The 141,921-nt window shown below is 35.2% G+C and overlaps 14 protein-coding genes and 1 long non-coding RNA gene across 16 annotated transcripts; 9 read left to right on the top strand and 6 right to left on the bottom strand.

The window, feature by feature from the left end:
• Positions 1 to 3,019: 3,019 nt before the first annotated feature.
• On the top strand, positions 3,020 to 5,171 carry LOC136819081 (probable serine/threonine-protein kinase tsuA). Its single transcript, XM_067075251.1, has 2 exons — positions 3,020 to 3,217; positions 4,166 to 5,171. The coding sequence occupies exons 1-2, from the start codon at positions 3,078 to 3,080 to the stop codon at positions 5,073 to 5,075; spliced, it is 1,050 nt and encodes a 349-aa protein (XP_066931352.1). The 5' UTR covers positions 3,020 to 3,077; the 3' UTR covers positions 5,076 to 5,171.
• Positions 5,172 to 20,434: 15,263 nt separating this feature from the next.
• Positions 20,435 to 27,902, top strand: LOC136819051 (ras-related protein Rab-4B-like). The gene is made up of 7 exons (XM_067075221.1): positions 20,435 to 20,565; positions 20,800 to 20,880; positions 23,224 to 23,338; positions 25,681 to 25,743; positions 26,096 to 26,250; positions 26,640 to 26,735; positions 26,944 to 27,902. The coding sequence occupies exons 1-7, from the start codon at positions 20,550 to 20,552 to the stop codon at positions 27,045 to 27,047; spliced, it is 630 nt and encodes a 209-aa protein (XP_066931322.1). The 5' UTR covers positions 20,435 to 20,549; the 3' UTR covers positions 27,048 to 27,902.
• A 232-nt stretch (positions 27,903 to 28,134) lies between these two features.
• LOC136819062 (glucosamine 6-phosphate N-acetyltransferase-like) lies at positions 28,135 to 31,007 on the top strand. Its single transcript, XM_067075230.1, has 5 exons — positions 28,135 to 28,310; positions 28,716 to 28,784; positions 29,039 to 29,169; positions 29,418 to 29,479; positions 29,939 to 31,007. Exons 1-5 carry the CDS (start codon positions 28,172 to 28,174, stop codon positions 30,126 to 30,128), a joined length of 591 nt encoding a protein of 196 aa, XP_066931331.1. The 5' UTR covers positions 28,135 to 28,171; the 3' UTR covers positions 30,129 to 31,007.
• Positions 31,008 to 31,898: 891 nt separating this feature from the next.
• Positions 31,899 to 46,695, top strand: LOC136819042 (actin-related protein 2). The gene is made up of 10 exons (XM_067075209.1): positions 31,899 to 32,007; positions 39,445 to 39,555; positions 39,696 to 39,854; positions 41,094 to 41,150; positions 42,444 to 42,516; positions 43,977 to 44,113; positions 44,708 to 44,793; positions 45,039 to 45,102; positions 45,385 to 45,663; positions 45,860 to 46,695. The coding sequence occupies exons 1-10, from the start codon at positions 31,960 to 31,962 to the stop codon at positions 46,028 to 46,030; spliced, it is 1,185 nt and encodes a 394-aa protein (XP_066931310.1). The 5' UTR covers positions 31,899 to 31,959; the 3' UTR covers positions 46,031 to 46,695.
• Positions 46,696 to 53,833: 7,138 nt separating this feature from the next.
• LOC136819072 (D(2) dopamine receptor-like) lies at positions 53,834 to 56,265 on the top strand. Its single transcript, XM_067075242.1, has one exon. The coding sequence runs from the start codon at positions 54,107 to 54,109 to the stop codon at positions 56,021 to 56,023; it is 1,917 nt and encodes a 638-aa protein (XP_066931343.1). The 5' UTR covers positions 53,834 to 54,106; the 3' UTR covers positions 56,024 to 56,265.
• A 1,914-nt stretch (positions 56,266 to 58,179) lies between these two features.
• LOC136819031 (aarF domain-containing protein kinase 1-like) lies at positions 58,180 to 76,889 on the bottom strand. Its single transcript, XM_067075197.1, has 9 exons — positions 76,566 to 76,889; positions 76,286 to 76,366; positions 75,662 to 75,925; positions 75,120 to 75,218; positions 74,737 to 74,895; positions 74,389 to 74,505; positions 73,422 to 73,568; positions 72,960 to 73,157; positions 58,180 to 58,872 (listed from the first exon to the last, which is right to left on the bottom strand). Exons 1-9 carry the CDS (start codon positions 76,854 to 76,856, stop codon positions 58,477 to 58,479), a joined length of 1,752 nt encoding a protein of 583 aa, XP_066931298.1. The 5' UTR covers positions 76,857 to 76,889; the 3' UTR covers positions 58,180 to 58,476.
• On the top strand, positions 65,524 to 68,215 carry LOC136819012 (uncharacterized). The gene has a single exon (XM_067075175.1). The coding sequence runs from the start codon at positions 65,546 to 65,548 to the stop codon at positions 68,117 to 68,119; it is 2,574 nt and encodes an 857-aa protein (XP_066931276.1). The 5' UTR covers positions 65,524 to 65,545; the 3' UTR covers positions 68,120 to 68,215.
• On the top strand, positions 69,214 to 71,311 carry LOC136819024 (nephrocystin-3-like). The gene is made up of 2 exons (XM_067075185.1): positions 69,214 to 69,790; positions 70,038 to 71,311. Exons 1-2 carry the CDS (start codon positions 69,337 to 69,339, stop codon positions 71,279 to 71,281), a joined length of 1,698 nt encoding a protein of 565 aa, XP_066931286.1. The 5' UTR covers positions 69,214 to 69,336; the 3' UTR covers positions 71,282 to 71,311.
• Positions 76,890 to 77,436: 547 nt separating the features above from the next.
• Positions 77,437 to 80,365, bottom strand: LOC136818980 (pinin-like). The gene is made up of 8 exons (XM_067075171.1): positions 80,214 to 80,365; positions 79,998 to 80,102; positions 79,780 to 79,861; positions 79,510 to 79,598; positions 79,346 to 79,421; positions 79,000 to 79,155; positions 78,736 to 78,874; positions 77,437 to 78,608 (listed from the first exon to the last, which is right to left on the bottom strand). Exons 1-8 carry the CDS (start codon positions 80,330 to 80,332, stop codon positions 77,845 to 77,847), a joined length of 1,530 nt encoding a protein of 509 aa, XP_066931272.1. The 5' UTR covers positions 80,333 to 80,365; the 3' UTR covers positions 77,437 to 77,844.
• Positions 80,366 to 80,418: 53 nt separating this feature from the next.
• On the bottom strand, positions 80,419 to 81,697 carry LOC136818996 (phosducin-like protein). The gene has a single exon (XM_067075172.1). It carries the CDS (start codon positions 81,652 to 81,654, stop codon positions 80,848 to 80,850), a length of 807 nt encoding a protein of 268 aa, XP_066931273.1. The 5' UTR covers positions 81,655 to 81,697; the 3' UTR covers positions 80,419 to 80,847.
• A 1,261-nt stretch (positions 81,698 to 82,958) lies between these two features.
• LOC136818964 (probable proline iminopeptidase) lies at positions 82,959 to 84,775 on the bottom strand. The gene is made up of 3 exons (XM_067075169.1): positions 84,395 to 84,775; positions 83,432 to 83,817; positions 82,959 to 83,307 (listed from the first exon to the last, which is right to left on the bottom strand). Exons 1-3 carry the CDS (start codon positions 84,705 to 84,707, stop codon positions 82,972 to 82,974), a joined length of 1,035 nt encoding a protein of 344 aa, XP_066931270.1. The 5' UTR covers positions 84,708 to 84,775; the 3' UTR covers positions 82,959 to 82,971.
• Positions 84,776 to 96,852: 12,077 nt separating this feature from the next.
• LOC136818938 (WD repeat-containing protein 27-like) lies at positions 96,853 to 115,522 on the bottom strand. 2 transcript variants are annotated; one of them, XM_067075167.1, is made up of 25 exons: positions 115,446 to 115,522; positions 115,115 to 115,329; positions 109,529 to 109,658; positions 109,272 to 109,402; positions 108,307 to 108,420; positions 107,705 to 107,756; positions 107,224 to 107,294; positions 106,681 to 106,750; positions 106,294 to 106,366; positions 105,923 to 106,023; positions 105,631 to 105,722; positions 105,385 to 105,482; positions 105,008 to 105,081; positions 104,760 to 104,874; positions 103,997 to 104,119; positions 103,684 to 103,790; positions 103,254 to 103,343; positions 102,727 to 102,902; positions 102,282 to 102,415; positions 101,458 to 101,555; positions 100,679 to 100,800; positions 100,146 to 100,243; positions 99,845 to 99,947; positions 98,054 to 98,152; positions 96,853 to 97,396 (listed from the first exon to the last, which is right to left on the bottom strand). In XM_067075167.1, the coding sequence occupies exons 2-25, from the start codon at positions 115,304 to 115,306 to the stop codon at positions 97,337 to 97,339; spliced, it is 2,523 nt and encodes an 840-aa protein (XP_066931268.1). In that variant the 5' UTR covers positions 115,307 to 115,329; positions 115,446 to 115,522; the 3' UTR covers positions 96,853 to 97,336. The 2 variants fall into 2 exon arrangements, with proteins under 2 accessions (XP_066931268.1, XP_066931269.1); XM_067075168.1 differs by lacking the exon at positions 115,446 to 115,522 and having other exon boundaries at positions 108,307 to 108,896.
• Positions 115,523 to 123,862: 8,340 nt separating this feature from the next.
• LOC136818922 (uncharacterized) lies at positions 123,863 to 127,641 on the bottom strand. Its single transcript, XM_067075166.1, has 4 exons — positions 126,482 to 127,641; positions 126,234 to 126,343; positions 125,847 to 126,019; positions 123,863 to 125,651 (listed from the first exon to the last, which is right to left on the bottom strand). The coding sequence occupies exons 1-4, from the start codon at positions 127,085 to 127,087 to the stop codon at positions 125,470 to 125,472; spliced, it is 1,071 nt and encodes a 356-aa protein (XP_066931267.1). The 5' UTR covers positions 127,088 to 127,641; the 3' UTR covers positions 123,863 to 125,469.
• On the top strand, positions 124,123 to 125,298 carry LOC136819674 (myosin heavy chain kinase C-like). The gene has a single exon (XM_067075921.1). The coding sequence runs from the start codon at positions 124,123 to 124,125 to the stop codon at positions 125,296 to 125,298; it is 1,176 nt and encodes a 391-aa protein (XP_066932022.1).
• A 372-nt stretch (positions 127,642 to 128,013) lies between the features above and the next one.
• LOC136818915 (uncharacterized) lies at positions 128,014 to 130,388 on the top strand. The gene is made up of 4 exons (XR_010848380.1): positions 128,014 to 128,247; positions 129,311 to 129,487; positions 129,913 to 130,013; positions 130,345 to 130,388. It is a non-coding gene; the product is annotated as an uncharacterized lncRNA (long non-coding RNA).
• Positions 130,389 to 141,921: the final 11,533 nt, after the last annotated feature.

Genomic DNA, 141,921 nt, shown 5'->3' with positions numbered 1-141,921 from the left:
TGCCAAAAATGATCTCCTCAATTATTGAGGCTGCTACACCCCTTTCTCACCAGGAAAAATCGCCAATGAGACCAATTGAGGCCTCTACAGCCCTCCAAAGCCCCCATAGCCCTTCGGATACTCTCTGCCTTGCTCTCCCTCAAAGCCAGCACCCTCCATCAGTGCTACGAAGCCTTTAAAAGGCTTGGAAAGGCTTGAAAATTGGCAAAAATTTGTCAAAATTGGAAAAAATGAAAAAAACCTCCTTTTGGGTACCCTGTGGACGGCCACCCCTGGAGGTTCCGGGAGTTTATCCTGTGATCGGTGCCCACTGGTCATGGGGGATGTGAGGTACGTCTGAACAGTGAGGGTCCTTCAAGTTTTTCAAACACACAAAAGCCGGAAAAAATTGGGAAAATTGGCGAAAATGCAATTGGAAAGCCTCAAAAGTGGACGCCTTCATTTGCTCGGGTTTCTCAAATTTTTGTTTGATTAAACTTGACAAAGTTCGATTAAGTTTGATTAGTTTGATTAAGTTCGATTAATGTAATCGAACTAATTGAACTGTCGAGGTCTCTTTAAAAAAAGTTCGATTAAGTTCAGGGGGGATTAAATCATTTTTTCCTTTTTAAACTACATCCAAACGTCAGCCACATCCATAAAAAAGGCTCCTTCCATCAGCCATTTTGTTTAGAAATGAACATGTGTTTTCATTTTCATTTGTTTATCTTTTTTTTGTAATGTCAGCTTTTTCCATAAATTATATGCGCGCATCAAAAAATATCGAAAACCTCGCGAAAATTCTGCTCAGTGACTGGGCGCGTACTGACCAATTAGATACACTCGCATATGCAGGGACAGATATCCCTGCAGAGGAGTTAGTTGGACCAGACCGTAAACCAGAAACATGATCTTAAAAAAACTAGACGGTGAAATAGTTTACGGTTTGGATATCCAGGCTATGAAAGAGAGAAAAAATATAAAGACAGAATGTGGGGCAACACTAACAGCCAGAGAGATGATGTTTTTCTTCCTAATTTATTTTATTAGAAATCATGAAAAGACCAAAAAAATTTTCCCCCGGCCGCCCGCATGACTTTTTTTTTGTCACCCGATGGACCGAAAACAAAATTTTTTTTAGGGTCGGCCCTAAATCTGACAGCCCTGCCTAAATTCGATGGGATCTTTCAAACATACAAACTAAAATAAAAACAAACCTTTTGCTGTGACTCAACCAAGATACCAAAGTGTGAACTAAACTGAGAGATTTGATATACTGAACCAATTTAACCAAATTTAGTTCTCAAGCAGTATTTTTTTTTCAAAGAATCATTTCTGAAACCTTTCTGATTGGATCAAGTTGTTGATTGGATGAAGGCAAACCCCCAAGATTGGCAAACAATCATTCTTTCCCACTTAGCTCTTTTTTCTTTGATATTTTGATGGTTTCTTTTGTTGATTACTTGTGTCATCCATGACTCATGCGTCATTTCTTGAAATAGAATGACACAATTTTTCCCAACAAGCTGAGCTGTGCCTTTAAGAGTCATTTTTTCTAAGAGTCTTCAGGGTAGGTAACACACCCTCTTGGATTTTGCTGAAATTTGGACCAAAATGATCTATTACAGTACACAAGAAAATCAATTTCACCTTGATATCTCAAGTAGTTTTGAAGACACAGCGTCTCAAAGATAGGCTAACTAAGCAAAAATTGACCTCTGAAAATCATGAACTCTGGTGGAAACTCTATATTAGTGTACACTAACAGCCTTACCTGTTGATTCTTAAATAACTAAGCATTACTAGGGTGATATTTCTATGAGATACTGAAAACAATGCTTTTTAAATCTTCTGGACAAGAAATATTGGACAGTCCAAAGCTAGTCTCTATCAAGTATTATAACTATCTAAGTTGAAGAATCACTCCTGTAAAAATACCACAAGAAGTTGATATTTTTCTTCTTCATTTTTCATTTTCATTTTCTTTTTTTTCAATTTCTTTTTTGCTTGAAAATATTCCACTTGCAAATATCTTTTCAACAAGCAATTTACAATACAAAACAATCGCAACTTGATTCAAATTCTATCAAAAGTTGATTTGACACAAATTATCCTTTAGAGCCCTTAAGTGGACCTGATTTAGCATTTTATAAGAGGGAAAAAACTAGGAAGTTAAGCAAATTTTCAATCAATCGTATCTTTAAGAGACTTACAAAACCCACTGAGATTTTTTGAGGCTATAAACTAGACCTACTAAGGAAGCCTTAATGGAAATTTCAAAAGGACGTTGTTTTCTCTGCAAAAAGATACGCCATCTTGAATTTTGCTCCAGATCTGCCAAAATAGCAATTTTTTCGGTTATTTTTTACGGTTATTCAAAGATAGAAATCCTGTAAATCAGCTTTCAATCTAATGTACTTGAATAAAAATTGATTGGCTTTCAAAATCTGCCCCATTTTGGCTTAGTAGCCTATCTTTGAGATGTGTATCTTCAAAACTACTTTGAGACATCAAGGTGAAATTTTCAGGGTCTTATTTTCTTGTGTGATAGATCGATAGATCGATAGATCATTTGGTCCAAATTTTAGCAAAATCTAAGAGGGTGAGGTATCACACTTTCTTTATTCTGAAGATTTAAAAAAAATGGCTCTAAATTGGCTGTTGCTTTCTGCAATGGTAGAAATTTCTCCAACTTTTTCAGCAATGATAGAGCAAACCTATTTAAGCAAAATTAACCTACTCTATGCTGAGATTTTCTGAATACCACCTCCTATAAGTCTTTTGACAGGCTGTTCCTTGACTGTTGGCATTTGCTCACCAGCGGCTTCAAACTTAATTGGTTTCTGGCAACCTTTAACAAACGTCAAGTTTTAGATTTTTTGGCTTTGAACTTCATCCTTGACCATGTTATCAAGTGTCATTGTCAAGACGTGCCAGAACTAACTGCATAAATTCTCGCTTTCTTGTTAGGAGTGTGATGTCGTCCAATAGCTACAAATCTGCTTTTAGGCATGGGGGATAACATGAATTAGGGCAGTAGATAATATGTAACAATTCCAAAACAAAAGAATCTTTTTCTGATAGAATTCAGATAAAATATGAACAATAACAATATGTATGGAGGAGAGAACAATTTGTGGATGTACAATGCATCCGATACATCACCTCCGTCCAACACCACTTTGCAACCTGCATCAAGTCCATTACCAGATCACTTAGATATGACTCAATCAATCAAGTATGTATAACATCAGACTTTAATCAAACTCCAAGCTTTAAACATCTGACCATATTATTGAATAACGTGAAAGTTTATTTCTGTAAAGAAATTATTGTGTTTTTGTTTTTCTGAAATTATCACCCATCACTTATATAGTTGACGCTCTCTAATTCGAATCTTTTCTATTCTATTATTCAATGATGAGTTCCCGTTTTCCTTGCAAATTCACTTTTAAAATCCCTTGAATGTTTTTTGCTCTCTAATTTTGATTTCTAACGGGTAAGTAGACCTTTATGACGGAGTTTTCTATACATCAAATTTTGATTTTTTTGCTGTTAAATGAAAGTTTTGGAATTCTATCCCTCAAATAAAAAAATTAGTTCACCTTTATTAAGTTTTCCTTCTATAATTCGATAATTCCCCTGGAAAATCGTTATCTGTACTTTTATGTGAATGATTCTAACAATTAAATTTCTTAGGCCAATCAATCTTACCTTAAAGGAAGAAATTTTGGCGGAAAGAAAATTTGGCGGATTTGGAGGATTTGACTGAAATCTGCCAAATTAAGTTCCCGCCAAAACTTCTTTTTTTCGCCATCCGCCAAATTAAATTCCCGCCAAATTAAACATTTTGAAAATATGATCTCTTTTAAGGTGTTTTTGCTATTTTTTCGCTGTTTTGACGCCATCTTAAGGTTAAATTTTTAAGCGACCGCCAAATTAAATTCCCGCCAAATTTAGTTTTTTCGTCCATCCGCCAAATTAAATTCCCTCTGAAAAAACTTTTTTGGCCATCCGCCAAATTAAATTCCCGCCAAAATTTCTTCCTTTAAGGTACTTGATTGACCTAAGAAATTTAATTGTTAGAATCATTCCTTTCTATATTTTCTTGCCTCTTTACTTAAAACACCTGTATTTTAGTCAATTTTGATTATGTTCAATAAGTTACATATCACCATATTTTTAGCTTTCTACAGAACATGGATTTGATGCAAAGAGGGATGTTTCCTGGTTCTCTATACAGTAATGGAAATAATGCTGCAGTCAACAATATGCAGTTACCGACACTCTCACCACAACCATTACAGCGAAGAGATAGTTACAATCGAAATTTGTTTGACTACCCTCCAACTCAACAACATTCTACACAACAACTGCAATCTCAATCCAATCCTCAACAACTCTTTCAAAATCAATTACAGGAATCTAATAAACCGTGGGTATTAACCAACCCTTTGCAGCAAATAAACTCACAAAATTCTTCCCCTATTCAAGGACAAAATGATTTCTCACCTCAACGATTAGCTGGCGACTCTTACCGAAACAAAATGACCGATAAGGGGAATAATTATAGTCGTGGAGATCCTCCCATGTATCAACATCATGTGCAAGCACAGAGTCAGGACAATACAATGAAAGGGTTGATGGGAATAGTCAAACAGCCACCTCCTCCGCCACAATCACCACAAATCGCAAGTAGTCCATCATACCAATTAACCGACCCTAATTTGAGTCAGGACGGTAATAAAACGGATATGCATTTACAAACTGAAAATAAAACCCTACGGTCGGATCAAAGTAAATCACGTTTCATAAGGCAGCAACAAATGGCTGAAGATCGGCACAAGAAAAATAACATTAATTCAGTTTTTTCTGCTGGTATTAAACACAAGACAAATGGCAAAGTATCAAAAGTTTCAGCCAGTGTTAGAGAAACCAGATATGATAATACAATGAGCGCGCTTAAGAAAGCAGGACTACTCGACATCACATTACAGACTGGTGAGCTATTGAAAAAGAATAATAGCCTTCAAAAAGACATTGATATGTTAGAAGAAATAGTAAAAGTGACCAAACATTTAATGAATAATGAATGAGCAATTTATACCGATCAGATTTATCGAAGAAATTAAGGAATTTACTCATGTGGGAAAAAGCTTCTCGGTTGAAAGTAAGAATGAATGCTATGTAAATATTATGTTCTTTGTTGTTTTCCCAGTTGAGAAAGTCCCTCAGAATTTCGGCTGGAAAAAAATCTCTGGTCGAAACACATCTATCTTTTTGGACCTACCTGGAGGTCCTATAAATTAACCTGTGTTCGTCCGTCCGTCCGTCCGTCCGTCTGTTACCAACTTTTCTCGGGATTGAATCATAGGAATCTTTTGATTTTTGGTACAAAGGTGCAAAATGGTAGTGGCCAAAATGTGATGGAGTCCGATTTTCGAGAAAAAAAAATTTGGGGGCAATAAATTGAGGCCAAAAAACGGCTAAAAAACGGGTTTTTTGGACTTGGTGAAAAATTGGATCATTAATTTTTCTTTTATTTTTTGCATATGAAAGTATTTTGAAAAAATTTTGTTGGCTCAAAAAACGCATGTTTATCTATAAGAATCACTATTAATAAGCATACATCAATGTTCCTAGTCAAATTATTCAATTTTTTTTATGAGATACCTTAAAACAGGTTTTTTTCCTTCATCCGCCAAATGAAATTCCCGCCAAATTTAATTTATTTCACGCATTCCCCAAATTTGTGCTATTTCGAGCCTTAAAACAGGTTTTTTTGCTTATTTAATAACGCTTTTGGCCAAAAATATCCTGCAACCGCCAAATTAAATTCCCGTCAAATTTACTTTATCCAGCTATCCGCCAAATTAAATTCCCGCCAAAATTTCTTCCTTTAAGGTAGATGTTTTTTTTTGCTCATGAGGGCTTACTTTTGAAGAATATGTGTGTTTAGACATGAAATTTTGTTTGCTTGGTGTGTTTTTATCGAAAAACTGGCCAAATTCAATATTTTTTTATAAGCACATTATCAATTACTTAGGTATTAGCTTTTCTCGAGATTGGCTCTTTCATTCTTTATGATTTATTGCACAACGATGCATAACTATAAACTCTTGAATGTGTAGGAGCCCGATTTTCAAAAAAAATGTTTTTGGGCAAATTTGGGCCAAAAAACGGCTAAAAACAGGTTTTTTGCTCACGAAGTCTTGAATATGAAAGAATATTTCAAGAGCATGAAATTTTGGTTTGTGAACGTTTTCTTTATAAGAAACAAACGACTAATTTTAATAGATCGTCACTATTTGTGTTCTGTTTGATTGTTTAACGGGGGGGGGGGTTGTACTTTTACGGTGTGACGGGATTGGCCCTTTTTTAGTACGATATTACGGGATTTGACGAAAAAAGAGACGGGAAAACGGTATTTTAAAATCAGACGGTGACGGTATTTAGGTACACTTTTGCCCTGTACAAGCCGGTGTGACGGTGTTATTATTTTTTCAATTTTCGGGATTCTGGGATTCAGCAAAAATTTTGACGGGAAAACGGTATTTCGAACCCCTACAACCCCTTCGAACCCCTTTAACGGTCATGCTCACGTAGATATCAATTATATATGTGTTAAATGCATAACCAGGTAGGTCCATAAAAGTATCACTTGTTTTTATCTGTTCTAAAGGTCTCTGGTATACGGTATCTACTGGAGAAATATCAATGAAAGCGAAAATCCGATACAAGGTCGCAGAATCGCAATTTCATGGTACCTGTATTACATGTTTTTTTTTCATAAGTAAGTGTCTGCCCCTACATCAGGCTCGCATTATGCTTAGCATTCTATTGTTCTCAAACAATAGAGCCATTGTTAAGGTACCAAAAACTGAGCCTGCATATGCTTATAAATGTTATGCTTATAAAAGAAAAAACATGTAAAGCAATAGTTAGAAAAGGTGGACTACAACCTAAAAAAACTACTTCTCGATGATTTTTTTACAAGTTCGCTATGAATTAATCTGTCATAAATTGTTAAAAGATTGTAAAATTATGCTGTTGACAATTTCATCGATCATGTCGTGTAACGCGGTGCATTTTAATTAAGAAAACGTCTTTTTTGTTCCTCGTTAATATTTCATGCAAGAATTTGTCAAAATTTTCTAAAAAATTTCCTGATCTGTCCTGATTCTTAATAGTCTTAATTCAGAAAGTGGAAATATAAAGCAAGAAAAAGACTGATTTTGCTTGAAACACAACGTTTTTGATGTAAAAATACTAACAAAATACAAAGAAAAAATTTTTCGCGTGTATTTAATTTCGCGATTTTGTAATTTTGAAAAATTTAAACAGTATTGAATTGACCAAAAAGCTCGCGAAATTAAGTACCTGCGAAAATTTGTAACACGCGAAAATATATACCAATAAGGTATTAGTGATTCATCAATGTTACTTTACTTTAGGCGTACAAACTTTCGCGAGCAGAAACTTTCGCGAGGACGAAAAATCGCGAAATTCACGACATTTACTTTCGCGAATTTAACGGAAAAATATTTTTCGCGAGCATAAACTTTCGCGAATCAAGACGTAAAATTGAGAATTTTCACATGAAAAAATGGCTTAGAGACACAAATACTTCTTGGGTTGGCTTGAAACATTTGTCCTTTGACTTATTAGTCTTTTAGCAGGCTAAAAAGTGCCATAAAAGTTACATTTTATTCAAAGTTTGAAGTTTTACAGATTTTCTATTTTGTCAAGAATTTTTCGCGGGCATAAACTTTCGCGAATGGCCCTTCCTAGAATTTTTAAAGACATTTACTTTCGCGAAAAGGGTCAAAATTCGCGAAATTGCGAAAGTTTCTGCTCGCGAAAGTTTCTACGCCTAAAGTAGTTTCATGGAAAGACAATGGATCTCCACCTTTTCTAACTTTTTCTCAATATGAGTTACGGCGGAAACAAGAAAGGCTGTTGTAATCTTTTGATCGTCAATGTCAATTCCGAAATTTTCTTTTCCTAGAGGTTTGGATAATCAAAAACACTTTCTTTGAATGTAAATTTGGTTATAAAAATTTGAAAGCTTTATTTTTCACGCCGGTACTGACCTTATGATAGTAATTATTGAGACTTCAGTTTTATAATTGAACCTGATTGAATGGCTGAAACATGTTCTATGGATCTCTAATAACTTGGCATAGTCGATATATAAAGTATTATCAACTGCAATAACAATTTTGATGCTGCCCGTTGTGCCAGGAATAGTGAAATTCTTCGAGTTCTAAACACTTGTCAAAAAATCAACCCATTTTGAAGTCGGCTCCAAAAGAATTGGCAGTCCGCACATTTTGATATACTCCTGTTGATGGAAAAAATATAACTACAGTTGAAACGATCATATTGAACTGATAATTTTAGACTTTAAAATCGCTCAAAACAAAAGCAGCTGACCGAAAATTCTGGATTTCAAACTAATTTCTGATACTTGGAACTTCATTGATTTAAAATCTGAAAAGTCTTTCATACCTTTCTTACCTTTCTTGGAGCATAAGTAGGCTAAAATGGCTCTAACTTTTGATCAAAGAAATATCAAAAATTTCAAAACATATTCGCAATCAGTGAAGTTTAATGTTTCAGAAGAATATAAATCCTGAATTTTGAGAACTGTTCACAAACGTGATTCTTCGGACCTACCTGAGGAGTCCATAAGATGTAAACAAGGATAGCCTTATAATCTTATTAGTTAGGTTTATTTTTGTTTTTCAAAATTATGTTAATATTATTTGTATATATCAATTTTTTTTATTTTCATGTTTGATTTTGAATCAATCTCAGTTTCGTTGTACTTTTTATAGATTATATTTTTATTGATTTTCAAATCTTATTATATTACATTACCAAATGTACCAAAGGTACGTACTTATTTAAAATTATTTCACCCCCAAATATCACCCCGTGTCATTTCAAAACAATTTCCATCAATATTCCTTCCAGTAAACCATGCGAGACATTATACCTCATTGAAGAAATGTTGACTCGAAAGATCATATAAGAGCTTGAAGGCTAACTGTTCCCGAAATATGAATTTTTGGACCTACCTGAGGAGCTCCTATTAACTAACCCGTGCTCGTTTGTTAATGGCCAGCCTTCTTCGTTTAAATGTTCATTCAATTTTTCTCATATTTTGCACGAAGATTTGTAACCATAAACCCACGGATTTTACGGAGCCCGAAAAAAGATTTGCATTGATATTTTAGCCGAAAACGCCTAAGAGATGGTTCTTGGACTTTTTGCAATATTGGACGATATTTTCGTTTGATTTTTTGCACAAAAGGAGTGTTACACACAGTTGAATGAAGACTGAAACTTAAAAAAGCAGTCTCTAGTTGGGAATCCGCCCGCTGTTTCCAAGCATACTTTAGAAGCATTCGACGAGCCATTTTTCTCAACTTCAGTTGAGCTAGAATCTGAGAATGTCTGTGTGTGTGTCTGAGTGTCTGTGTGTCACAAAAAAAAAAAAAAAAGAAAAAAAAAAAAAAAAAAAAAAAAAAAAAAAAAAACTTTGGGGCAGGCTGGAGACTTCAAAAATGGTCCGATTTGGCTGAAATTTTGCAGACTTGATCCTTGGGCAAATCCCTGGGGGTGTTTTTTTCATTTTTTTCAAAATTTTAATTTTTTTTTGGGCCTGGGGACGAGTTTTTCGCCAAAACGAGGCTAAAACTTTGGGGCAGGCTGGAGACTTCAAAAATGGTCCGATTGGGCTGAAATTTTGCACACTTGATCCTTGGGCAAATCCCTGGGGGTGTTTTTTTTTTCATTTTTTTCAAAATTTTGATTTTTGGGGCCTGGGGACAAGTTTTTCGCCAAAACGAGGCTAAAACTTTGGGGCAGGCTGGAGACTTCAAAAATGGTCCGATTGGGCTGAAATTTTGCACACTTGATCCTTGGGCAAATCCCTGGGGGTGTTTTTTTCATTTTTTCAAAATTTTAATTTTTGGGGCCTGGGGACGAGTTTTTCGCCAGAACGAGGCTAAAACCCAAAATGCTATAATTTTTCTTAAGCCATTATTTAAGTTTACAATTGGGCCTACGAATGATTTCAAAGATACTGAAGTTGAGCCAGTGCGGTTAGCACGTTCGACAGTTACGAAATGTCTGCTGTTCTTTGCTAGGAGACGGTTTTTTATGAAAAAGTGAGCAGCAGGTCTAATTTTCTAGGAAGGTCACTTTAACAATTTACTTCAAAACATCTGTTGTTCTATTACAGGAGATAACGTCATCAGTGACCATCAGATAGTAATTTCTAGATAATGACGTCATCGGTGAACAGCAGATAGGTTTTTCTAGGCAATAACTTTATAATGAATATTTTATCCATCTGCTGTTTCGTTTTGTTATTTTCATGAGACATGAGACATGAGGGTGCAAACTGTCGGGATATTTTTGAAGAACATTGAGGCAGGGGTATAAACCCAAGAACAGAGCAGATCAAATTTTTTGAGACAGTGAGACAGGGTAAAAACCCATAAGAACAGCAGATCAATTTTTCTATTGGACAGGGTACAAAACTAGGGTCTCAGGAATCGAAGAACAACAGATGTGAATTTCTAGGAGTAGGATTTATCCAGCATTGAGACCGACAGATCAAAATTTCTAGGTTAAAAAAGGTCGTCGCCTGGATGCTTGTGAAGCATATACTGTAAATGTCGAAGTTCTTCACCAAATAATCCAATTTTGGATGGTGATGAGGAATGAGTTATTGCTAGATATCAAAGAATAATACTATGTAAAAGTACCCCCGGGGGGGGGGGGTACTTAGGCAAATGGAGGGTACGGTATGTGCCGCCCTTAAGGGTACCTTTTTTGGACTTCCAAAGTCCCGCTAAGGATCGGAAAAATCAGAAAATCAAATTTCAGTCCCACTAAGGGTCGGAAAAATGGGAAAATTTCAACTTTTTACCCGCTGAAAGATCGAAATTCGGTCAAAATTGGTCAAATTTGTCCCGCTAAGAGTCGCAAAATTCCCAAAATTTTCCTTTGTCTTCTACTTTTTATTTAGTCCCGGCATGTCCCGGTAAGGGTCCAAAGTTCGAAAGTCGGGCGGCACCCCCCCCCCCCCGTCAGCTCGCAACCCTAGTACCCCCCCCCCCGGGAAGTACCCGTAAGCACAACACCAATTCCCAAGGGTGTTTTTCCACTGACGGCTCAAGCTAACAGGTAACGTAACTTTTGATGAAACGTGGGAAATTCCCACGAAATCTTATCGGTGCAGTCGAGGGGCAAATCACTCGAAAAATGGTGTACGAGATTTATGATTTATTTTTGATTTATGATTTATTTTAGATTTATTTTTGATTTATTTTTGATTTATAAAATTGTGTACGAGATTTATTTTAGTGATTTGCCCCTCGGGTGCAGTTTCTTGAAAATTGTAAATAGGGCAAAAAAAGGCAAGATTTAAAAATATTTTGCCCAACAAAATTCGCTGTATGAATAGGGCGGGCTCAAAGTGGCGGAAGGGTGGAACTATACCGAAAGAAATCCCAATATAGCACAGTCGGGCCTAATCTTTTGATATAACATAGTCTATACGCTTACATTATTGATTTTAGTGTGTGGACTTTTAACATCGAGAACGCTATAATATCTCTAATACGAAGTTTGGCTCTCGTACTCTGGTTGAGCTCGACTAGTGCGGTGGATAGTGGAAGTAAAAAATGAAACAGAGTGGAGAAAATTCTGTCTCTGTCAGTTAGTGCTTTTGTTAAATTTAAATCTGTTGAAAATCTGTTGATGAATCCTCTTCATTCAGAGCTAAGATCGAAATCAACAAGTGACAATGTTGGCATTTTAGTATAGTGGTTGCCTTGGCTGCTGCAAAGATCTGCCTGCACAGGCGACTGAAGTTTGATAGACCTTTTTTTAAAGAGGCAGCCATGTTAAATAATTATGTACTCCAGCATAAAAACAATGATACAGCCATGCATAATTTTTAAAATATGCATAATACAGTAATTATGCATGGCTGTATCATTGTTTTTATGCTGGAGTACATAATATTATTCAATATGGCTGCCTCTTTAAAAAAAAAGGTCTATTCCCACTCGCAGCAGTTCACTTTGACAAGTGAAAGAACCTTCGCCCGGGTCAACCCATGCTATGTGAGGGGAATTGGGTAGTCAGTCCAAGGTGCTGACTGGACACTCATTGAAAGCGTCAATCGAATGAATAGACCTTTTCGCCTTTCCATCCGCCATATGCATATCGTATTATTGAAGTCATATTGAATTGTATGCAAAAATTATGGTGGCCGAATTGCCGTGGTGAAATTCCCAAAAAAGAATATGCAAAACATACTGACATATGCAAAAAGAAAGTATTAATATAAAAGTTACATCCAGACGGTGTCAATCGAACAACTTCGAACAAAAATCGCAATCGAACCAATCGAACGTAATCGAACGCGATCGAATAATTGCGATTCGATTGTCAAACGTAATCGAATCTCAATCGAACGGCCGATTCCTGGGTAATATTCGATTGCGTTCGAGTAAGGTTAGATTGGTTCGATTGATTGTTGACTATGTTCGATTGGTTCGATTGATTGTCAATTACATTGGATTAATCTTCGATATCGTTCGATTACGATTATGTACGATGAGTTTGATTGAGATTAAATTAAATTGGATCACTCTGTTAGAGCTTCTTAGCGTGGGCGGCCGAGCGCTTAAGTACCATACTAAAGCGAATAAAATCTAATACAATTGAATCAATCGAACGTAATCGAATACAATCGAACGTAATCGAAGCAATCGAACAGCAAATCCTGGGTAATATTCGATTGCGATTCGATTGCGTTTGACAATCGAATTGCAATTATTCGATTGCGTTCAATTGCGTTCGATTGATTCGGCGTTCGATTCGTTCGATTGACACCGTCTGGTTACATGCATAATTGGCATTATATTAAGGTGTAATCTTGTAGCTATATGCCTATAAGAAAGATTAAATTTGCTTCTCTTGAAAACTAAAAATAATTATATTCGCTCATCTCTTAGAACAAGCACTTCAAAAATCCATAACATTTGACATAAACTCAAACTGAAAAATCACCAGCGAAGGTAAAAAATAATCCTTATTCCGCTGACGGTAAATTATTCTCCTGGGAATAGAGCCGCCAAACAAAACATCGCAATCGAATCTCAATCGAACGTCAAAATTCTTGGTAATATTCGATTGGTTCCATTGTTGTTCGACTGGTTCGATCGTCGACTCCGTTCGATTGAGATCGCATGGCTTTATTCTTGCAGCTTCCCAACATCCAAGCTCTCAAACATCACAAGCCGAATGAAATTACTTTCGATTTCCCGTAGAAATTATGCGATGAACAATCCGGGGGTCAATGAATCGACGATCTAACGCAATCGAACGCAATCGAACATCAATCGAACGCAATCGAATATCAATCGAATCTGAAAATAGACCTTTTTTCAAAGAGGCCACCCTGTTGAATAATTATGTACCGTGAGTGGTCCTAAATCCGACATCCCTGCCTAAATCCGATGGGGTCTTTCAAAGATACAAACTAAAATAAAAACAAACCTTTCGCTGTGACGCAATGAAGATACCAAAGTGTCAACTAAACTGAGAGATTTGATACACTGAACCAATTGAACCAAAACATTATTGCTTCTTATGGTTATACGAAACATAATTTTTTATTACAAAATTGTTAACGTTTTAAACACAAGCAACGGATCTGAATATAAATAGAGGTATATAATTATTTTTACAACTCACACTTTTTTATCACATTAATTGACATCTTGACATTTAAGTCATCTTGTTAGATGTTTTGTTTCAAGAATTCTTCCAATATAGTTTATTGTTCAACTTGGAGAGGGAATGTTTGTAAACATAGAATTTTTTTTCATAGCAGTTATTTGGAGGGTCGGATTTAGGCAGGGCTGTCAGATTTAGGACCACTCACGGTAGTCCAGCAGAAAAACAATGATAAAACCATGCATAATTATTACAATATGTAGTCCAGCAGAAAAACAATGATAAAACCATGCATAATTATTACAATATGCATGAAACAGTAATTATGCATGACTCTATCATTGTTTTTATGGCTGGACTACATAATTATTCAACAGGACGTCCTCTTTGAAAAAAGGTCTATTGTGGTAATATTGGATTGAGATTCGATTGCGTTCGACAATCGAATTTCAATCGGTTGATTGCGTTCGATTTGGTTCGACTGGTTAGATCGTCGATTCCGTTCGATTGAGATCGTCTGGACATTGATAATGTGTGACGTCATAATTACTGCTTTTCAGTTTGCGTGTTTTGAAAATTTGATGTCTGTACTCCGTCTTTGTGGAATTTCTTAATGGCATGAAAATAGAATATGCTATGTTTTTAAGAACAAATTTCTAAAAGGCTTTTGTTGTTGTTTTGCATACTTTCCAATTAATCCAACCGCGGTTTTTTGTTCCTCTATTTTTGCATACAATTCAAGATGGCGGATGGAAAGGCAAAAAGGTCTATCAAACGCCAAATCAATTGAACGAACACAATCAAACGCAATCAATCAAATCACAATTGAATATTACCCAGGATTTGCCGTTCAATTGTTCTTTAACTGTTGATGGAGCAAATGAGTTTTTGTAGGCAAGGACTCGCCCATGCATGCATTTGTTTAAATCAAATACAATTAGAAAACCTAGCCTGGTTTGAAAATATAGACTCAGGAATTGCAACTGCTCCGTGAATGAAGTTGTGCATCATTGTAAGGTTTGGAATTTTCCTTTGAGTTTCTCTATATCTCCAGACGGTGTCAATCGAACAACTTCAAACAAAAGTCGTAATCAAACCAATCAAATGTATATAATCAAACCGATCGAAAAATTGCGATTCGATTGTCGAATGTATGTAATCGAATCTCAATCGAATGGCCGATTCCTTGGTAATATTTGATTGTGTTCAATTGCGTTTGATTAAGGTTAGATCGAATCGATTGATAGGTGACTATGTTTGATGCAATTGGTTTGATTGATTGTCAATTAGATTCAATTAATCTTCGGTTATGTTTGATTACGATTGATTATGTTTGATGAGTTTGATTGCAATTAAATTGGATCACTCTGTTAGAGCTTTTTAGCGTGGGCCGCCGAGAGCTTAAGTACCGTATATACGAAAGCGAATGAAATCTAATACAACTGAATCAATCGAACATAATCAGTGAGGCTGGAACTTCGATTTTTGAGGACTACGATTTTACCAGCTTTTTAGCGATTTTTGCCTCGCTAACCCAAATCTAGCAACCTCTTTACCTTAAGGAAAGATCGAAATTAGAGTTTTTTAGCGTCCCGAAAAAAATGCATAGCAGAAATTTTTTCATCTTCACAGGATCGATTGTCAACAACAAAATCCATTTTTTGGTCTTTGGGTTTGTTTCTGACATTTTTCCCTCAAAGAATATTGATCACTTTCCTTTTCCCCTTGAGCGCTCGAGAAAAAAATGATTAGCTCGTATTCTCACGCGGGCGAATAAAGACGAGGCGGTAATTTTGCACTGAGGGTGCTATTTAGTTTCCGCCCTATTTTGCACCCACGATAGAATGGTCCAAATACGGGGGTATTCTAAATGATAAACTATGTCGTTCTGTAAGTGTTTATTTTCTGAGAGATACAAATAGTGTATTTAATATTGTTAACTTATTTATTTAAGTATTTTTGAGCGCAAATTTAATTTATATGGTTAAATAAAAAACAAATGATAACAGTTCTGTTTTTTCCTCAAACCCCCAGGAAAAGTTTTTTTGCCGACTTAGCTATTTTACAAATCTCGGAAAATAATTCCCATAGGAATTCCGATACATAACCTGATTGGTTAATTTCGGAACGGCTTTCATGAAAGTCATAATGGCAGATAATTTTAAAAGTTTCTTAGGAAATGTGTGTAATTTATCGATGTTGATGGCTTGTTGATTCTTTAAAGAATAAAGATAACAGGTATAGCTTTTTCTAATCCTGGAATATTGAGGTTCCAGCTACACTGATAATCAAATACAATCGAATGTAATCGAAGCAATCAAACAGAAAATCCTGGGTAATATTCGATTGCAATTCGATTGCATTTGACAATCGAATTGCAATTATTCGATTGTGTTTGATTGCGTTCAATTGATTCAGCGTTCCATTCGTTCGATTGACACCGTCTGGATATCTACCGTGAAGTCGGGTAACTTGCATCAGTGGAGGGAAACCTGCATATAGCCCTCAAATGAATGACCTGGCTGGTCATTAAAATACAAAGTTAAATCAAAACAAAATGGTAGAATAGAGCTGCGAGCGGAGCTGCGTAATTCAATTGTTTGGAAATTTTGCTGCTTTGGTTGGTCAGTCATTTGATGGCTATGCAAATGTCTCTCCACTGATGCAAGTTATCCGACTTCACGGTATATATTTCGTACTAAAAGGTCCTAAGACCCATTATCCGTACATTTGTTTGTTGTAAAAGATTGCTTTTGATTGCTTTTATGACGTTTGATTACGTTAAACAGGCCTGGCCATGAATGGCGTGCGAAAGCACGCGCACGCGCTGGCACACGCGTAAAATGATTTACGAGTGCGAAAATAACACGCCTAAAAGGGTTAAAAAAACTCAAAGGCTTGCGATTTAAGCACGCCTAAAACACTCTTTGAAAATAATAGCACGCGCGTAATAAAAATTATTTTCAACAAAGCAGGTAAACTATAAATAGCTTATATTTGCTTCTCTCTTGTGATTCCCTTTTTCGTGCCCCAGACTTTCCACAAATCTCTCTTCTCTTTCATTTGATAGTTTTTCTGTCACTTTTGACGTCATCGGTTTTTATCATACAGATTCGTGAAAGGCTTCTTTCTCTTTTTTCTTTTATTTGATGGTTTTTCTTTTACTTTTGACGTCATAGCCTTTTATACAGATTATGTCTGATCCTTCTTTGTGTATACAAGAAGGAAAAATATTTTACTTTGTGTTTACACAAGCTTTGCATAATAAATTAGTTAAAGAGTGGTTGGAGACTAGAGTATTTTTACATGAACTCGTTATTATATTTATAACATCCCTGTCTCAGTGATTCGGTCCCAGCGTTGTTTTAACGTTCATCTAATGTTCTATGGACGTTATGAACGTTAGATGGACGTTGATACAACGTTTTGTGCCAGCTGAAAATTGTTCAATCGTTATAATAAAGAGAATAAGTTGTTAGTTAGCATTAGCCTGAGAGACTCCATACCACGAGTAGACCCCTTCTGAGATATAGATCTGATCAATTTCTTATCCTAATTAGCAAATATTAATAGCACGTCATAAAAGTTTTAGGCGTGCTATTATTGCACGCCATAATATAAGTTAAGATTTTAGGCGTGCGATCGTAGCACACGCACTGTTTTACTCATGGCCAGGCCTGTTAAATTTATTCAATTGTATTAGATTTTATTTGCTTTCGTACGGTATTAAGCGCTTGGCTGCAACGCTAAAAAGCGACGAAGTGGTTCAATTTAATTTAAGTGTAATCGTAATCGCATGAAATTGAAGATTAATCGAATGTAATTGACAATCAATGGAACCAATCGAACATAGTCAACTATCAATCGAACCAATCCAACCTTACTCAAATGCAATCAAACACAATCAAATATTACCCAGGAATCCGCTGTTCGATTGCGTTCAATTACTTTCCATTGGTTTGATTGCGATTTTTGTTTGAAGTTGTTCGATTGACACCGTCTGGCTATAGTAGCAAAAATAGGCCTCGAAGCCTCCTGCAACTTAACCAAATAGAAATAGAAATAGAAATGTTTAAGTTTATATCAAGGTATTGAATAATCCAGTTTTTCTTCAAAATTATGCGATTTGTGAAGTTTTTTCAAGAAAACGTGTTTCGGGTGTATGAAATTTCGTGATTGCCAGTTTCTGGAAATTTTCATGTGTATTAAGTTTCGCGATTCACTAAATTGGGCATTTTCAAAAAGTGGGAATAAAGCAAGAGACTGATTTTGCTTGAAACACAACATATTGGGTGTAAACATACCAAAAATAGTAACAAAACTAATGTAAGTGTAACAAATAAGTATTTTTGATTTTCAGCCTATTTTGAAAATTTTATGTGTGTATTTAATTTCGCGATTTTGGATTTTGAAAAATTTAAAATTTCGCAAAATTTGACCTGAAAAATCGCAAAATTAAGTACCCGCAAAATTTTGTATCTCGCAAAATTTATACCGTCAATAAAGTAAACAGTTTCGCACAAAGCTTTTCTTGGTCTGGTAGCTAGGACTGCGAAAAATGCCATTTTAAAATGGTACCCTAGGAGTGACCAGCAACATAGTTGCCGGAAGCCAAAACACGGACCTAGAATCTGAAGTTGATCAATTTAAAGGTATTTAATGTTAATTTTGCCGTTAAATGCAAAGAAATTTATTTTGAACATTGACAGAAAGGATCTTCATCATTCCTTGACTTTTAAAAGCAAGTATTTAAGTATCAAATAAGGTCAATCAATGAGAGGTTTCTGCAAGTCGTGCGGGCGCGAGTAGTGCTCTATTAGTGAACTAAACCTACCTTGCAAAAAACCAATAGAATATTCAATGATAAATTACGAAGGTAATCAAATTTGTCGAATTTGTCAAGAGAACAAATTAGAACTGCCCAAGAACCAACAAGTAATCTTTGTTGTAGATTTTTGTTTTTTCTTTTGTTATGTTTTGATTTTAACAGACAATTCGAATAAAGATGTACGATTGTTGATGACTATTGTTCGATTTTTTTAAAGCACCAGTTACATTAGAAGAACGAGAAGGAAAGAACAAGCGTTGCGCAGGGCGGCGGGTGCTGTGTTGCTGTGATTTATGTGGTGTGTTTGGGGTATTATAAGGCTTACGACCCTGTCTCTTTTGGGATATTTCAGAGTGTCTCTTATTTTGCTAGCAACTTGCGAATTGAAGTGGAGTCTGGATTGTTTTGCATCCCTCATACAATACGGCTAGTTCCAGTTGATTGAGGCCAGCTTAAATCTAGGGGTCACCTAGAAATTGCTTATAAGCCCTTTGTTCAGAAATCAGTCTTCTTTTTTCATCGGTAGAATTTTCTCAAACTTTCAACAATGATAGAACAAACTGTTTTATCAAAACTAACCAGTGCATTTTTTTTCTTTCTCCTTAACCCTTTCCGGACGCACGGGCCACTGGGTGGCCCATGAATCATGTTCCTATATGACGCACGGGCCACCAGTTAGCCCATAGCTTTATAAAAGATTTTAACAGTTTTCGCGCCAAAATACAATAACATGGTTTTGAATAATGATTTTGAGATAAATTTCCCGTAACCTGCAAAAAACCGCTTTTCAATATCTTGTTTACAACAAGAATTATAAATTTTCAATGTTTGTTGTAAATTTACTCAGGCTAAATCTGTAAGGGAAAAATTGCTCAAAAATTTGGACAAAAAATCACTTTACTTAGATTCTTGGAAAGCTTATGACATGAAATTTTTTTTACCTGGTCAGTAATTCAATTCTCTAAATCATATTCAAAGTTCAAGGCGTAAAGCAAATGCTTTTTACTCCATTTCTTTATTCAAAGTCAAAAATTTTGCCTTTCTGAAAAAAAATCTGCTGATTTTTCGGTCACGTGACCAGGTGTCAGTCATATTAAAAAAAATTTTTTTTGGTATTTCAAAACCCCTATTACATGTGAAAGAAATGAGGTATTACTTATCGTGATATCTTTTATCAATCACTTTCTATTGCAATTTTAGTGAAGCCAGTCAAAAATCAAATATTTGTTCGCCTCATATAGCGGTGAAATCATGCGTCCGGAAAGGGTTAATAAACACATTAGATATTCTTATAATTATTGATATTCACTGAAACACCATTTGTTGCGGGCTGCGGTTGAGTGCATGACGTGACAACTAACTCGCCTTGTTGGAAGATCATTTCAGGCGTTTTGGTGTTACCACCCTCGAAGCAGCGAGCGCCTCTGACTTTCTGCAACTCCGTCCACCATTTTAGATGTTCTTAAGAATAGAACCAAAAGGGAGCTGCATCTTGGAAGACAATTTGCATTGGACCTATTGGACCTGTCCCAAACTGCCCCATTCTTAAAAAAACTGGCTCTTAAGAAAAAATTAAAAATAATGCACACTTAAAATAACTATGCATCAATATGTCATTGTTTTGAGGCTGAAGTTTTTTAAATTATTCAACATGATATCCTTAAACAGCAAAAGGTCTATAGACAAGCGATACAATCAGAATTTTGAGCCTTATTTGAGAACCTAATTTTAAGGTTCTAGGGGTTTTAATAAAATTCCCCTTAGGGAAGGCTCATTAAACATATTTGATCCTTTCTGATCCTTTCAATCTTGTATAAAGAAGTTAAAACCACCAAAGTGTATAGATCTTTTTCTTTTTTCAGGCTGCAAAATATTATACAAAGCTGATCATAAAAAATAATCTCAGGGAAATTTTCCAATTTACTCCCATATCTTATGGTTAACACTCCTTGAATACACAAAAGTGATTACAAACATGTCAGAAACATATGGTATGATAAGTATTGTCATTTATTTCATAAAATTTCAGACTTAGTAAATAATTATTCTTAACTAAGACTTAAATAAACTCAAAGATTTAAAAAAATTGATATAATTATGTTTCTGTTAAAATAAAACTGTTTGACTTGCAAACTTTGTGACAAAAAAGGGTTTGTGTCTAAATAAAAATATATTTTGCTTTTGACAGAATATCATTGATGTGATTTAAAACTTTTCTTTTTCAGATTATTTGTTTAAATTCTTGATTATTGGAAGTGCAGGAGTTGGAAAGTCATGTATTTTACATCAATTCATGGAAAGTAAATGTAAGTTTCAAACCCCTCGTCTACAAGCATATCAGTATACACCCAGGATAACACATCATACAGTTTTTGGACCTACCTTGGAGGTCCTATAAATTAACCCATGTTTGTCCGTCCGTCCGTCTGTTACCAGCTTTTCTCAGGATTGGCTCATTAGTTTTTTCTGATTTTTGGCACAGTGATGCAAAATGACAATGCCCAAAATGTGACGGAGCCCGATTTTCGGAAAAAAAAATTTTCCGGCCGAAAATGCCAGATATATCCCGGAAAAACTGTTTTTTTGGCACTTTCTCGAGATTTTATCATTAGTTTTTTCTGATTTTTTGCTCAAAGATGCGTATTAACAATGCCCAAAACATGGTCGAGTCCAATTTTTGGGAAAAAATTTTTTCCGGCCGAAAATGCCGGAAATGTGCCGGAAATCGCCGTTTTTCTGGATTTTCATTGGGCTTTTTCCTTTGGTTGTTTTTTCATTTAAAAACATTATTAATAGCAATGCCCACCATCAAGCATGTTTCAATTTTCAATAAAATTGATTTTTGAAGCCGGAACTATTCAAAAATCGCCGGAACAACCTATTTTCGCCGGAAAGACAGTATTTCTTGAATTTCTCAACCTGTACTTTATATTTTTTAATGAAATTTTGCACACTGATTCAAAATGACAATACCTAAAATGTGACCGGCCAGATTTTCGAAAAACATTTTTTTCTGGCTGAAAATGCCGGAAATATCCCGAAAAACTGTTTTTTTGGCATTTTCTCGAGATTTTATCATTAGTATTTTTATCATTAGTATTTTCTGATTTTTTGTTCAAAGATGCGTATTAACAATGCCCAAAATATGGCTGAGTCCGATTTTCGAGAAAAAAAATTTTCCGGCCGAAAATGCCGGAAATATGCCGGAAAAAACGGTTTTTGACATTTTCTCGAATTTTCATCCTTAATTTTCTCTGATTTTTTGCAGAATGATGCGTATTCGCAATGCTCAAAAAATGACCGAGCCGGAAATTTCCGTTTTTGCAGATTTTCGTTGGATTTTTTCGTTTTATGTTTTTCAAACAAAAACATTATTTATAAGAATGTCCACGATTAAGCATGGTTCAATTTTCAATAAAACTGATTTTGGTACAGGAACTTTCTAAAAATCGCCAGAACAGCCGAGAATCGCCGGATTTCATTAATTTCTCGAGTTTTTCTTGTTCTTTATTTTTTCAATATTTTGACCAGTTATGTCCTATGTGTTGCATTGTTTCATTGTTCATTGATTATTTTGATAACCAGGTAGGTCCATAAAAGTATCACTTGTTTTGTTTGAAACTTTTCTAGAGCTATAGCTTTAGTAGAAAAAAAATTTTTTAACAGCTAAAATTACATTAAAATATAATGATTTTCTCTTATATATAAAATCAAAATTCGAACCATTTTTATTGAATTATATTACATACAGTGGCATCAAGCTGTCAGAATAACTAAAGATATTATTGCCTGGAAAATTCTTTTTTGGTCAACTAAGGTCAAATGTTTAGCCTGTTTTTCAGGAGGTTTTGTAAATTCACTCCTTGGTCTATTTGAACTGTTTTTCTTATTTCAGTTGGTTATGAGTGCTTGCAATACAAAACTGGGTCACAGTAATGGTTCAATCATAGTTTCCTCCTTTCCTCCTCCTACTTTGCATTGCACACTAAAATGTAGTACTTTAAAAACTGTCACCACAGAGAAATAAATAAATTGCTAATCTAAATAAAAACTCTTGCTTACAGTATATGTGATTTGAGGAAAAAAAAAACATGCACTATGTAAAAAAAAACTAAAAAGCTGATAGAAGACTGACTTTCTGTTAAAAAGTTGAAAAGTTCTCTCCCCTCCCAGAAAAAAAAATTGAAGGAAAATCACTTGATATATTGCTAAAAAACTAGCAAGGTTTTTTTTACATAACAAGTTAGATCTTTAGGCTATTAAGATGCATGCAGATGCATGAAAACACCTATTTTTAGGACGTTTAGAGGCAAAAATTTTCTTCCTCGCCCAACCATAGTGGTCGACATTTAATATACCACCGCATTTATCTCAATTATCAGACCAAAATGGTTGTAAGGAAAATTGCTGGGAAAATAACCTGATCAAATAATGTCTGAGATTTTAGTACCAACGCCTTTCCCTGCTAGGTGAATTCCCCAAAATTCGACCCCTCAAAAATGAACTTCTCAATATTAAGCGGGTTTAAAGCTTTTTTTGAAATAAATTAATGGAGGTTTTAACCACAGGGAGTTGGCTCTATGTTTATTATGCTGGGTTGTAATTTTTTCACAATGTGGCCGAAATCTTACTTTTTTGTATATTTTCAGTCAAACAAGATGCACACCATACAATAGGCGTGGAGTTTGGATCAAAAGTAGTTAACATTGCAGGAAAATCCATCAAATTACAAATCTGGGATACGGCAGGACAAGAAAGATTCAGGTGAAATTTTCTTAATGTTATCAGTGACATGAATGTGTCTTGTATATCATAGTAATGCAGAACACAACAATCAATCAGTTTTTGTTTATGCTAAAAGCCAATTCGTTCGTGGCTAACAAATACAAAGCTGCAAGGTAAATGGGAGTCATCTAGTGATTTGATTTGAAAAGTTCCTAACTCCTACAAATGTGTCTAGGATTTCAGGAGGGCGCATATACGAAGTGGCATTTAAAGGAAGGGGGCGTTTATTAAAATTAGGGTAGATCGATTTTTTGTGAAAATTTAATCTATTGCAATACATTTTGCGTCAAAAATCCAGCATTCCTCAGGGGGGTCTTTGATTCTCACTAAAGCAAAAAATGATTTAAAATGGCATTTTTTGCCCATTTTAAGGCTATGAAAGGCCAGGAAAGGATCAAAATGATTTCTAAATGGTGTCTTGTACTAATATTGAACATAAAAAGACAAAATAACCCCTGCGAGATCGCTCAATGTTTCAATTTCAGGCTAAAAAGGCTGATTTTCTCCGATTCTGGGTAGCTAAATGCATTAAAGCACCATTTTTGAGGACCCACAACTTTTAAACTTTTCATGGTACACAATTGAGTTTTCATGCTACTTTAGGCGTACAAACTTTCGCGAGCAGAAACTTTCGCGAGGACGAAAAATCGCGAAATTCACGACATTTACTTTCGCGAATTTAACGGAAAAATATTTTTCGCGAGCATTAACTTTCGCGAATCAAGACGTAAAATTGAGTATTTTCACATGAAAAAATGGCTTAGAGGGGCAAATACTTCTTGAATTGGCTTGAAACATTTGTCCTTTGACTTATTAGTCTTTTAGAAGGTTAAAAAGTGCCATAAAAGTTACATTTTATTCAAAGTTTGAAGTTATACAGATTTTCTGTTTTGTCAAAAAATTTTCGCGATGATAAACTTTCGCGAATGCTCCTTTCTAGAATTTTTAAAGACATTTACTTTCGCGAAAAGGGCCAAAATTCGCGAAAATCGCGAAAGTTTCTGCTCGCGAAAGTTTGTACGCCTGAAGTAAATGCCAATATTTCAAGCTAAAACTTTGTTTTCTTGGGCCAAAATCTCAAAAATGATTTCAAATAGGGTCCTGAAATCTTTTGGTGTTGAAAGTATTCTGGAAACACTCTGGGAAAACCAAAATGGTTTTGGTCAGGAATTTGCCAAAGTCCGCCATTATGGAATTTCTTTTCCCACTAAAACGCGATATTCAGAGTAAAAGTCGAATTTTCTCAGGCTAGAATCTCAAAAATGGTTCCAAATGGGGTCCTGAATTCTTTTGGTGTTGAAAGTATTCTGGAAACACTCAAGGAATATCAAAATGGTTCGGGTCAAATATATGTCAAAGTCTACCATTATGGATTTTATTTCTTTAGGAAGAACACTCAAACTTACTCAAAACATTGTGTTTTAGAATATAATACAATTCCATAATGATTTTGGCCCAGTTCTGACCAAAACCATTTTAGTTTTCCCAGAGTTTTTCATTTTTTGAGATTTTGGCCCAAGAAAACCAAGTTTTAGCTTGAAATATTGGCATTTAGCATGAAAACTCGATTTCTAGGGCGCCATTATGGATTTATAGGAAATTCTTGAAAACTCAAAATTTATGTTACCTTGAGCTATCCCTGAAGTGTTTCATTGCTGAAAATTTCAAGTGTGTACCTAGTTGTGGGTCCTCAAAAATGCTGCTTTAATGCATTTTGCATTTTGCTACCCAGAATCAGCCTTTTTAGCCTGAAATCGAAACATTGAGTGATCTCGCTGGGGATTATTTTGTCTTTTTATGTTGAATATTTTTAACGTACAAGACACCATTAAGAATATTTTGACCTTTTCCGGCCTTGTTGGATTTTTTATCTAGGAGGTTAAAAATTAAAAATTAAAAAATTAAATTTTCACAAAAAGATACTACACTTTGAATTTTTTGACTTTGCCATTTGACGATCTACCCTATTAAAATAATTTTTCACCGAGGTCACTTTCATATAAAGGGGAATTTTGTTTTGCCTTTTCGTTTTCTTTTAGTTCAAGAAAGAGAAGAGTTCTTTTAGTTCATTTTAGAGATGTAAAAATGGGTCAAAAGTTGTTTGAATACTGAAATTTGGAATACAAGTTATTAACACATATTCAAGTTTTTCTCCATATTCTCTCTTACAACCACTTATTTCAAATAAACGCCCGCCCCATCCTAGAAGGGAGTTAAGTTTATTCGAAAGGGGCGTTCAAAAGAAGGTGGTGTTTATTTGAAGTAATACGGTAATTGCTCCGTCCAGTCGTGGTTTTCCATATTAATTCTCATTTATTTAGATCAGTCACAAGGAGCTATTATAGAGGTGCAGCTGGTGCTCTACTGGTCTATGACATTACAAGGTTTCTAGCTATTTCATTGTTACTTAGCCAAAAAGATCGACTCTCGCTTGCTTTTTACTCCGATGTCGTAATCAATGGCATTGTATTGTAAAGGCCCCGAGAAATAATAATCACTAGCCAGTATCGAGCTACTAGTATTTGTTAATTTTCTTTCACAAAAAAGTTATGAATATATAACAGGGAAATTCCCCTCGTTAACCCTGTCGTCGACCGGGAAATAACCCTTTAACACTGCTATAACAAATTTATTTTGTTCAATCTAGTTTTAAATTATTTAACAAAGTAGAAAATATTTCGAAATTGAGGTTCACAGGATTGGCAGCTAATTCTCTATCTTCCATCGTATGTTTAGTCGGGAAACATACAACAATTTGACGTCATGGTTGACAGATGCACGCACGCTGGCCAGTCCAAATATCGTCATCATTTTGCTTGGGAATAAGAAGGACTTGGATGCTGATAGGGAAGTCACCTTTTTGGAAGCCAGCAGGTTCGCACAAGAAAATGGTATGTCGTTTTTCTTACACTTTTGGTAAATCTTCCCCTTAGAGTAAGCTTAGGACAACGTCGCTTGGGCACTTCCTTTTTCACCTCGAAAGTAAATTTCTTCATCTGGATCTTTTTCCTGTTTCTAGAATGTAGAATGTAGAATATATATACTTTGATCAACTGACACTTCAAAAGGGAATCCCTTTGACGAATTATAAAACTCAGAGCAGAATGTCTGGCTATCTTGCCGTTTGTTTATTTCAATAATCTTTTTCAAATTAGTGGACAGGTAACAAGTGTAATTAACTTAATGAGAAAACAGGAATTGAAGACAATACATACCACAACACTATCAAAGAGTTGCTTTATGATTGCAAATGTTAATTTTGATGTTATTTTCTTTTTAGAATTGATGTTTTTAGAGACGAGTGCAATGTCCGGAGAAAATGTAGAAGAAGCATTTCTGAAATGTTCCAGGACTATTTTGACCAAAATCGATGCAGGTTCGTCTCTCAATTTATTTTTTGTATCTAAAGAATGATTATAGTGTTTTGGAAGTTGTTTATTGATTGGCTAATTATCTGGAAAGGGTTTTATTTCATATAGATTCGTATAAATTCGTATAAATTCACTTCTATTGGAATTTAGGCAGTGTCATTTTTCTTTGGTAAAAAGCTGCCGCAATCTATGAGTTAATTTCTTTGTTTTTAGGTGAGTTGGACCCTGAAAGAATGGGTTCGGGAATTCAATATGGTAATACGTCACTTCGGAAAACTACACAACAGAAACCAGAAGGAGAAAAATGTGATTGCTAGTCTTAAGTGTTTTGATTTCTAGAGTGTCTTCTTCAGAAGTGTTTTACTGAATCAACGAGCTTAATGCTAGTTAAGACCACGTATCATTGATTTTTAACAATGGGTGTACACCATATTTCACTCATTTTAAAATTGTAGGCTTTTGACTAACCTGGTCATACCATACCTTTGCATTTTTTATTTGTAAATGAATTTTAACCATTGATCGCGAGCTTGTTTGTCTCTATGTTAAAAACGATATTTTTGCGAGTGTTAGTAACAGCTTTTTTGTACGCGAGTGACCTTTTGTTCGAACCCTCCGCTCCTCGAATTTCGGGGTTTGTATGTTCTGGGTGTTTTTATTAATAATATTTTGATTATAAGATAGAATTTAATCATAAAAAAGAATTGAAAATCTTGTATATTATATTTGGAAAATTTAGAGTCCTTAGACCTAGCTTTTTATACGTTTCTGTTAAAAATCTCGTTCATTTTAATTTTTTAGTTTTTCATTTGTTTTTTTTTTCAGTTGCTTTTCTTTTTGTTTGCATTTTTAATTCACGGGTCACTAACCATCATATTAAGTTTTTGCGGCTCTCCTGTTTTGTGCTTAACTTAAGCTGTTGAAAAATTTCAACTAGATCCATTACATAAGGAACTTTCAACTACATTTAATAACCACTACTTTAATAAGTCAACCACCTAGATATACGTATTTTAAATCTTCTTTCTGGAAGTGTGTAATACATAAATTGTAGAATTTAGCAATTTATTATTCAGGGCATTTTATTTTTAATATATTTTTGAGTTATTGTTTTATTCCATACAACAACGCAAATGACAAGTCCGAAATGGACCAAAATGTTTCCTCGGTAATGCTGTCTTATTTTGGTTTGGGATCATTTTCCAGGAGATACGCATGTAGCAGCCTGTAGTTAAGTGATTATTAGCTATTGTTAGCTTTCTATCCTTTTAGGGTAAATTTTGGAGTAAACGTCACATTTTTGGTGTGGTTTTTTTTTGCCATCCTAACATGGTGAAAATTTGGCTGAATATTCTTTCGACAAAGTTTCCTCATACTCTTATATAAATTTGTGTTTTCCAGAACTAAAAGAAAAAACAAAAAAATATAAGAGGGAATCAATATGAAAGCATTCGATCAAGAAACCTTCGAGAATATTTTGTCATCCAAAGGAGTGAAGATAGCGGATTACGTTCAAAAACGCGATGCTGAAGACGAAGATCTCATCTTGAGACCATTGGAGGTCAATGACCACACCAAAGGTTTGTCCTCATTCATCCTCACTGTCATTTTTCGGATCGCGCAATGACCTTCGATAATTTCCTTTAATTGCTGAAATCCATAATTTAGACAGTCAGAATACTCAGGGGTATTCTAATTTCACCTTGTTTACCTTAAGGGAACTTATTTTCGCGATGCGAGGGTACTAAATTAGTGTATTTTGCGGAACTAATTTTCGTGGTTGACACCCACTTTTTGCCAAAATTCTTACCTGTTCCTAGGGTTTTTGAGGATTTTCAGTAACACTTGCATTTCGCGATAGACAGCCAAAAATGTGAAAATTCGTTCCCGCGAAAATTAGTTCCCTTAAGGTGCTCTTTTTAAAAAGATGATGAAGGTGTGACTGGCGTGTATAGCAATGATCTTCTCTATCGTCTCGTTTCTAGGCTACTTGGAATTGATCTTTGATGACGTAGAAACTGCTGATAACAATGAACGAGAAAGAGTTTTCGAAGGTACTTTCAAATCTTGTGGTATGAAAACTAGTGTAGTAGGGGATCTTTATCTGTAATATTTAATGTCTTTGTTTAATGGTAGGAGCTCTTTTTTTCTTTCCCGTTTTGTACCACCACGTAAAGAAAATAAGATTGTCTGGATGGTACCTGACCCAAAGACCTATTTTGTTGGGACACCTACAAAGGGGCTGACCCCACGTCTGTTAATACGTATTTCAGTTGAATTGATCTATTACTTTACATCATACCAACAGAGTATTTATCACTACAAGACACGTGTCCCGGAACTTATTACACTATCGTCGTTGAGGATTTGAATCGAAACAAAATCATCGCCAGTGGAACACTCATCGTGGAGCAGAAATTTATTCATGAAATTGCTCTGGTAATCATGAACTTTTTCTAAAAAGTTAATTTTCTTCAAGCGATTTAGTTAATAAAACCAAACTTCATCCTTGTATCACTCGTGTACACGAGGTCAAAAAATCTACGAAACATAATATCTGCCATTTTTATGTCAAGTTGTGTCAACCATTGCAGAGTGAGAAAAGAATTACGACACCTCCGAATTTTCACACTGCAAAAGTTTCCAAGGTTGTTGAGCACTAATCAAAACCTTCCCATGTTTTATAGAGAGGACGAATCGAAAATATGATCGTCGATCAAGAGCACAGGAGAAGGAAGATCGGTTCCGTGTAAGTCTATTGTCATTTTTTGTCTATTTTTACGGGTTACATCTTCTATCTGTGACTCCAACATCGTTTGAAAATATTCATAAGTTTAATGCGCACAGGAGCTTGAAATTTGCTCAATTTGTTCTTGTGGAAAATTCTTGGTACGGAGTCGGTTATGAAGACTTTTTTACACCGCAAGAACCAAAAGTTGCTCTAGTAAAGGTAGCATCTCATGTATACAGGTTCGAGTTGAGGAGTCTCTTCTGTACCTCTTTAAGGGTGATTTTATAAACAGCCGATGTCTCCACTCTCTTCTTGCTTGATGATATTTTTTCTAAAAATAAATTCTAGAATAAAAAACTAGCTGATACCACGCGTTTCGTGATGATGTGATTTCAAATGAAATCTACAATGCACTGGGTTGGAAGATTGTGTCTTCTTAGACTATTTAACTATTATATTTTGTTTTCTTTTCCCCAGTGTTTTAGGATTATTGACATTCTTAGCAGAGAAGCTTGGCTGTTACAAAACGACGCTGAACTGCACAGACGACGTGGCATTGTTTTGTGAAAAGATGAAATATATGCACGAGGCTGGACAGAATTTTATGCTATGTCATGTAACACCCACTGTCATCAACCCTGATCACGAAAATACGTCTCGTCTATAAATAGCTGACAAATAAACACTTTTTTAAGATCGATGTTCGATTCTATGTTTTAAAATGGTGAAGATTCAATCTTTGGATCACCACAGTAAAAATAATTACTGAATTCTGTGTGTTTCAATATGCCATTATTAGAATGGACTCTTGACAACAGTTAGATGAATCTTTTTGTTCGATTAAGAGATTGAATTAAAGGATCTTAAATTGAAAATATTAGAGCCGGCTTTCAAAATTTTGTTAAACTGAATTTTTTTCTGCAACTTTAAAGTGATTGTGAATTTGGGTTTTCATCACAACCTTTCCTTTAGTTTGAAAACTTCAGCTCCTCGTTGAGAAAATCAATTCATTTTGTTTGAAGAAATGAATTCTTGAAGTTTGCATGAAATTTACAAAAAATCTTTCTTATATTTTTTTTTCGATTTTTGACGCATATTTTCTATAATCTTGTAAATACTCAGTGACTATTTGGGTTCAATTTATTTAAGAGCATTTTTAAATTTACATAAAATAGTGTAGAGTTAAATCATTTGAGTGACGAGAGGTTGATGATATGTGCTTCCTTGGTTCTATGGCTGCTGATTTAGATATTTCCTTAAATATAACTTAAATCTTATGTAGTTTCCATTTTTTCGGATTATTTTGATATCTACCAAAGAATCGCATTCTTGACACCCCTGTCTCTCGGTGGAATTTTTCCCACGGCGAGGATAAATTTTTTTATTGAAATTCAAATGGAAATTCTATTGTTCCAATCTAAAAAAATCCAGAAAGGATCAAGGAGGGTGGCTTCCATTGATTGAATCGGGGGTGTGTTTTGCGTTAAAATTCAGCTGTATTGTACAAATAATCTTGTTTTCGAAAGAATTTTTGTAACAAAATGGATTTACTATCTACAAGTTATCTTTTCCTTACTTGGCATTCTGTTATTACGCTCTATATGAAATCTTACTGTAGAAAATAATATCAAGATTCTGGAATTTCTTGAAAATGTGCATCTAATTTTAACCCGATAAATCTATAAAGTAAGCATTAAAAACATTTCAAGAGCGTTTACATAAACATTTCGATTCTATTCACCGTTATGAATTATTTTGACTGTTTTCGCAAGAAGCTGATGGAGAAATTTGTATACTTTTGACTTGTTCATAGCTCTTGCTCATTTTATCCCTTTATAGAATGAGGTGTGTCGCTCTTAATAGACATTTTATCAATATTTTCTACCAGATAACCGAAATAAAAACCCCGGGGTACAACATCCTTGGTTACCTGGGGTGTTTCGTTGAGGTTCGAAAATTAAACCTGCGTGGAACTCGTTCTTTCGAATATTTTTGCGAAAAAAAGTGACGCTGAACAAGACTGAGCTCTTTTTTTCCGAAATCTTGCACATATTTCCCAAATTACCCAAAAAAAGGTGTTTTTGCGACCCTACCTGGGACTACTCATTGAGGTGAAAAAGGTACCCGTACCAGAGGCACATCCCCGCACTGGGCACGTACACTTATTTTTCCCTAGTAAAAACAACTAACCTGAAGTTTTCGCCGCCAAATATGAAGGCGGTAGATATATTCTAGTTTTCTCGTTGCTTAAAATCCTTCGTAATCCGATACGTTCTAAAACCCGATTTTCCCCGCAATTTCCGAATTTTGTTCCCGAGGGTGGAGTGCGAAAGGAGAAGATGCTTCGTATGAAACTCCCAGTGTTTTACTGTCATTTTTTGAGGATGTCTGACTTGCTGAATTGACTGAGCATTTTGCTGCATAACTTTTTATTTTTCAGAATAATGTCTTATTTCTGCTAATATACTTTAATTATTTACAGCTACACATAAGAAAAAATGGATGACAAAGGAAATAAAGTTGTAGTTTGCGACAATGGAACTGGTGTAAGTTTTTTGCTTTTTCGGGGGACTTGTTGTATATTTATAGAACAGTTTGTTAAACAGAACCGCTACTGTCAACTGCCCTAACTTGGGACGATTGGTCGAAACATGTGACTGTTGATATTCTGGCCTGTATTTTCACTTACTGATAAATCTCATTGGGCCATTCCAGAAAATTTTTGTTACCCCCCGTCGGACGACGACGTGCATTTTTTAATTTTCTCTAGCCTCGGAAATAATTTTTCTTTTTCAGTGGTGGTTGGAAATTTCGATAAAAATCCATGTACTTTTGCAAAATGCATCGGAAATTCCACTCTTTTTTGCCTTTTTTAATTCAATTGCCTTGGAAATTCATACATTTTCCTGCTCGCCTTGGAAATTTCAAATTTTGGTGAAAACTTTTACCCTTGGAAATCCTGTGTCGTCCGCCCCCTGTTACAGACAAATTCTGGAATGGCCCATTGACAACAAATTTGTTTTGTTGATAATATAACTCCACCAAGTTTATCAATCATACTTTCTGTCATAACATGTCACGATAACTTGCGTGTGCTCCACTACGGAACAACTTTCATATTTCTATTTAAAAGCCTACTCGGTGCAAAAGAGAGATTGTATACTTTTTAATACACTGTAGACCTAAAGCTCTAGAACAGCATCTGATAACATGAAAACCAGAATATGATTCTTCAATGGGAAACAAAACTATAGTGCACTTACAAACATCAATTTGTCAGATCTAACAAAATTGATAACCACACTGTCATCATTGACAATAAAACAAACGATTTTCTGTCAAGAGCCTTGTAAACATTCCAACAACTTCCATCGAAATGATCTATCACAGCTCAGTTTACCATTTTTAGCACGGTCCGAGGATTGAGCAGCCGAGAACTCTCGCATAGCGCCTGAGCTCCCGCGCGGTGCGCGCCGCGGGGATGAAAAACTTCAATCTGTCAATCATTTTCTCAAGCGAAGTGTACGCGAAGTGATTCTAGCTTTACGATAGTGCCGCAGATCATCAATGGATAGTATTCAATTATCATTATCCCTTTATTTTCATTCCTAGAACTTTTGCAAAAAAAAGGAAAAATAGAAAAATTGTATTTTTTACTGCCCTATTCATATACTGAATTTGAAAGATCTTCTATGTGGCGTGTTTTTGCAAACTTCGAAAAACTGATTTTTGTCCCGACTTTGCAGGATTTTGGCTCAAGTGCTTGAGTGCAGCATAGGGTACAAAGTCCAAATATGCGTTTCCCGTAATTTTTGTATGAAGAGTTAGGTCTTTACTGTAATATTCATTGACTCAAATCCAGTTTGCAGAGTATGGCAGAAATCATAGAGATCTCGGGGGCAAAAAAGATTGCTTAGGGGTCACTCACAAATCGATTTTAAGTTAGAAGAACGTCAATTGACGTTTTAATAGCTGACCCACCCACACCAAAAAACGTCAAACACCTTGATATCCCCGAAAATCAATAAAAACTGCCTTCATCGCTGTTTCGTCAGCCATCTTGATTTTCACTACAGCTCGCATAGTTTATATTTGAAAAAAAAAATAAACGGAGATAATTTCTAAACTTATTCACAAAATTCCCGTAATTAATTATCTCTGTAGTATGTAGAGACAGAAAGAACAGCCATCTGCAAAAATTCAAGGGCCATTCAGGCCTTCAAACAAAAAAAGACATAAACATCGGGTCGTTTGAATCAAACAGAAACATGACAAGAAGTAATATTTGGCATGGAAGGAAAAATCGATGTTCCTAAAAAACGTCAACAACCTTTAAGCCATCCAGCCATATACGTCAATTGACGTTCACGTTCTTCTAACCTAAAATTGATTTGTGAGTGACCCCTTACTTTTCGAGAGCAGAAGCAAAATTTTGATAATATCTACATTTCGGGGCAAAATTATTGAAAACTGGCTAATTTCAGCAGTTTTTCTAGCTTTTTTGTGGTGGAAACAGATCTCAGGGGCAGAGTTTTGATGTTTGAAATTTTCCTTCGGGGCAACCATGACATGCTCTGAAAACCTGACTCAAATCAAATGACTTTGGAGGTTATGGTGTAGGCTGCGCGCATCCCCAGAATTTATTTTGTTATAGGGGATGCGTATCGTGTATGAAATTCTCGTCCAAGAGTTACCTCAAATTTGGGGTAAGGCAATTACTTTTTTATTTTCTGGTTTACGGAATCGCCGACGTTTTTTTTGCAAAAATAAAATAAAAATAAAATTGAAATTCATAGAAATCTTATTTATTTTTGCACTTCCGATTCTGTTTAATCTGCCATGAAATGGATTTTTTTAGAAAACTTCATTTTATAAGAGCAGGAAAGGAAGATAAAAGGGTATAAAAACAGTTATCTCTTTTTCCCAATATGCTTCCTCCAATGGCGCTCAACACAATTTTCCAGCTGAAAAACTTTCTTTGATTTTCTGCTGTGTATGTAAGTTTCCTCAAAACACATTTTATTTTCTCCAACATTAAAGTTTGAAAACAACAATTTTATTTTTATTTTTTTTCCATCCTCCGCTCCAAAAGATCATCTCCAAATGTCCGTAAACCAGAAAATAAAAAAGTACTTGCCTAACTAAAATTTGCATAAATTTATTTTACATAATTTCATGATTGCGTCACATCCAATCAAAGAAAGAAAAAAAATGAAGTCATAATTTTTAATTTTTTTTTTTTTTTTAATTTACAGTAATATATTTCTCAGGTCTATCGACCTCTATGAAATAATCATGCTTAACATTTTACAATTTTACAGTTGTAGGCGCACGGTGGGCCTCTTAACCAGTCGTCTTTACAATATTTCATTTTCAGTAACAGGTTTGTTATAGATCTTCTTAAAGTAGAGTTTTGTCCGAGGACTTCCTCTAACCTTATATATCCAGTTGCCATCCTTTTGTAATTCTGTTTTCTCCTTTGCCTTCCTATGCCACTCTTTGATGGTTTCGCGTTCTTTCTTCGAAAAATCGTCGGATACTCTAAATTCGTCTTTCTCTAATTTGTGGACTGATGCCAGAATATGACGTTTCTCTTCTTCGTTCTTTAGCACGACTTTCAAGGGTCGCCATCTTTTTGTTTTGAACATTTCGTCCTTCCGAGCTCCTATTCTTTCTGCGCTGACGATGTTTACCTTTAATCCCATTTGGTTTTGTACAACTTCTTCAACATAATCCTTATCACCTACACGTTGTTCTTCTAGGTCTTCATCTTTGTTCTCTCCGAGGTTGTGAACAATGATATTGTACTTTGTTAAGTTTAACCATCGTTCTTCTTCTTTCTCTTCTTTGATGAAATTCTTGATCTTTACCTCTTGTTTCTTTAGCTCATCTTTAGTAATGCTAGCGTATGTCTGTTGTTGCTTTGATTCTATATCGTGGTCTTTTTTCTTTAGCTCATCTTTAGCGATGCTAGCGTATGTCTGCTGTTGTTTGGATCCTTTAACGACATCATCTTTGTTTACAAGATCGTCGATCTTCTTCTCCAGTCTATCCAGTCTAGCGAAAACACATTGCTCATCTTGATCTTTCTCTTTACCTCCAGTATTTGTTGCCTTATTATTGGTCGTTCTTTGTTTACTTGTTTTGAACTTCTCTAATAATATTGGCGTGACTGTGATGCATTTCGCACATTCGAATCTCCTTGCTTTGTACTGAAGGCAAATCTGTACTTGGTAGGCTGGAAGCTCCGAACAGGCATAATGAACAAATCTTTGACACTTCCTACACTGCAAGACATCGTTATCCCGTATTATTTCATTTATAAAGCATTCATTTGGGGTGCAGGATCCATATTTTGATGAAATTTCCGTGTTAAGATTTTCAGAAGTTTTCGCCATTTTGTTGCATTGTCAAGAGCACAACCGCACAGATTTTATTTGACGTCAATTTAAAAACCTTTTTGCTGTACCTAGTGCTGTTGTTTTCATAATTATCAATTTTCATTCATTAAACAAAGAAAAAAAGAAGTCATTGTATTGCTATGACACATGATTGAAAAAGAAAAAAGAAAAGACGGGGGTAAGTTGGGACAGAAATATTTTAGACGATACACATCCCCTATATCAAATCATATCAGAGAGGATGCGTGCAGCCTAGGTTTGGTGTGAAATGGTGGCTGATTAAGGCAGTTGGTGGTACATTTTCCTTCCAGGAAATCTCTCCTATGTATACTCTTTGATTAAACATGATTGAAAGTCAGGTTGTTGAGAAATGAAGTTTACGAAATTGTGACATTTAGTAGAAAGGTTTACTTTCACACAATAAGGTGTCACGGTCTCACAAATAAGTTGTATTCACGTCCTCCAACCGACTCACTTTCTATCTTAAAAATCTGACCCTTTTCTAGTTGGAATGTCTGAAAATTTGTTGGTTGTTTCAGCAATATTATTCGAAGAATTTTGTAGATTCAGTGTATGTAGTCAGCGTATGTAGTCAGCGTTTTGATCATCAAGTGTTTTTAAGATTTTTATCTGCAATTTTTCAATTTTTTTTTGCCTAAGAAAGTGCTACGTAACTGCTTTTTGCGTGATCGCGATATGCAAAATAATCACATTGCAGCTCACACACTTAATGATTCTTGTCGCCTGAGCAAATCTATGTTCAGTGCACATTTTGCCGATGGTTTAAGCACCACCCAAATTCATAGCACATTCTTCCGATGATTTAAGATGCCGAGCGACTGAGCGACCGACCGATTCATATTTTGTGGCTGGAAATGCCGCGAATACAACTTATTGGTGACCCAGGCCTAAATGATAATAAATGAAGGGGAACATTCCAGTTAGTCACACTAGGAAATCAAGCTTTAAGAATCAGCTTACCAAATTTTGTCATGCGATTCCCAAGACAGCACGGGAGGGGTTGCAGGCATCGAAATAAGGGAGAAAAAGTGCATCGCAATTTTTGATAAGCATGATTTTGCATCCTAAAATGGATCAATTTTCAATTTTTAGCTTGTTAGTAATCCAAAACGCATTGCGAATTGCGAAATGCGATACGCTAATTCAATCCCTGGGGTGGTTCGGTACTAAAATCTCACATATATGATTAATACTGTAACAGTAAAGTTGGTCTATTTGACATATTTTTCTTCTACAAAATTTCATCACCCTTCTTTAGAGGTTGGAATAACAGGAAGGTCGGAATCACTGATTGAAACTAATGTTCATTTGCTTAGCAATCAATTGAGCAGTCCATCAGTGATTCCGACCCAGTTACTCGGTCTTTTTTTTAATGTCAGTTTGGATAGATAAATCTTGTTGAAAATCTTTTGTCAGGTTTCATTCTGTACATTTTTTATTCACATGGTGAACCGGCTTCCCTGATAAAGGCGGCAATCACAAATAACTTTATTTGGCGTCCTTGTTGGGTCTAAAAAGTCGGTCGGTCAGTCGGGTTTTCTTAGATTTGATCTGCGAGGCGGTTAAAGGGCGTTAACTAAGGCAAAGAAAAATGTTTGATAGCCAGGCAGCCAAAACAAAAGTGTATTTTGTGTGGTATCAATTTATGACCTTTGACTCAAAATGAAAACAAAGTTAAAAATGCTGCAAATGCGCTAGAAATCACTTGCATAAATCAGCAATAATAAAATTTTTGAGCGAAGGCAACATCAACCCAAAAAGTCTGACAAATTTACCGACTTCCAGACTAAATTTTACTCAGCCAGATTCAACAATTTTTCATTAACTCTCCAGGTAGCTCTAAATGTCTCTGTACACAAGTCTGTCAGCCCAGTTAGATAAAGATAGTAAAACAAAAATTTGTCATATTGCAACAAAAAAGGAATGATTGAATCTTTGTGAGATTATAAAATATTATTCTTACTTTTATTTTCATGAATATGAATAAATTACTTCTTGCACTGTCTTGGACATGCTCGATCATTTGATTTTTCTCTTGTGTTGGACCTACCCCGGTGGAGGTCCTATAAATTAACCTGTGTTTGTTCGTCCGTCCGTTCGTTCGTCTGTTACCAACTTCTCAGGATTGAATCATAGGAATCTTTTGATTTTTGGTACATAGGTAAAAGATGGCTCAAGCAGAATTTTGCAAAAAAATTTCTTTGGCTCAAAAAACGCATGTTTATCTATAAGAATTACTTTTAATAAGCATACAATGTTCTTAGTCAAATTGCTCAAATTTTTTTATGAGATAGATGTTTTTTTTGCTCATGAGGGCTTACTTTTGAAGAATATGTGTGTTTAGACAAGAAATTTTAGTTGCTTGGCGCGTTCTTATAGAAAAACTGGCCAAATTCAATATTTTTTATAAGCACATTATCAATTACTTAGGTATAAGCTTTTCTCGAGATTGGCTTTTTCATTCTTTATGATATTTTGCACAAAGATGCATAACTATAAACCTTTGAATGTGACGGAGTCCGATTTTCAAAAAAAAATGTTATTGGGCAAATTTGGGCCAAAAAACGGCTAAAAACGGGTTTTTGGACTTCGTGAAATATTGGATCATTGTTTTTATTCTGATTTTTTGCATGAAAGTAGGTAAAAGATGGCTCAAGCAGATTTAAAAAAAAAAAAAATTTTTCGGCTCAAAAAACGCATCTTTATCTATAAGAATCACTATTAATAAGCATACATCAATGTTCTTAGCCGAATTAGAAACAAACGACTAATTTTAATAGGTCGTCACTATTTGTCTTCTGAATGATTGTTTAATGGTCACGTTACGTAGATATCAATTATGTGTTTAAAATGCATAACCAGGTAGGTCCATAAAAGGTATCAGTTGTTTTGATTCATCTTCATCTTTTTCCCTGCACATTTTACCACGGCTGATTCCGTTGCATTGCAATGTTAACAAACTTTTAAAAGTATCGAGGTTAGCCCTGTTTCATGAATCTTTGGGGGGACTTAAAACTCAGGGTGGGGGCCTAATTTTCCCCTAAGACCTAAACCCAATCTGACGCTATGGTGTACCACTATGTCACTAAACATCCTGATGTCCTAGATTTTAGTACTAACCTTCTTTTTGTTAAGCCTTGATTATACGCTTATGTAAAATGATAATGCACACGTAAATGGACCAGTGTTTGAGGTCTAGCAAAATTCCAGGAAATGCTGGGAAATGGCCTCTGTAGGTGGGTTTCTTCCCCTTCGTAGATCTTTTTCTTGGGAAGTTTTTCTACAAATTATTTTTCAAAATTTTTCATCTATGGCTCAAACTTTAGGTAATTTCTAATAGTTTATGGAAATGTTTTAAAAATTCATTAAAAAGCGCTAGTTTATTTTTGGTGAATCCAGTTAGAAGTTTTGTGGCGCATTATTTTGGTTGCGAGTGAGAAGTAAAGTTCAATATTAGAATAATGTTAACAGACTTTCATAAAAATTGTTAAAGATCCTCAACTCATCAAAACCGATAAGATTTTCTCCACCTTTTGCTGACCTTGTTCAATTTTCCTTTAGTTTGTCAAATGTGGGTATGCTGGTTCAAACTTTCCAGAACACATTTTCCCATCTATGGTTGGTCGTCCTATGCTTCGATCTTCTGCCAAAGTTGGTGATATTGAAATCAAGGTAAATTACTACTAATCATTTGAATAAAACTAATTCAGTGAACATTATTAAAATTTAGAGATTGTTTTATATGTTATGTATGTCATTAATATTGATGAAATTTTTTGTAATCTGTATAAGATTGATCATCTTCTTGGCAGGACTTGATGGTTGGGGATGAAGCCAGTCAGCTGAGGTCAATGTTAGAATGTAGTTATCCTATGGATAATGGTATTGTAAGAAACTGGGATGACATGTTACACGTATGGGACTACACATTTGGAGAAACCAAAATGAATATTAATCCAAATAACTGTAAAGTAAGTCTCTTTTTTGAAAATCTATATCACAAGTACGACCACTGGTGTAATAATGATTTTTGAGTGACCAACATTTTATTCGAAGGAGAGAGAGATTTGAATTAGAGACATTATTGGACCTACCTCCGGGTACCCCGGTGGAGGTCCTATAAATTAACCTCTCTGTCCGTTCGTCTGTCCGTCCGTCCGTCTGTTACCAGCTTTTCTCGAGATTGGCTCATTAGTTTTTTCTGATTTTTGGCACAAAGATGCAAAATAGCAATGCCCAAAATGTGACGGAGCCCGATTTTCGAAAAAAAAAATATGCCGGAAAAACTGTTTTTTGGCATTTTCTCAAGATGTTATCATTAGTTTTTTCTGATTTTTTGCTCAAAGATGCATATTAACAATGTCCATGGATGTCAATGGATTTTTTTCTTATAATTGGTTGTTTTTTCATTCAAAAACATTATACATGACTATACATCACAATACTATACATCACTCCACATTTTCTAGCTTTCTTGTCGCTTGTTTTGATTTTGTGGTTTGTCTTCTGTCCATGTAGGTCCAAACTAAAATCTCAACTCCAAGGCCCTGGCTCTTTTCGTCGCCGCTCGGCTATTGTGGGGTCCGCACTTAGGCCTTTGGAGGCAAGACCGCTTTCGAACATCGGATAAGCCCCGCTGGCAAGATCGGTCTCTCCTCCATAGGGCATAGCGGATATCCCGTTTTTCTTAAATTTCAGTGCTCTATATCATATCATATCATATATTACTGTTGCTTTTATTTCTAATCAAAAACGAAAGCGTAAATTTTGTTATACAGCCTAAAGTAGAGGATATTGTTTAGTTATATATACCAAATTGTTTTTGGTGGTAAAAGAGAATTTAATAATAAAATAAAAATTATTAATAGCAATGCCCACCATCAAGCATGTTTCAATTTTCAAAAAAAAAGATTTTTGAAGCCGGAACTATTTAAAAATCCCCGGAACAACCTATTTTTGCCGGAAGGACAGTATTTCTTGAATTTCTCGAGCTGTACTTTATATTTTTTTATGAAATTTTGTACACTAATGAAAAATGACACTACCTAAAATGTGACGGAGCCCGATTTTATCGCCTATTGTTTTTTAATAAGTATATATTGAGCCTTATCAAGTGGCAGATATTTGCTTAAAAGAAAGAACCTTTCAAATTTTGTAATCTTTGTTTAGAAGATGAGATTTAAGATAACTTTCTTGTTTATTTCTTTCAGGTATTATTAACAGAACCACCACTAAATCCAATGAGAAACAGAGAAAAAATGATTGAGGTACTTTTTGTTTTAAGAATCTGATATTTTATCTTGAATTTATTCTTTAATTTACAGTAATAAATTTCTCAGGTCTATCGACCTCTATGAAATAATCATGCTTAACATTTTACAATTTTACAGTTGTAGGCGCACGGTGGGCCTCTTAACCAGTCGTCTTTACAATATTTCATTTTCAGTAACGGGTTTGTTACAGATCTTCTTACTGTAAAGTAGAGTTTTGTCCGATGACTTCCTCTAACCTTATATATCCAGCTGCCATCCTTTTGTAATTCTGTTTTCTCCTTTGCCTTCCTATGCCACTCTTTGATGGTTTCGCGTTCTTTCTTCGAAAAATCGTCGGATACTCTAAATTCGTCTTTCTCTAATTTGTGGACTGATGCCAGAATATGACGTTTCTCTTCTTCGTTCTTTAGCACGACTTTCAAGGGTCGCCATCTTTTTGTTTTGAACATTTCGTCCTTCCGAGCTCCTATTCTTTCTGCGCTGACGATGTCTTCATGTTTGTTCTCTCCGAGGTTGTGAACAATGATATTGTACTTTGTTGAGTTTAACCATCGTTCTTCTTTTTCTTCTTTGATGAAATTCTTGATCGTTACCTCCTGTTTCTTTAGCTCATCTTTAGTAATGCTAGCGTATGTCTGTTGTTGCTTTGATTCTATATCGTGGTCTTTTTTCTTTAGCTCATCTTTAGTAATGCTAGCGTATGTCTGTTGTTGCTTTGATTCTATATCGTGGTCTTTTTATTTAGCTCATCTTTAGCGATATGCTAGCGTATGTCTGTTGTTGTTTGGATCCTTTAACGACATCATCTTTGTTTACAAGATCGTCGATCTTCTTCTCCAGTCTATCCAGTTTAGCGAAAACACATTGCTCATCTTGATCTTTCTCTTTACCTTCAGTATTTGTTGCCTTGTTATTGGTCGTTCTTTGTTTACTTGTTTTGATCTTCTCTAATAATATTGGCGTGACTGTGATGCATTTCGCACATTCGAATCTCCTTGCTTTGTACTGAAGGCAAATCTGTACTTGGTAGGCTGGAAGCTCCGAACAGCTGCATAATGAACAAATATTTGACACTTCCTACATTGCAAGACATCGTTATCCCGTATTATTTCATTTATAAAGCATTTATTTGGGGTGCAGGATCCATATTTTGATGAAATTTCCGTGTTAAGATTTTCAGAAGTTTTCGTCATTTTGTTGCATTCTTAAGAACTCTTTTTTAAGTGATTTTCCTTACTGGACGTAAAATGCGCGTTCATCTTGAGTAAGTACTCTTTTCCATTATAGGTCATGTTTGAAAAATATGGATTCGAAGGTGTATATATTGCTATCCAAGCTGTACTGACATTATACGCACAAGGTAAGACTTTATTATTTTACCAATTGTGAACCTTAAGGTTGACCAAATTTTTATCATCTATCATAAAAGAGTTCTGCATGGCGAGTAAGCAGGCAACTTAAAGAATTCGTTTGGTTTATGTGACAATGGAAAAATGATTAGACCACATGCGTGTGAAATTATATACTACCACGCCAGAATTTTTGGGAAAAATTAGGGTGTGACTTTTCGGATAAAACAGGGTGTCATTTCTTCTATCTTCGGATTTCAAGAATCGGCCTTGAATATGTCTAATGAAATCTATTTGCTTTAAGTGTGCACTAATTTTTGTTTTGGTTGCCCTTTTTCGATCAATTATATACTTTAATGTTAGAAATTTCAGCGAGACTAATTTTAGCGTATATTAGCGAGTCAGGAAAATCTTGATTTTTTTTGGATTTATTTTAGCGAATCACGATTTCAAAAAATTTCGCGTGGATAAATTTTAGCGAATACTCGTATTACATTATTGATTTAATTCGTTTTCTAGTATTTCTTTGTACTGAAACCCTTCCTATTGATAAAAATGTATCAAGGCAATATAACCAGAAATTTCGCGTGGATAAATTTTAGCGATCTGTCGATTCGGCGTGTTTTAGCGAGATTTATTTTAGCGAAAATTGGGAAAACTCGCTAAAACGCTAAAATTAGTCTCGCTAAAATTTCTACGATTAAAGTATTCAATTATTACAATTATTACAAAAAATGATTCTCTAAAAATCTTAAAAAATTTTCGAAAATATTTATGAAAAATGAAGAAGAAAAATTTATAATTTGATGCTTAAGAAAGTTCATTTTTGATATTTTCAGCCTCCTGATATATAATTGTTTTTCCCAAACTTTTTACGAGAAATGATATATTATATGATACCAAAAACAAATTGTAATTTCATAAAAATATTTAATCAAAAAGCACGCGTATGAAACTCGTTTTCTGGAATTAAAAGGGACTTTTGAACTACACTTGGGATTTATAATTTCACACGTATGTATTTTTCGTAAATGACCAGGTTTAGACGTGAGAAATTTACATGTAATGCTGCCCAGATAAACTAAAATGATATGACACGCAGTTAATTTCAAGTATTTTTCATTTGCATTCTTCTTTGAACATTTGGAAACTGCAAACTGATTTGAATGAAAGAGAGGGGAAAAGGAGTTAGGCGCACTTAAACGTGATGAAAAAATCCCCCTCTCTTCAAATTTCAAAAAGAACTGAATAGTGTTACAGGCGGTGTCTTTGATGATCGCGTCGAAATATCAAAGCTTTTTAATATTAAAACGTACTCACTAGAAAGCAAAAATGTGTTCGACGCAATTAAACGCACTTAAGCGCACTTAGACGCGATTTTTTGCACAAGTGAGTACCAAGCTTAACTGATGGGAATTTTGAATCAGTGCACACCTTCAACATATGTTCATTTTCCTTATCTTATCCATAGGTTTACTAACTGGTGTTGTTATCGATTCTGGAGATGGTGTCACTCACATTTGTCCCGTATACGAAGGCTTCGCACTCCCTCATCTGACGAGACGTCTCGATATTGCTGGCCGTGATATCACTAAATACTTGATCAAGGTATAGTCGTCACACCTATTAATTGTAGTGAAGTTGATGTTGTAATTCTAAAATTATACACAGCAACAAATACTTTGTCGAAAAATCGCGAAATTTATTACAGTTACTTTCTCGAATTTGAGGAAAAAATCGCAAGCAGAAACTTTCGCGAATCAAGACATAGAAAAGAAAATTTTCACAAGAAAAAATGGCTTAGAGGGATAAATACTTTTTTAATTGGATTGGAACTTTTGTTATTTGACTCGGAGGCTTTACCAGGCTAAAACGTACGCCATAAATTTTACATTTTATTTTAAGTTTTACAGACTTTCTATTTTGTCAGGAATTTTTCACGTGCATTAACTTTTGCGAATGACCCTTTCAAAATTTTCAAAGACATTTCCCTCCGCAAAAAGGACTAAAATTCGCGAAAATGACGAAAGTTTCTGCTCGCGAAAGTTTGTAGAGTAATATTAATTCAAAAGTTTAATTGTGCTATAACTGCTTTAAAGCGTCAAATAACTCACCAAAATCATCTTTCGTGTATGTTAATTAAATATCATCAAAACAATTTGTAACCTCTCAATCTTTTCATTGTTTTCGCTTTTTATTTAGCTTTTACTTTTGCGTGGATATGCATTCAATCATACGGCTGACTTTGAAACCGTACGAATGATGAAAGAAAAGCTCTGTTACGTCGGGTATGTAGCAAAAAATAGTCGTTTGATCAGCCTTTAGCTTTACACAGTTTTAAATTCAGAAAGAATTATGATCTTCGCACCTCATAATATGATTAAAGATACAATTAGGCTAGTCAAAATATGATTGGTTAAAATTCACTAGCCTGTTACATTTTTTGTCCGTCGCCGTGATTATACCGATTTACTTACCCTTACTATTATTGTCAGCTTTATTCTACTGTACATAACTTACTTTTTTTTTACAGTTACGACATCGAACAAGAACAGAAACTGGCCCTCGAAACAACCTTCTTAGTTGAACAATACACTGTAAGTATTCCCATTTTTCATTACTTCTGACGAAGAATTTCGATGTCTTGAAACGTTTGTCCCTATGTAAAATCACGGTTCCCTAAAAAGTAATATCGGATCATTTTTGGGAGAATTAATTTTCAAGATCTTATTCATGTCGAACCTATTTTCTCTCACTGACGAGTTTTTTGTAGACTTTGTCCATACCGAATGTCCAACTGAGAAAGAAACTTTCCTGAAACTAGCCTCTCCCTTGCGAGTTAATACAAAGATTTCTGAAACAATCTTGTTTTTCTGCAGTTGCCAGACGGACGAACGGTTCGCATGAGCGGTGAACGTTTCGAAGCACCAGAAGCTCTCTTCCAACCTCATCTCGTCAACATCGAAGGTGTGGGAGTGGCCGAACTCCTCTTCAACACCATCCAAGCCGCTGATATTGATACCAGGCCAGAGTTTTACAAACACATTGTTTTGTCAGGTGGATCCACTATGTACCCTGGGTTACCGAGTCGTTTGGAACGAGAAATCAAACAATTGTACCTTGAACGTGTCTTGAAGGGAGATACTTCCAAACTAGCGGTATGTATAAAATGTCTCTTATCATCGCTCGAAATCACATTACAGAAAATGACGGTACCTCTAGCAAATCCTTTAAAATATACTTTTATATATAGAAGAGATCTATGTCAAATAAGCCTTACTGTAGCTCGTCCCCTTTCGTCAATTTCCAAAAAATTCTTCTCACTTTTTCATTTCTCCTTCCTTTCCAATCTAGAAATTCAAAATTCGAATTGAAGATCCACCACGTCGAAAACACATGGTCTTTTTGGGAGGCGCCGTCTTGGCTGACATCATGAAAAACAAAGACGACTTTTGGATGTCACGCGCCGAGTACCAAGAAAAAGGGGTCCGAGTTTTGGAAAAGTTGGGAATGGCCCCCAAGTAAGTGTAATATCGGCGTAATATGGAGTATTATACGTTTCGCAGTAAAACATATTTACGTCTTATGCTTTTCTCCTCGGATAGAAATAATGGGACTCTCTTTGGGACTTAAGATAGTGAAAAACTTTTCTACCCTCGCAACACAAAAATCATAATTAACTTTAATATTTGTAGATCGACAATTTTGTAATATTATTTTTTAAGTTTAAAAAAAAATCGCTCTTGTAATTTTGTTTTTGTTTCATTTCATTCAAATATTTTCCATGTAATATTTTGTTTCTTTTTAGAAAATTTTAGAAAGTTAGTGATTTTTAGATGTCTTCTTACTGTCAAGATTTTGTTCCATTGGGTCTCGTAAGCCTTCAATACTTGCAGAGGATTTTCTACAAAAATTCGCTATTATTCGTTATAAATTGACTCGCGTAGACATTAATAATGGCACGTTTTTAATTGTTTTCAGTTCTTCAATGGTTCTGTTGCAATTCAACTTGCTTGGGATTCTCTTTTCATTTTCAAAACACACCTTCTGTCACACACCAGCAAAACTCTTAATTTAAATATTGAAAATACATTGTGATGCTGATGTTGAATTTTTTTTTCAAAATAATTTAATTTACAATATTTTACGGTGGTAAAAAGAAATAGAATTTGTTATTGTAATTTTCGAAATTATATTCATCTCCATTTTTCTGTCCTGATTCTTGCCATGAACTTCACTTCAGTTTTTATTCATTTTATTTTGATTTTTAACTTTAGAAAATTTAAAATTTGAACGGGGCACTTTCGGTCGAAATTTGAACATCCAACATTATCTTTTCTATGCGGAATATTATGTACCCTATTATTGTCACGTACAAACACGCTATTTGAAATCTCTTGACAAACAAAAACATAAACTGGTGAGTTGAGTCCATACCATGCAAATGTAATCTAAGTTAATCCTGTCCGCACATTACATGGTTTTCCCACAGTAAAATTGCATGTTTTCAAAGATACTTTGTTTGCTCATATTTGATACCTTTGCATTTTATCTACGTACTTATTACACATAAAATTGTGAGCAGTGCTGATATCGATGCTCAAATGAATAAAATGGATTCTAAAAATGTTTGTTTCTGAATGGATGTGTATTTCGCGGAGTTCTAAGCTAGAATTTGTTTGTGGCCCCTAAAACGGCGATCAAATTTGAAATTTCTCTCAAATCTAGAGGAAAAGAGATTTTACAAAAAAATTTTGCTGCATGAAAACCTTTAACATGTCTACTTTATTTCCTGGAAGTTCTTTTTCAAAATTTTCAATTTCAACAATATTTTTCAATCGCTTAAAGATAGGTAGCTTTTTTCTAATGGCCCCCAAAACGGAGGTTTGAAATTTTAGCGATTTCTCGAGATATCTTTAAGATATGAATACAAAATTTTGACCATAGATTTGAAATATGATTTAGAGGGTTTTGGGCATAAATTTATTTGATAAAATTTTTACAGTATACCCCTGGTCGTCAAAATGCAGGTTTAGGGCCCCCAAAACGGAGGTGTAGTTAAAATCAAATTTTTAAGCCCAGTGGTAATAGGGGGAAAAACTATGAACGTATTTGTGTTTTTCCTTAAATTTACGACCTGATGGATGTAAAATTTATGATTTTTATGAAATATTTCAAGATTTTCGATATTGCAAAGTCCAAACTGAAAATTTAGAAATTTTCAAAATGACAATTTTGATTTAACAACGTCTTTAATCAAGTTTTTGAAAACAAATCTCTTTTGAAAATAGTTCCATTCATGTATGGAAGAATAAGCTGTGAAAATTTTAGAAAAAAAGCTTAACTGAAACTGAAAATATTAAGCTTTAAAGATATTTTTCTCCTACATTTTGGAAAAAAATGACAGAATTTGCCGTATTTGCTGACTCAGCGAAAAATTTTATATATAATGTTAATTTATTGTTATAAACTATTAACTCAAGGTGATAGGAATAGAATTTCAAGATTTTTTGCTTTTTCTCGCATTTAGAATTTTCGGTTTTGTCAATGCTGATTCTAGGGCTCCAAAATACTGGTTGTCCTTCAAGATGCTATATCTTTTACCCAGCCTCTAAATTCACAGATGTATTTGCATTTTCTGAACGGCATTAGGTGTAGAAAGTTTCCTATACCCCGTTTTCATAACTTATTTTCAATATCCAAGGAGCTAGAGTGAGTTATATGCAATTTTTATCTAATTTTGGTGTTAAAATATTTCCTTTAGACGCAAATATGTTGTTTTGAATCTGTCTCAAACCAGCAAAAACATGCTCATTTTTAAGTATAACCGTCATTCTTTCAAAATAAACAAAATTCGTTTAATTCTGATAGATCTACAAGTCAGAATCTTCATTTTAATGAAAACCTCCGTTTTGGGGGCCGTCTCCGTTTTGGGGGCCATATACTGTACAGACCTTTTGAAGAACTAGGTAAATTTTTGTCGTAGCACGGTTGTTTTTATTTTTTCTTTAGGATCAGATGTTCTTAAGATGCTTACTTTATTCGCTTATTGACTTTAAAAAAGGGCTAAATATGACTCCAATATGAGCATTTTCATTCTTAAATATTTGAAAACTGAGCTCAATTTTGTTCTTAGGCTTGCGCCAAAATTGTGTCTCATATTTCAGGCCAGTCTCACAAGAAAATCTACAAAATAAGTAGATGTATAAATTATCTTAATTCTACGGACGTCTGTAGAATTACGGCACTCTTTAATATCGACATATAATGTAGAATGTAGAATTCAACTGATTTTGTAGATATTCTAGAACGATTTCACTTTGTGCGCGCTCGAGACTCGAGCTCCAAACCCCTGACCCAAGAACTTTTGTAGTGACGAGCAAACAGTCTAACTGACGAGTTAGGCTAACTGTCTAGATCGCTACTTATCCGGTAATACGCCATCTGTAGAAATATAAATCTACATATTTTGTAGAATAATAATTCTACCCGTAAATCTACAGACATCTGTAGAAATTTTAAATTTACACCATCTACGTATTCTGTAGAATTATGTGTGATAATGTGTTGCATATTTCCATATTCTTACAAAATTGTCTGTTTAAAAAAGCGTGAATGACTTTTTTAGAGAAACTATATAAATAATATGAATGTCCACGTAATTTTGAGATTTTGAGATTGTACTTACAGTATGTGGCCCCCAAAACGGCGATCAAATTTGAAATTTCTCTCAAATCTAGAGGAAAAGAGATTTTACAAAAATTTTTGCTGCATGAAAACCTTTAACATCTCTACTTTATTTCCTGGAAGTTCTTTTTCAAAATTTTCAATTTCAACAATATTTTTCAATCGCTTAAAGATAGGTAGCTTTTTTCTAATGGCCCCCAAAACGGAGGTTTGAAATTTTAGCGATTTCTCGAGATATCTTTAAGATATGAATACAAAATCTTGACCAGAGTTTTGAAATATGATTTAGAGGGTTTTGGGCATAAATTTATTTGATAAAATTTTTACAGTATACCCTTGGTTGTCAAAATGCAGGTTTGGGGCCCCCAAAACGGAGGTGGAGTTAAAATCAAATTATTAAGCCCATTGGTAATAGGGGGAAAAACTATGAACATATTTGTGTTTTCCCTTAAATTCACGACCCGATGGATGTAAAATTTATGATTTTTATGAAATATTTCAAGATTTTCGATATTGCAAAGTCCAAACTGAAAATTTAGAAATTTTCAAAATGACAATTTGATTTAACAACGTCTTAATCAAGTTTTTGAAAACAAATCTCTTTTGAAAATAGTTCTATTAATGTATGGAATAAGCTGTGAAAATTTTAGAAAAAAAGCTTAACTGAAACTGAAAATATTAGACTTTAAAGATATTTTTGTCCTATATTTTGCAAAAAAATTACTGAATTTGCCGTTTTTGCTGATTCAGCGAAAATTTTTATATATAATGTTAATTTTTTGTTATGAACTATTAACTCAAAGTGATTGGAATAGAATTTCAAGATTTTTTGCTTTATCTCATATTTAGAATTTTCGGTTTTGTCAATGCTGATTCTAGGGCTCCAAAATACTGGTTGACCTTCAAGATGCTATATCTTTTACCCAGCCTCTAAAGTCACAGATGTATTTGCATTTTCTGAACGGAATTAGGTGTAGAAAGTATCCTATACCCCGTTTTCATAACTTATTTTCAATATCCAAGGAGCTAGAGTGAGTTATATGCAATTTTTATCTAATTTTGGTGTTAAATTATTTCCTTTAGACGCAAATATGTTATTTTGAATCTGTCTCAAACCAGCAAAAACATGCTCATTTTTAAGTATAACCATCATTCTTTCAAAATAAACAAAAATCGTTTAATTCTGATAAATCTACAAGTCAGAATCTTCATTTTAATGAAAACCTCCGTTTTGGGGGCCGTCTCCGTTTTGGGGGCCATATACTGTACAATCGAATCATCGAATCAGTCAGATTGGTTTGATATCAAAAGCATCATACTTCTGAGTCACAGACTCGGTGGGTCTCCTAAAATTTCAGACCTACTAGAAAATTAACTTTGATTTCATCCCCTTTGAAAATTAAATGGGAAAAATTGCGCACGCTCCTGCACGCTCCAAAACCATTATGGATCTTTTGAGCTGAAAACAACAGAATTTCTATTCCCATTAGGATTTTGATAGGAATTTTCATCCACCCACTTGTGGGAAAAAGTACCACCGGGGCACTGATACAGGGGAGTTGTAATTGAGCCAGACTCAGCAATCAATGCTCAGAAAGTGCTTTGATTGTTGAGCGGTAGCCAATAGATTATATTATGTGAATGTTTTCTTTTGAATCTAAGTTTAGCACAACTGGGCCTCTGAACGGTTAAAAAAATGATAAAGTTTTCCGCACATATTATTGGTTGTTCAAACTTTATGGTCAAGACTTAATTTTCTTCCATCCCATCCTGTATTTGTTTGCTTGAGCCACCCTCTGTTCAAGCTATCTCTAGTGCAAAACAAGGTCACTTTAGAGACATAATGTTTTTACTTTGAAACTAAGGCGATTTGGTGGGCCTGTGTCTAGGTAAACTTCCTCTTTTTCTCACTTCTTGTTTCTAGATTGGTTCTCGATGAGTAAATTACAATGTCGATGAATAACTTGAGTAAAACTATTTTGATGACCAGTAGACGGAAGAAATCTGGGTCAAAAGACTTTTTCGATAATTGATCCTATTGATCATTTGAAAGTTCAATATAAATTTAAACTCATCCGTTAATTCAAAAAAGAAAGACGAGACCAAAGTAGTATCCAGACTTCAATTTTTACGTAATGTAACTTCTCCCTTTGTAAGTTTGGAAACTAATAAACATGATTTAGAACTCACAAAGAAAACGGGTCTACTTTGTTTCGTTAGGGATAAGAAAAAATTGAAAAGACAACAAGCCAGATATTATAGAGGAATGTTGAATGATGTAAAGTCAATATTTGGATTTAAGCCTTCTCAACTTTTTATGCTTGACTCCCTGTTTTGAGCTTTTGAAGGCTCAAACTTTGAAAGGCTCTCTTGTCAATAACCTTTGCGGTTTTGGTATGTTTGTAAGTTGATGAAACTTTGTTTAGTCTTCTTGTACTTATTATGCTGTTCTGCATTTTTCATCGATGGCAAAATATCAATTGGGAAGGAAATGACTTTGAAGGCTGTGCTTAAGGGCTCCATAGCTTGAAACTCTGTTTAATTGAGCCTTCGGTGTTTTTTTTTCATTCTGTACGAAGAATTAGATAAAACGGTGACAACCCTTCCCCAGTGACCCGGTGAGAATATTTTAGCCAAATGAAATAAGGAATTTAACCGGGGGGGGGTACTTAGGCAAATGAAGGTACGGGCATGTGCCGCCCTTAGGGGTGCCTTTTTGGAATCTTGCAGCCACTGTAAGGGTTGGAAAAATCAGAAAATCAAATCTCAGCCCCATTGAAGGTCGGAAAAGTAGAAAAATTTCAATTTTTTGCTCCTGAGAGCATCAAAATTTGGTCAAATTAGTCCCAATGAGGGTCGTAAAATTCACAAAACTCTTCAATTTTTCTTCCTTTGAGGGTCTAAGGGTCCAAGGGTCGAAAACCGGGTCCCACCCCCGTTATTTTATAAACCTAGTGCCCCCGGGAATTTAAATAGAAATGAGAATTGTCTATTTGTTTAACAGGAAGATTTCAGCTCATAAATGTCCCCCATAAATCAATTGGGGATTCTTAAAATCATAATGTCTCTCCCCATGGGAATGAAAGTGTAGTTCCTTTTTTTGTGGCCGGGTTTAAAAAGTGAAAGTATCTTATGAAATCACCCAAGGTATTTCAGCATAAATTGCAACAAAAACATTTTGCTCATCATAATAGATCTTATCGGAGTTTTTGATTTTTCTAAAAAAGCGATGCATTGTGGGATTGTTTTGGGGGTATTACAATAGAAATTTCTTAGGAATTCCTCGAGGGAATTCTATTGTAATACCCCCGAAACAATCCCACAATTCATCGCTGTTTTAGAAAAATCAAAAACTTCGATAAGGTCTATTAACGTGACAGTTTTTGTCATCAGACATAAATATTGGTAAACTACCTGTCTTTATGAAAAGTACAAATTTTTGTAACAACTTGAAAGTTTTTAATGCTTTAATTTTATTTAAAGCAAATATTGAAATGACCTTTATTTTGTCTCATTTTTGTTTCGAGAAAAGAGAGCAATATGGGTCAACAAATGTTTAGATCGTTAATTGTTAATCAAAATATGGTAGATACAGGAAGTTAATTCTTACTTAAAGGGTTAGCTAGTCCTTAGGGTTAGAAAGGCGACGCAATGTTCAGTGGACAGGGTCGATACTTTTTCATTTTATAAGCAAATCATTTAGAAAAATGTTTTCAAATAATATTAGGTATTCTACATTTTATGACATACGTGGTATTTGTTTCATTCAAACCTCATCGCTTCGTGAGACAGGGCTGTCGTGTAAAACTTCAAGCATCGAGGTTTATGACTCACAAAGCATGACTTCTTTTCACCTTTGCGTGATAGATTACCATGCAAACCTGAAAAATCACACAGTCTGTTTGAATCACAAACATATCATAAAACCTTTCAATATTAAGTACAAGCAAAATTCAATAAAGTAATTATGAATTTCAAATTCGTGAACTCAAAAATTGAAGGGCCTATTGCTGACATCTCATTCAACAATGGGTTAACGGGAGATGTAAGGATATTAACAAGGTCACCACAGTTTGATAACGTGGACTACCGTTCATTATTTTTTAGTTTGGATTACAAGGTTCCGTATGGGTGGCTTTCATGTTTGTCAAAACGCTAGACTGCCAGTGATATACACGCCTTTTTACCAAGGATGATAGAGTTTGTAACGTGAATCGATCGTGATTTAAATCTGTAGTTGAATAAAAATCTTTCCAAACTCAATAAGACCCTATCCTCATAAAATACTGTGGCAAATATTTTGTGAAACATCTGAGATCTAATACCTTTTATTGATGATAGTTACAAATCTAACTTTTACCAAAATAAACGCCAGGGGAATCCTTCGCAATTACGAAGGAACCATCGAGTGGTCTGGATGCATATGCATCCTGTCTTATTATATAAACATCAACGAAATGTTTCAGTTTTGGGAAGAAACAAACTTATGCTAAGTTTCTTGATGGGCAATTGCCCTCATCTCAACAATATTTACTCTGCAAATGGACTCTCGCACTAATCTAGCAAGAGTAGTGTACAAACATCAAATTTCATTTATTTGTACAGAATAAATAGCTTTTGATCACGTTTCGTTTTAGGAGGTATACAAGAGTAATCAAACCAATCTATAGGCTGACACAATTCAAACAAAATTGACAAAGGATGTCATCAAGAGGGGTTTGAATGTTTGTACAATGTTGGAAAACAAATCGATCAACCAATGTTTTGAAATGACTCATAAAAATTGATTTTTGATTTGATCTGATTATTGTGTGGAAAGAAATCGACGAGAGACAACTTCACTATTGTTTGCATAGCGTCAAACCTCGGACAGTCAAAAAGACTAACAGAACTCAATGCGATAAATTTTACGAAATGAACTCGACAGAGACTTCAACCGAAAGCATTATGAATGATCAAACAATGACAGCCATAAAGGCTGGACTTTACAGCTTCATTTTTATCCTTGGTGTATTTGGTAATATTCTCGTTGTCAAGGCGACAAAACAATATCTGACGCTTCAAGGAGCGACAAACATTTTGATATGCAATTTATGTGTTTGTGACATTTTCATGTTGGTTCTTGGTATTCCAGTCTTCGTGATAGGCGAGCATAGGCTGATAGACTCGTTTGGAACCTCAACCTGCAAAGTTATCAACCCGTTTGTGATTGCAGGCTTAACTATTACCGTATCTAGCCTGGTGGCCATTGCAGTAGAAAGGTGTAACGTTATTGTGAATTCACGTCGATTCAAGTTACTGTTAACAGCAGAAAAGACATACTTCATCATTGCCGTGATCGATATTTTAGCCATCGTGAGTGCAGCACCATTATCCGTTATCGAATACAAACAAGACAATTCACATTGTGTTCGTGCTTGGGATCGCCCGAAAAACATCGCTTATGCTTCACTCGTATTTCTTTTCCAATACGCCATTCCGTTGCTCGTTATGGTCATCCTATACTCCATTTGTTGGTACAGAATACGAAAAAAGAACAAAACAACTATCAAACTCGCTAAGAATAATCGAAAACAGTCTACCAATCTGATCAAAGAGCGAAGTCATTCTGATGGTGATCTTGTAAGTTTAACAGATGACAATCCAATCAGAATTCGACCTGTTTCATCAGAATTCTTGTCCAATGAGATTCATGACTTTTTGAGCGGAAGTTCAAATCATTTGAGTGGTATTGTTAAGCGACAATCTTTTCATCGTACATCTATGAGACGCTCTTTTTCGCTCGATTCAATCTGCGATCCGGAGACAGCAGAAGCTGCAAAAAAACGACATTCGACTTGTCGGAAATCTATAACGTTAGACGCAAAATTATCGTCGTATGGCAGTGAGGATTGTGAAAAGGAAGATTCGAACGCTTTGAGACCACAAGAAACGAATCTTTCGAAAAGAAAATCTTTCGTTGGTTCAATGCAGCGTTTACACAGCAGTTTTCAAAATCTGGTGACAGGAACGGACGGTAAAGATGCGTTGACAGTATTTGCTTTGAAACGTGTCAAACAAACATTAAAGACATTACGTATGTTTTCATTCCTGGTCACTGCGTTTGCAGTGTGTTTGTTACCGCATCATATTGTGTCTTTCATGTTCGAAGACGTCTCAGAGACTATACGTTTCTTCGAAATATTGATCTATATAAACGCTGCCGTTAATCCGTGGATCTACGCCGGAATGAATAAATCATACCGTGTAGCATTCGAAAGCTTTTTCCGACGCAAAGAACATCCGTTGAAGCGACGTAGACGTTTAAACAACCGGCGTCGTAAAATTTCATTGGGCAGCATGAAAGCACAAACAGACTCTAGTAAACTATGTTGGAATAAATTCATAGACTGTTTATGTTACAAAGTTTCACGAAATCGTGGCAAATACGAAATAGGACATGACCCAGATGAAGAAGCCACGGAAGCATTGCGCGCGGAAGAACGTAGCGAAAGACGTGATACGTTTAATGGTGAACTTTCTTCACGTACCAGTAGCACGGGAAAACGATTAGGGTCCACAAGTACACGTAAAGACAGTACAATGAGCGTGCGTAAAGATAGTAGAACGTCACGTAAAGGAACTATGACGTCAGAAGATGGACATATTCCGATCCTTGCACCCATTATTATTATAACTAACTATGACGAAGAAATGGAATTACAACAAGCCATTGAGAAAGCAAAGAACATAAACACTGTGGCAGAGGCTGCAACCTTAGAGGGCGGGGAGGGCGATGGTGAAGAAAATCGCTTTTCCGCCATTTATTCTTTTTTTGACGGTGCATGGTAAATAGTAATATTTTAATTATTAATTTTAAAATAGCATATTTCATATAAAAGAGGATCACCGTGCAAATACGTTTATCTGAGCAATACTGAATCGGATAGACTAAAGAACCGAACCCAACTTTGCTCTCGGTTAATTTTGTATTGTAAATAAGTTTACAGATATGATAGTTTAATATCACTAGTTTCCATTTTTACATAATCATTTTTAAAAGGAATATTTCCAAAGACAAAGTATCTAAGATACATTCAGTTCAATATATTTCAAAACAGCTAAAAAACACTCTAAAATGCGAAGGACCCTTCCTGGCAGGTACAATCACTGCTCTTCGCAATCGCACAAACTATTTTAAATTACATCGTATATTTAGTAAAACTTCGAAACACTATATGACCCATGGGAAACTTATGGGTAAAACTTGGCACTAGAATGAAACACTGGTAGGATCGTCGAAACAGAAATATATAAAAAATCAATAAAGTTCAGTTCCGATAGGGCCAATTGTAAAAGATTGTCAAGAAAAATTCACAATATGTGAGTTCCAGGGAGAACAAACAATTTTCGAATCACCTCTACAATATTTGTCAATTTTCTGCACTTTCTTCCTGATCATCTTGTCCCAAGAAAACACTTTTCATAGCTTTTCTGATTCGTTTCGACCTCAACACCAATATTAATGGATCAAAAATAATTCCAAGCCTCGCGAAAGCTGGCAAACCTAACCAAAATAGTGTCGATGTTAGCTCCGTTAGCCCTTTCGCCTCCCTCAAAATAATGATAAATACTGTCACAGGGATATTTGTCAGAATAAGAACAGTTATGATACGAATGATTAGCTTTTTAGCTGCTCTTCGCTTTACGAGTCTACGATTTGATGCACGGCTAGTGGCACCTGATTGGTAAACCCTCCGACGCATGGCGGAAAGCTCTTTACTGATTTGAACATAGAGGGTGAAGATGATGACGCATGCGCAGACACCGATAACAAGGAACGATTTTTGCAGATAATTCCATCGGTTGGTGTTGATGATAAACATGACAGTGTGGTATACTATGAAAAGTATGGATAGTAAAATGGTGACCGGGATGAAAAAGCGTTTGTTAAGAGATGATTGGTAGAGAAAAGGTTTGACCACAGCAAAGTACAGTTGCAATATCATCATCAGAACGATCACGATATTAATGTTCAACAGAATAGTTCCAACAGCATTGAAAATAAGGATTTCGTTACAATTTGCCGTCGTATCAGCAAACTCTTCAAAGGTTAAGAGAAAATAGTACGCATCTCTTGATAAGATGAGGAGAGAACGAATCGTGTTGCACACAACGAGAAAGGTCTGCAAAATTTCGTTGATTTTCTTGTTCAGCATTTTAACAAAGATAGCTCGGAGAATGAGAATGTTGAAGACAAACCCTAATAAGGCGATAGCGAATATAGTGATGCATATGAATCGGATAGGTGTTTGAGTGATACCGTTGTACACTATGTAGTGAGCATCTTCGTTGCAAGTCACGTTTCTGCTGAACAAAATCATCGCATCAACCTGTTCACAATTTGAAACAACAAGGTTGAAGTCTTCTTTTTCTTTCCTTTTCCTATCTCCTTCCCTCTTGACTCGACGAAGACATCGAAGGTTATGTTTAACCAACATAATGTTGTTATCTCTTAAACCATGTAGGACCACACTTCCTTTTCTTGAAATCAATCGGAGGAATAAAAATGACGGCCATTCATAAATGAAATCCAAATATAAATGCCCATATAAAATTCATATAAAAATATGTTGTAAAGAAAAACGAAAAAAAGAAAAAACAAATCTGAAAAAAAATAAAAACAAAATCTTTAAATTCTAAAATTAGCTTTCAGGCTAAATTCGTAAAAATTAGACTGCATCAACTACGAAGCTGTCGCCATTCAGTAAGGGATAAGTTTGAAGCCAATAAATAGTCGTATTTTGTAACTAAATTGATTGGAAGTTTTGGAATATTTCATCCGAATCGAGAACTAGTAAAAAAAGTAAGCTCGGCTAAACCGCAACTGATACGTTCATACCGTATGCACATTATTTTGGTTTGGGTACAGCACAATTCTGGTAAAAGTTTAAAAACCGAATCTACGGTGGTTCAGGAGGAGAGGATTGAAGGAGTTCAAAACGCAATTTCTATAATAGTTCAGATAGTTATTTTAAAAACAATTCCAAATACAATTGGATTATCATAAAAATAATTGATTAAAATAAATTAAAGATACCAACAATAAAACATATCAACTTTTCTAAAGGGTTCTTTTGGCTACTTAGTAATTAATGTTAAATCTCAATTTACTTTGTTAGGGAACGGAGCGAAACGTTGTGTCGACCAGATGCTAGAAATGGGGACGAAATTTAAGTGTGGGAAGGAAGTAAACAAACAGCCAGGGCCTTCTAAAGGTAATAAACAAGGTCCATATAATTATTTTAAATGAAACTTGACAATGTCATCATAAACCGATCATAATATTGTTCTAAAATCGACAAAAAACCATGTTGATACTGACGTAAAGTTTGTCCGAAAGGGCTCATCATTGCTTGGAAGAACATCATACGCGACATGTCGTAAATATAACGACAATCAATCCTTACTTTGGAGTAGAAAGACTTACATTTGGGGCGTTCGTCTTGATAAAGAGCTCGCAAACAACATTTGGACATTGTGACGAAGGAAGCTGAAGCTGTCTTGGTTTTCAATCGAGCATCCAGCCCTCGTAACAAATCATTAGTTTTCAAGATGAGAATCATTTCACGTGGTAATCTTTCAAAGACTTCCGTTATGACGTGAACATATTCCAATATCCCTTCTTGTACCTCCTTCAACTAAAAAATAAAAACAACATGAATAATGACAAGAAAAGGCTCCAGTTCAATGCTCATCCTTACATGGTTCAACCCACGCCATGTGAGGGAGACTGGGTACCGTTAGATTGAGTGTATCTAAGCATTTTTACAGGCTAAACCTTGCATGGGCATTGCTAACCGAGTCATTCGAATCTCAAAGAATACGACATGATTCACACCCCGAGGAGTCTCTGTAAGGGTCCAAAAATCATGAAATTCAACATTTCCACTCTCAAAAGGTCGTGATTTTCCAGAATTTGGACTTTGGAGACAGAAGTCTCCCAGGACTCACACAGTCCTCAACTTCCAATTCGCAATGCTATGCATACTCTGTACCAGAGTGTATCTCATGTTTATTGCTTCGTAGTACACTCTGTATGCATTGTCTGTTTGATAAAAAAATTCCCGTACGGAGACCTCCACGATGAAGTATGATTTATAAATAGCAACACTTCTTCTCTCATCGTCTCCCCTCTCTCACCAACACTTCATCGCAGCGGTCGGTTTAAAAAATATCAAATGTGAAAAGACAATGACAACAGACCCTCTACGGCAATGAATTTCGAAATTAGCCGTATATGAACATGGGTATGTGTACAGACAATGCTATACAGCGCTACTCATCGTGAGTCATCTGATTTTCGCTGTTCATATAATAATGCACAGTTTTATCATTGACGCTCAGACCTCGCTTGCTTTAGTTGACAGTCAGGGTATATACCGAACTCCAAAAATAACCGAGAGTCCCTTTACAGTACGGTAAGTCAATAGCTGCATTACTTGTCAAAGCAAGTACAAGCGTCAGTACAACAGCATAATTAAATCTTATTTTGAGAAATCTATATAAATTCCAAAAATAGTCCAATAAAAGAACAAAACAAAATACCATTCGGAAAACGTATACTAAAGGTTCCAATGACAGTACAGTACAGATCCTTAATAAGTAATTTTTCGCTTGAGGTAGGTTGTGTTATAATAAGGTTTTACTTCGTAATAAATACATTATCTTTACCTAAAATTGAAATACTCTGAACCGTTGGTATTATAGTCACAGTTAGACAGGAGAACCGTCGTGTGTTTTTTTATAATTTGATGTACACAAGACGGGTTCGAGCTGTGAGTCCAATATTGGACTCACATTTTTTACAGTGGGAAATTCGAATTTAGCGCTGTCCTCACTTACTAAAATAAAAACCAAATTTCGACAGTTGTGCTTTCTCTAAGAAAGTGTGACCAGTAAAAGAATAACAAAATCTGATTGGCTATGTTTTCAACCGTTATTAGGTTCTGAGGAATTCAAACTCTCAGCCCATACCATGCTATACATTTCGCCATCAGTTTATCAAAGAAGAAATCATAGCATGGATTCCCAGGCTAAGTCACAGTAGGAAAAACGTTTTGCTAGCCCCTTCATCCAATATTTTCTCGGAATTTGACAAAGAGGGTCCCCTCTTGATTTTCCCCTTATATTTATGTTAGGCTTTCAGAAAAATAAAATACTTGGATAATTTTAACAAAAGTTTCTCTTGTCTCAGTTTTAAACCCTGTAGTGCATGTTATCTCCTAGTCCGGCTGAGTCCAACGCCTTTTCAGAATTCTGAAAATCAAAAAGGGAAAAAAAAGTTTCTTTAAAAAGGTTTTTTTTTATATTTCTAAAGCTTGGTTTCCACTGTGTGATAACTTGTGATAGTGTGTGATAGTGTGTGACAAAAAACTTGAGATAAAATTTTGTTTAGTGGAAACGCATCTGTCATATCCGCTCGTAGAAAGAGGGAAAATTTGTGATAGCAAACTATGGAATTTGCTTTCTATTATATTTTTAACAAAGGAAAATTGAAATAACAAAGAAATGTGACGTAGAATACACCAGATGTGTCGGGCGCCTTTTGAACTTTCTTGTCACACGTTATCTCACACAATTTTCGTGTTCTTGGATTGAAATTCATTTCAATCCAAGAACACACTATCACACGTTGTCACAGTGTGATAACGCGTGATAAAAACTCTTTTTAAACGTTTCCACTATGAGATAGAATTTTATCACATGTTATCACACAGTGGAAACCAAGCTTAAGTATTTACCTTCGGAAAAAAACGTGTGCGATTTGAATACATGGCAGGTTTCTTAGAAAAAGAATTAGTTTGGAAATAAGCAAAAACTCGATTAACACAAACAAGAAGCCCAGAGGGCATGAAGGCCCAGCGAATAAGAATATGAACTGAACAAGACTTGAGTAGCAGAGGGAATTTGAACCTGGAGTCCCTAATACAAGTTATAGACGCCTTAGACCATTCGGCTATCTCTTATTTACAACAATGAGAAAATAATTCATAATATTTAATCTTATATACAGAGATGTTAGTTTTTTTCCTAACACGTGAACAACTGAACTGTTCACACACGTCTGTTATATTCTTATAGTTTTAATAGTTAATTGTATTTTCTCCTTTTATGTTTTTAACCAATAAAGACGATTTCAATTGTTTTTTATTCTGTCAATCATGTTCTAACAGCCAATCAAATCCTTCACAATATGTACTAGCCTGTGCTGTGCTTGAAAACGCATATCGCCTAGTAAATTGTTACACACTGACACCAGGCAGAATGCTAATGAAAGGCCCAGTACGCTAAAGCTAGCTGGGCCAAATATGTCCTAACGATATTGATCTACCGTCTCTTGACATATCTTACACTTATATCAGTCTTACAACAGACCTTTTAAATTTCATGGTGGATTCCACCGAACATAAGGAACATAATGTGTTTGGTATATAAACAATCTGTCAATCATGTTCTAACAGCCAATCAAGTCTTTCACAATATGTACTAGCCTGTGCTGTGCTTGAAAACGCGTATCGCCTAGTAAATTGTTACACACTGACACCGGGCAGAATGCTAATGAAAGGCCCAGTACGCTAAAGCTAGCTGGGCCAATAATCCAAAAACCTGAATTTACTGTCTCGTAATCAATTTAAGTCAATTTTACATAAAAATATAGATGCATAAATGATAATGAGTTTGACATCTAAAATAATTGCCATGGGGAGATATCAAAGCAAATATTTAGTTGAAAAAATAGCACATATATTTCAAATTTTTAGAAGTGATTTTTTAAAATAAGATTGCATTGAGGAATTGATAAAATAATAATTCAAAAGATATCTCTTAAATCTCCACCAGAAGGTTTTTCAATCCAAACAGAAAAAGACATGCTTGGCAGCATATGGGAGATGGGAACTACTTGGAAGCAGATGAGGGACATGAGAAAAATAAAGAAAGAGCACGAGAGGTTGCTATTTAATTAACTGAATAAACGAGCCAGGATGACTTCACAGACTGAAGGTCAAACGGAAGGTATCAAAAGAAAACGAATTTTGAGAAGAAACATCGAGCACGTACATGTTATTGGTGTGTTTTGTTGAATAACTGGAACGAAAAGATCGTTCAAAGTTTCATTAAGTGATCAATGTATGTCGACATTATAATTGAGCTTGGACCGGTCTATTTTCTGAAATTGCGACACAGCGTAGAGGGGACAAGTATTTAAAAAGTATCAAAAAACTTTATCATAATGGGATGAGAAAGATTCACATTCTAAATGTTTGTCTATCAAGGTGCAGATTAAAAGGTCTACAATGGCTTTTTTCTTGCGTTATAGCGTGATTCCGATGTTGTTGTTTTTTGCGTGATGACGTACGCCATCGAGATTTTTGGGTGATGGATAAGATAGCGTGATGCGTATGGCTCGGTCTATTTTTGTACTTTGGGGGGGTTGGAAATTGTACTTCTGAAAACCCAAAATAAGGTAAATATAGGCTAAAATCAGGTTATTTAGAGCAAAATAAGGGGCCTTCTCTTTGACAGCTGAAAATATTTTTAAGAACTAATAAACGGGGGGGAAGGGGGGGGGGTCCTAATAAGGTCCGGGGGGGGCTGGAAAATTTTCCAAAAATTAACAAGCGGGGGGGGGGGGGGGGGCGTTTATTTGGCACCTAAGAGTAATAAACTCAACGTCATCACGTAGAAGCAAAGTTGATTCATTTAGATATTGGTCAAGTGTAGATTTTTCCATAGTGTAACAGCTCTTGAAATCTTAAATCTTGACAAACGAAAACAAGCAACAGACAGTTTTAGAACTATTGTACAAACTTCCTCCCCTCATTGACAGGCCTATAACAAAGTATTTTTCTCGAAAAAGTCACGACAAACAAACATAGAATCATTGCACAAAACACAAGCATCCGTCTCTAAGTAGTTGCGGTATTTTCATTCAAAATCATCAACAGTTTCAAAAATTTGAGAGCTGCGACAAAGTGAGTCTTTCTTGTTGATTGTTGCCTGAATGATAGCTTGAATTTAATAGTGGATTATCTGTTTATAAAGAGGGGGGGTAACATTTTGAGTTCCACGACCGACAAAAAACAAACAGACAGAAGAGATTTGCTTTCGAAAGTGTATGTTTTCACATTTTCATTTTTACCGAGAACTCGTTACTGAAAACTATCTAATTAATTCTATTCTTTTGCAAATTAGTGTCATTACCATGAATTTTATTAGATCAATCATAGTAACCTAGAATATGAACAATTAGTCAGGAAAATAACAGTAAATTGAAAGATTTAGTTAAGTGCAGGAAAGAATACTCGTTAAAGCATTAATAGTATGAAATCAACTGTTGACATCAAGCTTTTATGCAATCTTAGTAAATCAATCATTCGCTTCCACAGATTAAATGAAAATAAATCAAATCACGAGAATGAGTAGCTTAGGTAGATTGCAATTCACCACAAATAACAGCGATAATAATGGAGGAACAATAAATTTGTTTTTTTAGTTAAAATTTTGTTGAAAACTCGTTGAGAATATAAAATTAGTTGGAAACAGAATCGGATAGAGTGAATGTGGGATGATGAAATATTTCTTGAGACCAATAAAGCAGTCAGACATTCAAGACAAGGGAGAGGATGACTGATGCAAAGTACCTTGTTTACTTTCAATACATTGCGAGAAATGATTTTTTGGTTGGACAAATATTTTTCCAGAGTACTTAAAATTTCATGACAAATGCTAAAAGGTTATGGCAGGCAATTTCGGAATATTTTCATTAAAAATGATACAAACTCGAAAAGGAAAAAAGGCCAGTATTCAACACGATACTTGTGTAGTATTATCAAACCTTGTATTGGACGAAGTTAATGATTCAATGAAGAGACTTAAAGCGATTTGTGTCATTTATCATGGCATAAAAAGCACGAAGTGACACGAAATTGTCAATATGTTTCAAGCAACCTTTAAATTGCTTTCATGTTGGCAAACAATAATATCATGTTATACTTAACTATTCTATAGAAAAATCTTTTTAAATATAATTTCTTCGTTTAAATTGAATTTCCATTGCGGAAATTATCCGTAGGTTTTCATCGCTAATTTATGGTGAGTTTTGAACTCTGACATTTTTTCTCTGCCAACACAGGAAGAACAAAAAAATCATAGGAAATATTAAATGCACACTTTTATTGCACTGTTGGTGGATATTAATTTTGAGGGATTTGAAGAGACTTTTCACAGTTATGAAACGGTTAATTGAATAAGAATTACCCCGAGTTTCGCTGTATTGAAAAAGGAAGTTTCCAACTTGGCAAAAATAATAAATGAACTCAATGAAAATAATTTGTTCTGTGGTTTAGACAGTCAGCAAAACGAGCATTCTACTTAATGAAATATAGCTTTTCTTTCATGAATATTTATTAGAAGAAGTCGCGAAAAAGTAACGGTTTAGTTTTGAAGAAATCTAAAATGAACTTCTCTGAATACGAAAACAAAGAATGAATTAATATGTTGAATGAGTTTGTGGCTAAGGCCTAAGAGGACCCATATGTTTTAAATAAGGACACCGAGTTGAATTTATGAATGAGAGTTTGGCTTCAGTTAAAAATGCATTCAGTTTAAATTTAGCGATATTCATGGTTTCAATTTCAGAACTCAATGGTTGATAGGTTTGTGAAAACTTGTGTTAGTTAATATTTGTCTTCTTGTGGAAACGGAATTGTTTGGGAATTTAGGGAAGTAAGTGCAAAGAAAAGATTTAGACTGAAGAGTCTAAATACTAAAGATATAGAAAAGTTGCATAGTAATGATAATACAATCGTAGCGCAGTGATTCAATCTTTTTGTCAGGATCTTTAACTCGGTTAATAACCTGATTGTACTGCACAAAATAGAGATTAGGGAGATATTTTCAGATGATATAAAGAAGTTGTTAAAATTTTTACGAAGATACAAAAATGCACAGGTTGCAAAATTAAAGTCTGAGGACAAATCATGTTTTTACTCGAAAATTTTATGTGCTTGTTACATGACATTTATTTCTGATTGGTTCGAATTTATTGACACTAATAAAGTTATCAGCTGTAAGTTGTAAAGCAATGGGAATAAAATCACGGGAACTTTTTCGAGTAATCACATGTTTTAACTGTATTGATATAATTTTGCAATCCGTGTATTAGCTCATTTTGATATCATGGTAAATTTTTCTTTAAACATGGATTAAACATCCTAGTACGAAAGGTTGAGTATATCCTTTGCTTGCCGTTCACTTTAGAGATTCACTTTTTTGCTTTTTTTAGAGAATACGAAACACAAAAATCATAAGATGCATAAAAACAACACAGCGGCGCCATGGCTATCCAACACTACAACCACGCTAATTGGGATGGCGAAGAAAACATCTGAAACAATGACCAGTACTTTATCCTCTATGGTGGAGATCGTCACGCCAACAACATCGAAAGTTATCGATACTTCCATATCAAGCAAATTTTTTGCAACGGTTAATACGAACACTACTCGCCTGATGGCAACCCTATCAACGCGCGTGCTTGAAGAGACCACAAGTAAAATTCCAAATGGTCCCAATAGAAGTCTGAGAGACTTGGTGATAGCAAACAGTACAACGAATAATACTTTACTCTTCAACAACGTCACCAATTTAACTCTTTATGAGCAGTCATCGGAAGTACCATTGACAGGCGAAATTCCTATTTACGTTAAAATCATTATATTCTCCATCATTTTGGTTTTATCTCTATCAGGAAATATCCTTCTTCTCTCCTCCATCATTTTCAATAAGCGGTTACGACGTATCAGGGTCAACCACCTTATCGTACATTTAGCGGTGAGTGATATTATGCGAGTTTTATTCACTGTACCTTTCAATTTGAAGACGCTTGTCGAGAACAATCCTTACGAATATTTGTTCGATGAAACAGTCTGTAAAACGCAGTACCCGATCGCTACTTATGCTGCCGTATGTAGTCCGTTAACGTTGGTCTGTATCGCCGTCGAACGCTATTTGGCCATATCCTCAAAATGTATGAAGTATGAAAAACTAATTGTAATAGGCATGATAGTGACGACTCAGATTGTATCTATTGGTAGCGTGGTACCGTATATCATGACCTTAACTTATTTCGATGGAGGTCCGGGCGACGTCTGGTGTTATGAGGAATGGTACGGAACACCTTATCAGAAAGTGTATACCATTTACCTAGCCGTTGTGCAATACGGTCTACCTGTTATTTTGATCACTTTGTTTTACACGTTGGCTTGGAATCAGATCATGATCCGTAATAAAAGAATGATCAAAGTGAGCGAGGAGTATGAACGGAAAATAGCAGGCGGAGCAACAGACTCTACAAGAAGAAAGGAAGGGGATGACACAGACTATCGTAGACCACCGACATACGAAGATGCAGTGTCAGAAGAAAGAGAGAAAAATAATAATGTACAGCGCTCATCATTACGTCAGAAAGGGACAGTTATCAGGAGTACCGTAAAACGTATCCGTAGCGTAAGAGTGATACGGAAACCGCGCTTTATTAGTAAGACGGCGTACACACGGCACCGACAAACTGTACGCACAATGAAAATGTTCACGTTGGTCGTTGTTGTTTTTGCTGTGTTTGCATTACCTAATCAAATCTTGTGGTTGATGCAAGACTTTAAAGAAGGCTTTCAGGCTACGTCAATTGTAATTGAGATTTTCGTATTCTTAACTTATTCGAACGCCGTTGTTAACTGTTGGATTTACGGTTTCGTTAACAAACACTTCCGTAAAGCATATAAAGAGATGATGGTTCGTCTGTTACCCTGTTTGAAAGAATGTTGTCATTTGGTGCACTTGGAGTACCAATCAACTCACTCCACTTATAACAAGAGCCGAGGAATGTCAGTCGTTTCTTTAACGCAAACGACAGGAGACACGACACAAGAGACGAATACCGAAGACGAAGAACGACAACGAGTATTCACCGAAATGTTTAACGAACATCTCAACCATTCTGAGAAATTCCAGCATTTGTATCAAACCGGAGAAGAAGAAACAAGTGAGCAAGATGAGCAGCCTGAAAGGGAACAACTGTTAGCCTCTAGGCCTAAAATCAAAAAACGGATATCCAGTCTAGCCAGTCTTTTTACCCCATCAGTATCAAGGAAAACGAGTGTTGTTGCGATGCAACCAATGAACTCTTCAAGGCGAGGCTCTCAAATGTTTTTTTTCGATAAACGGCGAGCCGGTAACGCGGAGCTTGAAAATTTTCGACAGCATAAAAATACAAAAACGAAATCGATCTGTGATTTAGACGTTATCGATATTGAGGATTTGATACCAAGAGAGGATTTGAAAACTCAGAAACGAAGGGCTCGATCTACTTCTGATCTGAGGGAGAAAACTAAATCGACAACTTCTCTGAACAGCACAGGCGGTAAAAAGCGTACATTCTGGGACATATTATCTCCCAGAAACATTCGAAAAAAATATGGTTCGAATGTGAAACTAACGGATATTTTAACAGCCGAGAACGGAATTGAACGCTCCAAAACTTCGGACAAAAACAGAAACGACGACCAAATGGTCATGGCAAACCCGGTCAATATTCGAACATCCAACTGTGTCAAAGTTGTTCCCGTTACTAAGTTTATAAAAACGAAAGACGCTCTACCAGGACGAGCAACAACTGAAGAGGCGCCAAACCCTCCAAATCAATCACCGTTAAACTACAGCGATGTTAGCAAATCAGAACACACTGACGTAGGGCCAAATTATTCAAAACCCTACTATGACCATAGACTGTCGTTAGCAATGTTGAAAAAAGGAGAGGGCGGACAGATTTCAACGGAAATACAATACTTAGCTAGTAATTCTTCGAACAGAGATTCGCATGTGTAATAAAAATATTTAGTTTTTTTACGATTTTGAATTTGACTTATATCATTGTCAGATACTGTAAGAATACAACAAGGCACAAGGTTGCAAATGCTTTTACTATTGAAATTTCGATATTTTTCCTACTCGGGATCGGGGCGTATGGGGACGAAAACTAATATGCTGCGCAAAAATAGCTCATTCATCGATAAGCCAGGCAATTTAGCTTCTTCGTCAACACCGATACTTTGTTCTTATAAAAGGGTATATAATTGGCAAGATTGAGTATCAATGCACAACTAGCGTGAATGCACAGAGTTCTTGTAAACTAGTTCCACTCATTTCGTTACTTTCTACAGAATAGTCGGGAGTAAAACATATATTTCTCACACGAAAACTTCCATTCAGCTTTTTTGTTATGTGAGTAAAAACAGGGTATTTCTGCTTTGCTTCTCGGTTAGCCCGTATAACAGTGACGCACCACGAGCAAAAGCTGCAAGAAGAACTCTGTTCGTCCTCGTGAAAAAGGTAGTTGAGCAGGTACTAAAAGTTCAAGGAAAGTAGTTACAATTTTTTAAGTTTTAATTCAGAGAGTGCTTTAGATTTATCTGATCTCCTTTTTAAGCACGTGAATCTTTAGTCCAACTTTTAAAATTAAACCTTGTTTCAGAATTAAGGAAAGAAGTTTCTTAAATGATAACCTTTACCCTGAAATCTGATGACAGTCAATAAAAACCCGATTCTCGGCCCAGTTCAGTTTGGCCAGTTTCTCAGCGGACTTTGATGAATGATCATAGAAAAGCAGGTTTTCGTATGGAAGACCTTCGTATGGAAGACCTTCCCAAAGAAGCTATTTTTATAGCAGCAATCAAACATAATCCGTCGAATCCAAAGAGATATTCAGGCAAGGAAAGTCCTTAATTAATAGAGCCATAACAACACTGATCTACTAAATGGACAGATTAAAAGACAAAATGTCAGCAATCAAACACAAAACTTCGAGGTTCAAAGAAGCACCCAATGCAGGTTTATATTTATTGAAATAATTTCGTTAATTGCTAATTATGCTTCCTATATGTAAGCTTTGAGAGAGAAAATGTTCTGCTAGTCATCTTTCGGAGAGACGGACAGGCAGACGTAGCTAGAAAATTAAATTATTTCTAAAAAATAGACAAAATACATTACTATGTCTTTCAACAGCAAAAAAACTGACGTGTTTTTATCCCACAATTGGGGAAAGGATGGTAAAAATCATCAAAAAGTGGCGAAAATCAATCGAGCACTCGAAGAGCTTGGATATGTCACTTGGTTCGATGACAAAGAGATGTACGGAGATATTAGAGCCCGAATGGCTGATTGGAATCAAAAATACAAATTGCTGTCTTGCATTTTTGACGGAAGAATATCATCAAAAAGTTGTCTATGGTCGAGAATCAGATAATTGTAAATCTGAGTTTGATTTTGCCAGTACGACAGTTCCAATTCGAGCTGTGGTTCTTGAGGACAGTATGAAAAACCCTCATACGTGGGAAGGGAACATTGCAATCACTTTGAAGATCAAATTGTATGTGGATATGTCAGAGGATGTCGACGATCGAGAATACTTTGAGGAGAAAATGCAGCAGTTGAAAAAAGAATTGGATAAGATAATTTCGCCAAGTGTAGAATCAGATACTAAGCAAACTGTGATTCAAGGTATCTGAAATATTTTCTTCTGCTTAGATTTTGCATTCATTTAGTGAAGTTAAGTTTATTCCTATCCAAGCCTTTTCTTTTTAAGAATTTGACTGAACTTTTTGGAGATCGTTTCATTTCAATTTGTGTATCTCCAGAAAGAAGAGTGTTATAAAAAAGTTATGTTTGTTCGTTTACAAAATTCCTCTATTAATCACCTCTCCAAAAGATATTTTTAGTTAAAGAAAAATGTGTTTCTGATTTTTAGTCGATGAAAACGATGTTCTATCCGAGGGTTCTGAGACTGAAAAGCTGAAGAATTTAGCGTATCCACTGTTTGACGCTGAAAAATACGAAGAAGCCATCCCTAATTTGGAGCTCCTGGTAACAAAACAATCATCATCTCTCGGACACTCGCATTCGGACACACTAGTCACTCTTCAAAAGTTGGCTTGCTGTTATAAAGAAACTGAGGAATTTGAAAAAGCTATTTCCACCTATGAAGATCTGATTGCAAAACAGACCTTGGTTCTCGGAAAGACAAATCACGAAACTCTTTCAACTAAATGTGAATTGGCATATTGCTTTCAATACAATGGAAAGAAAGAAAAAGCTATCAAAATTTGCGAGGAGTTAATTGGGGATCGAACATCAATTTTTGGTGTTCTGCACCCAGGCACACTAGAAGCAATACACAGATATGCAAGCTGCCTCATAGCCAAAGATCTGGAAAAGGCCACCTCTATTTTTGAAGAGTTAGTGGAAAATAGAAAGTCCGTGTTAGGGCCCATGGATAAAGAAACACTTTGTAGTATGCATTCGTACGCAAGCTGTCTCTTTAAGAAGAATGAGTTTCAACGGGCAATCTCAATTTGTGAAACTGTTGTTGAAAAAAGATTGAAAGTATTGGGGCCAACACACAAGAAGACCATCAGCAGTATGTACCGCTTATGGCAGTGTTTTGAAAAAAGTAAAAATTTCAACAGAGCTATTGCATGCCTCAAAACCGTCGTTGAAATGACGAAATCGATAAAAGGTGACCTACACGAGAAGACTTTGAAATACAGGTTTGAGCTCGGCCGAAACTATTACGAAAAACGTGAGAAGACAGCTATTCCCATCTTGAGGGACGTGGTAATAAAGCAATTATCACTTCTAGGCGACACTCACAAAGACACAGTAAAAAGCAAGTACTATCTCGGCAAGAGTTTTTATGACTTTGGAGATTTGGACACTACAATCTTCACTTTTGAGGACAAACTTGCAAAAGGCAATTTCATGGAAAATTCTAACCATATTGACATGTTTGATGTCATGGACATGTTGGCCAGGTCTCACCGTAAAAAACTAAATATCGGCAGAGCGAAAGTTCTATTCAAAGAATTGGTAGATAGGCGAACAGCGAGTTTAGGGGCTAACCACGAAAAACATTACTCACTCTCTTTTGCTTGGCCGATTGTTATAGAAAGAACGAAGACTTTAACATTGCCATACCAATGTACAGAGATTTAATAAGAAAACAATATCAATCTTTAGGTGCGACACACGCAAGCACCATCTCAAGTCAAATTAATGTATCATATTGTTTAAAGAGAGCGAACTGTTATAGAGAAGCACTGTTAATCGATCAAGACGTCGCTGAAAAGAAAGAAAAGACTTTGGGACCGAATGATCCACAGACTTTGACTTCCAAATACAGTTTAGCGGTGAGTTACAAAAATAATGGCGAGTTTAACAAATCAAAAGAGTTGTTGAAGACACTCATTGCATCGCAATCATCGATTCTGGGAAAGCAGCACCAAGATACCATTAGAAGTGTTAACCTTTTGAAAACCTTAGTTCACTGATTTACTATAAAGTAAAATAATAATTATCACCAAAGGGACTCTACTATATTATTTAATAAGTTATGTTAAAAAGTAAAATTTATTTAAGAATTTATAGCGTCAATTTTTCTAAATATTATAATTAAGTGAGCAAAATTTTTTAATGTTGACGAGAAAAGAAGTACTTGAAGTACGGTTTTTTATGTTTTTGACTCAAAAGAATGGTTATACTTCGTACATCATATTTTTCAAATACTAAAAGAATCTTCCGACCGAGCTGAAAGCGCTAAGTCCCCGAAAAGGGATCTTCCGACCATGAAGGAATCTTCTGACCGTTCACGGAAAAATAGTTTGCACTGGCAGGGGGTTTCATTCATATTACTAGTGACTTATAAGTAAGATTGAACATTTAGAGTCAGGTAAAAAGGACGATACGGAACATTCGATCGTTCCTTTCATTTATTAATTCAAGAGTGACTTAGAACATTTAGAAACCTCTTACAAATTAGAAGAACGTCTGTACTCAAAGGATAGTTCGCAAGCGTTCTGAAAAGTTCTCAACGTCTCCCTTAAACGTTGTGGAACGTTGCGATCAGATCGAAAATATTCTGGAATCTGCCAAGATGGTTTCATATCATTTGTACCGTATTACTTCGAATAAACGCCCGGGGCGTTTATCTAATTTTTTCAATTTTAGGAGGGGCGTTTACTCGAGGGGGCGTTTAAAAGAAGGGGGCGTTTATTAAATTATTTTAGTCTAAAGTCGAATATTTAGAGCAAAGATACCCTTTGTTTTAGTTCTTTATCAGGATTTTAGTGCAAAATTTATTTGGTTCAACGACTAAAATTTGATCGAAAACTGCTCTGGTTACAAGAAATGACTAAAATCTTTCTTTTCAAGCCCAATCAACACTGGTATTGAAGTATTAATGTCACAAGTTTCTAATAAACGCCCCTTCCCTAGAGAGGGCGTTCATTCGAAGGAGGCGTTTATTTGAGGATGCGCTTATTTATTAATTTTCCTTTTAGGAAGGGCGTTTATTCAAGGGGGCGTTTAAAAGAAGGGGGCGTTTAAAAGAAGGGGGCGTTTATTCGAAGCAATACGGTATTTCAAATATCTTTGATGATACATAATTCATACAGCTTCTCTTTTTGTTATACAGTGGAGTCTCCATAACTCAAACACGCACGGGGAACAAAAGTTTGTTCGAGTTAAGGAAATTTCGACTTATGGAGAAGTGTTTAGAAGATATTGTGAACTGAAAGGACGAGAAAACCTATTCGAGTGAAGGAGAAGTTCGAGTGAAGGAGAAATTCGAGTTATAAAGGTTCGAGTTAAAGCGACTCTACTGTCATAAATTTACCTCTTCAGCGGTTTGATGTTTGTTGGCGATGCCTCCCTGGATGGCATTCCATGATCGACCAGTCACAATGCACGTCAACAAGCCGTAATATTCACCACAACCTAACGCTTCACTATACTTCTTGATATCTTCATTGTTCAGTTCGATGATGCTTTGCCATAACTTGCAATACAATAGACGGACTTCGTCTTTCATTGTCTAAAGAATATGAACATTCTATTTAATAAATTCATACCTATTTCATGACTATAGATACTCATTTTCATATTGTGCTATTCTAAAAGATTCAACTGCATTGAATTTTCAAACATTAAAAGCTTAACCAAGCTAGCAGGGCTGCAGAACTGTCAAAAACTTGCAAAAAGAGATCCATATGGGCCGGCTGAACTTAGCCTAGTTAGTTTCGACATGAATATGAACAGCTGTAAATATTTGGCCAGATAAAACATTGTCCGTTCTTACCAAATATAAACCATGATCAAGTAGGATCACTTCTTGTCTACCATCTTTGTTCTTGCGAATGAGAATGTTTCCAGGGTGAGGGTCGCAATGGATCAACCCTTTGACGTAGATCATTTCGCTATATAATTGGCCAAGCTTCACCGAAATCTAAAATAATGACAATGAAAGTGAATATAATCAGCGATTTCTCAAACACTGAAATTCTTGAGATTCTCTTAGTCGTCAATGTGAGGCTCTTCCACCCAATTTAACATTTTTTGATCCGGTTTTGATAGGAAAATCTCCATTGATCTCCAGTAGATTGGAAAAGATGGAATTTCTTCTTATATCAGAAAGCTTAGCTACCAGCACTCGTGCCATAAAGAGATTGCGCTTGAGTTAACTAGGGTCGAGTGACGCCCAATATTTTATGTGAGAGTGCGTCAATCCCATGATACCACACGCATCTGTGTGATCAACAAAATCTGTTTCATGCAAATTTGAGCCATAGTGTCCTTCAGGGTCTCTTCCCCCATTGCCTAGAATGAAAGTTTTCCATTCCCCTCCCTCATTTTTCCCCACCCTACCTCCAAAAATTTCTCTGTCCCCCCCTCAAGTATAAAAAGCTGTAATTTGATGAATTTAACGCTTGTTGTTTTCCCTAAGGTAGTTCTAATTCAAGAATAAATGGAAAGGATGGTTGTAAACCGTAATATTGCTGGTTGAAATAAGTTATCAGATCACAACATCATCTCATAAAACCAGATGTTTTTCAATTTTGAATTGATTTTGGTGAGTTCCCCCCATGCCTAGAATGAAAATTTTCCATTTCCCCCCTCGTTTTCCCCCACCCTGGCTTCAAAAAAAATTCCCCCCCCCCCTATACGTCCTTTTGACCTCAAAACCCATTCCCCCCGCTGAATCTAGGGGGAGGACACTATGCTGAGCGCAGGCCATTGAAAGGTGTGTAAGTAAGCTCTTTACTCACATCATTGACATCCATCTGATGTTTATTGATATATTTCATGTCATCCACCACTCCACCTTTGATGTACTCCATGAACAACACGCGATGCGTCGAATTCTTCCAATACACCTCAGGTACCTTAAAAAGTAAAGAAAGATAATATGCCGATATACAGACTTTTTATGTATTAGAGACCTTGAGATGTCCTATGCTTCAAGGTCCTTGACAATCTCGTTGGCAAAACAATACAATTTGCAGTTAAACAGGCTCTCTGACAATAAAAAGGTACTAAGCAGTAAGTGGTGCAGTGATATTTCGTTAGTGATTCCATTTATATTATTTCAAAAATATTTTAAAAACCAAGTATACCCTGATTCCAGTAAAATCTTTCAAAACATCTCTCATCTTCTCACAATTCTTTCCTTCATTCAAGAAATCCAATTCAAGTGGAAGGTTCGCTTTGATTTGGTCCGTCAGCCATTGGAATTGAAATTCGGGAAAGATCTTGGTTGCCATTCTCACGAAAAACTGAAATGATATTGCAAAATAATAAAGATTTTGTTCAGATAAAATGATTCTTGAAAATTCGAGTTTGAACAGTTTAAGAGCTAATTTTTGTTCGAACAAGCTCTCATACCTTATTGAAAGACGAAAGATAAAAAAAACTCCAAGAACATCCTCCACAATTTTCTTCCAAGTGTTAATATGTAAGACTCAAAGAATATAAACCAAATACAAGAATTGCTGATTACTTCGATAACTTTTGCATCTTCGAAAGCATGTTGTTTGACAGTCTTGTGTTGGATCTTCACTGCTACTTCCTTACCATCTTTCAACACGGCTTTGTGGACCTGTTGCATAAACAAAAGATGAATGAATAAAATGAACGAGTAAATTAACGAGTGAACAAGTAAATTAATGAGTGAACAAGTAAAGGAATAAATGCACAAACGAATGAATGAATGAACAAACTAATGAATGAATGAATGAATAAATGAACAAACGAACGAACGAACGAACGAACGAACGAACGAACGAACGAACGAACGAACGAACGAACGAACGAACGAAACGAACCGAACGAACGAACGAACGAACGAACGAACGAACGAACGAACGAACGAACGAACGAACGAACGAACGAACGAACGAACGAACGAACGAACGAACGAACGAACGAACGTATATGTACTGAGAGATTTGAGGAGAGTGCTGCCAAATTCAGCTAGTGAAAATAAAATTATATGGAATTGGGTGAAGCTGAAAACTTTCCTGAGACTTTCAAAACACTCACCTGAGCAAGCGAGGCAGCACCTAATGGTTTTTCATCGAAACTTTCAAACAGGTCATACATGGACTTCCCAGTGTCCGATTCGATGACATACTTGATGTCTTTCATTGGGCTGTGTGGTGCTTCGTACTGGAAAATTCTCAGTGTTTCTGTGTACTCTTTTGGAAAAAGGAACTCCAGTGAGCCAATATGTTGACCCACTTTCATGAACACGCCCCCATTGGCTGAACATAAATCGCGAAATTTGATAGCTGATCGAAGGTGACACTACAGAAAAAGTAAAATTTGATCCTAGACTGTCATCGGAGACGAATCGAGGTAATTGAAAACTGATTTTCCAATCAATGTCTAATTATCAAAATTCAAGGTACGATATTGCAAGTACTGCAAATCTGGGCGACTTGTGACTTTTCAAAAAATGAACCCAAGCTAGAAAACACCCCCCCCCCGTACATACCGAACTGGAGCTGTTCTCTACTAAACTACACCTTTAGCATGTGAGGTGAGTATTGTTATTTCCAAAAACTTGAACAATAATTATCATAAACAAACAAAAATGAAAGATTTTAGAAAGACGTGTTCGACCGTTCTTGGTGATGGATCAGAAAATTCGTGGTAATTAAATACCTCAGATTTGAGTTTGGCATATTCTACTTCGTCTGTGACATTTCTCAACGATGATTTGTAATCAGCGAACACTGATAATACCTGCAACAAGAATGCGTGTTGAAAGTCTTTATATCACTGTCCTGAATTCCAAAAACAATGATGTTCACTAAGAGCTCTTGAATTCCTTCAATATCAATTCCAAGTGAAGATTTACAGGGCAATCGAGTAATGTCAAAAAGAAAAACACTGCATTTCATTACTAGAAGTTAGTAAAATAAATTAAAAAAGTGAAACTTACAACATAAGCCGCTCTGCCAAACCGGAACAAACTGCTATGTAAAATCTGTTCCACGTACAAATCATGTACCCAATCAGCTGTCTCAGAAACAACAGTCTTTTCCTGACTCAAGCTCTTTCCATCATCACATTTTCCCCGTGTTAATAAACCAGCTGTGAAAAGTAGGCCACTGCTTCCAGCTATCACCAGTCTTCTACTGGTTACTAACAGATCCCTCCGTGATGTAGAGTATGTTCTTCTTTGCGATATAAATCGTGCAAGTGTTCTTCGGGCCAAATAATTTATCACCATTACTATTTTATTGTATTTTTTTTATGAAACGAGAAGACATATCAAGAAAGTTACTGCTCTTAAAAAATAAAAATAAACAGAAATGCATACTAAATCAAAATTGTGGGATTTAATCAAATCAAACTCTCTGAGGTTAGTTTAGGAGTTACAAACATTGACCTTTATATATCCATGGACCAAGCTATATCCGCCATCTTTGATCGAAATTTTTTTGAATTGGTACCCATAAAGAAGCCATTGCAGTGTTCAAAATTAACGTCTACCGGCGCTACATCATCAAAAACTTTAGAGGGAAAGTAGATCTAGCGCTCTCGATGTATTTACACCGCTATTGATTAGTGGCGCCATTAGGGTAATACTTTTCAAAAAACTCAGATCAAAGATTTTGCTTGGCCGGGATTGCGAAACTTGGTCCAGGATATATAAAGGTCAGTGGTTACAAATGGTGAACCTTAACCTAAAGAAGTTTTATGGTAAAATAATCCATAGAAACCTTATAGAAATATACCGAGAAGTAAGTGGAGTAAATTAGATTTAAATATTATCATTTTAAGTACAAGAGACAAGAAAACATGAGATATTAAGGAAAAGTTTCTGTTTTATTTCGTAGTCATGGAAAATATTACATAATAACACCATCATCAAGCTCAGCTTATCATCCAGTTCACAATACAAATAAAAACAACTCGCGAAAATCCACAAGACTCACCAGAAGAGTCTCATAACACCACAATCTTGCTGAAAACCTGAAATTTCTAGGGACAATAAATCTTCTTTACAAGCAAAGTATTAGCAAAAAGGTTTGTAAATCAGAATTGTTTACTAAAAGAAGAATGATAGAAAGGAAAAAATATGTACACATAGTAAAGTCAATGGGTAGGTATTAATACAAAAGTCAAGAAGAGATTAGGCCTATGAAAAAGCTTAAAAATAGGGGTTAGTCAAAAAGAATGAAGAAAAGAAAAGTAAAACCAAAATGCTTTATGATTTACATGTCAGCATCGTCTCCTTGGAAAAGATCAAGATCTTGAGGAACGTCTTCATAAATGTTGACGTCATCATCAGTGTGTTCCTCCTTCATCACCTCCTCCTCCTCACGATCACTGTCGTCATCCGTGCGACGCCCACTACCGCCCCCAAACTTTACCACCCTCTCATCTGTCACCTCAAAACTTGTGGTAGCCGAACCACCATCAACACTGCCTACACATTGCGAAACTACACGCCTAGAATCCTGAGAAGTGTTCGTGTTTATGGTTTGAACATCATCCTCTTCCTTGCGAGCCTTCCTCCCTCCAGTCTCCCTCTTATCTTTAACTGGCTCTGTCACCTTGCGTCGTGTTAAAAGAGGTTCCTCACCAGCCTTCTTCTGATACACACTTCCATTCATTACCTTAGCTGGAGTCTCACTAGAGGAAGATTTTCTTTTCGGTTCTTTCTTTTCAACAAACACTACATCATCATCGTCGTCATCATCAACAACTTTAGGCTTATCAATCTTCTCATCACCGTTCTTTGAGTTTGTTGAAAGTCTCCTTCCTTCTTTGCTGTCTGCTTCTCGTTCTCTAATATCATTGTCCTGGTCCTCTTCAAAAAGATCTCTCTTCGTTTGTACAGGTTCAATGACCACCACATCTTTGGATACTCTACTTTCACGTCGTTTGTGCGTCGATGATTGTGACGAGGAGCGTGCTGTGACGATGTCTTCTTCTGTACACATTTCAATCTCTTTAAGACGTTGTTCCAATGATTCTATAGGAAAGAATAAAATCTTTGATAGGAATAATAGAAAACAGATACAACAACACTGCTTTTAGATCTGAAAACACCATATTTCAATTTCACTAACAATATCCTAATTTAAAACACATTATCACACCTGTCAATTGCACTTTAGTTTCTTCGAGTAATTTCCTTGTCTTCTCATTGTGTTTGGCTGGTTTATAAAATAACCTTGGTGTAGATCTTAATTGAATGAGACCTTGGAAGCTGTCATAATGTTTCTTCAATTCAACGTTCTGTAATGTGGAAAAGTAAAACGAAAGTAACAAAATGAGAACAGCATCTATAAAAAGCATCATGTATTTTGAAAATTATTACAAACTTTTTGAAACATCAATAATAAAGCATTCAATGCGCTCACTAATTCTGTCATGTCGATCTTAAATTCCAACTTGCGTAATTCCTCTTGTTTGTTCCTGCGTGTTTCAAAAAGTTCTCGCTTTTCATTTTGTGCATCTTCTTGTTCTTTCTTAACTTGTTCCTCTACTTTGGTCAGTTTCTCTTCTCGTTTTGACTCCTTAAAGTGAAATGAACTACTATATTGACCAGGTCATATTAAAAAAGGCAGGGCAGCGTCCAAAAATGGTACTTTTTCTAATATTTTAAAAGCCTATTTTTACCGACATTCAAGTGATTTTAAGAGGGGCAGTGTCAGTTTATCTAGTTTATAGTATCATAACATAAAAAGTCCACAATAATGTTTGTACCTGTTCAGATTTGATCTGACTTTCTCTTTTGAATTGGCGCAAGGTTCCCATTAAAACGCCAAGCATCCTCCGATTCCTGTAAAACAAAAAGGGGAAATGATCAAAATATTGTCTAAAACAATAGTTGGAAAACCAAAATTTTGAAAATGGAGCAACTAAAATACCTGTTGACACTTGCTTTGTCTTGCATCATCGGACGCTTTGGCACTTCAACAGGTTTTCCAGTAGCAACAACTGACGAGTGGATAGCAGGCTGTAATGAAAATGGGAATGAGAATACTAAAAAAGTTAAAATCAAGATCCAACACAAAAAATATATCTAATTCTAGTATTGATTTTGTTGTCTTGAAAGATGACTGACAAAATATGCTTGGTTGTGGGATAGATAGAGATTGCTTTATATCTTTTTTTTTCAAAAAAGTTTTAGAACTCACTTTCTTTTCTTCATCTTCCTCTTCTCCCTCGCTATCCAGTTTTTTGTTCTTCTGTGCAACCACTGACGAGACTGTGCTCAATCTAGAAATAACAAAGTAACATTGTGTGAAGTCCAAACATGTAAAGTGTATTTAAAAAAATTGTTGTTGAAGAATTAGCACTATGCAAATAAATTATGAAGAGTGGAACCTTTTTATGTACATATTGGACGTCCTACCTTCGCCGCTCTCCAGCAGCACGTTTTTCTGGTGGTTGGTCGTTGCTACTGCTACCTAATGAAGTTCTTTTCAATTGGAACCTTCTCTGAGATGTCGCTGACAGTCTATAACAAAGAAAATTTCTGCTAAAAAAAATGGCTAGTTCTCTCACATGGAAGAATGAGGCCTTGTTGTGTCTTGTTATGATAAGAAAGAAGATGATGGCAGCTGATTACCTTCTATTCTCATGTGGATCTCTCCCTGTCAGCTTCTTGATGTTTTGATTCACGCCATCCAAATTTTCTTTCAATGCATCCCGTTCTGATTGCAATTTCAAGAGCGCATCTGCGGACATTTTTACTTTGCTTTTTATTCCTTGACAAAAAAAAATTCTATTAAATGATACTTATTATGCGATCAATTATAGATTTAGAAAAGAGATTTGCAAAGTAATTAAGTTTATTTCATCAAAAACTGCGAGATACAGTGTGTTACAATGAATAATCGTGTTTGAAACCCTAAAAATGGCAAATTCTGATAAATGTCTATGAGCAATATCAATAAATAAAAAAGTTACAAAGGATCATAGAAAAAATAATACAAACAGTTTTGATAGTCAAATAAATGAGACAAACAAACGTTGAGAGAGTTTAGAAAGGCTTTCAGACAATCAGCAAAAACTTTGGGATTAGCACCAGTTAAAAATATTGTTTTATCTTACTCAAGATCGTTTTTAATGTCCTTCAAGCATCCAGATGTACCTCAGACTTCCTGTTGGAAATAGATTTTCTGAAAGTTTTATGAAACCTCAACGGAATACTCCCTTATCCACTCGAAAATAAATATGGTCTGTATTCCATGAAATAAAATTTATTCCTCATCTAAAATATCAAAATCATCATAATTGTTTCTCATACTTGAAACCGATGGAATGATATCATTTTCAATAAAGAAGTTTTCAACATCTGCTGTATAGAAAATCTTATCAAGATGATCCAACATTTTGATATAATTTCCAATCAACGTACCAGCTTTATAAACTTGAAGAGCTGGTAGTGCACTTAATTTGAATTGCAAGCTCAGACCTGCTTTTGTTGCTGAGATTTTACAGAATTTAACATGACTGTATTGTTTGGCAAGACAATCCAGACACTCGTTCATTTTAATACAGCCAGGAACACTCTCATCGCACAAGTGTACAATAACAATGATACTTTTATCTTCATTCTCGATGACATTCAGCAGCTCGTCGCTGGTCTGCAAATCAAAAAGTTGACCAAATTTCGTCATGTTTAGTTTGATTTTATTTTCCATTTCTGTTTGCATTTGTTCCAAACGCTTCTGATGGTATTCTTTCAAAAACTCATCATCCTCAAAATCAAATTCATCATCACTATTCTCGTTCTTCACTTCATCAGTATGTTTATTAGGATCGGCTGTAAAAGCAGTCTTTTTATGGTACTCAATCTTTTCTTTAGTGGCAATATTATCTTCAATCTTACACAAGTTTTTGTATTGTTTATAATCCTCTAAAACTCCCTTTGGTCCAGTTTGGGGACCATCATAAGCTGGCATGTCATTTTGTTTTGCATCCAATGGGCCACTATCTTCGCCATCAGAATCAGAAACATATGAAGCTGTTTTATCTCCTGTTAATTTACTATCTAAATCTGCCATTTTTATCTGATCTAAAAATGTAATGATATTGACATGATTTTCCCTGTTTAAATATTAATTTATTCAAGATTTTATTTAGAGATTTAAAGGTGTTTTTGGATGAAAGGTGATTTTAAAGGTTTCAAAGTGTTTTAACTTTTAACTAGCTTAACAGTCCAACAAGCTAACGCAATATTAAAATATTTTTGATTGATCAAAATTGACAGCTGAAAAATAAAAACCCCAAATATTATCTTCAATGAGATTATAGAAAAGAAATTGGAGACAATGGCATCACCAATATCCTCTAGCTTTGTTCCTGATATAATTCGAAGATATTATTCAACTTCACAAAACTAAAGGCCTGTTCGCTGACCATAAAATGCTGAGTGGGTAGCGGCCTTAAAAGAAAATCTTGCACCATGACATTCTAAATTAAAAAAAAAAATCAAATTCAAATCAAAGGTACTTGAAATTTTGGTGACTTTTTATACGAAGCGGCTAACCGTAAAAAGGTGTATTGTAATTTCCGCACTAAGATTCTAGTTACTTTTCAGGAAACTTTACGCTATTTTCCCCGGGATAACGAGCATGAGATTCGAAAGGGTTTCTAAAGGTACGGAAAATTCTCGTGTTTACTTACGAAACTGCCAAACTTTCCGAAGCTTATTTTTCAACTTTTACCGCTAGAGATGGTAAAGGCATATTAGCGCAATCTTATGCAAAACAACGGTAGCGTACCTTAGGCTTAAGTGGATAAATTTTGGCGGGGATTAAATTTGGCGAATTTGGCGAATTTGGCCAAAATTCGCCAAATTAAATACTCGCCAAAATTAACAAAAAGAGAATTATGTGAAAAATCACAACTTTTTAGTATATTTTTGAGTAATTTTCACCCATTTCAGTGTGACAAAATTTCCAATTCGCCAAATTAAATCCTCGCCATATTTTACGAAATTGAACTATCGCCAAATTAAATCCCCGCCAAAAATCGTATTTTGGCCAATCGCCAAATTAAATCCACGCGAGAAACGAGATCTAACATCGTAATTTCTACTTTCATAGCGAATTTAACTCCTCATTCAAATAATTAATTTTCAAGTGCTTTTTCATAGCCAAATTCAATACGTTCGTAAACTATGCCAGCATGCCTTTTATTTAACTTATAATTTATTTATTATTTTAGATTTATAACAGGACCAAAGGTAATATCAGATACTTGTAACTGTTTGCGTAATCCTGTATAAATATTCAATAAAAACTAAAAACTTCAAGACAGGGAAATTTAAAGCTCGAATCTTTAAAAGTAAAACAATGCCTTAAACTTAATATTCAAATCTACTTTGTGTAATATTCATTAAAATCTTTAATACAATCTTGAAGGGCTTTGAAAACACCATCTGAACTTGCTTTATGTCCAGCATCTACGAAATGTGATGTGGTAGGAATAGATTCTTTCTTTAGTTGATCTACCAGATCCCTTGCAAATCGATCAGGGCAAACTTCATCACCTGTCCCTTGAACAACCCATGTTTTGACAGGACCTGTGGTACCCTCTTTTAATTTCTTGACATCTTCCATCAAAGTTAAGGGATGCTCAAAAGTACCCCTCAAAAATAAACGAGCTTCGAAAAATGATACTGAAAGAGCTGTTGGAAATTCACCTTCCGAAACCTAACAAAAGAAAGAAAAAGAATAATAGGGTATCCTTTGGAAATGAAGTCCATTTCATAAACTTATTGTCTTCTTCTTTCAGAAAATGATATCAGTACACCTGCAAAACAATGGGAAGACAAACCTTTAAAGGGTACAATAATTTTGATTCATCTTCTTCCACAAGATTATTTTCAAAAACATAAAATCTCCAGATTGCATCTCTATCGCCTCTTAGAATCATTTTTTCATACAATCTTATCATTCTTTCTGAATCATTAGGGTCAAGGGTTTGCTCTTGTGAGTTCTTTGCTTCATTTGAAGCTAGCTCAAAGAATGTATTGAACTCTGCCAAACGTTTTGCATCTGCTTCAAAAGGTTTTTGCGAATACACAGCATCAAACTCATCCTTTGTGTTCAAAAAGATTCCGCGGATGATAAGGCCCAGACATTTTGATGGATAGTTTTCTGCATAATACAATCCCAATGTACTTCCCCAAGAACCACCAAATACCAACCACTGAGATATCCCTAGAATTAAAAAATTCAGCAAAATTGACTTGATTCACTAAACTCTGAAAGAGTAAATTTCTTTGTATTGGAAAGAGGAAAGATAAACTTAGATTTTCATGGATAGAATAATAAATTTGATTTGTTAGATCAAATGTTTAAAAGAATTAAAAACTTTACTAGTACTTAAGAACATTAAAAATCGACATATTGAAATTGAACCTTAAAAACTTCTTCAAGGTTACAACAATTTCTTTGTTCCATTGATTAAAAATGATAATTAACTGTAAAAATTACCTTTGAATTTCAATTTGATCAAAAAAACTTGTGGCCAGAAAATGGAGAAAATAATATGTTAAATTTCATGAAAATACATCAAGTATAGGTTTGAGATAAATTCATTACATGTCTTGCTATCTTTTGATTCAAAGAACCAAATTTGATAAATGACCCACAAGATTTAAGTTTATTTTTCAGTTTGTCAAAAGTCATAGAACACAAGAAAGTTTTCTTGAAAGGAAAAAACTTTTTTGTGGTGCACCTGGTACAGCCATACATTAGCTTTTTACCGGAAATTCGAAAAAGAGTCTAGTCTTACCTAGTTCTTGTCTGATTTTTTCAAAGTCAGCTGCCATTTGAGTGATTGAAATATCTTTATACATTGGCATATTTTTGTGACCATCTCTAACACTTGGCAGAGAATTTCCTGTACCTCTTTGATCAATCTCAACAACAAAATATTGCTCTTTGTTAAAGAACTTTTCGTTTATACCATCATAATCGGCTACACAATTACCAGGACCACCATGAACAAATAATACTGGAATGCCAGTAGAGTTTCCCCAGGTTCTATACCATAATTTTATACCATTTCCCACATCAAATAAACTTTCTTTGGTTTCAGAGGACATTGCTTTTTAACAAGGAAGTGAACTTTCCTTTCCTTAAAAACGGATAAAGTATAATCACACAAAATTTCACAAACTGGTCCTATATTTACTGAAATTGAAACACAATGGTTATTACATTACTAATAAAACTTTAACATTAAAGAGTCAACGGAAAAATTCTTGCTTGGATTAAAGACTTTCTGTCAGGAAGATCACAGTTGTAAGAGGCACAAATTTCTGAAAGCTCCCCAGTTACATCAGGGGTTCCCGAGGAACCATTTTAGGGCCCTTGTTGTTTCTCGTTTATATGATATGCCTTTAACGATAGAGTCATCACTTCCACTCTTTGCGGACGATTCTCCAAAAGATTTTAAAAAAGCTGGTAGGCAGTCGTGAGCTCCAAAACGATCTTAATAACTTGGTTCACTGGGTAAATAACTGGCCTATGGAATTTGCAATGATTGGACAAATGCGAACTTATCCGTATCACAAATAAAAAAAGATAATTGACACTTATTTTTCTATTCATGGTACGTCTAACTTGAGAATGTTGACTAAGCAGAGCTACCTCAGCGTAACCATGACGAAAAATCTAAATTGGAAAAAAACACATTAGCAACATCATCATATCAAAAGCAACTAATGGCTTTATCTTCAGCAAATTCTTCACTATTGTATTTGACAAAGAATCGAAACTCTTATGTTACAAAGTATTCATACAGCCAATCTTGGAATTCACTAGCTCTCTTTGGAGTCCAAATAGCACACAACACTGCTCATCAACAATTTAGAAATGGTACACAGAAAGGCCATTGGTTGGGTGGTGAATAAGTGGCAATATGTCTTTAGTTCAACTCGAATCATCAAATAACAAAAACTGACGCCATTGAAAACTAGAAGATAAATAACATGTTTGAAGTTATACTATTTGACATCTACAATAATTAAAAAGTTTTGGACAATAAATTAAAGCCACTACGTCAACGTTGTATGTAAATATCAGATAGAAACGGCAACATGCACAATTGAAAATCTACGAGAACTCATACTTTCCCTTCACCACCCACTTATAGAACAAATTACCTTCACATATATCAAATATTACAAAGAAATATTACAAAGAAATTCACAGTATAGCAGAAGTAGAAAAATCATATGAAACCTAATTAGAATTTATTATGACTCAGAATAAATACACTTCAACACCTTCATTTTCTTGTTCACTTTTCAATTTTTGCTTTTGTTTTGTTTTTTCTGACTCTTGATAATCACCATTTTTTTCCAATGAGCCTTTTCAGAATTTTTAAACTGATAAACTATTTATTCACTATTTTTTTACTATTTTACTATTTATTACTGAGTTATTATTGTATAATATATTTCTTCCCTTTTTTAAACTTTTTATTTTAATGAACAAGTTTTTGTTAAATATTTGTGATGTTAGCTTTTTTATTAGGCTTTTAAGCAAATAAAAGGATAGAAATAGAAATACTGTAGATAAGTCATGAAAATTTAGTCATCTGCTTTAAAATTACATAAACCTTTGAAATTTGTGACTCCCCAAGCGATTTCAATTACCCGTCTGTGACCGGCTTTTTGCCTGCTTAGGCCGTTCGGGCCATATAAAAGGCCGATAAAAGTCCGCTACAGAAAGCGGCCTTAGCAGCATTATAAATTGGCCAAGTTACCGGTTTGCTGTTTTTGCTGGCCGCTTTTTTTCTCTTTTCGTTTGACGGCTTTAGGTACGACTGCAAAAAGTTTTATTATCTGGTGTCTTTACTTTTTATTGACTGTCAAGAATGTCAAGAATGTCAAGAATATTGACGTTTGAATGTTTATCATAACATTCGAATCTCTTCAAAACGTTCGAATAAAGACAAAAAGGATTCAAAATTTTAAAGAATGCTGTGACAGACTTTTTTTAAATCAAAACAAAAGGAAGGAAGAAGAAACAAGCTAGATGCTGAATGGACCTACCTGATGATGAAAGTTAGATAGCAATGCGAGGAGAAAAATGAAAAAAATCAGTCAGAAAATATAGTGTTTAGCGAAAATGCACAACACAACAAAAATCTGCAAAAACAGCGATTTCCGGCATTTTCAACCAGAAAAAATTTGTTCTCAAAAATCGAACTCTGCCATGTTTTGAGCATTGCGAATACGCATCTCTCTGCAAAAAATCAGAACAAACTAAGGATAAAAATTCGAGAAAATGTCAAAAAACCGGTTTTTCCGGCATATTTCCGGCATTTTCGGCCGGAAAAAAAATGTTTTTCGAAAATCGGGCTCTGTCACATTTTAGGTATTGTCATTTTGCATCAGTGAGCAAAATTTCATAAAAAAATATAAAGTACAGCTCGAGAAATTCAAGAAATACTGTCTTTCCGGCGAAAATAGGTTGTTCTGGCGATTTTTAAATAGTTCTGGCTTCAAAAATCAATTTTATTGAAAATTGAAACATGCTTGATGGTGGCATTGCTATTACTAATGTTTTTGAATGAAAAAACAACCAATTATAAGGAAAAAGTCCAATGAAAATCCAGAAAAACAGCATTTTCGGCCGTAAAAATTTTTTTCTCAAAAATTGAGCTCGGCCATGTTTTGGGCATTGTTAATACGTATCTTTGAGCAAAAAAATCAGAAAAAACTAATGATAAAATCTTGAGAAAGCGCCAAAAAACCAGTTTTCCGGCATATTTCCGGCATTTTCGGCCGGAAAAAAATGTTTTTCGAAAATTGGGCTCTGTCCCAACCAAGATCACTCACTGCATATGGCAACCTAACCGATGCAAAAGAACATTTATCACCTAAAGCAAGATTTGAATGATTCACCGTTCAAAGATGAATAATTTTGTGTAACCATTGCGAGTATTGACTTAAAATCTTTTGAACAACTTTCGGCTGTTTTGCAGCCAGTTTATTTCTTTACTTTGGGCTCACTTTTTGGGTCTTTTCAAGATATTGTCCTCCAGTAACTGTAATTATTAGAGTCTATGCCCGGTTGAACAACTGTCTCGATGTAAGTCCCTACTGGCATCTAGTCAAAAATCAGAGTGACGTTACGTATCCTTTCTCTGGAATGGCCCTTTTGATTATTGTTGTTGTTTCCCTTGCATCCATTGAAACCTGGAGTTATTGAGATATTTGCTGGAGTTTTAATTATCCAATGTGACATTGTACCTAGTACAAGGTCTATGGCCGATTAGCTGAATGTAACAATTCAATTGTGATACAGTTTTTTCGAAATCAAAAAGGGCTAGATGTTGTGCGTTAAGCCATTGCAGGCAAAAAAAAGTGAATATCGGAAAAAATATTGTTGCTATTGTTTTCGAAAACCCCTGGAAAACCTGTGAAGCTTCTGATTGGTCAAGCGCTGGAATCCACTGCACACTTTTCAGCAAAAGTACGCTATCTAGCTGGTTTACAAATCTATGAAAATTACTCGAATGGCAAATATGAGATTCTAACATGGTAGAGTAGAGCTGCGAGCAAAGCTGCATAGTTTATTTGTTGAACTATTCACTCGATTGATATTTTTTATCACAACCACGTGTTACTTTTACTGAGAACTATGACTTAAATCCATCGGCGTATTTAAATTTTGTTTTTGTTTGACTTGATTCTATCAGCTAATATTAAAGGTTTTATTACAAGTGCAACACACCTTTAGTAAATTAACTTTGGCGGGGATTAAATTTGGCGAAAATTACCAAATTAAATTCATGCCAAAATAATGCACTTATAGTATCTTTTGCTGTCTTGCTACATATGTGTTCTTTTGTTTTAGTTTTTTTTTTAAAGGCGTCTTTACATTTTGTTTATTTACTTTTCGAGCTAAATTTGTGGTTATTCTAAAGAGAACATCTTTTGGCAGGAATTTAATTTGGTGGACTGGGCCAAAATCATCCAGATTTAACTTTTCCTGCCCATTCGCCAAATTTGGATTATTGTTTTCTTCCCCCAAATGTTCTCTATTTTAAGGCAAATAAATTCCCACCAAATTTAATTTTTGGAAGCTAGTAGCCATTATAAATTCTCTCTTTTTACTTTTGTTAAGATTACTTTAAACTGTTAGGTTTACTATAATAATATTTATTGAAACTTTTCTAGCAGCAATTTTTTATTGTACAAGCAAGAAACATTCATTGATATTACATAGTTAAACATGATATGATTAAGTGACTGTCTTCAAACCCTAACTTGAATCTGGTCACACGAAATATTGAGAATATAAAGGAGGTCAAAGAGAGACAAGGGTGCCTTTCTGTTACGAGAGAATTCAAAATTGGAAGAGGTAACAAAGGTCAAATTTAGACAGGGGCATGTGCTTAGTCAGAGAGGAGACACGATTATAGAAGAGGTCAAACTGAGGCAGGGTTGTTTTTTTTACGAGGAAAATACAATTAGAGGAGGTCGTATTGGGGCAGGGAGTCTTTTCGTTAAAACGAAAAGAGTAAAAAAAAATAGTTTGAGCACAAATGAAGACCATAAAGCAAAGGCAAGGAATGGTCTTACTTCAGAAATATAAATGGTTTATAATATAAAAAGAGGCTCTTTTTTGGGTCAGCCCTTTTAAAATTACAGTTGTCTAATTTTATTAAAAGGTAACATAATTCATTTAACTTTATTTTTATGAATGAAAGCAAGAAAGAAAGAAAGGAAGAACTCAAAAAGATGGTAAATCTCTGGGGAAAAACTTTATTTGGAGATTGTTTGTCAATGAAGCTTCCAAACAAAAAGTTTGTTTTGTTTCTTTCGGTTGCCGGCAAACACATTGAACGGTCTTTTTACCGGACTTTAGCTTGATCGGCAGCTGCTGGCCGCTGCCGTGAAAGACAGAGGCTGCTTAGAAAGCTGCTTTAAAGTGAAACGAGAGTGGCCGATCCATAGCCGATAGAAAAAGAGGCGGGACCTGTAAAAGTAAAATCTTGGCCGCTAAAAAGCCGCTTTTCTACCGCTTTTTGGCAGGTACTTAAAATTGCTTGGGGAGTCACATTTAAGAACCATTAGTTTTGTGACCCCAAGTGAAGGGTTTTGAACATTCTTCATATATAACTAAAAATTAAATCTTTAAGAAATTATTTCTGCTCTCAACTTTTTCTTAAGGATCACTTTTTTGATCAAAAGGAAAATGATTTTCAGAATGGATAGTAGCCTGGATATCCAAGCTCAAAATTTTAGAAAAAACAAAATTTACCTCAGCATAGAAAGTTCTAAAATTATAGAGCTTGGTCTCTCTAGAGAATGAAAGTGCAAACCCATGTTTCCGAAACTTTCCTAGCCAACCCAGGGCAGGTCAAAAAAAAGTTAATAAAAAAGAGCCTTACAAGATCTAAAGCCATTAAAACATCTAAAGATTACACCAAAACCAACCATGTTTTCTTAAAAAATGAACTTGTCTCTGTTTCTTTTTTTTCATGTTTTGATGTAACAAAAAGCTGTATGTTCACTAGCAAATAGTGGGTTACCCTATTTTTGTTGCAGAATTTCTCCACGCCATGTAGATTGGCCCTTATGGCTTTAGCAAAGTGAGCACAAGCAAGAGGACTGCATTCTGATCTGAGAATGCAAATCACTCTAGGGAGGCCAGGCTGTAAACCAGAACATAAAATATCAAAAACTAAACTTTGAAATAGTTTACAGCCTGGATATCCAGGCTAAATGGATAGTGGATAGATGGATTTCTAACTTTAGACAAAATAACACCATTTCACCGAACCTCCAAAGTCATTTGAATTGAGTTAATGAAAGACGTATTAAAAAAAAATACGATTTCTCTTTCGCACCGATAGGCTTTTAAATCGAAATATGAAAAAAATCCGTAGCGGAACACACGCGAGTGTCTGGAACGAAGAAGAACAAATTAGTGGCAAAACGATGGAGCGTTTGACGTCACGTCGCGCGGCAAGTTACACACTTGCTATTTGTTAAACCCATCGGGTGATAGGCGGTTAGGCGGCGGGCGTTCTCTAATTCTCCAATCAGCGCCCGGTCATTTTGAATAAAAACAAGAAGCCCAGAGGGCATGAAGGCCCAGCGAATAAAAATATGAACTGAACAAGACTTGAGTAGCAGAGGGGATTTGAACCTGCAGTCGCTAAATACAAGCCAAAGACGCCTTAGACCATTCGGATATCTCTTATTTACAACAATGAGAAATACTTCATAATATTTAATCTGATATACAGAGATGTTAGTTTTTTTCCTAACACGTGAACAACTGAACTGTTCACATGATAGAGAAATGTAAAAACAACTTTTTTTAAAAGAACATCTTCCTAAAGAGAAGAAGGTTTGTTACGATTATTTCTGTGTAAATCACATTGTTTTTCTAAAAACGTACTACATATGTTATATTCTTATACTTTTAATAGTTAATTGTATTTTCTCCTTTTATGTTTTTAACCAATAAAGACGATTTCAATTGTTTTTTATTCTGTCAATCATGTTCTAACAGCCAATCAAATCCTTCACAATATGTACTAGCCTGTGCTGAGCTTGAAAACGCGTATTGCCTAGTAAATATTGTTACACACTGACACCGGGCAGAATGCTAATGAAAGGCCCAGTTCGCTAAAGCGAGCTGGGCCAACAAAAAAGTTAAAAGGCGTTCTATCACTGAAAGTTATCATGACATGTTATGACGGAAAGTATGATTGATAAACTTGGTGGAGTTATCAAAACAAATTTCAAAAAGATTCATCAGTAAGTGAAAATACAGGCCAGATATCAAACAGTCCCATGTTTCGACCAATCGTCCCAAGTTAAGTTAGAGCAGTTAACAGTATAGCCCAAATACTTCATATAAATTTACCGAAAACGCAAATTTGGATTTTGTACCCAATGCTGCATGCAAGCACTTAAACTAAAGTCCCGCAAAAGCGGATCAAAGATCAGTTTTTTGAACTATCCACTGATAATCCACAGCACTATCCGTAAAGTTAGAATCACCTTGTGTAAGTGCATTTTCGATGAGAAATGCAATTAAAATGCTAATAATAATAATAATAAAAGTTTACAATCTAAACCCTACAAGGATTGGATTGGCCATAGAGCTTCAAAGAATACTTGACAACTTGCTTGTCTGTATTATTGGAAGCCCTATGGCAATCTCACACATTCTCTGAAATAGATTTTTTACAAAACTGATCAATAGTTAAATTTCTATCTGATATGACTTGCTCCAAGAGCGTTTTCATTGGACGACCATGTTTTCTCGAAGTGTCATCGTTAAACATAAGCTGTTTTAATATGAAAATTTAATTTAATGGTTGAAGGAGAGTGAACAACAACGTCATCATTACTGCAGACAAGGCTTGTATATACATGAGAAATTGGGAAAAATGAGTCAGTTGTTTTTCCAGTGTTTATAATAATTCCTTGGACAGACTTTTATGATATACTGTATATAAAAAGATAAAGAAAAGTAAAAAACTTTTTAAAGGACTTATTGCTTATAGAGCAAAAACAAGAACAAAAATAAAAGCCCGGAACAAACGAGTAACCCCACACCCAACCAGTGGTGTACCCTTTGAAAGCCGGTGCCGTGGTATAGTGGTAGTCAACCTTGGCTTCTGTGCAGGAGGCCAGGGTTCGATTCCCACTCACGGCAGTTCACTTGGCAAGTGAAGGTTCCTTCGCCCGGGTCAACCCATGCCATGTGAGGGAATTGGGTAGTCAGTTCAAGGTGCTGACTGGATGCTCATTAGTAAGCGTCTATAGTTGTGAGAATAGGCCTCTAAAGCCTCCTGCAACTCAACCAAAAAGAAATAGAAATAGAAATAGAAAAGCCGTGAGGCAGGTCTGTCTGTATACCAGCACCCCTGCTTTGGCAGGCAATTTGTCTGTAACAGGGGGGCGGACGACACAGGATTTCCGAGGGCAAAAGTTTTCACCAAAATTCAAAATTTCCAATATAGGCGAGAGAAGAAAATGTATGAATTTCCAAGGGAAGTGAATTTTAAAAAAAGGCAAAAAAGAGTGGAATTTCCGATGCATTTTGCAAAAGTACATGTACTTTTATCGGAATTTCCAACCACCACTGGAAAAAAAAAATTATTTCCAAGGCTAGAAAAAATTAAAAAATGCACGTCGTTCTATCAAAAATTTTCTGGAATGGCATATACTACTTAGCGATATACTGGTTAGCAAGAGGACCCTGCCGACGCACCGGACTTAACGAACACCGGACACGCGAAAATCCGGTGTAAAAGAGAATTTTTCTTACGACCGGACAATTTCTACACCGGACTTAAGGAAGTCGGATGTCCGGTGTCGGAGAAGGAAATTTTTTTTCCACCTGACAATCAAAACACCGGACATAACCAGTCCGGTGCGTCCGGTGTTTCTTAATTTTTTGTTTCATAAATGTCTGGCGTCCAAAATTCCCTGTATGCAACACCGGACTGACACCGGACTTATTACGTCCGGTGTAGCGAAAGGATACTTTTTGCCACCGGACAAATACACCGGACAGTCCAGACGATCCTAACGATTCTGATTCCGACGCAACAATCCCCTATCGAGAAGACCAAGACGAAGTCATCCGCCCTAGAAGAATGACTAGGCGCCCTGAACATCTGAAAGATTTTATTTGAAATGAGTGAACTCTCATTACTATGAACTAGTTATGATACTAGCAAAAAGACTAAGCGATAAACGATGTCTTAAACATCGGGAAGCTCTTTACATTTTTAACTTTTAATAGGCCTAGGGATTTATATTTTTCACTTAGTTGAAAAGGGATGTTATATCTATATAACTATATGTATATATGTCTCTTTCGGTCGCTACTTCGTCTACCATTTTGTTAGCGTCTTCCGGCTTCCGTAACTTTAGTCTGGCGACCGAGCAGCCGTGCCTTGATTAACTAGACCAAGATGGCGTCCAGAAGCATAGAATCCAGTTTGTAAATCATCTAGTTTATATCTTCTAATATCTAAAGATACATGCTAAAACTAAACATAACAGGTTTCAAATTACCGGTTGCATTACTTTGGTGGTCCGAACCGAACCGAGAGGTCGGGACAGATTTTATTTTTCAAAAATATTCTAAAGGCCGGCGCAAATGAATCCAAATCCAACATTATTGTTGGATCAAATGTTGGGTTCATTTGTGCAAGTCATAAAATTGCAACTTTTTAAGAAAATTGTTGGAAATCATGTTGGATGAAGTTTGATCGCTATCAAACTTTTCATCCAACATTTTTTATGAGATTGACGTCACTTTTGTGTTGGTTTGAATGTTGGATGCATTTGCGTAATCATGCTGTCATGTTGGATGAAAATGTTTGACGTTATTGCGCAAATGACTTCTCATGCAACTTTTCGAATTTTTCCACGTGACTTTTCGTCCAACATTTTGTCCAACAATTAATTGGAAATGTTGGATTGAATGTTGGATTCATTTGCACCGGCCTTAACAGTCTAAAAGTCTTCTTTCCGTTAAAAGGCAGAATTTACCAGCAGCGAGGAGGGCCTCTCACGAGCTAAATCTTGGTACCATTTTCAACTTTCCCCCAACTTGCCCCCCCCTCCCACCAGATCTATACATTGAGTGAGCTTTTGTCCAGCTATGTTTAACATTCCTTAGGACATTTTAAAACATTGGAATCACTTTTACTAACCTGATAAAACGGATGTGGAGTGTCAACATGAAAAAAGGTTCAGCTGGGTTTAACTGTAGCAGACACCCGTGATTACTACGACCTCTTATTATACTTTGATCTGGAGGACAAGCTGCGTGGCTCCACTTGTCTTACTATCTATACTGATACGGCAAAATATAGTCCAGGCATAATCTTAGTTTACTATACAGTTAAACACGACTAGATTCTAGATTCGCAAACGTTGCCCCTAGCCTGTTCATGTTAAAAAGAACGGCAAATAGCTATTAAAAACCGACAAAAAGAACGACATACCCTGGCCCTAACGGCATATTATTCAAAGCGGACCCAGACCCGGGGACCCCTTAATGAGGGACCCCTAATTTGTTGAAAGCTGACCCCTTAATGAGGACCCCTAATTTGTTGAAAGCAGACCCCTTAATGAGGAACCCTAAGAGTGGACCCCAATATTTGTTGAATATATAAGAGGACCCCAAATCCGTCAAAAGCGGACCCCTACAAGTGGACCCCAAAATTTGTCGAAAGCGGACCCAAAATTTGTTGAAAATACCGATATTTATTACTGGATAACAACATAGCGGACTAGTCGACTTCAAAATTGGACACACAAAACTTCTATATTGCAAGTAAGGTAATTTCTGTACAATCAGCGCCGAAATATATTCTTGGCAATTTTGGGTATTTTAACGTTTTTCAAAATTTAAAGATCGGGCATTGGCAAGAATTGCAGTTTCAGTACTTCCACTTTGTTTCATTGGATTTTTCGATTTGGAATGGGTTAAGTGGCTTCCAGGCTATATTCTCAACATTTTTTTAGCTTTTAGATAATGAGAGTCTTAAGTCTAATGTTAAAACTCAGAGTTAAAACTCTACTTCCGAACCAATGAAGTATAAGCCCGAAGGGCTAGAATCGAATCTCCTTGGTAGGATTTGAAGCCAACAAATCCTACCAAAGTTGCACGGCCTTGAGCGACCCGCCTGGTTTTTACACAAATGACAGATTGAAACTAATATTTACCGCTTAATTTCGAAAAAAATATCTCACGAAATCAAAGTAATTGCTAGATTCAATTCGTCATAAAAAATACGGCGTATATTTTAAGCTAAGGCTTCACTTTTTCTTGCCTAAGAAAGGTTAAAGATTCTCCTCTAGCCCTTCGGGCTTTAAACTCAATGTTCCGAACTGTACTTCAAAGCACTTAAAAATCACTTGTGGTTTTAAAGTTTTGAGGCAATTCCCCTTTTATTGTGATATATTAACCCTTAAAGTGTTTTTCAGGCAGAAACAGATGTTTTGTCCAGTTTTTGCGCTTTTTGAAGCTCAATCTCTCGCTCTCGAGTTCAGTACTGAAATCACCTATACTAAAGTCTATTCACGATAAGTGTGCACTCTTTTTTCATTTACCTATAACTTTTGAAGGAATTCTTCAATCTTTATAAATTTGGTATCATTGGAAAGATATTAGTGAGTGGAACAATTTGAAATAAAAAAATCTTTAAAAAAATTCTAAAAATGAAGATGAAAATGAAGAAGAAAAAAATGAAGATCTTGTAGAAAAGTGCTATAACTTTCATTTTCACTGGAGAGATTTTTTGATCTTAGGAGATCATCACTGTGAAGAAATTTCATTAAAATATTTATTCAATATAAAGTTATGATACAAAGTTAATAAGTGATTGACCCCAAAAAACAGCAAAAAACTGCAGAAAACAGCGTTTTTAGACGTCAATCAGCTTATAACTTTGTTTGATATCTTTTGACTGAATGATTATTTTTGAGAATTTTTTTCACAGTGATGACGTTCGATGATTAAGGATTTACTTCAGTGAAAATGATACTTATAGCACTTTTCTACAAGATCTTCATTTTTTTCTTTTTCATTTTCATCTTCATTTTTATAATCTTTTTAAAGTTTTTTTTATTTCAAATTGTTCCACTCACTAATATCTTTCCAATGATACCAAATTTATAAAGATTGAAGAATTCCTTCAAAAGTTATAGGTAAATGAAAAAAGAGTGCACACTTATCGTGAATAGACTTTAGCAATATATCTCTTAATTTTTTGAGAGCTTTGCAAAAATATACAACAGGTCTCCGTTTTATCAAAAATTGTCAATAAATTTTGACATTATGATTTTTGCCTGAGACCGTCATATTTGTCCGGAAATCACACCAAAGTGTCCAAAAAAATTGGAACCTTAGTTATTTTGATTCCCTACCCCTTACAGCTTTCCAAAAATGTATAACAAGTGCTTCGACTAAAAAAGTCGAGCGACCTAAAAAAATCGAACAATTTTACCCCTACTAGGCCTTACTTGGGGGTAATTGGCAATTTATAATTGAAAATGCTCTAAAAATGGCATTCTTAGCTTGGTAGTCAAATTCCATGATGGTGATATTCTTAGCATTATTCTTAAATTTTTGGTCGTTTTCATCATGGACATTCTTTTAAAGTGTATTCTTATAAAAAAAAGCGTGTACAGGTAACTTTTTCTTATTTTGAGTATCCTGTATAAAGGATTAGATAAAAAATATTAGATTTTGGATGGGATAATCTTATTATTTCATAAAGTATTTACACACATAAAAATTCACCAATAAAATTTTTCAATTTTGATACAAAATGTCCACTAATGATATATACAAGCCTACATATTAACAAAAAAAATCAGCGACAATCGAAAGCATGAAAGTCGTTCGCAAATTACAAAAATTTGATATATAGAAAAACACTATTTTTACCAAGCAAACACCCCTGTCTCAGTGCCACGGCGTTAATTATTCCCTCGCAGTGAGTGGGGTATCGTTTTTTATCGAAATCCCAAATGGGGATAGAAATTTTATTGTTGAAAAATCCAATTGGATGAAATAAAACTTCGGTTTCCCACCGAGGAAGAAAGTTAAATTTCCCAGTAAGGTGGGGTTTCCATCGGGTCTGTGGCCCAGGAATGTATAGGGGAAGCCCTATAGAACATTGGTTGTTTATAAAGGCAAAATGGGTGACGACGAATCCATCTTTTATTCAAACCTTTTCAGCATCACTGTACAATCGAAATGAACCAGATAAAGTTCCACAAGCCAACTGTGAAAGAAATTGAAATAGATTTAAGTAGTTGTGATTGTAGGGTAAGATACATACGTCCAAATCGACTATTTTTTTTTCACCAGAGATAGTGACAAAAGCACCGGAAATACTGCATGACCTATTTTTAACACCGACTAATTTATTAATATTTTTAATAGAAGTACTTTGAACTTAATCGAGTCTTTGCTTGGTCTTAGGAGGTCATCAAACGTCTACAGAATTATGCCTATAACTTCTTCATTGAGTGAATGCCTTGTAAAATTAGTATCGTCTAGTATCGCCTAACTGATAAGTAACAAAACATACCTTCAGGGTACTTATTTTGGCGGGAACTAATTTTGGCGCATTCGGCGAATTTAGACAAAATTCGACAAAATTATTAGTTTCCGCCAAAATTAAATATTTTGCTCACTCGCCAAAATAAGTTCTTGCAAAAATTAAGTATTTTTGTATTTTGCCTAAATAACTTCTTGAGTTCGCAAAAAAAAGCTTCAAATAAGGCAAAATAGAACAGATTTAGGCTGTCATTCGCCAAAATTAGTTCTCGCCAAAATTAAAAATTTTCAGGATTTTTGCCGCTCGTCAAAATTAGTTCCCGCCAAAATAAGTTCCCTTAAGGTAATTTTTTTCAAAAAGTTGAAGTGTGTTAATTACAGTTGGCTTTTGTGGGTGATAAGCAAGAGCCGATACATTGTCCTTGTGACCAGGTAAAGAATGTAGGTATGAATTGCTCCGAATGTCGTAAATATACACCTAAAAAGACAGATAAAATGCACACAATGGTCAGATGAGTAGTACCAGTGTCTTTTTACACCCATACACGTATTACTACAATCATGGTCGAAATATATTGAGATTTTAGTGTATTTCAAAATAGTCAAACGTGCGCAACGCACTGGGCTCAACTTCAGTGGCTTCAAATTATTCATATTCCCAATTGTAGACCCCCAGATATTCACCCAATGAACAAGTGTGCCAAATTTCAACCAAATCCGACCATATTGGAGGCCTGTAGGCTGCTCCAAAGCTTTAGCCTCGTTTTGGCAAAAAACGCGTCCCCAGGCCCCAAAAATTAAAATTTTTGAAAAATTCAAAAAGTGTCCCCAGATATTCACCCAAGGAATAAGTGTGCCAAATTTCAGCTAAATCCGACCATTTTTTAAGTCTCCAGGCTGCCCAAAGTTTTAGCCTCGTTTTGGCAAAAAAATCGTCCCCAGGCCCCAAAATTCAAAATTTTCTAAAAATGAAACAATCTCCCCAAGATATCCACCCAAGGAACAAGCGTGCCAAATTCCAGCCAAATCCGACCATTTTTGAAGTCTCTAGGTTGCCCCAAAGTTTTAGCCTCGTTTTGGCGAAAAACTCGTCCCCAGGCCCCAAAAATCAAAAATTTCAAAAAATGAAAAAGTAAACCCCAGATATTCACCCAAGGAACAAGTGTGCCAAATTTCAGCCAAATCCAAGCATATTTGAAGTCTCCAGGCTGCCCTAAAGTTTTTGTGACAGACAGACAGACAGACAGACAGACAGACACAGTTGAGAATTAAAGCTCGGGCGAGAATTGCAATTTTAACACTTCTACTTTCTTTCATTGAATATTTCGATTTTAGAGGGGTTCAGTGGATTCTAGGCTATATATTCCAAGCCTTATTGAAGCAAATTTGAGCTTTTATATCCTGAGATTCTAAGGTCGCAAGAGCTTAAAAATCATTTGTGATGTTTACAATTTCACAGGGAAATCCCCTTTGCCTCAAATATTTTGTCCATAATTGTAGTACGGATGGGAATTTTTTAGCCAATGGAGATGGTTAAAATAATGTTAAAAAAATAAAAGGGTTAAAATGGCAATGGAGATGGAAACTCTGTTGTTTTTTGAGGAACAGGTAACATTTTTTCGACAATCTTATGTTCGATTTACCTAGTTAGGAGGTTAGAAAATTTTCAAAATTTTAATAAACGGGGGGGGGGGGGGTCCTAATAAGGTCCGGGGGGTTGGAAAATTTAAAAAAAAAATAACAAGCGGGGAGGGACCGTTTATTTGGAACCTAAGAGTAAACATACCAAAAATAGTAACAAAACTAGTGTCAAAAATAGTAACTAAATGTAACAAATAAGTATTTTCGATTTTCGGCCTATCTTGAAAATTTTTCGCGTGTATTTAATTTCGCGATTTTGTATTTTTGAAAATTTAAACGGTATTGAATTTCGCGAAGTTTGACCTAAAAAATCGCGAATTAAGTACCCGCGAAATTTTGTAACCCGCGAAATTTAATACCAATAAGATAAAGTGTTTCTCGATGTAGATGTTGCTAGGGTTGTAACCGGATGAAAAGACATTTACCTCTATGGGGACGATTGTTTGGCCAATTCTTTCTGGATATATCAAGGGATCTCGAGGGGATTGTTAAAAGCGGGTGTTGTTCAATCAAATCGTAAATTCCTTACCGATTTATCTTCCGAGCCAACAGCGATATATTTTGCACATGGACTGACCGCCAATCCTACTTTCTGTGAGCGATTCACATGACCCTCGTATTTACGAACTGATCTGGAGGAAATGAGAAAAAGATTAACGATGAATATGTATCCACTCATTCAAAGTGGAATACTGATAGGGAATATTTTTGCTTCATAAAAGAGACAGTGCAATTGAGAGGAGAGGGGGTATTCTCAAAGATTTAACGATTGACTGTTCAATTCCGAAGTAAGTAGTGAAATAAACTGTGCAATTCACGAAAAAACTTACCTATATGTTCTGGTGTCCCAAAGCTTGACACCATCGTGAGGTGCAGAAGTAACAAAAAGTTCGTATGATTCAGATGGAAGCCCGATGAACGTCGAACCCTGTGAAATAACAATTAGTAGAGAGTCAATTAATACTATCTGTACTATTTAGAGCTAGATTAAATATACAACTGATTCAGACTGATGCTAAACGCACTAATTCTTCTATAAAGTTTTCTTGTATAAAGTTTTCCGAGAAGAAGGTAGGGACTCGATCTCAAATGACTTATTTGCATTTTACAAACCTTCCTTCTTGAAAAGATCATTGTCATGTATTGATGTAGGAATTTCTTCAAACTTTATATTTGTTATGATCACAAAAAAATATATTTTATGCGAAAGATATTCATTCCTAAGCAAAATAAACCCGATTTTTTAAATTGAAAGAAAATTCTTGGCCCCTTGAAAAGCGAGAGTCAACTGTACAGTATGTGTAGTATGTGTAGTATTAGTATTATAGCAATATTTTAGATAATCTTCGATGAGTATTTTCACCTGTATTTGGCAAACTGAATGAACAGGTCGCGTATGAGCATCTTTGATGGTTTGGACTTCTTCGCCTTTGTTCATGTCAAAGATGGCCAAACTACGGTTTGAGCATGCGCAAATCACTTTGTCTGTTCAGATTCAATGTCAATTTATATTAAAGAAAAAAAGTTTACAATATCATCAAATCGAAATGGTTTACACGCTTATATTTTGTAACTACAGCGGTGTATCTTTAACTCGAACCTCTACAACTCAATTTTCACCTGGACTCGAACAAGTTTTCTAGTTCCTTCAGTCAACAATGCCTTATAACAGCCTCTATAGCTTCCTTCAAACGAACAAAATTTCTTTTCCCGTGCGTCCACTGTAGTCAATTTTCGAAAATAACTTTTGAAAAGATGGCACCTAAAGTCATAAAAAGCACCACTCTCTAAGATCGCCGCACCCTCACCTCCATTAGAATTGAATAGTCTAACTAGCCATAATTTGATGTTTAGATAAACGTTATGCTACCGAACTTGTGTGAGTATGTTAAAACTAAATGTTTTTATGATAAAAAGCTGCAAAAATGAAACTAATGTAACATAATTTGTGCCATTTGGTTAAAATAATGTTACCAAAATATTACAGATATCTTTTATCTTAAAAAGAGCGCCACTCTCTTATAAGCGCCTGAGGAGCATCGCACATCTCGAATCTCGACAATTTAGAGAGCACCCCTACGCTCATTTGATTGTTAACATAAAGACAACGAAAAAGCGGACATTGAACATTGAAAAGGATACAAGAATAGAAAGTATTGATTGCAGAGAATGTGGTAATATGCTGGGTGTCTTCAACTTCAAAGTCTTTGACCAGCTTGTATCTGCAGTTGTTTTGGTATCTGAAATGAAGTTTGATAGATTCGGTTGTACAGCGCGTTTTAAATTAAAGCATTAATCAACAGGAACAATTTAAACTTGATCAGGAACGCACGTTAATAAAAGTAACCTGGAAGTGATACAACCAAGACAATGGATTTGAGGTACGAAATCTCAGCGAATTTTTTGAATGAAAATTATAAATTACAAACGAAAATCGGCTTAAAAGTGTTAAAAATTCTTCAAATCCGATAAAAATGATTCCTCATCACCTAAGAGGTGCTAAAAGCTTAAAATATACTTGAAATTTGAAATTTATCAAGAAGTTTTGTAGATTTTCAAACTTTCAAAGAATTATTCGCGTGCATAAACTTTCATGAATTGCCCTGTTGAGAATTTTCAAAGACATTATAATCTTTGCAAATGAGGCCAAAAATCTAGCAAATCACCGGGCTACTTTGGACTTACAGACTTTCGCGAATCAAGGGATGAAAATGAAGAATTTTTCAGATTTTCTATTTTGTCAAGAATTTTTCGCGAGGATTGACTTTCACGAATAGCTCTTTCCATAATTTCCAAAGACATTTACTTTCGCGAAAGAGGTTAAAACTCGCGAAAGTTTCTGTTCGCGAAAATGTGTACGCCTAAAGTAGGAGGTTTTGTATGGACTTCTTTCTTTTTGAACGCAACGAGTGGAGTGTTCATAACGAATCACAAATAAATAAATCGTCAAATCAATTTTCTCATACCTCTTAATTTCGTTTTTGACAGGGTCCAGATGATAAGAATACAAAAGAAGCGATTTTCCGTGTGTCAATAAGATGAACTTATCCACGAAGTAAAACGATGCTCTGCTTATAGGCTTTGTAAACTTTGGATTCTCCTGAAAACAATAATGTCATCACTGATTAAATACAAAACTTAAAAAAGATTGATGTATCCACCACCCAAAAGTGTCTTTATAGCCGTTGTTCTTTTGATGAATATAGTAGGTTTTATATTCCTATTTGAATTCATATTTAATTTGAACCCAAATTGAGAAAAAAAGCGCTGGCGCTGAGACAGGGGTGTCTAATCTAGACCAAATAGCTATCTATTGAAGACAGGAAAGTGAAGAAACACTGTGGTATGTTAAAACTAACTTCAAATTGGTTACAGAAAAGAAGTGTTTAAGCAAAATGTTTTAAGAATTACCTTATTGATAGCAGGATTATTATTGTCTTGTTTGAAATTATGCTTAAGATGAGTCATGGTCATGAGAAGTTCTGTTTGAGCAACTGACCATAACTTGACGGTGCTGTCAGCACTGGCTGTTGCTAGGTAACCATTTTGATGACCAATACTACAGCTGTTTAATACGCCAGTATGACCTGAAACATTGCAAAAATGAAAAACTGAAGATAAATTTTTGAACAGTCTCGGGACATTGCCACAAACTATTTCTGTCTGGCCTTAAGATTCCTTTTATGGTCTAGTGCATGTTGGATTTCAATTTTTCTTTAACTCAGACGTGAATCGTTCTTTAGAGTATAGATTATAATATTTCAAACTCAGAGTTTCATGTATAGTTATTCGAATCTTTTCTGTTATACAAGATACATATTCAGCAGAGGCGGATATAAGAGGGGCTTAAAATTCATCAAGTAACTTGAAGATTAAAGTTCGAATTAGAGAAAGACAACTTTAGATTTATTCATTTACTTATTTACTGCGTTAATTACCTTGAAAAGTCGAATGCGTGTTGAGTGATTTTCCCTTGCATAACAACAAGGAGTTATCGGAAAGTGCACATGTCAAAGACTTGCCAGTATCTAGAACGGTTTTGTTTCATTATCATAAATTGTAATTTCGGCAGTTACTATGATGATTATGAGAAGTGATGATACTTTGGTGCTTTAGTAGTATAGAGGCTAATTTGTAGAGACATTTTTGGTACATGTGAAGTGCTTCTATTTTACGACATTCTGATGGATTATTACAGTTTTTTCCACATTTTTTTATGTTTCTAAAGAGCATTAAGTTGAATGGATAATCAGATGGTTTGAGATAATTAGCCTGGAGATTCCTTCCATGTCCTTGCGCAAAATAAGAAAATCTTTTTGTTATACGCGAAACGCTATGACAAATATCTAACACTTAAAAAGAATGTACCGGAGAAAGACATATCATTGATAGGAATAGGTTTTTCTGTCAATTGTTTGTTTTCAATCAAATGTATCGTAGGTTCACTATCTTTAGGATAATCTTCTTGCAAAGATCTAAGAAAGTAAAGATTTTAAAATTGTTTTTCATAAACCTATTGAGAAAGGTCAGTTAAATTACGAAACAGCCCAAATACTTAAGATTTATTTGGCTCTTATCCAACAAAGAACATCCAAATAGCGTAGGTAGGTGGTTAATATTAAACAAAGAATGGCTAAATAATAAGGATCTGTAAAAATCTTGACGAAAGTGAGCTATAAACCTTGGTTCTGTCTTCAACCCCCATGGACCAACTGGATTTTTACGATCAGTCTTTGAGGTCTTTCCGGTAAGTGCAGATTTCTTTGTTTTCGATGCATTGGTTTGCGGTTTAAACATTTCGTTTCTGAAGAATGCAATGGAAATGAATCAAGTAAAATTTGGAAGGGATGTTTGGATAAGGCAAACTCTTAATTATTCAAAAAAGATGAAAACTAAAAAAAAAAATTCTAAGATTTTAAATACAATTAAAAGAAAATGTTCATCAAAATTGTGAAGCAGGCTTCCTTAATCTTTTTCTCCTTCAGATCACGTGTGTCAGTATCCACTCAAATTTTATGCGTACGACAGTTAAAACTTAGATTAACATTTATCTCCGCAGTTTTACCTCCTCAATGTTTCGCGAGTTTTTTTTTGATAATCCGAAAACTTGACTAAAACACTTCGACCTATATCGCCCTGTCTGTTTGACTAATAAGCGCCCTTTTGGCCTCCTCCGTTTTCTTCCTGGCTGATTTTATCAATCTGTCTGGAAAAGCTCTGAATTTTCCAATAATCATTCATCACAGTGAATAAAACTAACCTTTTCGCCTGTTCAGGATATAATATCTTTCCTTACTTTTTCTCAACAAACGCTGGAAAAGTGTCAAGGCAAACAACAAAATCTTTGGAGCAATATCATGATGCATTGAATTAGCGATATTTGCACTACCTAACCTTCTACAAGGGTCGAATCGAACATTTCCCTACAATACAAGAGAGCTTACCTTGGTTTGCTTGCAGTATAGCCTGATGATGCAACCTTCTTCTTGAACACAACAGGCTGGTTCATTTTATCAACTTTTTGTTTGGTTGGACGGTTAGAGGATTTGGCTTTCGCAACTACAAAAAATATAAATAATTGAAGTTCAAACATAAACGAAATTATCATCCTGTTTTTCTAAAAGTATACGAATGTTTCAAAAATTATGAGAAATGTAAAATAATATTCAAAGGTATTTGAAAAAAATATTACTCTTAGGTTTAGCATCAGGAATTGGTTTTGGAACCAAGATGTTTTTCAATGGAGAGTCCTTTTGCAATGGTTCGCTGAAAAAAAAAAGTTTGTAGTTGATCATTCAAGCTCGTGTAAATGATTCTAATACAGATCCTGTTGAAAGTGTATTGCCCATTTTTCAGGCGTGACTTAGGCTTATTAAGATTCTATTGTTCTGTTGTTTACTTATAGACCAAAGGTTTTAGGAGCAAACTTGGAATTTTGCAAATGTCACTTTGCAGAGGGGTTCTAATGATAAGGAGTCCTGTTTCTTAAGGGGAGGATTTCAGTTCGTAATTTTCTTCCTCGGGACAAGCTCTTTTTTCCAAAATAACGACGCTGGTGATTTAACTTACACATCTAGAAGTTCCAAAGCTAGATTCAAGTCTTCCAAGTCAGGCTCCACAAGAAAGAAATATAATTTGTTGTTCGGACTCAATACTCCAACAGTTAACTAAAATGATATTATGGAATATTCCATGAGAAATATACAAGAGAATGTTGATGTCTCTCAAAAAAAGCATTTTAACAGAATGGGAACAGTCAAACATCTATTACTTGGATAAATTAAACGCAAAGACTGTCAAGACTGAGCAACTTACCCGATTTTGTTCTATTGGTGCTGAAAAATCGATCTGTGTCGCATTTTGGAAGGCTTTGTATTGATTTGATAACCCATTGTCGTGAATCTCATCTGAAAAATTGTGCAATTCATGAAATAAATCTTCTCTGCAAGTTGTCTTTCTTATTCTAACCTTGGATGACATGATATGACATGTTTTTGAATTCCCAACACACCTCGAACACGTGAAATGACGTAAAAGGAAATTTTAGATTTCAAAGGATCCGTATTATTTCAAATGCTACATTCAATAAAAAAATCGACATTCTTACAATCAAACAAAAATGTGTATATCACTTCCATGGAATTAGCATTGAAAATGAGAAATCCTAAGTAGCAGCCTATGGCCAAGTACAACTCCTCCGCCAGTTTTCTGAACATGTAAAAAAGAATAAGGCAATATAAGAAAACAAAAACTCCAAGATAAAGCTTTTGATTCAACAGGGACTTTCTCATAGCCCTTGTCAAAACGCCCCTTGACAAAAGTGAAGCTATAAAAATCTAAGAAAAATGGTGTTGCTAATCCTAATTTGATAAATTAAATTAAATATTTCCTTTCCTTCATCTCTAAATAAAGTTCGAAATCAAAAACATGGATATGATTGAGCTAATAAATTACTTGATACGACATTAAGGCACTTACGATTGTGCAAAAGAAGCTTTTCTTTTCCAATATTTTAATGATAAAACCGAACACTCTGTGATGTTGTCAAAATCTAAGACGTGAAATGCTGATGAAAATAAACAACAGGGAAGAAAGATTCCGATGACTAACTGTTTTTCACTCCAAAACTAAAAAAAAAAAACCTTGGATAGCTTGACAAAACTAGGTCTGGTCAAAATTGAAAAATTGTTCTCACCAAATCAATTCTTTTAAGGACTTTTGATACTTGCTAAAATTAGTTAGCTTTATTTGAAGGTAGTGAGATTTTCAATATATACAACATTTCTCTTTAGAATAGTTTGTATATGCTTAGTCTCTAGACACCTACTGATGAATGTCCTGAAAGGGAAAACAAATAAATCATACCTTTATTCAGCAATTGTAAAATATTGACTTCATGTAAACTGCTATGCAGTGTCATATCAAACACTCTAAGCTGGAAAGGAAAATGAAAAAATAAATAAAATTGATAAAATGAATTGTTCAATCGATGGCAAGTGAATGAAAAAAGTGCAGAATTATTTTAATTTGGATTAATGCCAGCTATCCTCTTCTTATTTTGTCACTCACTTATAGGAAAGATAGGAAGAATAGGATACTTGATGAAGAGAGGATACTTGATGAAGAGAGGATACTTGATGAAGAGAGGATACTTGATGAAGAGAGGATACTTGATGAAGAGAGGATGCTTGATGAAGAGAGGATGCTTGATGAAGAGAGGATGCTTGATGAAGAGAGGATCCAATTAGTGTTTTTTAAATCAGGAGGGGTGGTTAATGTTAACCAACTTACAGGGTAAACAATGAAGCCATTTTGACAAATTGTCAATTTTAAACCAGACACGTTTTATTTTATCTTCAATAAGAACTTGTACTGCTAAGGAAAGATGAAGGTAGAATAGTTTATTACCATGCCATCTTCTGACCCTGTGGCAAAATAACTCTCTAGCGGGTGCACAGCAAGTGATTGAAATTGAAACGCTGAAATTCAAATAAAACACTACATAACTTATTTATAACAGCTTTGAAGCGAGGGGGTCAGTACTAAAATCTAAAACATTTACGAGTATTACTAGAAGGTTTTTCGTAATACCATCACCCTAATTTTGAGTACACAATGTGTATGTACTATATATCTTTGACCATTTTGACATTAGATATCCAAGTTGGAATGACGGGAATGACTTTTTTGTCAAGAAATTAATTTTGTTCACAATTTTATTTTGATTGGGTACTGCTCCTTGCATTGAGGAAACCTCGTGGTATTCAAAGGATTTTAAATGATGGATTTTAAGCATAGAAAAACTTCAAAGCAAAATAAACTATCTGCATTATTGTTTTAGAAAGTGTCACTCTCTGTCTATCAGAAAAATATTAGTGAAAGTAATTACATGAAATTATAGTTGATTGATACAGTTGTTCTTTCTCTCCCACGTCCCAAATCTAAATTCAAAATATTGTTTAAAATAGTCGTTTTAGTGAACTTGTGGTATTGGAATTGGAAGCTTACAAAGGAATATTGAGGCTATGCATGTGAGTCCTAAAGGTTTCCACTTGAAACTTAAAGGATCTGATCACTTATTGTTTCTAAAAGTTAATAACTTAAGCAACTCTATTTTTAAGATTTCATTATTTTAGTGGTATTCAGTGTTAGTTAAAACTAACTTATAAGTGAATCAAAATTTTTGACTGGACTCGGGATTCGGAAATCTTAACGTGGAAAAGACTTTGCAAATGGGCTACCAATAGCTTTTATTTTTCATAGCGTTTGACCAAATTTCTGATTTTAATCTTTTTTCGCAAGGACTAATTTTTGTGTAAACAGCTAGTCGAAATATTTTTTTAGTTAAAATGTAGTGAAGTATGTAATAAAACATATATTCAATGGGTAAACATGGCTTATTAGGATTTATTAACCTAGGTGGTACGAAATCCAACAAAGCGAAGCGGAATATTATTTATTAAACATACTCAACTCAAAGAAATAACTCACACAATAAGTTCTATCTTCAGCAATGGAGATCAGCATGTCTTCAATAGTCAAACAAAATCCCACCAAAATGATGAAACTTTGTGATGCTGAAAATTCAACCACCAACTCTGAGTTCTTGGAAAGAAAAACATGAAAATAAAATTGAAGCTTTTTACGAAAACTTTTTAATACCTCCGTTGCTTAATTTGACTTAATAACATATTTTATTTCTAATGTTTATAAGAACCAGTGATTGAGTTTTCCTTATGTAATAAAAGGAAAATGACCTGCAATGTTATGCAAAGCTCTTCTTCTATAAAAACAGGGAAGATAATATAAATAAATGATTAAAAGTTGAATGGAAAATGTTCCACTTTAAACCTATGTTGCATACTGTCACTATTTATAGGGAGACACAATAACATAGACAAGAGAGGCTCAAAATTTGTGTAGGACATAGTAATTATCTTTTTATTATGAAAAGATAATTATACAGTGTCATAAAAATCTCCTGCACAAATTTTACGCCCTTCTTGTCTACAATACTGATATATATGGTTGATTTTTTCAACCAAATTAATTTTTTGTTCTACTCTGTTTTTATACAACATCTAAAAAATAATAATGTTGAATTTGAAAGCTGGACAAAAGACTTTATAAGTTTTTTGCGGATATTTTTAACCAGGGACAAGTTGAAAAATCTAAATTTATCCTAGAACGCAGATGAATTTAAAATATCACAATGGAAACAGCGCAAAAGTCACTCATTGATGAAAGGGAGAAAGTGTTCCAATTCAAAACGCCACAAAATTTTTAGATCTTGACTTTGGCACATCACAGATTTAGAGAAATTTATTTTTATTATACAGACTGACCGACTCAATTGGTCTCGCCTAATCCAAAATATGTTCAGATGGAAAATTTATAGTAGGGTAGTTTGATAATGGAAAAGTATGCAAAAAATCTATTAGATAGCAAATAACTACCAGGGTATTGATGACCCATATTTCATTAGATATACAGATAGCCAAATGCTGATCATCTTTCGAAAAAGCCATACAAGAGACGCAACCCAAATTCTCTGCAATGGTTAATGGTTCTGGGGCTTTAGTCCTACCTACAAAGATAAGAAGCAAATTATGATATGTAAAAATATTTCCAGTAAAGTCCTTTGGCGACTTCTTCTTCCCCGTTGGAGTAATTTTTGAATGACCCCAAATTAATATAACCCTCTGAGTCTTACCAGTCAAATCCAAGTTCCAAATATTGACTTCATCTGAGCAGGCTGAAGCAAATACCAAAGGACCATTCTGGTTTCCAAAGCACACAAATTGAACACCTGATGGATGCACATTGTTCAGTTTAAACGAAACCTAAAAAACATAATAATGTGAAATTTACCATATTCTTTTTTCATTGTCAAGAGTGACCAGTAAAAAAGCAAAATTTGACATATAAATTTTTAAAATTGGTACAGTGGTTCTCAAGTTATAAGCTTTTGAAGTCAAAATTCACTTTTGAAAAAGTCCAAAAACAAATCAAAAAAGGGGTATCACAATCATTTTTGAAGATCTTTTACTAATTTGTTTTTGAAAAAACGCTCAGAATTACTGTTTTCCTATTTTTCATCATAGCCTTTGGTAGGATAATATTGATAAAAATCAGTTGAGATCATTAATTGAGTCGTTTAAAGTCATTAAAATAGTGAAAATATGAGGTTTACTGCATTGTCATTAAAAATTCACATTTATTTCGGACACAGATATCCATCAAACCCTTATACTTTTTCTGGGTCACAAAATCTGGATCAAAATTTATTCACAATGATATTATGATTAAGAAAAGAACACATTTGATGCCTTTTGTCCATTCACTTCATTGACTGATGATCATCATTTTCTTATAATTATTGGGAAAGAGTCATCAGGTAATGTTTTTGCTGATAAATGTTAGAGTCAAAAGTGACATATTGTAGAATTCCAGCCTTTCTAATTCAGATTTATTTGCGTCAGCAAAAAATTCTCTGGTTCTATAGTACAGTAAGCACCTTTATGTCGGCAAAAGCCAAATTAACGTCGACATTTGCGTCGGCAAAAGCCGAATGCCGACGCAAATTAGGATGGCTGATGTCATATGAAAAATGATTAAAAACTCCAGCATCAAGATGATAACACGCCAAAGCATATTAAGGCATATATATACTGAACATTTTCTTATCAATGTTTGATGCTAGAGACAGCGGAGTTTTTAATTATATTCATGACATTGTGTCCCACTAAGTCTATGGTATTGCAATAAGCATAAGGTTTATTGTTCTCAATTAATTTTGGCATTTGATCAGTTTGATTGACACCATTTCAGACCTACCAGCCTTGAAAAGTTCAAAATCCAGAGACTCTTAAAATTCTTTCTCCAGAAATCTAGAAATTCATATTTAAAACAATAAAAACTATGTGATTTTGACTTATGATGTATATAATTCTGCTAAACACCCCTCAAAAAACGTGTGAAAATTTGGTTCATCTAATTTTTAAAATTCTTCAAAGCCACCCTGTAGTAGATATCTGAACACTCTTCTATATAATACACTCTTGCCAAAGCAAAGGCCATTTAACATGAGACAGGGAAATTTTTAAAAATCTTAACAAACCACCATCCCTAGCTGTATGAAGATTTTTATGATAATGGAATTTCTAAGGCTAGTTTTTAAACAAAATTTGAACGCAATGTCAATCAAATATTACCAAATTCAATCAAACAATATCAAACAATAAGTTTTTATTACAGAGCCAAATTGAATAGTCATCAAAACCAAGAATTTATGTTCCATATATTTGGTTTAAAATGGTAATTGCTTATATCTTCCATTATTCCAGTACAAACCAGCTTTTCTGCTAATCTAACAACAGTTTGGCCATTTTCAAGCTAGATCTAGCATGCTATTGAAATCTGAACTACAGTACTTGAACGTAAACAAAACTTAATCGTTTAGTGCAGTACTGTAACTCTTCATACAAAATCTATGGGGAACACCTATTTGGACTTTGAATCCAAAGCCTGCAGGCAATCACTTAATAAGCTAAAGTACAGCATAAACAAGAAAAATCTTTTTTTGATAAAAGATAAATATTTTTTTTACCCTTGGCATTTAATAGTTGGTAGGTCTGGAGACTACCCTAACTTGGTCTAATGGCGACACCCCTCCTCTAATTCCGACACCCTTTTTATCAGCTGAAATTTATTGAAAGGTTGAAACTGTTTTTCTTTGCTTAAGTGGTCAGAGCAGGAATAATCCTTTTTCAATCAGTGATTCAAGCTTTCATATTACAGTGTACTAGACCTAGCCTAGGTATCCAGACTCAAAATTTCAGAAAAAAACACTCTCACCTCAACATACAAAGTTTCTAAAATTTTAGAGTCTGGTGCAACTAAAAAAATCTGATACAGTTTTGAATGACACAGCCTGTGAGTGAACCCTTGTTTACAGACTATCAAAACTTTGTAAACCAAGGCAGACACACATAATTAACTTAATATAATTTATAAAACCTCTTTTACAAACTCAAAAAACTTTCAAAACTACTTTAAGCTACATCAAAACATCAGCCACATTTATAAAGGCTCTTTTCCAGCGGCCATTTTGTTTAGAAATGAACCTGCGTTTTCATTTTCATTTGTTTATCTTTTTTTGCAAGGTCAGCTTTTTCCATAAATTATGCGCGCGCATCAAAAAATATCACAAACCCTGCAAAAATTCTGCTCAGTGACTGGGCGCGTACTGACCAATTAGAGACTTGGACCAGACCAAAGACCAGAGACAAAATATTAAAAAAACTAGACGGTGAAATAGTTTACGGTCTGGATATCCAGGCTACTAGACCTAACTCTTTATACAAAAATTACAGGAAACGTATATTTGGACTTTGTACCCTATGCTGCATGCAAGCACCTATGCTAAAGTCCCGCAAAAGCGGAACAAAAATTAGTTTTTTGAAGTTTGCGAAAAAACGCCACATAGAAGATCTTTCATATTTAGTATGTGAATAGAGCAGTAAAAAATACAACTTTTCTATTTTTCCTTTTTTTTTTATGTTCTAGGAATGAAAATAAAGGGATAATGATAATTGAATACTATCCACTGATGATCCGCTGCACTATGGTAAAGCTAGAATCGCTTTGCGTACTCTTCACTTGAGAAAATGATTGACAGATTGAAGTTTTTCACCCACGCGGGAGTTTGCAGGCGTTCTGTGAGCGTTCTGCGAGCGTTTTCCGCTCAGTCCTCGGACTGCGCTAAAAATGGTAGACGTAGCTGTGATAGACCATTTCGATGGAAGTTGTTGGAATGTTTACAAGGCTCTTGACAGAAAATCGTTTGTTTTATTGTCAATGATGACAGTGTCGTTATTAATTTTGTTAGATCTGACATATTGATGTTTGTAAGTGCACTTTATAGTTTTGAAGAATCATATTCTGGTTTTCATGTTATTAAATGCTGTTTTAGAGCTTTAGAGCTAGCCTGTATTATATTATTCCTTTCCCTTAAGAAGGGTGTCGGAATTAGATGAGGGATGTCGATATTAGTCTATTAGAGCAACTTACGGTATGGATACAGGACAACAAATGAATTTAAAGGTAAGGTGAAAGACGCAGCAGAACTTCATCAGTTCACACACGACCCTGGACACCGCCGTACATTGCACGGTGGAGTCCGGTGGGCGTCCGATGGGTGTACGGTCAGTCAGGCACATCCTGGCAAATGAACGGGGTATTTTCCACTTGCGACCATTGGCAAATGAACGGGGTCGAAAACGAAAGTGACGTAATAGCGCCGAATACACAGTTTAATTGAACCGGGTTGGAAATATTTTGCTTCATTTCAAAGAACTGCATAGATGAAATTTTTTTTCCATGGGTCAATTTTGTCTTCGAAGATTGAAGAAACTTTTAACGAAAAAATAAAGTTTTCCCAGTTTTCTTCCTTTTTTCCCTTTTTCAGTTTGAAGTTCATTTTTATTCATTTTCACGCTTTTAGCCTGAGACGTCCTATCTCATTTACACTGGGTGACGAATACCCCATGCAAATGCTCACCCCGTTCATTTGCCAGGATGTGCCTGACTGACGGTGGTATTTTAGGTTAGATCGAAAACACCGTACAACCCCACCGTACAGAATCCCACCGTACACGGAATTGCCACCGTACGATTGTCCGGTGGATGTACGCATGCTCACAAGGGTGTCGTGGTCAGTCGGAGTCAAGGAAAAATTTGTAATCTTTCCGAAAAATAATTTAGTTTGTGTGATGTGAGCACAGAACGCTAGTTCTATATATCTCAAAAGAAGAAGCATGTTTTGAAAAATTTCGAAACGAACAAAGCTGTGGTGAAAATATCTGGTGTCTAATCAGTAGCAGTCAGGACCTCATTTCACTTTATCGATATTACGCAAACGGCAGTGTGCGCTAAATAATCTTGGTTTCGCTTTCGATTTCAAGCAAAGGTCTTAGCAACAGGGCGCGCGTACATAGCAACGGGGCTGGGTAGAAAAATCTAAACATAGAATTCAAAAAAAATAGCGATCATCGTATAAAGCACTAAAAAATACCCCCTTTCTATGTTTAGTTTGTTCTACCTTGGATTATAACTGAAAATATCTTCAAAAAAACCTTCGTCCGCTATCAGCCGCGCGGTAATCTTTGCCCGCTTCAATTCTTAGATAATGAATAAGAGAGGTGCGCTTAGCTAAGCCGTGCTCGCGGGCGATAAATTTAAGTTTAGTTATCTTGTATATTTTAGTGGTATTTATCCAATGAAAAGGATGTTGACAAAATATGCACTGCGCTGACAAAATATGCACAGCATTGATTATGACATCATTAATTATGTCAATGTCGATTCAACGCCCGTTAAAGAAAATAATTCGTAGATACAGTTCTTTTTATATTGAAATTTAGTAATACGAGCAAAAAAAGATCAAATTTAATATTTGTTTCCTATCTAGATTATATTAGCGTTAGAATACGGTAAATTTTCACGAAAAATATTTTGCGATGGCGGTACGCCCAATCGCGCCCACGGCAAAGTTCCAATTTTTAATTATCGGGAAATCGGGGAAACCGGTTCACCACGTGGATAAAAAACGTACGGAATAAAACCTGATAGAAGGTTTTCAACCAGATTTATTCAGATAAAGCTATAAGAGGTTCATTACTTGTGGATTTTAAAACCTACATATAACCAAAAACGAAAGTTGTTGTGAAGGAAAGAGTAAACGCAAGACAGAAGGTTTGGTTGTGTTGATCAGGTATGTTTTTATTCTATCCGAACTAATGTTAAAAAAGACCAAAGAGGTCCTGACTGATCAGTAGACGTCGAAAAGCCGATAGTTAGGCTGGGAACGAAGTTGATGAAATACTTTCCATTCGCTCGGCTTTTGTTTCGACATTCGAGGAGTTTTTCTTATAGTTTTTGATCGTTCGGCGATTGAGGGAATCAGAGAAAACACGCACCTAGTCCGCTCTTATTCCGCCTAAGGTGTATACAAGAAGGCGGCCTGACATATTTTGTACGGTGGGAATTCAGAAACCTGATCGATTTCCCACCGTACAATGTACGCCGGTATTTTTCGTGTACGGTGGGACATGTACGGTGGTAAAAATAGGTTGGGCTCCGCCCACCGTACACCCACCGGACTCCACCGCGCAATGTACGGCGGTGTCCAGGGTCGTGTTCACACTAGAAAAGTTTCTAAATACAGAAGATTGAGATTTAAAATGTTGATAATACCATATCAATGATATTATGATATCATGACGTTCAATATATTTACCTCTTTATTTGAATCTTTATTGTCACTTTGTTCTTCTAAATCTTGAAAATCTATTGCATTTGAAATCCTTTTCAGTTGGATTCCCTTAACAAGTGGAGTTGAAAAAGCAGCATATCCATTTGATGAATCGAGTGGCAGAAATGATGACTTTGAAATCGGTAAAGAGATGCTCTCAGTAATTTCTACGTTCATGTTTGCGTAATTTGCTTGGCTGGCTACAAAAAGTAAAGATTAAGACTATAACAGTATAAAAGACGTTATAAAATAGGTAGTTTTAAAGTAAAGTGAATAAGAACAGAAGAAACTAAGTGAAAAAGCCAAAAGTCCATACTTTTTTCTTGTTTACCCCTATTCCCATTTGTTTTTCATGACCACAGTATGAAAGCATTCCTAATTCATTTAATTCAATCAACATTCATTCCTTCAAGCTGACAGGCTGAGAGCCTACTTCACTTGGAGGGTTGGCAGACGATATCATCCACCAGGATGCAAGTGAAATTTTTCAATCTACGGACCTAGACGGGGGTTCGGTTATTATCAGTTAGGGTTAGGGTTGGAGCTCGAGATAGATAGATAGATAGATAAATATATTTACCGGTTTATACTTTACTGTTGAATATATACAGGGTGACAGATAAAATATGTACATGTCTCTTTTGACGATGCAAATAAAATGTTAGCTCAAGTTATATGTACTAATAATACTATGTGCTGATAAAAATAAGTAAAGTAATATTTCCCTAATTAGTTTAGTAGTCAGTGAATGAGAAAACGGAAGGGAAACACACGAAGAATAGTTCAGAGAACCAGTGGACTCGGAGTAACCTAAGGTTTAGTATTCACAAGTGCAAACAAATGCAGAGGTAGAGAGTCACAATATAAGGCCGAAGGCCTTCTTAGAGGCCCCTCCAGTCGACCCTCAATTCACGTATTCACGCAAAATTTTTTGCCAATTCACGTATTCACGCGCGAAAAAAACCATTTTCACGTTCACGCGCTGATTTTGCTTAATTCTTTTGTTAAACGATTGCGACCTTATTGGGCTAAATTTGACCTTTTTATAGCCAACATAAAGTTTTCTGCAGTTTTTTGACCTTATTCTCGACAGCGTCAACCTTTTAAGACCTCTTACAATTATTGGAGCTTTCATTTGGTAATGTTTAAGGTTTGTCTATCACGTCTATCACGCCAAAGTTACAAAAAACCCTCTCTCTGGCGTACGGTGGTATAAACCCTGCCTGAATTTGCTTTTTAAGGGAGGTAAGTGCAAAGTTAAGCCTTAGCTTTAAGGTTTCCCCCCGAATTTTCTTCCTCGCATGCCCTAAATATATTTTATTTTGAGAATAAATTTAAATCGAGGTTTGGCCCAAATTCATGGTCTGGAAAGTCGTGAGCTTCAAAGAGGTGGTACAACCAGAGGACGCAAATTCCAAAGTTTGACCCCCTGTCTCATTGAAGAAAAGCTGTGGAAAGGAAAAGGCGAGCGAAGCGAGCGCGAAAATTTTTTGACAACTTTCACTCTTTCATTGCTGAGAAAACGGCCTTAACACACTATTGTTACCCTAATATGCCTTGTTTGGTCAAACAATTCATTCAGAATCTTTGATTATTTTCAACACTGACCATTTACTGGTACAAATCTGGTACGGCGAGTGACGTACCTGCGTTACACGGTGCGGCGTCACAAGAGTTTTTTTCCGAATATTCGATGATGCAATCATATAAAATTTTTTAGAACTATCTACCTACTTTTATAAATTATCGAAGAATCAAATACCCTTCACCGTCTCCAAGTTCATGCAGTATCATTTTGTGTACTGCATTTAGTGACAATATAAGCAAGGACACTTGTATAGCTACGCTATACAAGTGTCCTTGATATAAGCGATTACAGAAAAACGACCATCATTAGCGCCGACGAAGAAAGTTTTCTCATTTAGACTTTTTTGTTTGGGCTCAAAACACTCTCGCTGGATGCAATATTTGCATCACAAAATGCGCCCTTAGAAAAATAAGGAAAAAATATTTGTTTTTGTTTCAATTTTTGATTATATTTTGAATAACTTTACAATGGCAATCATAATCGCCGGAAAGTGTCTGTTTCAATTTTGGATTATATTTTGAATAACTTTACAATGGCAATAGGTGAATATGATATCAAGGATAATGCGAGCGAAGCGAGCAAGAAAATTTTACATATTTTGGTTTATTCAGTTTTATTTTAGACAATAATAATTTCCTTTTCACGTTCACGCTCAAAATCTCGATTCACGAATTCACGCTGGTAAAATCTTATTTTCACGTTCACGCGGATATCTCAATTCACGTATTCACGCGTTGAAAAAGTCCAATTCACGTATTCACGACAGAAAAAAGGGCCATTCACGCGTCACGCCAGCCCCTGGGGGAGCCCCTTCTTAGAGGCATCCGTACCCTGTGACCTAACTTAGGATCCCGTAGGGATCCTTGTAGGGGCACCGGTAGGGTTGGGAGCTTTCTTAATAAAGGTCTGTAAATTACACACTATAAGTATTTGTGAATGACAGCATTCTGCCGTGTCTCGTTGGCGCTAGGGGTTAGGCATTGGGTTTGTAAACCAAGGTTGCTTGTATTTGGTGGTTCGAGCCGGGGTCGGAGACCTATTTCACCGGTACGGGCAAATTTCAGAAAAATACTTAGAAAACAGTTAGAAACACTAGAGAAAGTCAGAAAATCAGGATAGAAGATAGGAAAGTAGAAAATAGGGGGAAAATAAGAGAGGATGCATCCTGGTGGATGATATCGTTTGCCAACCCACTTGGAGCTGCGATTTAGCGATTTAGTTTCAATTTTGTCTTGATTATTTTGAATGCTGGCTAAAACGTCCGAACTAAAAGCAAAGTAATCGAGACGATTGTAAACAAAACCGTGGTTTGAATCTGTGGTGTGCAATAGACGGATTCCGCTCTTCTTCCAGTGAGGGACGTGCATAAAAATGGAGCCCCGTTGTGGTTTTACCCAAAGTTCGCCGAATCGCCCTCATTCATTTACTCTCTTTTTTCCAAAATATGGTTTAAAAAACATCACAGGATTCCTTCAGTTCCTTTTTGATCAATGCCAATCTGCTCAAAATTACACCTCATAATAAACCTGTTGCTTCTTTCTGTTTTAAGACTTTGCTACAAATAAGTATATATAATTTTCCTGAAATAAAGCACCTGATGTCTTTGATGCATCTAAGAATAACTAAGAAAGAGAGGAAAATATTAGTTACGGAGGAAGCGCAACCATGGTTTTTTCGATTTTCAACCCTCTCATAGAGTCATAGCATTCGATTTTATTTTGAAGACTAGCTACCAAATGCTAAAGACAATTCCCTTGTAAACAAACCCAAGTAAAACCCGGGTAAAACTCGGGTATACACCTGAGCCGTTTCTTTTATGTTTTAAAATGAGATCTATTCATGATATGCACCATTGCAATGTCTTCCATTCCACCCAATAGATCATTGGTTGCGTATTGACTGATTTTACGTCACTTTCAACCAATGATCTATTGGGTGGAATGGAAGACATTGCAATGGTGCATATCATGAATAGAAAATTTGGAAATTTAAACCCCCTAAATTGGCTAAAATGGACATATAACTAGCAATTAGCTGTCGCTATGAATGCCCCGCCGATAGCAGATATTAGCCCAGAGGAACTTAGCCATGAAGAGAGCAAGGGAATCATAATCATACTATAAATTGGTGAAATGAGTCTTCATAAAAAAGTGCTCAATGTTACTAGAGCTGTTTAAAGTTAAGAAACACGAGCCTATGCGGTTAAAATTTCCTCAATAAGATCCATACATAACGAAAGTGTTAATCCAAAAAAAAAACATGTTAAATCTACACTTTCTGATGCAAAGTGACCTGAATTAAAACCATTAATGTACAAGTTTTGCAACATGTTTAAGAACTAGAATGATATCAAAGTTGATTTTCTTCAATCACCAGATAAAAATCTTTTGAAAACCCAAACATAAGAATGTATACTGTGAAACTGAAAGTGCTCCCTTCCCATAAAGAATACATAATGCAGATTAAAGGTGAATTCCAAAATGAAATTGAATACAATTTCATTCATTTGATTTGACATTTAAAAAGTAAGAAACTTTGGACTGGTGGCATACTGTAGATATAATTTATTTGTATCAAAGGTTACTGAAAATTATCTGAAAAACTTTAACAATGTTTATATACGTGTTTCTGCAAAAAGTTTTCAGTTAGCTTGAATAAAATTTCTTCATGGTTACTAGCTAAAGATATAAATTTGATACCTTAAAGGAAGAAATTTTGGCGGGGATTTAATTTGGCAGATGGCCGAAAAAGTTTTTTAGATTGAATTTAATTTGGTGGATGGACGAAAAAACTAGATTTGGCGGGAATTTAATTTGGCGTTTGCTGAAAAATTTATCCTTAAAATGGCGTAGAAACAGCAAAAAAAGGCAAAAACACCTTAAAAAAGATCATATTTTCAAAAGTTCATATTTTCAAAAAGTTTAATTTGGCAGGAATTGAATTTGGCGGATGGCGGAAAAAAGAAATTTTGGCGGGAACTTAATTTGGTGGATTCTGGCTAAATCCGCCAAATTTTCTTTCCACCAAAATTTCTTCCTTTAAGGTAGTTGCTCTCAAAATTGGCAGTTGAATCAGATAATTTTAATAAAGGTTAGGTATTAATTTTCAGGGATTAAATTTGCCGGATTTCACAGCCTCTGTTCTTATTTACAAAAGACCATAAAATAAAATCCTAAGAAAATCTGAAAAGGGTCCTTCATCGAAAATTGGTCACCATGAAAATATTAAAACATCATCTAATCCGCAACTGTACACAATTTTTTTCTATCGCTGTAATCCACTTCCACTTCCCTGGCAACTAAGAAAGCGGAGATTCTTTTCAACGAAATGACTGTTATTTCAGACACCGTGTCCCGTTGTAACCACCGTCAACATGGTTAAAAACTTTTCACTTCACAGGTGGGTACAATATTGTGTTTGTATTCTATTGGACGTCTGGTTCTAAAAAGTCAAAAAGTTTGTTCAGTTTTGATTTGAGCAAAGTATGCTCCTACGTTTAACATCAACACGGTACAGTGTGCAGTAGTGGTATTAGTAGAGAGAGTGTTGGAGTCTGTTCATAATATGTGACAAAACAATTCAAATTGAAATTACTCCAATAGCGTGTGTAATAATAAGCTTTTCTTAGAAGCTTGAAATGTTTTGTCCCAGTCTGGAATTCAGGTAACTAGGGCTGAAAATCTCTGGCGTACATACACATCGAAGTACTGTTCGAGTACTTGCGTATTGGCGTAAAAAATTATTCACAAAATAGCATCAAATACTCCATAATCCATCGTTTTGTCAGACTGTGTGACACTGTCGACTGTCATTGTACATTGAAGATGTCATCCATCTGTCCATTATTCTGACAATCGTATAAGGTTTGATCCAATATCAGTAGTTTGATAGTTATTCATTCAGTAGCAAACAATGTCCCTCAACTAAATCCAGTTCTAGTCTTGAGCAACTACGTTAAAAAGATATTAACCACCAAGCAAAAATCTTGTGTGCTGTTTGTTGTTTGTGAAACCTTTAAAGCTGTATGGCTGGCAGTGCAAACGGGACTTTCGATTTCTCGCTTACAAATGCTCTGTGTAAAATGCACGAAAGTTAAAAAAATATCACGAAAAAAAATCTGAAGAAACAACATGAATATTTTTCTGGCGAGCAAGTCCGCTACGTGAAGCAACAAAAGCCCCTGCGGGGCAATTATGATTCAAGTACGCATTATCGACCCCTTTTACGCCGGTCCTAATTCAACGCCGACCCTTTTACGCCGGCCCTTATTCCACCACAGCCTAATTTTGGGCTTTGGTCAATTAAGGCCGTAAATAACGCCAAAACTTGTAAATCGCTATTCAGGGTTCAAAACAGTAAGTATTAACTAAAGTTTACATCAAAATGTCATCTTTCAGTATTTAACTGTTGAATTCCATTGAAAATCATTGAAGTTTTAGCCCGAGGGGGCAGTGGGTTTACCAAATGACGGTATGTGCGGCGAAAAAATTGGCTTTTTAGAATCGCACCCTTACAGTACAGAAAAAAATCGGTGAAATTCATACCCTTACAGTGCATTTTTTCAAATTTTAAACTCTTTTAGAGCAAAAAAAAATGAACATTTTCGAGCAAAAATTTGCAATTTTTCCCAGATTTGCTGAAATTTCCACCCTTACAGTGCATTTATCAAAAGTCCACAATTACAGTGCATATCTGATATTTTGTAAAACATACCCTTAACCGCCGCACATACCCGTCGGTCAATTTGCCTGACTGCCCGCTCCCCCCGGGAGTTTTAGACATAGAGTAAAAAAATGGATAGTTTTCATCCTTTAATCTAGGCTGCTGGCATCCACTAACGGATTCGTGCTCCTTAAAGAGCTCCTATTATACTACCTGGGGTTTTGTAGAGGTCTGTGATTCAGACTACCTTTAATCATGCCAAAAATCCTTTAAATTGAGAAAAAATGGGCAAAAATTAACGCCACTTTTAGGTAAAAATTGCAAAATTTTGGCCCTTTTTACACCGGCCCTTTAAAACACCAGCCCTTATTACGCCACGAGCCCAAAAATAACGCCAATAAGGGCCGCGGCCTAAAAAGAGCCGATAAGGTAATAAATATAATTTTCACCATCACGCTGAACTGCAAATTTCACGCGTATCGTCTAATTTCACGCCATCACGCCTAAAATGTAAAAAAAACTCGATTTTACGAGATGCCTTAGAGTTTTTACTAGATACTTCACTAATTGGTCATTTAAAGTGATAGAGATGACGCGTTCTTTAGAAAAAGTAATAAGATTATTTTATTACATCTTAACGACCAACCAAATCAAATAAGAGCTTGTAAAAACTCCAGCTTGTCCCGATTTTACAATCACGCCGGCACTTCATTTTCACGCCATCACGCCATTTTTTTTTCAAATTTCACGCCATTACGCCACGAAAAACCCTCCATCACGACATCACGCCAACCGCTGGGGGGCCTCTTTGACATGTTTTTTGTTTTGACGTATTTTCCATGTTTTTTTCGATAATTTGAGTTAGGATTATTCTAAATTTTTGACACAGTACTTTTTTGGAATCCTCTCATCAATACGCTTCTTTTCAGATATACATGACCAACTAAATACGATAGAAACCGGCCGGCGTCACGTCTAATATGTTTTGTAATAATTTAGACGTTCTTTAACTCACCTCAGTTCTTGATTGACCCCCTTCCCCCACGTACGCTTTTCAAAGGAACCCCCCCCCCTACCGTGAAAAGCACAGGCCGATATCATATATTGACCTGTGCCGACCAATCCAGATACTATTCAGTGCGCAATCAACGCAGACAAAAGTAACCATGGCGACCATCCAAGATCTTGGATGAAGTTCAAAGTTGATATTTTTATTCCCGTCGTTGAAAACACAACTTAAAAATGTCATCAATGCTATTTAAAAAGAGTCAGTGATAGAGAATCATAGCATAAAGTTTGTTTGTTATTTCGATTCAATTAAAGTGACATTTCCATAATTGAAAGTTTAGTAATTACTGTTATACATTTGGGGATCATGTAAAAGATTTCTTTCGAAAGAACTCATTTCAATTACACTTTGAGGTTTCTGGGGAATTCGTAAACAGTAAACTGCATACTGATACAGTCTACTAGACATTAATATGGCAATATTTACTCTTCGTCTTTGATTCTTTCTACAGTGATTAGATTGACACACACTGGGCGAAATCTTGTCTTTCCATTTTCGAAAGATGTTGAGAAGATCAACTTTCAACAAATTTCCAAAATTTTCGAAATATGAAGTTTCAAATTTGTTGAAAGATATTGGAAGCTCATCTTTCGATGTCTTTCGACTTTTAGGAAGATGAACTTCTCTATTTTTCCACGATTTGGAAAGACGAACTTACAAGTTTGTTGAATTTTGTTGAAAATTCATCTTCCAACAACTTTCTATTTTTCGAAAGACGAACTTCTCTGTATTTCAAAAGTTTTGAAATATGAACTTTCAATTTTTCAAAAAGATGTTGAAAAGTCGTTTATCGACGTCTTTCAACTTTTCGAAAGATGACCTTCTCTGTCTTTCAAAAGTTTCGAAATAGAAACTTTCAATTTTTCAAAAAGATGTCTAAAACTCGTATATCGACGTCTTCCAACTTTTCGAAAGGCGAACTTTTACACTTTTACGTTTAATGTTTAAAAAATTCAAGACTTTTTTTTTTCGAATGTGAAAAAAATATTTAAAAACCTTCACGTAGCCGAGACGAGACATAAGACAAAATATCCTCAAATATGGAGAGCAAGTCATTACCTTTTATCTACATCCACAAGGTAAAAGCACTCTCCTTCTAGGAAGCTTAAAATCATGGCCGAGGTGAGCCATAACGAGTGGGAAAGTCCCTATATCGATGGCGCGTGTCGAAGAGTAAACAGAAAGGGCAAAAAACAAAAGACTGATTAAGATTGTTTAATTGTTAAACTTGCAGAATCAAAATTCGCGTGTTAGATTTTTAAAAGATTCTCTTTCTTTCTTTTTCTCTCTTTGATTCTGTGTTCTCAAGTACAACGCGTTTTAGAATAGAATAAGGCTTCATCATTAAAATTATTACAAATATGGCAAATCGTGACAAATACAACAATTATGAATTAATAATGAAGAAGAAACGTCAGTCAGGTATTCAATATTTATTTTCCAAAAGTTTGATTATGAGTTGTAGCTAAAATTACATAAATAATTTGAATGCAAAATATTTTAGTTTATTTACTAAAGATCTGTTTATTGTTTAAACGATCGAAAGCCTACTACCAAAAGATCTATTCCTTTTCAGGTGGACGACAGCCAGCTAAACCTAAAAACGCCAACAATTTAGTAGCCCCGAAGGAGATAACAGTGCAAAAAATGAAAACAAAGCCGAAACAGACAACCATGAAGTACCAACCAAAGGGCCCAAGAGAATTTGTTCCGTACGATTATCCCGAATACTCAATTGAGAATATTAAAGAGGCTTGTAAACGTCACTTTAAGGACAATCGACCCTGCGATGTCTTGGTCTGTGATAAAGGACCGTCAGCCACACGGATGGACCAATTGCTAAAAACTGACGTTTTTTATGTCCGCTTTTTAAATGACGAGTTATCATCTTCTTCTCTTAATCCTTCTGCCGTGGTGAGAAAACGCAAAGCAGCAGCTACTAACAATGAGGATTTATCATTTTTCACTTCAGTTGCATCAGTTCCACCAGCTCCATCAATGAAACCAAAATCACCAAAGCCGAAATTGCAACCTGTAGAGTCAACATTCCCAAAAAGCCTTTCTGCATTGGAAATGATGAACTTTGGGGCTTTGATTAAAAAGAAATCAAAAACTGAGACCATCGAAGTAGAGGAGTTTGACGTTAGCGAAAAAAGTTGGGCAAGTATTGGGTGTGTGAACTTCCAAATTGACGAGAAACCACTTGGTGAGGGGGGTTTCCGCCTTGCATATGCAGCAAAGAGTGCAGAGAAAGTGTTTTCTGGAAAAAGGTGGGTGATCAAGATGTACAACGAACGGGCCAAGGAGGTTATCAAAAATTTTAAAATCAGCAACGAGGACCATGCAAGAAAAAATGTGCAAATGCACCTACTAGCAAGAAACTTATGTGGACAATACCGGACTAAGATCAAGGCAAAATTTCCAGAAATTGAAGGCAACCTTTACTTCCACAAGATATACTTTGGAAAAATGGATGGTCGTGTTTGCACCATTGAGCCATTTCTTGAAGGCAAATTTGAAAAATGGATCAATAATAATGGGGCCATTAAACAAGTCGACCCACAAAGTGACAACTTTGATCTTTGTAGCAAAGCTGAAGCTTTCGTCCACTACACGTGGGAAGAGTCGAACCATAATTTGATCGTGACAGACATTCAGGGGGTGGGGTATTATCTCACCGATCCTGAAATAGCCACAGAGTCATTCTTTCAAGATCAAGGCGAAGAAGGGAATATCAATTTTTGTGTAGGCAATTTATCAGAGAAGGCGATTAGAAATTTTTTTGATACACACATTTGTAATATTTATTGCAAAAAACTTGCATTGCCACCAGTTAGTAGAAGTGAATGATTTTTTATTATAATCAATTATAATTGCTTATATTTTAGTCATTTTAACATGTTTTTATATAGTCATATCATATACGTTCCTTATTAGAAATCATGTAACCATATATCCTTCACATATCCTTCATATATCATATTTTTATGTAATCATACAGTTAGCATACATTTTTACAATTTACAAATTGTTTTTCAAATAAAGATATTTTGTAAAGCAATCCTGATTTTTTATGTTCTCTGGGTATGGGATAATCTGCTCAAATTGTACACGCATATCATTGTCTAGAAAATCATTTCCATGGTCTAGGATCCCTGAATAATCTGCGACTTCTCTCAACTGTTCGTCATTCACTTGAAAGCCTAATGTAAAGGAAATTGTATTGTAAATTATAATCATAAGTTCGCAGAACATAGGAAATACAGATAGTGAAATCCAGGATTTATTTTTTTACTTCGCTTTCGAATTGTTCAAATAATTTGAAAAGCATTTCATGTGGGTGTCGGATGTTATTTTCAAATTGTCATCAAATTTTTGTATTAAATATATATACATACCACGATCAGGTTCTAAGTTGTACTCTTCTGGGAAATCATAAATGTGATTTGGAACACCTGCAGGGAGAGCAACATCTTTTTGAGAACGAACGCGATGAACATTCCATACTTTATCTTTGAAAATATCTATTTCGCGTTGAATAACAGGCACCATAACGAATGAGAGCATCTTTCTAAAAACATGCAAACATATGATTAGTTATAATAACATCTGGCTTTACTTTTGGGATTTTTGCCACTATAGGTATGAATCGACTGAATATTAAAATAAAGTGAAAGGGTGGGGTTATTTTAAAATTATTACATGCATGATGAAACGATGTTTTTTCTACTACAATGATAAATAAATCTTCAAAACATGAAAATTGAAAATAGCTAAAAAAATACCTATGCAAATCGTTAGTTCTATCATAATGCCCAGTATCTACAAGATTTCGAAGACCTGATTTGTAAAACATCTCTAAACGTTCGTGTAGCTCTTTCCACCATCGCTCGATCTAGAAATATGAGAACATTTACTGTATTTTAATTATTTGCAAAATTAGAATTTAAACCTTAAGAAAATCAAATCCTTTTTCATTAAGTTTGCTAGGGATATACAAGAAATCAAGATCAATTCCTAAAAGTTACTTTACCTTATTAGACGTAGAAGGTCCAAACAACACTTTGTCACAAGCATTATTTTCATCGTTACCAGTCATATCTTCTTGTACACTTCTCAAAAAAGAATGCATTGTAGCCATGACTCCGGTTTCTGTACCTTTATCCAACCTAATTCTGTTCGGCAATGTTCTTGTTTCATAAAGGTAATCGAAATACCACCGTCCAATCAACTCAGGCTTACTGTTAGATTCCCAGGCTTTGAGCCACATAATCTTTCTGCTAGCTGTATCGATGCACCCATAGATAGCAATGGGGAAGGTATCATTCTGGTAACCCATGAGTTTATCATGACCATCCAGTGAAAACAACCAATTGGGTCCACATGATTTGAATTCTTGTTTCTGTTTCTTTTGTTTCTTTCTTGGTTGACGGCTTTTTACAGAATCGTAATCAATATCAACCATTGCAGCATACACAAGGTCACGTTTTACTTTCAATCCATATTCCTGTCGTATTTTCAAATGGAGAGCTCTATAACCTAACAGTTGTCCTGGTCCTTTCATTTCGTTTTCTACAGCTGCTTTAATCTCTTCAATTGAGACATTTGGATCATTTCTCTCGATATCAAAATGCTGCATTCTTCTATTTTAAGTTCTAGGAGTCCAAGAATATTGTCCAAAATCCCTTTGCAAATAGCTGATAATTTCCTTACGCTGCAATCCTTGTAAAATATATTCTTCAAGTTTTAACTTTAAAGTCTCATCGTCTTTCCATGCGTCATTCCGGATACGAGCAGCCATCATTCTTTGAAAACTTGAAAATATGTTCTTCTGACACACACACAAAGACTAAGATCACAAACTCATGCACAGTAAAACCTATTTCGACGAAAAGCTTCTACAGCAATTATGTTTCGTGTCTCATTTTGAGTATAGATTTTGATTGGAAATTCCCATTTGCCATTAAAATACAGTACAACAGGGAATTGCCCTTGTGCATATGCTTCACTTAGGCCAAGTTTAACATCTACGTTGGAGGGTGTTATACCGTTTTATTTTACTGCGGTTGGAGCCGATAACAGTCCCCTCTTGGTGGGGAAATTAGCTATGTCTCATCTCGGCTACGTTTTATATTTTTTATTGGAACATTTTTTTTTTCGTTTAATTTTTTTTTCTTTTTTTTTTTTGTGATTAATTTTTCAAATGGTTTTCTTAGTATTTTTTTTTAATTAATTATTTTTTGCTTTTTTTCGTTTTTTTTTTTTTATATATTTTTTTTTCTTTATTTTTCAAAAAAAACATTATGTCTCACGTCGGCCACCATAGACGTCTTTCAACTTCTCGAAAGATGAACTTCTCTTGGTTTTTCCATGTTGCTGAAAGAAGGACGCGCCAAAACGTTTACGAACCAAAGTCCGCACTGATGAATACCGGGGATCAAAAAGACTATCTGAAGCATAATTTTTGACGTTTAAAACACAAGAGGATACTAAAATATCTAAATTTCTTGTAAAATGAAATAGTTCTAAGTGCATTACATACACAGTTTACGGTTAAATACTGTAAATATAATATCCACATCATTGGAAGTACTTTTGCAAACCCCCGGAAAAAAACTTAGATTATTTTCGAATGTTATGATTTATGATTGCCGGCAAATTTCTTTTTGAAACTGGAAGTTGTGGAGTGGAAGGCAGTGTTTGTGTGATGAGGAAGACAGCAAACCAAAGCAAGCCAAAATGCAGTGCAAATGGAAACTTTATTCTAAAGATATGAAATGGGAATCAAAAGATGCTAAGGTGAGCTCCTTTTTATATATTTCTAATCATCAACCACACTTCAATCATACTTTTTGTGTCCAGTCTTGACACAAAAAGTATATGATTGAAGTGTGGTATGTGTCTGTATGACTATACATACACATGGCTACACCACAGCTTTTCAAAGCTATGGGCAGTTCCAGTTATAGTCTGTTAACCTCCAGTGGACAATGTGGATTTTCCACAACAATCTACTTTTGAAAAACTTCAGGATATTAGCCTCCCAGGGGGAGGCACTTAGGCAAAATTGGGTATGTTTCGCTGCTGGTGACAGGGTCCCATTTTTAGGCTCCATAGCCATCAGACGGCTGACCAATTAAATCAGAAAAATTTCAAAACAAATGAACTATGCAGCTCTGTTAGTAGTAGTACTCTACCATTTTTGTTTTGATTTTTTAAATGTTGTATTTTAATGACCAACCAGCCAGGTCAATCATTCGAGAGCTATGCATGTTAGCCTCCACTGATGCAAGTTGCCCAATCTCACGGTATATGACAGGTTCCCAAAAATTTAGATTTTTGATTATTTTGGACAATCTTTAGGGTGGAAATCAGAAAATCTTTTAATTTTTCATCTACTTTTATTAATTTTTGCCACTTTTCAGGGTGAAAATGGGAAAAATTTTCAATTTTTCGTTCTGACAGAGAGTCCCAATTTTGCCAAAAATTCATATCTCACAGGGTCCACTTTTCAAACTCCAACGGCACATCCCTGCCGGCTTGAAGCAGACCCTTGAAAGTAGGTTTTCGACCGTTACAGTGACAGATAAAAAGAATATAATCAGATAAAATAATATCTGGTCCTTTTAGAACCTTTGAATTTTTCATCTTTCAATAGGAGATTACAACATTTTAGGAAATATTTTAGATAATAAATTTCTCTGACAACCCGCAAACCAATTTTAAGATTTTTGTAAGGAAATCAAATTCACATAACACACCACCAGGTACCAACTGGGATGATGTCTTGTACTAACTGCTTGATCCACCCTGGACCAAAGCTGGTCACTTTTGTTTTAACTAGTTGTCTTTCCATTTTCAGGAGATAAAATCAAAGTTGGTTGGTTGGAATGCAAGCTGTCAGATCATTTTATTTTGGAAAATTCTTATTCTGACTTCCCTGTTAGAATTAATGAAGATTTTGTCATAACATGGTTGAAGTAAAAAATGATGTTAAATTAAACTCAACGTGGAATATCAAATGATAACATAGCTGAAGGTAGGCCTTTTAGACATAGTTTTTTAGTCTAAAAACAAAGAAATGTTGACGTTTTTGTTTTTGCTATGGAACTGAAAAAGATGACATGATTAAATACACATTTTTTAATAAGCAACTCCAATTTTCTGGTCAGGCCTAGGGTTACTTAGCATTCTGGTCCATTTTCTGAAAAAATTGCTTTGAATACCCATAATATTATACCATATTTATGTGTATTGGGTCAAAGGGCTATAGTTTGCCATGGTTAGATCATCTAAAACAGCTGTCACTTTTCGAGATAGTGGAAAATTGACAAATTTGAGGCCTCGAGCCTTAGCAGCCTGATTGCTTATAAAAAATGTGTAGAACAGAGAAATTACTTTTTAAACTCTGAGGTGGCAAGCTTTACAGTGTGTCAAATTTTCATAAAACTTTCATGTTTATAGGATACATTGAATGTGTGTCGACATTGAGCCATTGAAGTTTTGGGGATTTCATCGAAAATAGATTCATTTTATCCATTGAACAAGGAACAAAATACAACACGGTAAGTATTTTTTGTAATATAATCCAGTAATACAAGACTATTGATGATACTATTCCATTGTACATCAAAAGAAGCTAAAATTTTGTTACAGTACACAAAGTCTTGACCTAAGTTCAAAATATTTTTGAAAATAGGTTTTTGTAACCTTTTTTGGAACTCTTTAGAAAAAGAAACAATCTGAATAATTTGTCTTACTAAAGGGTCTTTCTACTATAGTCTACTGAAAGCTGTAAATAACTTATCAACAATTTTACAAACCTCTTTTAGTTATAATACACCATTTTGTATGCCTGGATTTCAATACTGATTCAATTTCTATTTGTTTTATTAGGGTCATGACGTAAGGACAGTTACTGGCTGATTTTGAAATGCACCAATGCACTTGAAAAACGATGCTGCAAAACAAAAATGTATGTTGCTGCCATGCAATCAAGATATTTATATGCTTCATGTGGTAGTTCGTTTCAACTTCGAAAATAATAACTTGGTAATATTTTCATTGCAATAATTGGTTGCTGAATGATAGAAGGTATTCTTGTACTCTTTAATCCTTTTAATTGTAAGAGTCAATCTGTACCATCTTCAAGGGATTAACAATACTGTACCATCACGTGTTGTATATCACAATAACCTCAGTCTAATAAGTGAACAACTAAACTGAGGACTGGAGTGAGATTGTGGGTCATATTTTTGGAAAATATCACTGTAATATAATTCTATAAGACCCCTCCCATTTTATGAATTTTTTTCTGAAAAGGGCTTTTCGACTACTCTAGGTCCTAAGTATATTATAAATTATGATAAAATATTGCAAAATTTAATAAAAGTGGGGGTCTGAATAACAAGGTGGAGTTTAAAAATTTTCGGTCTTGTTCAGATTTATGCTTCTTTTACTGTGTAGATTTTTCGTTGGATAATGTGTTTAAGGTTTGAAAGTATTCTTCAAAAGCATTCAAAAATATCCCAGAATATGTTAAATTGAGAAAATGGAGAGACTTTTGGTTTACCCCTGAAATTAATTTTGTCAAAATGTTGGAGTCCACAATTATTTTTTTTTAATTACAAAGTTAGGTGGGACGTTTTTTTAGACTAGGGCATTTTTGTAAAATCATCTTAATATCAGTTTTTAATAATGACTTGTACTTTATGGTTTTTCTACCCTCCCCTATAATTGAGCACAAAAGAGTTTATTTGGCATAGCTTTCATTATTCATAGTGTCATCTTTTTAGAGTGATTTGCATAATTTTTTAATTTATTATACAGTATTTTTATATTTTTCATATTTTTTACTTCATTAGTTTTTATATTTATAATACCGGCTAATACCCTCAGGCGCTTTAATCTTCCCTAAAACTCCACCGCCCATAATTTTGTTCCACCATCCGCCCATCAAGAAACTTTTTGACTTTTTTCTAGGAGTTTTGACTTACCACTCGGATTCGAGAGTCTTGTTTTAATTATCAAAAATATATTAGAAATAGTTTTGAAACACCCGGTATATAAGTTGAACCTTTTTGACGACGATGTGAGGAATCAATTCCAGTTTCCCAAACATTGAAAGTTTGCTCTCTCTCTCTCTCTCTCTCTCAAACTCGCAAAGGGATCACACAATTTTTTATACTTATGTATAAGGGTATTTTTAAATAGTGCAATTTACACATTATGTTTTTTTTTTGTGATTTAGGAGATTAAATTATTTAAAACTTTGTTAACTGAGGCTCAGCATATGCTTTATAGGCAATGTTTAATTTTTCCAAGAGATCAGTCTGGATATGCTTGTTAGCAGTATGCTTATAAAAATGTCTATAATTTAGTAGAATTGATCTCCATTGTAGAAAGCATTCCCAAAGTATTTAACGAGGATTTCGCACTTACGGGAATAGAAATTTCAATGTATCCTTTAATGTCCTTTGAAGCCCTATGGCCAATCTATTCCTTGATAGGGACTAAGATTCTAAAAACTTAATTTAAATTAGTTATTATATTATTGAAAATGAAATTAAATTATAGAAATTACACGCATTTTTTATAAGAACCAGTAAATTCTGGCTCAGGCTGGGCTGTTCTTAATTTTTGCAATTTTCCAGGCTTAAATGTTCTTGTGATGTTCTTAGCCGCTTAGTTTCTTTACTTAGAAATCTGTTAAAATCTGTTAGAATTAGTGTTTTAATAATTTCTGAAAGCTGAGGCTCAGATTGTTCTTAATTGTTTTTAGGTTTTGGCCGAATTTCAGCCTCGTGTTCTAATAAAATTGTTCTTATACAAAACGTGTAATTTGTCATTCAGAATTATTTTATTTAGACTACTTAATTTTTTAGCAAAAAGTCATCACTACCGTACTATTTTGTTTCATATTTTCTGTTTTCTATGCTTTGTAAATATATGAATTGTTCGTTTTAATGTCACAGAAAAAATTTATCCGCAAATAAACACAAATTATTTAAAAGATCTCTCATTTACTTTTGAAGACTTGTTAATGAAAGATTTCGAAAAAAGCAAAAATCAACTTCCAAAGTATTTAGAAAGTTTCGGAATATGAAATTTCAACATATTAGGAAGTTAGGAATTTAATTTTTCAAGCCTGATTGAAAGTTTGAGAATGTGGTCTTTCAACTTTTTTGGAAAGTTGGGAAGACGATCTGGTCGAAAGATGTTGGAAGGTAAGGTGCACAACTTCCCAATCCTTGTTGAAAGACCAACTTTAAAACCTGTCGAAAGATGTCAGAATATGAAATTTCAACATATTAGGAAGTTGGGAATTTCATTTTCCCAGCCTGTTTGAAAGTTTGAGAAGGTCGTCTTTCAACTTTTTTGGAAGATGGGAAGATGATCTGGTCGAAAGATGTTGAAAGGTAAGGTGCACATCTTTCCAATTTTTGTTGAAAGACCAACTTTCAACTCTGTCGAAAGGTGTGGAAATGTGACCTTCCTACATCTTTCCGACGATTTGAAAGACATTATTTCGCCCAGTGACATGCGCGATAAAATTTATATTATTGGTCTTCAGAGGTTAATATATTCTTTGAAAACTTAACCTCTGATACTCAGGGTACCCTCCCCCTTCAGAACGTATTTACTTTTTAAATGGAGTCTGAGAAAAGAAAACTCGTTTCGCTGATTTTAAAAGGCTCAGAAGAGTTTTTATATACCTTTTAATACCCTTTTTTACGCCGGCCCTAATTTAAAGCCGGCCGCTTTTACGCCGGCCCTTATTACGCCACAGCCTAATTTTGGGCTTACGCCAATTAGGGCCGCTAATAACGCCAAAATTTGGAAAAATGGCTACTTATGCTTCAAATTAGTAAATAATGACTAAAATTTACATTAAAATTTAATTTTTCAGTAGTAACTATTAAGATTTTCATCAAAAATCACTGATTTTTAAATATATTAAGTATTTTTCACTAATTAAAGTTTTAAATATGGAGTAAAACAATGGATAATTTTCGTCTTCGAATCATACCTAAAATCCTTTAAATTGAGAAATAATGATAAAAAATTAACGCCACTTTAAGGTTAAAATCATAAAATCTTGGCCCTTTTTACGGCAGCCCTTTTAACGCTGGCCCTTATTACGCCACGAGACGAAAAATAACGCCAATAAGGGCCGGTGCAAAAAGGGCCGATAAGGTAACTAGAAATAGAAAATCTACTTGAGCTTAAGATGGGATGAGACATGCTCTCTGTCTTAGATTCTTTGGATATTTTGGCTTTTCCAGAAAAAAGTTTTACCCCCACTGTTGAGGGTATTGATTTATCGAAGTATCGTACCCCCTGGATATCCTACTTTATTAGTAAAAACCCCCTGGATATCCACTTTTAAAAATATGCTCAACCTCCTGGATATCCTCTCTTATAAAGATGCTTACCCCTGGATATCGAATTTTTTAGCTTGACCCCCTGGACATCCACTCTTAAAAATATGCTCAACCTCCTGGATATCTTCTCTTATAAAGACACTATATCCCCTGGCCGGGGGGGGGGGCATTCATATGATCTGGCCTACGTCATGTGCCGCGCTTAAGGGTGGGATTTTTCAGTATCCCAAAATGCACTGTAAGGGTGTGTTTCTGTGAGATTGTACTGCAAGGGTCGAATTTTGAAACAAATTCAAAATAATTGATAAAAAGAAAGATTTTTACTTCTCGTTTGTTTGAAAAAGTTTCTATTGTCTGATAATTACAGCTGACAAGAATAAGCTTCTTTTTTCACACAGATTTACAGCTGAGAAATACAGTGCACTAAAATGGTTGGGTAACAAATCAAGAGAAAATGCAGTGAAAGGGTACTTTTTCAGCCATATTGAACTGCACAGTAAGGGTACAATTTTGAAAAGCAGATTTTGCGCGGCACATACCGTCGTTTCGAAATCGCGTGCCCCCGGGCCCCCTGGATATCCGCTCCCTTGTAGATATTTAACCCCCTAGATATCCACTTTTGAACAAAAATCGTTAACCTCCTAGATATCTGATATCCTCAACAGGGGAGGGGGGCACGGACTATTTTTCTGGAAAAGCCCAATGTGTTAGAGGAATTTGAGAGATGCACGATAAAATTCTTACAGTTTGTCGCCATAGCTTAATTTCAGAGAAAGCTAAGCTGTGGTGTTCATAGTACAAATCATTAGCTTATCCTTGAGCTTTGGTCATTATGGTCATGGGTTGTGTACTTTTTGGGAAGGTTGTTTTTTCTTTTCCATTTTAAATGAACTAATTTTTTTTCTTGGAAAAATAAGCATATCACAAGCATAATTTAAGCTTGATTCCAGAGCCTGGTTTCCAAAAAACAAATGGTTATTAAAAAAACATGGACAGCGAGACAACATCGAAATTTAAAAATATCGAGCTCTATATCATTCAAGCTATCTGCTATCTCTTTAGCAGAAGAATTGATACAACACTATGATGGCACAACTGAAAGCCAATCCGTACAATCATGCTGGTTGGGAATCCTTTGGTTTTAGTTTTTTGAAAAAATAATGCAGTTATTTTATTTCAGATTTAACCCTTTCCGGACGCATGATTTCACGGCTATATGACGCAAACAAAAATTTGATTTTTGACTGGCTTCACTAAAATTGCAATAGAAAGTGATTGATAAAAGATATCACGATAAGTAATACCTCATTTTTTTCACATGTAATTGGGGTTTTGAAATACCAAAAAAAAATTTTGAAATATGGCTGACACCTTGTCACGTGACCGAAAAATCGGCAGATTTTTTTTCGGAAAGGTAAAATTTTTGACTTTGAATAAAGAAATAGAGTATAAGGCATTTGTTTTACGCCTTGAGCTTTGAATATGAATTAGGGAATTGAATTACTGACCGGGTAAAAAAAATTTCATGTCATAAGCTTTCCAAGAATCTGAGTAAAGTGATTTTTTGTTCAAATTTTTGAGCAATTTTTCCCTTACAGATTTAGCCTGAGTAAATTTACAACAAACATTAAAACTTTATAATTCTAGTTGTAAACAAGATATCGAAAAGCGGTTTTTTGCAGGTTACGGGAAATTTATCTCAAAATCATTTTTCAAAACCATGTTATTGTATTTTTGCGCGAAAACTGTTAAAATCTTTTACAAAGCTATGGGCCACCCGGTGGCCCGTGCGTCATATAGGAACACGATTCATGGGCCACCCAGTGGCCCGTGCGTCCGGAAAGGGTTAAGTTTTTTTTCAAGTGCAGTGCAAAACAATCTCATCCACATTGAGAATGTGAGCTAATTTTTGGTTGTAAGTAACTCTTTTTTCATAATACGAATACGTTTCCATGTCAACCCACGTCAATGTGAACTGCCAATAAATCTTTTTTTTTTGTTTTGTTTTTTGGTTGATGCTACGGGAATTTTCTGTTTTTCACACCTTTTGAGTTTTACAAAAGCTCACAAAACTAACAAATTTGGCCAAGATATTTTCAGATAATGAGATAATAGTATTTTCGACATTAAGAAACGGTTGGTGGTTTCGAGCTAAGCTGGTTGGAGATGGTAACCGATAACAGTATTTTGAGGTGGTTTTAATCAAACTGATAACATATTTAACATATTATGGTATTCTGATTTCGAATAAATAATTGCAATATATAACCAACACAGTGTGTCACCTGCGAAAAAAACTTCAAAAGTTTTGTCCTAAATTTGAGCCACTAAAACCACTTTTGATTTTAAACCGATTTTTCCGCGGATGGAAGTGATAGAATCGTGTCCCATTTGCATCAAGTACTTTTAGAACTAGCCATAGCTTTCACTAACTGCCACCCGCTAGTACAAATGCTTCTAAAAACTAATTAATGCTAATTAAGCCTTTTTAATGCTTTATAGCAAAAGTTTGGAAATGATTTGGAATAGTTAGAATGATTCTTCTCAACAGCATTTTCTTTGAGATATCAATGAATAAGCTAACATAAATGAAACATATTTTTTTTCTAAAAATGTGAATTACTTTGTACAAAGAATAAAATACGAATCTTAAAATGTTCATTAAGAAAAGTGTTCAGGTAAAATCAATTACAGACAGTTACAGATACTAAACCAGTCAAAAGACATGCAACTATATTTATTTCAACCAATTTGAAATATAAATGAAACATAGTAGAACCAAACAGCATAAGAAATGCTATGAGCCAGAAACATAACGAGCAGGAACCAAAAATTGACAGGTAACAATGTACTTAGGAATTTTTCCAACGGTTTAACAAAGGATATCGTGATCCAAAATTGTTTACATTAAATAGATTTACCAGTAATCTAGAAGCTGTAACAGCGTTGTGTAAAGGATGGAAGATGATAGGACGTAACATGGTAATAGTATCAGTAACGAGGCAATATTGATGAGCAGGAAGCAGCTATTAACAGGAAATAGCGTACATTCAGGACTTTTTCCAACTGCATGATAAGGGATCTCATAGACAAAATTGTTTACATTAAAAAGATATGCCAGTTATCTTGCAGTTGCAGTTGTAACAGCAATATCGTGTAGAAGGATGGAAAATCATGACGTAACGTGGTAATAGTAGCAATAAACGAGGTAATATTGCGTTGTCAAGGTAAACAAATCCTCATTCATAAAAAGCTTAAAGAGAAAATAAGAAACATGAAATTAGATGATATGGCGGTCATCGAAAAAATGCTCTGTTCATGTCGCAACGGGTGTTAAAAATGCATGCAGGCAAACGGGCGGTCAAAAACATTCCTGGGTTTTTTTTATCACGCCAGTAACTCAGGGGCGGGTGGTAACGCGAGCAAAACAATTTTTCGATGGTCGTCAGAGCAATTGAGAAAAAAGCTATACTTTAAAAGAACATTTGTTGCTTTTCCCAGATTTTTTTCTGCATCTCCGCACCGGAAAATCAGCGGAAAATTTGATGCGGGCGGGTGACGCGAATAAAACAATTTTTTGATGACCGCCTGTATATTATGGTGAGTGTACTGAAATTTCCTCAAAAATAGTTCACAAAAGTTTCTTTCAATCTTTGATAATAATTTCCCAAATAGTGCCTGGTAAGTATCAATAAGAACACAGGTTAAACATAAAAGATTAATAAAACCAAGTCTTATAAAAGTACACAAAGAAAAAAATATTTGCACTTACTGTCGAAGTACCATAACACAGATCTTTAAGCATTTTGTTGGGAGTAGAGTATGTTGAATAACGATTGTCGAATAAATTTAGTTACAGTGGAATTTCGTTGCCAATTCAACCACCAACATACAATAATCACTTTTGTCCATATTCAATCATTGTTCTACTATTATCATTTTAATCAATTGTTCATTATTGGGGACAAACTGTTTGGGTCGAAAAATGGATCAATCTCCTGCTGAATGTCTAAGACAGGAGACAGATTGTAATTTGACTGTCAGCAAATTCACTGATTGGTATATGTATATATCTTGTTTAATCCGAAAGTCAAAAGTAAATTGTGTCAAGTATTTTGACTGCAGCAGGAGGAGAGAGCTTGAATTTAAAAATACTTCCAGAAACTTCTCCATTCTATTTCCTGGCAATCTCCATTAACCTGACCTCGACCTCGACCCTGACCCTTGAAAAAAGCCGACCCTCGACCAAAATACAATAAAAAGCCGACCCTGGGTAGTCGCTTTAGCGACTTTTATAAGATTATTTTTAGATGAATATGCCAAAAACTGATCATTACATCACTTAAAGAATACTTCAAGAATAGTCGTCGGTGGGGGGGGGGAGGATGAGAATTTCTTCACAAGACCCCCCACCCCAGGGGCATCATATAATTGACCAACATGTATAATCAGCCTTGTATCCATATATCCCAGGCTTAATATTTACGTTTTACGTTGATGCACGAGGGACTAATACACGAGAGATATTATATTATCTTCCACTCACAGTAAAACATCAAAAAGCAGATAATACGACCCGCCGGGTGGCGGGAGGGCGACGAGGTTGACATGTTCAATATTCTTATAAAAAAGCGTGTGTATCCCATCCCACCCCCTGCTTGTCTGCTCAACTTTTATATTAAAAAAACACTGCCAAAAAAACTGTTTTTTTACCCAGGGTCGGCTTTTTATTGTATTTTGGTCGAGGGTCGGCTTTTTTCCAAGGGTCGAGGGTCGGCTTTTTTCAAGGGTCAGGGTCGAGGTTGAGGTCGGGTTAATGGAGATTGCCACATTTCCTGCATGTTGACCAATCGGGCAAAATTCTACAAGCGGAATAGAATCTACTGTCGAAAGCTGAGTAAAATGCCCGCGGCGCCTGCTATTATAAAGAAAAAGTTTTTAGGCTAGCAACTGCCGTCCCGGAAAAAAAACCGAACATTTACGGAAGAGACTAACTACGGGTAGGCTTGCGCGACAAAACAAAACGCGCAAAGATTCGAGATTCCAGTCCAATATCTATGCGTGAAACTATGAGTGCCTCCTCGTCGCTGCGCTCCTGCGGGGGCAATCATAAAAAGCGATTTTAGATTGAGAACAACAACAAATAACACCCCTGTCTCACAACCTTGGTGTAACTTTTTTCCTCAATGGGGATAAACATTCTTATTGAAATCCCAATGAAAATGGGTATAGAAATTCTATTTCTCCAAGGTTCAAAAATCCTGAGAGGATGGTTATGGAGTGCGTAATTTTTAAACATTGAATCTCGAGTGGTGAAGAAAGTTTTCCTTTCTTAGCAGAAGCCGGTTTTTTTCAGGGAGGGGGCTGCCGAAATACAAAGGGCGCAAAAAGACGTCACTGATTACTAATTTTGAGATGTATGCTTTTAATAGGGGGGGGGCCAATTTACCCGGATTTTAATCGACCCACCACGCTACTGTGCTACAAGGGCTACAAGGTGTGTTCTGAACGAGGTTCTGAAAACAAGATGGCAATAAACCTACTATTTTCCATAAGTTTCAGAATCATTAATATTTTAACTTTTCGCGATTGTGTTTAACTGATTGATAAACAAGATAATTATCATGTCCAACAGAAATTATGATCAAGTAATTAGATAATGAAAATAATAAAGAAGACTTATTCAATCATATCTTGTAAATTAATACACGTTTTTTTATAAGAACATTCAGAATTTTTGAAGCCCTCTGATGTTCTTAACTTTTTGAGCTTTAAGCCTAAAAATGTTCTTACCTATGTTCTTATTTTGACCATTTTGTGAGCATTTTTGACCATTTTCCTAAGAAATAGGGTGATTTTGAGTCTACAAAGCCTAAAAATGTTCTTATATAGTTTGTTCTTATAGAAAACATGTAATGATGTTTTTTTGAGTATCAATTCAGATCATTTTAACTTGTACCACAATTTTTATATAAGTTTTCCCTTGACTGTTGTGAAATAGGGAAAAACAAACCCACAACGATTTCATGACTAATGCACATAAGAAATTGGGATAAGCTGGAGTTTTTACAAGCTCTTTTCTGATTCATCTCTATTACTTTAAATGACCAATTAGTGAAGTAACTTGTAAAAACTCCAGCTATTATAAGGGGGGGGCGTACGAGGTTTTGAATTACCGCCATCCCGGCCATTTTTTTGAAAATTACCGTTATCCCGTCCAAAATTTACGAAAATACCGGTCCCGCTGTTTTTCCCATAAAATTCTAAAGACTAGAAGTCGATACACATTCTATTTCATTTTGCAGAATTTTCGACTCATTATTTTCGTATTTTGTTTCGATTGCAAAAATTTACAGAGATAAAATACCTTTCTAAAGAAAAAAATGTACTGGGTGTCCCAGAAAAAAGTCCGGACGTTTGATTATGTCAAGGTGGAAATGTTTAGAATAGAACGACTTTTTTATGTTAATGTGGTGCTAAAACTTTGGTGGGTCCTTTTTTCAATTTGAATCATTATTCATTGAGTTATGTCATTTTAAAGTTAAGCACGCTTTTGAAAATGTTAAAAAATGTTCAAAAAATAGCACAGTTTCACGAAAGGAGTTTGGAGCCCGGGGGGTATTACCCTTGTCGACCGACGGGGTTGCTCCGCTCAGGTTCGAAAAATGGACCCTACGTGGGACTCGAAATTTGCGAAAAAAGTGACCCTGAATGGGACTGAAATTCCAAAATTTTCTCAAATGTACTACTGTTTTTGCGACCCTACCTGGGACTCGTGGAGGTTAAAAAAGGTACCCTGACCAGCAGAGCATCCTCGTAACCCATCTTGCCCTAGTACCCCCCCCCCCGGGGTTTCGAGTTTATCTTGATTGCTCTACCAAACCTAATTTTTTTTGCTAGATAAAGGTTAAAACTGCAATCTAGCCCTTCCGGCTATGATAAATCATTGAAAAAACAAGTGATACTTTTATGGACCTACCTGGTTATGCATTTAACACATATTTATAATTGATATCTACTTGACGTGACCATTAAACAATCATTCAGAACACAAACAGTGACGATCTATTAAAATCAGTCATTTGTTTCTTATAAAAAAAACATTTAGAAACTAAAATTTCATGCTCTTGAAATATCTTTCATATTCAAGACTTCGTGAGCAAAAAAACATCCATCTCGTCAAAAAATTGACCAATTTGGCTGCGTCTTTTGAGCTGAAAAATCCTCTTTTTACAAAAATCTGCTTGAGCCATCTTTTACCTAATTTCATGCAAAAAATCAGAAAAAAACAATGATCCAATATTTCACAAAGTCCAAAAAACTCTTTTTTTGGCCGTTTTTTAGCTGAAATTTACCCCATAAATTTTTTCTCAAAAATCGAGCTCCGTCACATTCGAGGGTTTATAGTTATGCATCTTTGTGCAAAAAATCATAAAGAATAAAACAGCCAATCTCGAGAAAAGCTAATACCTAAGTTATTGATAATGTGCTTATAAAAAATATCGAATTTGGCCAGTTGTTCTATAAAATCACGCCAAGCAACCCAAATTTTATGTCAAAACACACATATTCTTTAAAATTAAGTCCTCGTGAGCAAAAAAAACATCTAACTCATAAAAGAAATTGAGTAATTTGACTAAGAACATTGATGTATGCTTATTAATAGTGATTCTTATGGATAAACATGCGTTTTTTGAGCCAACAAACTTTTTTGCAAAAATCTGCTTGAGCCATCTTTTACCTATGATGGTGCCCTTCTTTCATACAAAAAATTAATGATGCAATTTTTTATAAAAGTCCAAAAAACCCGTTTTTTAGCCGTTTTTAGCCCAAATTTGCTCAAAAACATTTTTTTTCGAAATTCGGGCTCCGTCACATTCGAGGGTTTATAGTTATGCATCTTTGTGCAAAAAATCATAAACAATGCAAGAGCCCATCTCGAGAAAAGCTAATACCTAAGTAATTGATAATGTGCTTATAAAAAAATATCAAATTTGGCCAGTTTTTCCATAAAAACACGCCAAGCAAACAAAATTTCCTGTCTAAACACACATATTCTTCAAAACTAAGCCCTCTTGAGCAAAAAAGA

This window comes from Clytia hemisphaerica, unplaced genomic scaffold (assembly GCF_902728285.1).
Source record: "Clytia hemisphaerica strain Z4C2 unplaced genomic scaffold, Clytia hemisphaerica genome assembly, whole genome shotgun sequence".
Classification (NCBI taxonomy): Eukaryota; Metazoa; Cnidaria; class Hydrozoa; order Leptothecata; family Clytiidae; genus Clytia; species Clytia hemisphaerica.
This window is presented reverse-complemented; position numbering and strand designations above follow the sequence as displayed.

Excerpts from the sequence above, each read along its gene's own strand:
- LOC136819081 (XM_067075251.1), top strand. The coding sequence starts at position 3,078 with ATGAACAATAACAATATGTATGGAGGAGAGAACAATTTGTGGATGTAC. Across the intron at positions 3,218-4,165 it reads GATATGACTCAATCAATCAA|CTTTCTACAGAACATGGATT; the intron begins GTATGTATAACA and ends CCATATTTTTAG.
- LOC136819051 (XM_067075221.1), top strand. Across the intron at positions 23,339-25,680 it reads GCAGGACAAGAAAGATTCAG|ATCAGTCACAAGGAGCTATT; the intron begins GTGAAATTTTCT and ends TCATTTATTTAG. Across the intron at positions 26,736-26,943 it reads TTTGACCAAAATCGATGCAG|GTGAGTTGGACCCTGAAAGA; the intron begins GTTCGTCTCTCA and ends CTTTGTTTTTAG.
- LOC136819062 (XM_067075230.1), top strand. The coding sequence starts at position 28,172 with ATGAAAGCATTCGATCAAGAAACCTTCGAGAATATTTTGTCATCCAAA. Across the intron at positions 28,311-28,715 it reads GGTCAATGACCACACCAAAG|GCTACTTGGAATTGATCTTT; the intron begins GTTTGTCCTCAT and ends TCTCGTTTCTAG. Across the intron at positions 28,785-29,038 it reads ACGAGAAAGAGTTTTCGAAG|AGTATTTATCACTACAAGAC; the intron begins GTACTTTCAAAT and ends TCATACCAACAG.
- LOC136819042 (XM_067075209.1), top strand. The coding sequence starts at position 31,960 with ATGGATGACAAAGGAAATAAAGTTGTAGTTTGCGACAATGGAACTGGT. Across the intron at positions 32,008-39,444 it reads TTTGCGACAATGGAACTGGT|TTTGTCAAATGTGGGTATGC; the intron begins GTAAGTTTTTTG and ends ATTTTCCTTTAG. Across the intron at positions 41,151-42,443 it reads ACAGAGAAAAAATGATTGAG|GTCATGTTTGAAAAATATGG; the intron begins GTACTTTTTGTT and ends TTTCCATTATAG.
- LOC136819072 (XM_067075242.1), top strand. The coding sequence starts at position 54,107 with ATGAACTCGACAGAGACTTCAACCGAAAGCATTATGAATGATCAAACA.
- LOC136819012 (XM_067075175.1), top strand. The coding sequence starts at position 65,546 with ATGCATAAAAACAACACAGCGGCGCCATGGCTATCCAACACTACAACC.
- LOC136819024 (XM_067075185.1), top strand. The coding sequence starts at position 69,337 with ATGGTAAAAATCATCAAAAAGTGGCGAAAATCAATCGAGCACTCGAAG. Across the intron at positions 69,791-70,037 it reads TAAGCAAACTGTGATTCAAG|TCGATGAAAACGATGTTCTA; the intron begins GTATCTGAAATA and ends TCTGATTTTTAG.
- LOC136819031 (XM_067075197.1), bottom strand. The coding sequence starts at position 76,856 with ATGGTGATAAATTATTTGGCCCGAAGAACACTTGCACGATTTATATCG. Across the intron at positions 74,896-75,119 it reads AAGATGCAAAAGTTATCGAA|TTTTTCGTGAGAATGGCAAC; the intron begins GTAATCAGCAAT and ends ATATCATTTCAG. Across the intron at positions 73,569-74,388 it reads ATCAGATGGATGTCAATGAT|ATTTCGGTGAAGCTTGGCCA; the intron begins GTGAGTAAAGAG and ends TCATTATTTTAG.
- LOC136818980 (XM_067075171.1), bottom strand. The coding sequence starts at position 80,332 with ATGTCCGCAGATGCGCTCTTGAAATTGCAATCAGAACGGGATGCATTG. Across the intron at positions 79,422-79,509 it reads GACAAAGCAAGTGTCAACAG|GAATCGGAGGATGCTTGGCG; the intron begins GTATTTTAGTTG and ends TTTGTTTTACAG. Across the intron at positions 79,156-79,345 it reads GTCAGATCAAATCTGAACAG|GAGTCAAAACGAGAAGAGAA; the intron begins GTACAAACATTA and ends TTTCACTTTAAG.
- LOC136818996 (XM_067075172.1), bottom strand. The coding sequence starts at position 81,654 with ATGGCAGATTTAGATAGTAAATTAACAGGAGATAAAACAGCTTCATAT.
- LOC136818964 (XM_067075169.1), bottom strand. The coding sequence starts at position 84,707 with ATGTCCTCTGAAACCAAAGAAAGTTTATTTGATGTGGGAAATGGTATA. Across the intron at positions 83,818-84,394 it reads AAAAATCAGACAAGAACTAG|GGATATCTCAGTGGTTGGTA; the intron begins GTAAGACTAGAC and ends TTTTAATTCTAG. Across the intron at positions 83,308-83,431 it reads AATTATTGTACCCTTTAAAG|GTTTCGGAAGGTGAATTTCC; the intron begins GTTTGTCTTCCC and ends TTCTTTTGTTAG.
- LOC136818938 (XM_067075167.1), bottom strand. The coding sequence starts at position 115,306 with ATGAACGTAGAAATTACTGAGAGCATCTCTTTACCGATTTCAAAGTCA. Across the intron at positions 109,659-115,114 it reads ATAAAGATTCAAATAAAGAG|GTTTCGTTTAAACTGAACAA; the intron begins GTAAATATATTG and ends TATGTTTTTTAG. Across the intron at positions 99,948-100,145 it reads TGGGACACCAGAACATATAG|ATCAGTTCGTAAATACGAGG; the intron begins GTAAGTTTTTTC and ends CATTTCCTCCAG.
- LOC136819674 (XM_067075921.1), top strand. The coding sequence starts at position 124,123 with ATGAAGTACCAACCAAAGGGCCCAAGAGAATTTGTTCCGTACGATTAT.
- LOC136818922 (XM_067075166.1), bottom strand. The coding sequence starts at position 127,087 with ATGCAGCATTTTGATATCGAGAGAAATGATCCAAATGTCTCAATTGAA. Across the intron at positions 126,344-126,481 it reads GACCTTCTACGTCTAATAAG|ATCGAGCGATGGTGGAAAGA; the intron begins GTAAAGTAACTT and ends TCATATTTCTAG. Across the intron at positions 126,020-126,233 it reads AGAACTAACGATTTGCATAG|AAAGATGCTCTCATTCGTTA; the intron begins GTATTTTTTTAG and ends GCATGTTTTTAG.